The 121,035-nt window shown below is 46.5% G+C and overlaps 2 protein-coding genes and 3 long non-coding RNA genes across 31 annotated transcripts; 3 read left to right on the top strand and 2 right to left on the bottom strand.

Moving 5' to 3' along the window:
• Positions 1-8,714: 8,714 nt before the first annotated feature.
• On the bottom strand, positions 8,715-39,220 carry LOC109567293 (uncharacterized). 11 transcript variants are annotated; one of them, XR_011570142.1, is made up of 7 exons: positions 38,103-39,220; positions 35,451-36,528; positions 26,165-26,298; positions 11,615-23,612; positions 11,321-11,414; positions 10,883-11,039; positions 8,715-10,790 (listed from the first exon to the last, which is right to left on the bottom strand). It is a non-coding gene; the product is annotated as an uncharacterized lncRNA (long non-coding RNA). The 11 variants fall into 11 exon arrangements; XR_011570138.1 differs by having other exon boundaries at positions 10,883-11,414; positions 35,451-35,621; positions 36,344-36,528; positions 38,103-39,219; XR_011570144.1 differs by having other exon boundaries at positions 8,715-10,037; positions 10,595-10,790; positions 10,883-11,414; positions 38,103-39,218.
• Positions 27,595-87,855, top strand: LOC109567292 (neuroendocrine secretory protein 55). 3 transcript variants are annotated; one of them, XM_070801392.1, is made up of 3 exons: positions 27,595-28,758; positions 80,339-80,411; positions 87,829-87,855. In XM_070801392.1, exon 1 carries the CDS (start codon positions 27,991-27,993, stop codon positions 28,714-28,716), a length of 726 nt encoding a protein of 241 aa, XP_070657493.1. In that variant the 5' UTR covers positions 27,595-27,990; the 3' UTR covers positions 28,717-28,758; positions 80,339-80,411; positions 87,829-87,855. The 3 variants fall into 3 exon arrangements, with proteins under 3 accessions (XP_070657493.1, XP_070657494.1, XP_070657492.1); XM_070801393.1 differs by having other exon boundaries at positions 87,826-87,855; XM_070801391.1 differs by lacking the exon at positions 87,829-87,855 and adding an exon at positions 84,358-85,018.
• Positions 28,624-95,038, top strand: LOC109567291 (guanine nucleotide-binding protein G(s) subunit alpha isoforms short). 14 transcript variants are annotated; one of them, XM_070801389.1, is made up of 15 exons: positions 40,873-42,791; positions 47,210-47,213; positions 76,594-76,657; positions 80,339-80,411; positions 83,390-83,434; positions 87,829-87,883; positions 87,970-88,089; positions 89,858-89,955; positions 93,064-93,118; positions 93,250-93,323; positions 93,445-93,503; positions 93,612-93,732; positions 93,889-94,019; positions 94,235-94,302; positions 94,527-95,038. In XM_070801389.1, exons 1-15 carry the CDS (start codon positions 40,888-40,890, stop codon positions 94,671-94,673), a joined length of 3,018 nt encoding a protein of 1,005 aa, XP_070657490.1. In that variant the 5' UTR covers positions 40,873-40,887; the 3' UTR covers positions 94,674-95,038. The 14 variants fall into 14 exon arrangements, with proteins under 14 accessions (XP_070657487.1, XP_070657490.1, XP_070657476.1 ...); XM_070801375.1 differs by lacking the exons at positions 47,210-47,213; positions 76,594-76,657 and adding exons at positions 43,121-43,202; positions 48,588-48,655 and having other exon boundaries at positions 40,873-42,856; XM_070801374.1 differs by lacking the exons at positions 47,210-47,213; positions 76,594-76,657 and adding exons at positions 43,121-43,202; positions 48,588-48,655 and having other exon boundaries at positions 40,873-42,856; positions 87,826-87,883.
• Positions 58,564-73,646, bottom strand: LOC109567294 (uncharacterized). Of its 2 annotated transcripts, none has more exons than XR_002181993.2 (3): positions 73,542-73,646; positions 61,604-71,804; positions 58,564-59,566 (listed from the first exon to the last, which is right to left on the bottom strand). It is a non-coding gene; the product is annotated as an uncharacterized lncRNA (long non-coding RNA). The 2 variants fall into 2 exon arrangements; XR_011570148.1 differs by lacking the exon at positions 58,564-59,566 and adding an exon at positions 60,756-60,964.
• Positions 95,039-98,497: 3,459 nt separating the features above from the next.
• LOC139186395 (uncharacterized) lies at positions 98,498-115,947 on the top strand. The gene is made up of 3 exons (XR_011569938.1): positions 98,498-98,596; positions 99,951-100,034; positions 113,683-115,947. It is a non-coding gene; the product is annotated as an uncharacterized lncRNA (long non-coding RNA).
• The last annotated feature ends 5,088 nt before the right edge of the window (positions 115,948-121,035 follow it).

The raw sequence follows: 121,035 nt of genomic DNA, 5'->3' as shown, positions 1-121,035 counted from the left end.
TCCCTGGATCCAGAAGATCCCCTGGAAAAGGGAATGGCTACCCACTCCAGTATTCTTGCCTGAAGAATTCCATATTCAGAAGAGCCTGGCAGGTTACAGTCCATGGGGGTGGCAAAGAGTGGCACATGACTGAGTGAATGGCACTTTCACTTCCATGAACATTGAAGTGCATTTTTGTTTTTGCTTTTTAAAAAAAATTATTTTATATTATAGTATAATTGGTTTACAAAGTTGTTTTAGTTTCAGGTGTACTGGCCAGAACCTGAGTGCCAATGCAGCAGACTCGAGAGCCGTGGGTTCAATCCCTGGGTCGGGAAGATCCCCTGGAGAAGGAAATGGCAACCCACTCCAGTGTTATTGGCTGGAGAATCCCATGGACAGAGGAGCCTGGCGGGCTACAGTCCATGAGGTTGCAAAGAGTTGACGACATGGCTGAGCACACCCAAACTTGTACAGCAAAGTGATTCATTTATACATATACATACATCCATTTTTTCAGAGTCTTTTCCCATATAGGTTATTTCAGAGTATTGAATAGAGTTCCCTGGGCTATGCAATAGGTCCTTCTTGATTATCTATTTATAAATCATAGTGCATGTATGTTAATCCCAGGGGTTCCCTGGTGGTTCCGTGGTAAAGAATCTGCCTGCGAATGCAGTGCATGGGGTTGCAAAGGAGTCTGACGTGACTTAGCAACTAAACAACAACAAATATGCTAATCCTAACCTCCTTATTTGTCCCCCCCCCAAAAAAAACTATCCCCTTTGGTAGCCATAAATTTCTAAGTCTGTGAGTCTTCTTCTGGTTTGTAAATAAGTCCATTTGTATCATTTCTTTTTAGATTCTGATGTAAGTGATATCATTTGTCTTCCTCCGACTTCACTTAGAATGGCCATCTCTAGGTCCATCCATGTTGCTGTAAATGGTATTATTTCATTCCTTTTTATGACTAATACTCCATTGTGTACATGTACCACATCTTCCCTATCCATCTGTTAGTAGACATTTCGGTTACTCCCATGTCTTGACTATTGTAAATAATACTGCTAGTTTTTCTCCGGATATATGCCCAGGAGTGGGATTGCAGGATCATAGGGTAGCTCTATTTTTAGTTTCTTAAAGAATTTCCATACCGTTCTCCACACTGGCTGTACCAGTTTACATTCCCACCAATAGTGTAGAAGGGTTCTTTTTTCTCCAAACCCTCTCCAGCATTTTTTATTTGTACTTTTTAATAATGGGCACTCTGACCAGTGTGCAGGGATACCTCGCTGTAGTTTTGTTTTGTTCATTTATTTGTTTGAGCCGGGTCTTAGTTGCAGCACGCAGGACCTAGTCCCCTGACCCAGGTCAAACCCGGGCCCTCTGCAGTGGAGCACTGAGTCTTAACTGCCAGACCACTAGGGAGTCCCATCACTGTAGTTTTGCTTGCCATGCCTCTAATAAGTAGTGATGCTGAGCATCTTTTCATGTGCCTATTGGCCATCTGCATGTCTTCTTTGGAGAAATGTCTGTTTAGGTCTTCTGCCCATTTTTTGATTGGGCTGTCTTTATGATATTTTTTAAAACATTAAAAAAATTTTTATTCACATAGATACATGAATCACTTTGCTGTACACTTGAAAATAACACCACGTTGTAAATTAATTATACATATATATTCTTTTTCAGATTCTTTTCCATTATAGGTTAATACAAGATATTGAATATAGTTCCCTCTGCTATACAGTAAACCCTTATTATCTATTTTTTCCTTTAACTAAGACTGCAAAGAGAGATGATTTATTACATACATATAGTATATATACATTCAACCACAACTGAGAAGAGAACTAGTCAAGAATGGGACTGTCACAGGTCCAAGGCAAAGCCAGGTGGATCTCGCAGAGGTGGTTGAGGTGATCAGAATGGCCGTAAATGTTCCAGACCCATTGAGACAAGTTCTAGACAGTAGGTACGCAGTCCAGCAATTTGTACCGTGTGCCTCGCCTCTGACCTCCTTGTTTCCGCTTCTGTGACTCCCATGGGTGTATCAGTGTACTTGCACCTCTGTCTCATCTTTCTTCTTTTGCGCTTCAGCCTGCACATCCTCTTCTTCCTCCACTTCACCCTCTTGGCGTGGAGGTTTCTCAGAAGATGACACTAAGGCCTAGAGTTATCTGTTTTATATACAGTGGTGTGTAGCTGTTAATCCTAAACTCATAATTTATCTCTCTCCCCCTTTTCACCCATAAATTCATTTTCTATGTCTGTAGGTCAGTTTCTGATTTGTAAATAAGTTGATTACATTACTTTTTTAGATTCCACAATATGTGATGCATAATATTTATCTTTCTCTAACTTCATTAGGTCCATCCATGTTGCAGCTAGTGGCAAGAATTCATTCAGTGTTATGACTAATACTCCATTACCTACATACACACATATATAACCATCTTCCTTGTGCATTCATCTGGTGATGGACACTTAGGTTGCTTCCTTTTCTTGGCTGTTGTAAACAATGCTGCTGTGAACAGTGGGGTGCATGTATCTGTTCAAACTAATGTTTTCTCCTTTTGGATGTATACCCACGAGTGGGAAGGCTGGATTATACGGTAGCCCCATTTTTAGTTTCTTAAGCAAACTCCATACGGTTTTCCAGAGCAGCTACACCAATTTACATCCGTACCAACAGTGTAGAGGCTTCTCTTTCCTCCACAGTCTCCAGCATTTACTGTTCGTAGACTTTTTGATGATGGCCTTTCGGACCAGTGTGAGGTGATACCTTATTGTAGTTTTGATTTGCATTTCTCTAATAATTAACAACGTGGAGCATCTTTTCATGTGCCTGTTGATGATCTGTATGGACTGTGTGTTCCATACAGACTGTATTTGGAAGAAATGTCAGTTTAGGCCTTCTGCCCATTTTTTTCATTGGCTTGTTTTTTATATTTTAAAAAACTTTTTAAAAAATTTAAATTCATATATATATCACTTTATTATATACTTGAAACTAGCACTACATTGTAAATCAATTGTAATCATTGTAAATTGTAAATCAAATTTTGTAAAATTTTGTAAAAAAAATCATTGTAAATCATTGTAAATCAAAAAATACATATACATTTTTTCAGACTCTTTTCCCTTAGAGGTTATTACAAGATATTGAATATAGTTCCCTATGGTCCACAGTGGGCTCTTGCTGTTTACCTATTTTTATATAGTAGTGTGTGTAATCATGGGAAATAGACGGGGAAACAGTAGAAATAGTGTCAGACTTTATTTTTTTGGGCTCCAAAATCACTGCAGATGGCAATTGCAGCCATGAAATTAAAAGACACTTACTCCTTGGAAGGAAACTTATGACCAACCTAGGTAGCATATTAAAAAGCAGAGATATTACTTTGCCAACAAAGGTCCATCTAGTCAAGGCTATGGTTTTTCCAGTGGTCATGTATGGATGTGAGAGTTGGACTGTGAAGAAAGCTGAGTGCCGAAGAATTGATGCTTTTGAACTATGGTGTTGGAGAAGACTCTTGAGAGTCCCTTGGACTGCAAGGAGATCCAACCAGTCCATCCTAAAGGAGACCAGTCCTGGGTGTTCATTGGAAGGACTGATGTTGAGGCTGAAACTCCAATACTTTGGCTACCTGATGCAAAGAGTTGACTCATTGGAAAAGACCCTGATGCTAGGAGAGATTGGGGGCAGGAGGAGAAGGGGATGACAGAGGATGAGATGGCTGGATGGCATCACTAACTCAATGGACATGAGTTTGAGCAAGCTTCAGGTGATGGTGAAGAACAGAGAAGCCTGGCATGCTGCCGTCCATGGGTTTGAAAGAGTGGGACATGACTGAGCGACTGAACAACAAAAGTGTGTATATGTTAATTCTAAACTCCTGTTTACCCCCCACCCCCAGCCCCGCTACCCCCTTTGGTAACTGTCAGGTTTTTTTTCTATGGCTGTGAGTCTATTTCTGCTCTGTAAATAATTTCATTTCAATCCTTTTTTTAGATTCCATGTATGATATCATATGATAGTTGTCTGACTTTTTTCACTTAATATGATAATCCGTAGGTACATCTGTGTTACTGCAAGTGACATTATTTCATTTTTTATGGCTTAAAAGTATTCCATTATATATATACACACACACACACACACATATATATAAATATGCAATATATCTTCTATATCCATTCATCTGTCAGTGGACATTTAGGTTGCCTCCATGTCTGAGCTATTGTGAACTATGGTGCTTTGAACATTGGAGTGCATGGGGTTTTTTTTGTTTTTTTCACTTAAAAAATTTTATATTGTAGTATAGTTTATTTTGAAATTCCCTGGTGGCTTAGATGCTAAAGAATCCGCCTACAGTGCAGGAGACCCGGGTTCGATCCCTGGATCAGAAAGATCCTCTGGAGGAGGGCATGGCTACCCACTCAGTATGCTTGCCTGGAGAATCCCATGGACAGAGGAGCCTGGCAGGCTACAGTCCATGGGGTCGCAAAGAGTCAGACATGACTGAGCAACTAACACCTTCACTTTCAGTTTATTTTGGAGCAGGAAATGGTAACCCACTCCACTATTCTTGCCTGGGAAAGCCCTTGGAGAGAGGAGCCTGAAAGGCTTACAGTTCCTGAGGTTGCAGAAGAGTTGGACATGACTTAGCAACTAAACCCCAACAATATAGCTGATTTACAATGTTGTTTTAGTTTCAGGTGTACAGCAAAGCAATTCAGTTACACATATATCCATTCTTTTTCAGATTCTTCTCCCATACAGGTTATTTCAGAGTAGCGCTCCCTGTGCTATACAATAGGTCCTTGTTGATTATCTGTTTTATATACGCCTGCATGCTAAGTTACTTCAGTCATGTCTGACTTTTTTGACCCCGTGGACTGTCTAGCCCACCAAGCTCCTCTGTCCATGGGATTCTCCAGGCAAGAACACTGGAGTAGGTAGCCATGCCTTCCTTCAGGAGATCTTCTCAACCCAGTGATCAAACCTACAGCTCCTGCATTGCAGGTGGATTCTTTACCACTTCAGTTCAGTTCAGTCGCTCAGTCGTGTTCGACTCTTTGCAACCCCATGAATCGCAGCACGCCAGGCCTCCCTGTCCACCACGAACTCCTGGAATTCACTCAAACTCACGTCCATCGAGTCGGTGATGCCATCCAGCCATCTCATCCTCTGTCGTCCCCTTCTCCTCCTGCCCCCAATCCCTCTAGTATATATATATTAATCCCAACCTCCTTTTGTCCCTTCCCCTACCCATCCCCTTTGGTATCCATAAATTTTTTTGGTTTGGTCTTTGAGTAGGCCTACGTAGGTCTTTGAGTCTGTTTCTGGTTTGTAAATAAGTCCATTTGTATCATTTCTTTTTAGATTCCACATGTAAGTGATAAACATTTGTCTTTTTCTGACTTCAGTTAGTATGATCATCTCTAGGTCCATCCATTTGCTGTAAATGGTATTATTTCATTCCTTTTTATGGCTAATACTCCACTGTACACATGTACCACATCTTCCTTATCTGTTCATCTGTTAGTGGACATTTAGGATACTCCCATGTCTTAGCTATTGTAAGTAGTACTGCTACAAACATTAGGGTGCATGTATCCTTTTGGATAATGTTTTTCTCTGGATATACGCTCAGGTGTGGGACTGCAGGGTCATATGCGTGTTGTGTTAGTTGCTCAGTCGTGTCTGACTCTTTGGAGGCTCCTCTCGCCATGGAATTCTCCAGGCAAGAACACTGGAGTGGGTAGCCTTTCCCTTGTAGCTCTTCTAGTTTTTTAAGGAACCTCCATACTGTCCTCCATAGCGGCTGCATCAGTTTATATTCCCACCAACAGTGTAGGAGGGTTCCCTTTTCTCTATACTCTCCAGCATTTATTATTTGTAGGCTTTTTGATGATGGCCATTCTAATCAGTGTGAAGCGATACCTCATTGTAGCTTTGATTTGCATTTCTCCAATAATTAGCAAAGTGGAGCATCTTTTCATGTGTCTCTTGGTTATGTGTATGGACAATGTGGTCTATATAGACCATATTTGGAAGAACTATTTAAGTCCTCTGCCCATTTTTTGATTGGGTGTTTTTTTGTGATATTTAAAAAAACTTTTTAAATTTGTTAATTCATGTATATATGAATGACTTTGCTGTACACTTGAAACGAGCACTACATTGTCAATTACACACTTTTCAGATTCTTTTCCCTTATAGGTTATTACAAGATAGTGAGTATAGTTCCCTGTGCTCTAGAGTCCTTGCTGTTTACCTATTTTTGTATACTACTGTGTATATGTTAATTCCAAACTCCTATTTCTCCCCTGCCCCCAGTCCCACTATCCCCTTTGGTAACCCTAAGTTTGTTTTCTATGCTTTTCTATGTCTGGGAATTTGTTTCTGTTCTGTAATTCTGTCTTTTTTTTTACATCTCGCATATGATATCATGTGATAGTTGTCTTTCTTCAGTTAATATGACAATCCATCTATGGTGCTGCAGATGGCATTATTTCATCTTTATGGTTCAAAAATATTCCATTATATACATGTACCACGTCTTTATCTGTTCATCTGTCAGTGGACATTTAGGTTGCTTCTGTGTCTTAGTTATTGTAAATGATGCTGCTGTGAACGTTGGAGTGCATTTTTTTGCTTTTTAAAAAACATTTTATATTATATTGTAGTATAGTTGACTTACAATGTTGTTTTAGTTTCAAGGGTACAGCCAAGCGATTCAGTTATACATATATCCTTTCTTTTCAGATTCTTTTCCCATATAGGTTATTTCATAGTTTTGAGTCGAGTTCCCTGTGCTATACGGTGGGTCCTCGTTGATTATTTTATACATGCATGCATGCTAAGTCACTTCAGTCATGTCCAACTCTTTGCGACCCCATGGACTGTAGGCCGCCAGGCTCCTGTCCCTGGGATTCTCTAGGCAAGTATACTGGAGTGGGTAGCCATTCCTTTCTCCTGGAGATCTTCTCGACCCAGTGATAGAACCTACAGCTCCTGCATTGCAGGTGGATTCTTTACCACTAGTGTATATATTAATCCCAACCTCCTTTTGTCCCTTCCCCTACCCATCCCCTTTGGTAACCATTAATTTTTTTTCTACATCTTTGAGTCTGTTTCCGGTTTATAAATAAGCCCATCTGTATCACTTCTTTTTAGATTCCATATATAAGTGATAACATTTGTCTTTTCCTGACTTCACTTAATAAGATCTCTCTAGGTCCATCCATGTTGCTGTAAATGGTATTATTTCATTCCTTTATATGGCTAATACTCCACTGTACACATGTACCACATCTTCCTTATCTGTTCATCTGTTGGTGGTCATTTAGGATACTCCCATGTCTTGGCTATTGTAAGTAGTGCTGCTACACACATTGGGGTGCATGTATCCTTTTGGATCATGTTTTTCTCTGGATATATGCTCACGTGTAGGATTTCAGGGTCATATGGTAGCTCTATTTCTGGTTTTCTAAGGAACTTCCATCCTGTTCTCCATAGTGGCTGCACCAACTTACATTCCCACCAACAGGAGAACATTTCCCCTTTCTCCACACGATCCAGCATTTATTGTTTGTAGACTTTTCAATGGTGGCCATTTTGACCCGTGGGAGGTGTTACTTCACTGTAGTTGATTCGCATTCTCCAGAATTAGCCATGTGAAGCATCGTTTCATGTGCCTATTGACCATCTGTATGGAGTAAGTGTTCCATACAGACATTTGGAAGAAATGCTGATTTAGGGCTTTTGCCCATTTTTTGATTGGGTTTTTGTTTTTATGATATTGAGTTGCCTGAGCTGTATATTTGGAATTTAAGCTCTTGTCAGTTGCCTCATTTGCAAATATTTTGTCTTGGTCTATAGGTTTTCTTTTCATTTTGTTTCTGCATACCTTGTTTTCTTGTTTCTTTTAGGCTGCTTCACTTTTCTGCAGAATTTATCAGTTTCTAATGAGGCTTATCTTCAGTCTTACTCTTGACCTGCCCCAGAACCCCTGGTCTCCCTGTCCTGTCCACCCAAGTGCCTTTCTGCCTGGTACCCTGCTGTGGGGGCACTTGAGCCTGGTTGGTATTAACTGCTGGAGCAGAAGAGGGACAGCCATCTCCCAGGCAAACCCCCAACATGAGGTGACTGGAGGCCTGGCACTGTTCCTACAGTTCCTCCTCAGCTCCCCTTCCCAGCCTGTGGAGCCAGGCCACACCCAGCAAGGTTTGTGAATGGGCACTGGGCCCCAGGAATTGTACATCAACTCTAATTGCTGTTGTGATTGGGTGGGGGGGTGGGGAGCGGTCAGTTTCTCAGAGGAATTAATCTGCTATACTGGGAACAGGGTGTCCTCCTCCTGCCTCTGCTCAGATCGCTGCATCCTGGGCCACCGCTCACCCCCACACCTCCCGCCCCTGCCCAGAGCGTCCCATCAGCTGTTGGGAGGCCACTCTGCACTTTTCAACTTCGCTGCCTCTTGCACATCCTCAAGTGTCTGAGTCTGTGTTCTGTGCCTCCATTCATCTGCCCACCCATCCCCTCATCCAACCATCACCTCAATGCCTACTCTGCTCTAAGTGTGCTCTGGGATGTAGTGTTAGGCTCCACGAGTCAGGAGCGCCTGCGGGAGGGCAGACCAGGATCTGTGTGCACGCGGTCTTGCAGGGCTCCCATGTGTGGAGCTGCGCTCCATGCACAACGAATAAAGAGAAAGAGACCCATCTACTCATTCTAAACAGGTTTATTAGGCACCTACTGAGTGCCACGTGTGGAGAAAGAAGCTGGAGGGCCATTCAGTCGGCACAGCAGCTCTGGCCATCCCCTGGGTGCTCATCCAGAAGAACTAGAAGCCATGGACAGCAAATAGGCTTCCCCAGAGAGATCAGACGAAAGGGATGTGATGTCCAAGGAGGGCTGGACGGTGAGAGAGGCTTCCCAAGGGTGGGGAGGGCTGGCCAGGCCAGGGGTCCAGTTGGGGTGAGGGAGAAAGACCCCAAAAGCGGGTGCACAGGCAGGTGCAGACCGGCCGACAGCTGCAGGCTAAAGAATGTGAGGAGAATAGGGAGCTGTGGGTGCTCAAGGCCAAGGCTGGGGTCAGGGGCCTGCGCTCCTGGGTTTTCATCTTGATGCTCACTGGCCGCCACAGGGCAGTTGACCAGGTCGGGCCTCCATCAGGGAAGCAGGCAGACACGCGGCCAGGCCGGGCTGGCCTTCCCCTCATCCAACCCCCCACGTCCTAGCTCCTGAGTACACAGCCTGTGGGTGCTGCTCTCTCAGACCCTTCAGGAAAGCCTCCGCCCAACCCTCTGAACCAAGCACAACAGGATTGGGGGGGGCCCTCCGGAAGGGTCCTTCATGGTCACTTTCCACAAGGCGGTGCCTGACGCCCCTTCCCAGCCCTGCCCACGTGGGGCCAGGTAGTGCCCAGGTGGACATGGACCCCTCTCCCCAGCCCAAGTTTTCACACCATCATAAACCAAAGAACCCCTACCACCCCTTCAAACATGCACATGGAAACGGGCCTCCCAACTGCCCGCTTCCCTTCCCAGCTCAAAGGCGGCACCATTAACTTTGAAGAAACAGCCTTTGAACGTGGGCTTGGCAGCAGGCTCAGGGCACCATGGGAAGCAGAAGAACTTGACCGTGGCTCTGCCGTGGCCTCAACATTTCACTTCCAAAGGCTTTTCTGCGAAGGTTCTGGCACTGCCTTGGTCTGAATGACGGGTGGTGTTAACAATGTCGTCCTGCACAGGGGGCCCCAGAGAGAGGGCCATGGCCATGCCCAACCCCCACCCTACCACCCAGTGCCATGGCGATGGACAGAGACCCTGCCCAGAATCCAACAAAAGCTGCAAATGAAAACGGGGCTGGCAGCTCACCCAGGCGCCAAGCAAAAGGCTTGTCCTTAGCAGTCACAGGAAGCCCTCTTCGGCCTGTGCTCCTGTGTCCTGCCCTGCAGGCTGGCCTCCGTGACAGGTCCATGAGACTGACCATGAGGACTCTGAGCTGATGGGATGGACATCCTGCTGGGAACAGTCTCTGGGGTCTAAAGAAGAGTTAGAAACCCTCAAACGCAGCCAGACCTGGACGAGGGGCCTGGGAGCAGCCAGGACGAGTGATGCTGGCTGTGGCAGGGTGGCAGGGGGTGTGTGGTGGTGCTCTGTCCTCCACAAATCTGGCGCCCCGGGTGAGAGGGGTGGAGGACAAGCCCGTGGCCACCTCAGCCGAGGTCACTGCACCCAGTGGGCTCGTTTACTATGCAGCAGTACAAAGTGTGAGCTCTAGGGCTGTGCCGCTGTTAACTTTTTATTTTTAAACAGATGGTCTGGAGTTTCCTGCTTATCAACTAATACAGCTTGGCAATAAACTGGTACAGTAAATCCTCGTGTCTCGGGGTGGCTATGGGTGACGGGGCACCATGAATTAATCAGGCCTCTTAGAGAAGCCCAGTCGTGAACCTAAGGTCAGCTGTGATAAGGTATTTCTAAGAGGCCCATTGCTGGCCCAGACAGGACCCCAGTCTAACTGATATCTGCAGACCCTGCAACATGGAGACCCTTAAGTATAGGTGGGTTCTATTGGAGGGTGAAGACCACACCTTACCTCCCAGGACTCTATTTTCTGAGCAAAGCTCTCCTTCAAGGGCAAGGTGAGATACCCATCAAGAAGAGGCTGAAGCACTAAGATTTCACAGCAAGGAGGGACATTAAGGAGGCTCAGTAGTACCACACAGAGTAGTGTCAGGGCTTTGTGGGGGACACAGCTGCTGATGGCTCCAAGGACACTGAAAGCAGAAAGGCTTGGGGGAGAGAGAGAGAAGGGGGCAAAAGGTTAACACGATAAGCAACCCCCTCACACACCACAACATGCCCACAGCCCCCAAGGTCACACCTGGATGGATCTTCAACTTGGTGTCCTTTTTCCATTAGCCAAAACAGCCCTCAGTGCAGCAGACATTTACGGGTGATCTTCAGGCTGCTGTCTGCTGATTTAGAGAAGTAGCCATGATTTTGAAAACGGGCCCCTTTCTCAGGTGAACGCGAGCAGGCTGTAATGAAATGGGCCAAGTGGAGCTCTCCCAGGCCTCCAACATGATCTCAGACAGATCACCTGTGTGAAGTTAACTCCTGCGGGCCTTATCCTTCTACTTGGCCAGAGAAAGGAGTCAGAGTCGTGAGGCCCTGCTGATGCTATAGAGCAGGGGTGGGGTGGGGAGCTGTATGGCGTGGCCTCCTTCACAATGGGAGGGAAAAAGCTGGTGGAACCCATGATGCGTCGTCACCCAACCATCATGCAGACAAGGAAACCCACATGGGTCACGTCACCTACCTGAGACCACAGGGCCACAGGTCCAGAGCAGGTCCAAGAAGTGTCCAGGGTGGGAGAGTGTGGGTGGGCCTAGGAACCTACCTTGGAGAGTCTCCTAAGAAAGAGGCACCACCTGTTAGGCCTGGGGCACTTTGTGCCAAGGCTGTAACCCTGGCAAGGTCAATCACCCAGAGATCAGTACTATGGGTGGGGCTCCAGCGAGATCATGGGGGTGTCCAGGAGCCCCCATCATAATGGACACACTGCACCAGGCACCCACCCACCCCGCCCCCCACCCAGCTAACCCCCAGGTACCTGCTGTTCCCATTGGGACTAGAGGTGGTGCTCGTACTGATCTCTCTCTAGGATCACTTTCCTCACTGGTCAGAAAACCCGGGAAAATCTGTATCACCCTGTTTGGAAGATGAGGATGAGCGGCCTCCTCAAAGGGGGCCAGAGGAGGGGAGGCACTGCTGGTGTCCGTAAGGCCAGCGGGGTACCCTCCCCACCATGTGGGCTCCAGGCCCCAAGGAACCAGCTCAGGACAGACTGAGCCCCAAGAGCTGAGGAAGGGCCCAGAAGCAGCAGAGACCCTCTACTACACAGTCCACAGAAGGTCTCAGAGGGAAAGCCTCCCAGACACTGGCTTCTGGAAGCCACCCCAGCTCCAGCCTGACCCACCACCTGAGTTCAAATCTGGGCTCTCCCACTTTCCTCCTGTGTGGCCTCAGGAAAGTTATTTGACCTCTCTGTGCCTCAGCTTCCCTCTGAGACTACTGTGAAGATTGAACGAATGAACGTATTCTCCTGGGACGGAGAAGGCCCCGCTCGTTGCGTGTGCTCACTTGTGTCCGACTCTGGGACACCCATGGACTGGAGCCCCCCAGGCTCCTCTGTCCATGGGATTTTTCAGGCAAGAATACTGGAGTGGGTAGCCATTTCCTCCTCCAGGGGATCTTCCCGACTCAGGGATTGAACCCGTGTCTTCTGCATTGCAGGCAGATTCTTATACCCGCTGAGCCACCAGAGAAAAGACTCATCAGAGGGGAACAAACAAGGCAGGAGGAGAGCTTCCCTAGGCCAAGCTCCTCAAGGAAAGAGGACCTCCCAATCCCCCAGGAAGGTGTCCCTGAAGGCCTAGCAGTAGTCACAGCTGCCGTGGCTCTTCCCAGGGGCCTGGACAAGCAATAGTGAAGTCGGAACCACAGAGGACCAGGAGTAAATTCTGCACAGGAATAGGAATTACTCGAGAGCTGCCCACAGCCAAGGCCCTGAAGGCCCCAAGAGACCCCCTCCAGCACAGCGCCCTCCTCCTCTCCCTCCCCTGTGCCTTGAGCCACACCCAGACTTCAGCCTTGCCCCAGCCTCCTTGGTGCCTTCCTAACCACAGCTGAGAGGCCCAGAGCTGCACAGATGTTGGTGTAGCTGTGGTCACTACCCTGGCCCTGTGGAGTCTGTTCAGACTGCTAAGCGGCCACTGGAGAAAACCAGGCCACCTTGCTGGCCCCATGGGCTCAGCAAAGGCCCAGGGAGGGCTCACTGCCCCCTTCTTCCACTGCCTCCTCGCCAGGCCAGGCCACTCCAGGCAGGTCCATGAGCCCAGGTCTCCTGGCCCAATGTCAAGGCAAAGTCAAGGAGGCCCTGGGCAGCCGCTCAGAGGCTAATTCTGATGGCCCTCATTCCTCCCGAGATAATAATAGCTCCACTTTACTGCAGGAGGCAAGTGCAGATGCCTACAGAGGCCAGGCCTGCTCAGCCTTGACTGATGGGGCCAGGTGGTGGCGGGTCTGTGGCTCACCGACAGGGGGCGGCCGCCCCTCAGCTTCAGGGCCTGTGGACAGTGGGCCCCAGACACCCAAAGGCTCCCTTAGGCCCAGAAAAGTCAAATCTCCAAAGCTTTTGGGAAAATCTCCTATGATCGAAACGTTCGCGACGAACAGAAGTCAGACTTTAAAAAAATCTGTGCGGATGAAACACATCCTGGGTGGGTTCAGGCCTGGGGGCAGCGTCCAGCTCCCCTCTGGGGTGGTGGGCATCCACAGATGAATTTCTGCTGTTAATAACAGCGGTGGCACTTCGGGGCCTGTGCGGGAAGGGAGAAAGGTCCTAGGCAGAGGAACAGCTGCCCAGGGGGCACTGGTGGGGCGCTGAGGCAGGTGCTCAGGTCTGTTCTACAGCCAAAACCAGGGCCTGAACCAAAGCTGTATCCCCACTCCCCTCTGAGCTGGGGGATGGGTCCTGCTGACCTCCCACCTCCAGACCTGTCCCTTGTGGGCCGTACCCTGTCCCCAGCACCCGCTCAGAGTCCTCACCTGCCCCTCCTCCGCTTGCCAGGACGTTTAGCTCACTCACATGACCTTCTCGCTACCTCTTCACATGCTGGGCTGCTTCCCAGACCTAATCCTGCCCTGCTCTCCTGACCATATCTGGCCATGGTGAGGCGGCGGCCTCCAAACCCTGCTGCCCCTCTACCCTGCCATGACTGGGCTTCCGTGTGTCCTGGGACATTAAAAATATCTGTGCAGCCTTGGCACATAAAAGCCCAGTGCCCCCAGCTGTTGGAATACAGGGCCTCACTGGCCGGCACATGCCACCGCTTCCAATAAACGTCAGCTGACCTGGAACGCGGTGGCCAAGCCCTCCACCCCATCTCACAGCTCTTAACTTGGCTCCTGTGTCAAGGGTATTGTCAGCCCAGCCCGTTCCCGACCCTACAAGGAGAAGACAGGCGCAGGCTGGGGGCCTCTGCGCCATCTGTGTGCCCGGGACACAGAGCACATGCCTGGAGTGTGGTGCGGTATCCACCACAGCTGTCCCTCTGCCTGGCTGCCGACCCCGATGGGCCCCATGGCCCTGGGATTAATAGAGCACAAGGGGGCCCGGCAGCTGGCGGGGGCAAAATCTTTCCACACGGACGGTGACAACTGACATCACGCTGATTTGGGCCCCGTAGGCTCCATGTGTGCATTCTTTTGGAAAGACCACAGCTGCAACCTGCCTGCTCACTGGAAATGCGTCCACTTCGCTGGCGAAACAGAGGACATTTCCAGTGAGCAACTGGGGGCCTTTAAGAGGGAACTCAGATGTTGGGTGGTGGCTTTGGGAGACTCGGGCTCGCAGGAGTGAGGTCTGCTCCTCAGGCCAGGTCCCCTCGGTCTGTGCCGTGGTTACACATCTTGTGGGGAAGAAGAAGGGAAAGCAGGTTCATGACCTGACATGCTCACCCCCGGGGAATGGAGGAAGAGGGTGGCCTCAACAGCCCCCAAAAGAACTCAAAAAGAGTAGGGGTGAAATGAGATGATTTCTGGAATTGAGATCCTTTAAAGTCCACTCAGAGAAAAGGTAGAGGCAATCGAGGGAAGCAGGGCAGTGGGGCTGATGGCCATGCAGACGTGCTGGGGCCCTGGCCCCCTCTCTGCCTCGGGGCGCTTGGAAACTTCCATAACAAGTTTAAAAATATACACGTCAAAAAAGTATTCAACAGAAGTTTGCTGAGGGCCTAGTGTGTGCTGGTACTCTCTGGCAGAGAAGGGAGTGAGGCCTGGCAGGTGACGGAACATCGGGTCCCCTCCTCGCGTGCCCTGGATTGGTGTCAGATGTCCCATTCCACTGGCGCATACCTTTTAAATTCAGTGTTTAAAAATACCACAATGAGCCTTGTAACCCTCCAGCTGACCCAAGAAAGCACAGGCGGTAACCTGATCAACTGGACCCCCTGTTCCCCTGCCCACCTTCTCATGGAGGCAGTGAAGATGTCACGCGAGTTGATCTGGGTTGACCACGTGCTGCTCATGTACAGCACTTCGCCTTTATCATGCATAGACTGCTTGCTTTTGAACTTCACTGTGTCTGAATACGGCCTTTCAGGCACAGGCTCTCTTTCCTGGCATTTTCTGGCAGTCGGTCAAAAACAGAAAGCGCAATGGAAGACCCGCTCCCCCACTAAACCCCTGAGTGAGAAGGGCAGCCACAGCCCTCCCAGGCCCGGGGCGCTGCTTGTGAGGCAGCTCTGCTGAGGCCAAGGGCATGGGGTGAAGCCCCCTGTTAAGCCTCATTCTTGGCTGTGTCTGCAAACGGAACTGAAGTATGTGAAGTGACAGCAAATGTCATGGTAAAAGCAGAGCAAGACAACTGCGTCTGTCGATGTATTACGAGAAGGCAAGTGTCACTGAAAGCAGACCCGCCCCAGCCACTGGGTCCCGGTGAGACTCCACAGGGCGCTGCAGTGTGGGAGAACTCTTCTTACCACATGTCCACCAGGAGAGGCCTTCCCTGGTTCTGGCGTCAAATCTAACCTGTCCCCTTTGATGGTGAGGGATACAGGAAGACCACCTGTCTTCATAACCCCTCTGGGTTCCACATGAGTATCTATCAGGGAAAGGAGGGTGCTGGACTGGATGTAGGCAGCGTCTGGGCTGATTTCCAGAGACGAGGACCACCGCTATCTGTTTTAAGAGCTATGCAATGATCTTGGCATATTATATATGTATTTAAGAAACACTCAGCCAGGAGCTAAGTGATGGTGGTATAACTGTCCTTTAAAACCAAACTCATTTATGTAAAGAAAGCAAGTGAACCTAAAGAAAACCATTCCATGGCTAGAGTGTGGCAATATGGCAAAATCATGAAGCTACAAGAGCAACAAGTTTGAGCACAAATGATCTCGACACTTCTAAGAGACTGCAAAAGCTTCTCTAATTTCTAAGCTGCTACTGAGCTCAGAAAGTTCTGACTACGTTATCTGCTTAGAAGTGGCCATTCCACACAATAGGCAGCTACCTGGCTGGACTGAGCCTCCTCGGCTCCCCGTCCTGTGCTTTGGAGCATTTCCACAGCTCTGCCAGCACAGAGCCCACCGCCCACCAAAGCTGCTGCTGAAGGAAGCCCTCAACAACAGGGCTCAGCTCTTGGTCAGGAGCCCCAAGGAACCTCTTGGAAAGCTCCCGTTTTTCTCTCCTGAGTTTGCTCTTTGCCCCAAGTTTCCATAGTGACTTCAGAAAGAAACAGACAAGCACATTACTCTTCATGCAGGCAGTTCACCCAACTCCACAAGTGCTCTCAACCACAGACCCTCTCTCATCACACACAAGCCTATTTGAAAAATACTTTGAGATGGGAATGACTTCTTTTAAACATCGTTAAAAGTAATTGTATTATTAATTGTATTACCTCCCTTATGCATTTTAGTGCCACATTATTAATACTATTAAGGGAAAGCCAGGGGTCACCTGTCATCTCAGCACCCTTCTCCTCATTAGCACTGCCTTCCACACTCAAGTATGTCCCATTTGGATGACAGCGACACAGTCACCCTAGTTGTGCTCCATGACGAACTTGTCTATGCCTGCAATGAGTGGCTGGGTAGGAGCAGGGGGAGGACAGAGATTCAAAAGGCCGAAGAGCATTGTTTAAATTGCGGCCATTCCGAACTTAAACTGTCCAGATCCAGGATTAGGAAAAGAGGTCTACCGCCTGGGTTCAAAACTATCAGCTGCCACGTGGTAGCGGAGTGAACAGTGCTATTTCTACAGGAGCTCAGTTACCTTCAAGAAGAACTAAAAGTGGCCCTGACCGCAGAATACACGGCCTCTCTCTTCTCAGATCTTTTATTGAGGTTTTTCTACCCTCTGTCTTCGTGGCAGACTCTGAAATAAACTTCACTGAAATTCAGTGTTTTTTCTTGATCCATTAGAGACAAGAATAATGAAGGCCAGGTCACGACCCCACAGACCCAGCCCTAAGCCCTCACTCCCACCCTGGGGAGGTCTGGGCTTTCCAAGCCAGAAGAACAGGGTGGTGTGGAGAGTGGAGTCACATGTGCTGCTGGGGATCAAACTGGTGGCCTTGTATTGAAGGGCGGCTGAGCCAAGGCCCCGTGTCTACCTGTGACCCAGGTAGACAGTTAGATCTACCTCAGCAGTCGCAACCCTAGAGAAGCCCCTGTGAACACATACATAGGAGCAGATTGAAAGGACAGGGGCGATGGTCTTCTAACAGGGACCAAGTGCATGGGGTCGGGGGTGGGGGTGGGGTGGAACTATCAGCATGTTCTCTTCAGACAGAGATGATGACTGACAATCTAAGAGCCAGGCAGCTTCCGTGACCCAGCTAAGGGTCTCCAAGATACAGGGCCAAGTGAAAAGCCACAAAGTGGCATAGACATTACTTCCATTGTTTTTTTTAAAGCAATTTTTCTGTGGAAACTGGCCAGTATGTGAAGTTGGTAACCTCAGGGGCATTCGAGAGGTGGGTTATGGAGACAGTCACAAGTTGAGGGTTATTAAGGCAGACTTTGGCCTTTAGCTCTAGTTAGTATTTTAAACTTCTTATGTAATGTACTAGTTCATATATTATACTTGTAATTAAACATTAAATATCTCAAAGTAATGCCAGAGAGGAGCTGCTGCTATGTCACAGGTTTCATGAAGCAGACATCTTGAGAAAACTGACTTGTCTTTCTTGTTCCTAACTTCCATATTTGGGGGACAAGCTTTAAGTAGTTAACAGGTGCTTTTGGAGTTGGGTGAATTTTTGAACCACCGGCAGAAATAAGTGTCACCAAATTATCTTCACTTTAACCTTGCCCAAGCCTTTCCTGGCTGCTGGGTGGACTCTGCCAGGCTTGATTACTAAGGGCAGGTATAGTTCTATTTCTAGCTTCCAAACCACTTCTGGTCAGTTCCTGCTCTGCTCTTTCTTTAACAAAAAGCCGGCAGAATGTCAGTTCTACAGTGATCAAGAAAAGAATGCGAAGCTGGGAACTGTCCATTTGGATGCTCACAGAAAGTAGATCTGACATCAAGGGGCTGACATCCGAGCCCTCAGCTTACAGTCCACGTCTCAGGGAAGATGCCTCACTTGTCGGAATGAACAATAAACTAAACCTGAATCACAAAAGTTCTCATCTAAGAGATGGCTTTGCCATTCCAAGCAGGTCCCACCTCTGAGCCTCAAGTCTCCCAACCTGTACTGCCAAGGAGCTAAGATTTCATCTCTCAAGGCACATGAAAAGATACCCAATATCACTGTTGCTGCTAAGTCTCTTCAGTCGTGTCCGACTCTGTGTGACCCCATAGACGGCAGCCCACCAGGCTCCCCCGTCCCTGGGATTCTCCAGGCAAGAACACTGGAGTGGGTTGCCATTTCCTTCTCCAATGCATGAAAGTGAAAAGTGAAAGTGAAATCGCTTAGTCATGCCCGACTCTTCGTGACCCCATGGACTGCAGCCCACCAGGCTCCTCCGGCCATGGGATTTTCCAGGCAAGAGTACTGGAGTGGGGTGCCATTGCCTTCTCTGAACATCACTGTTAGGAAAATGCAAAACAAAACTACAATGAAGTACCATCTCACACCAAAGAGTCTACAAATGACAAATGCGGAGAGGATGTGGAGAAAAGGGAACCCTCCTACTGCACTGCTGGTGGGAATGTGCATTGATGCAGCCACTTATGGATAACAGTATGAAGTGTCCTCAAAACACTGAAAACAGAGTCACCATATGACCCAGCAATCCCACTCCTGGCCATACATCAGGAAAAGACAAGAAGTCCAATTCGGAAAGATACATGTTACACTATTTACAATAGCCAAGACATGGAAGCAATCTAAGTTTCCTTCAAGAGATGAATGGATAAAGATACAGTACATAAGAGGCCACTAAGACACAAGACCCAACTTGACTGGCTGCCCCAACTTTACATTAGGTTCTTCTTGCCTCTCTGGGGGAAGCACAATCGCCTTCTTGGCTTCTTGACCTTGACCACCACCACCAACTGAGCTGCAGTCAATTAAGCTATCATTTCAGCAGCTCAATACCAGTTTGCTTGCTAATTCCTTTCCTCATTTCATCACCTTCACAACTCTGGAGGGTAGGTTTCTTTGGACCCTAGAAGGACCTTATTTTGCAACTGTGGAGGCAGAAGATGGGACAGGTAGTGCCACTGGTTAGCTATGAAGCAGGAGGCAAGATGTATCTCCAGCCCCAGCTGTTCCCAATCCAGCTTCTTGTCTCTCATCCTAGCCTTTCTGTTGAGTTCCTCTCACAGGATACCATCTTATTTCCTTTTATTTTATTATTATTTTTGTACACTTTTGGTCATGCCACACGGCATGTGGGCTCTTAATCCCCTGAACAGGGATGCATTGGAAGCTCAGAGTCTTAACCGCTAGACCACCAGGGAAGTCCCTGTTTCCTTTTAAAACCCACCTAAGTAGCTTCAGACAAAAGACATTGAGAAAATCCCTTTAAACAAAGAAGCACAGTGAGGATGCCCCACTGCACCCATCTCCTCTAGAAAAGGAGCAATGACTCCTGTCTCTCACATAGTCTCAGGAACATGCCAACACACAAAGGAAGGGTAAAGAAGCCAGGAAAAAAGGAAGGAAGAAATAAAAACATGAATCTAACTACATGACAAGACTAACTAGAAGAAGACAAAAGGATAAACCAAAATTTATTTTTAAATTAAGAAGAAAGCCCAGAATTACCAAATAACACAGAACTGTGAAGTCCAAAAGAACATGAGTTGGAAGTTCCTGATTTTGACATTTCAGAAAACGCTAAAATGTTCAAATTACTATGGAATGCCAACCTAGGTTGCCAACGAGGTTTTTTTTTTTAATATGCTGTCATTTAAAAAACTAAATAAAAACCAAATTTTAAATAAACTTCTAAAAAGTCCTCTAATATCTTCCAACAAAAAGCCCCAAGTTGCTATCAATTGTCACCCAAAAAGAAATGACACTGAAATACCGAAAGGTAGGAAGCTTCTGCAGCCTCCATCTCAAGGACAGCCCCTTCCCGGAATACGCTTAACCTGACGGAAACCCCACGACATCATCTTGATTTCTCTCACTCCACTGTGCGTTGGCATCTGGCAACCAGTGACTTAGCAGGACTCTCTCCTATGTACGGGATTCTCTTCTACAAACCTTCCCACATCCACCTCTCAGCGTTTGCTGGAGCAGCTCCTGGATGCCTCATAAACCAAGCAATTGTAAAGGGAGCAAAACAAGAGAAAGATGCACAAAAATCAATACCATTTCTATAAACAATAATCAACAGCCTGAATATAATGATAAAGCAGATTCTGCTCACAATAGCAACAAACATATCAAATGCTTGGGAAATACTTGATACATATTCATATATCAAACTCCACAAAGGATATATTAGAATTATATAAAGAAAACACAAATCCTTAATGTATGAAATAGAAACTCAAACGAAGAAGAGACCAAACTTCTGGCTGAAGGCTTAACAACGCTATTTCCCAACTTAATTTATAGATTGACTCAAAATCCAGTCAAGGCATCACCAAGGTCATTACAGAATTTGGTAAGAATGATTCTTGAATTCTATAGAGAAATAAATGGGCAAAACAATCAGAGGATTCTGAGAGCACACAGAAGATTCTTGTCCCAGAAGATCCTGAACTATAGTATGAAATGATGATTGTTAAGGCTATAAACCAACTAAAACACTGGGAAAAGACACCACAACTTAATACAGCAGAATCAAATTCGTTACCAATAGAAAAATACACGGGCCCCACTACTGTCCCCGTAGTCTGAAGACAGAGTGATAGTTTTCAAAACCTTCTTGTCTCAATTTGGAACAGGACATTTTAGAGTTTCTAAGTATTCTTGCCTGGAGAATCCATGGACAGAGGAGCCTGGCAGGCTACACGGTCCATGAGGTCGCAAGAGTCGGACACGACTTAGCGACTAAACCAAACCAAGCAATACCAGAAAATTTCAAAGTGACAAAGATGAAGATTTCTTGGCAATCTAAAAAAAACCCTTTTGAATTCCTGTGTGTTTCCCTAGGGTCATCTCAAGCCCTACCTCCTCATTCCTAGGCTGTCCAAATCACAATTTGAAATTCATTAGATTCATCTTGTTCTCTGTGAGTGTGAGGATGGGGTGGCAGAGGTGCTGGCACCGGGCGCCAGAGAATTTTCCAAGTTCTTTAGTCAGGGGCCCTGGCCCACCTGCCTGGCATCCAGCAGGCCCCACGCAGCCCTCAACTTCCCAGCTGCACAGATTGTTCCAGAAAGTAATTAGGAATTCTCCAAGTCCTCACTTGCCACAAACCAATCAAACTCAGCCATTTGGAAAACAAGTCTTGTTTTTCCTTCTCTCACCAGTGAAGAGCTGGGAGGGAAATGTCAGCTCTTTCAGGAAGAAATTTCTAGACCAGCAAAGGGAAAACCTCCCAATTTACAATGATTTTAGGCTTCCCCCTCAAAAAAAAAAAAAACCCCAAAACAAAAAACAGATGGAAGTGAGAGGGCCCAGAAGTCATCACCAGTCAAGAGTGAGCTTTCACTTCTGATCTAAGAAGACCTGCTCTCTCATTCTTCCAGTTCTGGGACATTTTCATTAACCCCAGCAGTTCGTGTCTAACTGTGGGCCTGCTGAGACCTGTATAATCCTGGCCCTGGAAGTGACCTTGTCCATCCTCTGGCCCAACATCTCAGGACGAGCAGGCACAAGGGAAGAAGGGGAGGCAGGTATCCACCAGAAGCAGGAAGCAGAGGGCGGACCCCAGCAGGCCGGGGACCTGCTCATAGGGTGGCTCATAGGGGTGGCAGGTCCAGAGCACCTGCCACCCCTGCCTGGCTGACAGGTCCCACAGCCTACAGACACTCGCATCTGTGTCAGTAGGATGGCCCTCCCCTGACTGCCTTGGGGAAAAACAAAGCCAAGTGCAAATAACAAACAAATACCTTAGAATCCTCCTCAACTCAAGCACCACCACCATGAATGAGGCTGATTCCCTAGTTATCAGAACGGACTGATTACAGAGCCCAGCGTCATTTGCCTGAAGATAATTGCCTCAATTCTCCACTTCACTTTGCCCATATAGAAACAGTCCCAATCTACCCAAGCCTCAGTGACTAGGCGTGTAAAATTGGTCTAATCACATCTTGAAGAGCTTGGGCTCAAATGATGGCTCCGAGCGCCAGCCTGAACCATGACACCAGCAGACTCTCTCCCTCCCTCTGGCGCGCCACTGCCTCACCCCGCCCCCAGCCAGGACCAAGCCTGGAGAGGTGAGTCAGACCCTCAGCAGAGCAGAGAAAAACAACGTGGAGGCTCTCTGTTAATGCCAGTGGCCAGGGGACAAGGTGGGAGTCAGGGTGAGCTGAACAAAAGCAAAGCGGCGTGCCGAGGACACTCCTGACGGCTGAGCGTCCTCTGCCATCAGTAGCGCTTTCACCCACCGCCCACCATCCCCACGAGGGGCTGCCACGGAGGGCAAAGGGTGCAGCTCACACTACATCACCTGGGCCGTGGGCAGCGCTGGCCATGGAAAAGCACCAGGCAGGCTGGGGCAGGGCAGGTGACCGAGCCCAGTCCTCATTTCTCCAGGACAGAGTAGGCAGAGAGCCAGAGTCCAATGTGAACCTGGGACCACACCACACGAAAGCTAAGAGCCAGAGTCAAGACAGAGAAAGGGAGGCGTCCCGCCTCAGGAGGCCCTGGCCACCCAAGCTTACACCCTGCCTGGGGGAAGGGCCTTCCAGACACTTTCTGTTCGATCAGTAGCCTAGAAATTGCTCCGCCCATGACAGGAGCAGGTGGGCAGGCGGGTGGATGCAGGGTTGGTGGGAGAACCTCGAGAGAGCACAAAGCTAAGGCGAACGAAGGCCACTCGTGAGAGGACAACACCAGCAGCGCTGCACGGGGACACACAATAGAGAATCGCAATCCCAACAACAGAAGCCAGCCAGGTCAAAAAGATGATGACTTCCTCCTGTTGTCTGCTTCTGCTCTGGATGGGAGTGCTCCCAAAATCACAAAATCAGGGGCCTGGCCCTGTGGCCCTTTCTACTGGTGAGAGCCAATCAATGCCGGTACTGCTTGAGTAAGTTACATGGTGCCCAGAGAAGCGAGACAAACCCAGACCTCTGTAGGGGGCAGGCAGGAGGGCTGACGCCAAATTCCCAGGGCTGGAGGGGTTGAGCCTTCTGGCTGATTGCCACAGTCAGGGGCGAGTAGCACTTCAAACTCCCTGAATTCATTTCTACCCAAAGGAAAGTTTGAAAAGCTCTCCATCTTCAAAAATAACCTTTTCGAATGATTGTCCAAAAAATATGTTCAAGAGTGATTGTACCCACTTGCCTGGAGGAGCAGAACCGATCTTTTATCTTCCGTCTCATCTTGGAAAATGTACTGGTGTTGAGGGGACCTGTGACAATGCCCCAGCAAGCCTTCTGAGAATTCCTGTGAGTCATCTGTCTCCCCAGAGGTACCAGAGCAGGGCTTTGCACACAGTAGGCACGTGGGTTGAAAGCCTTCTAATGGGCTCCAAACAAAAGAAAAGAAAAGAAAGCCTCAAAGTCAGACGAGGGAAGACCCCACCTCCTGCAGAAACCCACCAGATGGACACTCCCTGACATAACCACTGCCCGCTGGCTTCCCTCCCTGGTTTGCCCATCTGGGAAGGATTGAGGATTTGCCACCTGTTGGCAATCCACTCTCTAATAATTGGGGGCATTTCCCACTGACGTGCATGTTGTCAAATGGCAGGGCTTGGTCCCCTCTCAATCACCTCCATCTCCCCACAGGCCTGGAAGACTGTCCTGGTCATAGAAGTGACTCAATGTGCAATTGCTATACAGCTAATTTCATTTTTAATTTCTGAGACAGCTCAGGGCAGGGAGGCAAAGAGGCCCAATATAATGAATAGACAGACGGCTAATTTCTCTGCCAGTGAGTTGTGGAGCAGAGAGCCACAGAGTCCCACCTTGGTTACAAAAGGCCCACCCACCACTGGCTGAGGCTTCCCAGTTAACACCTGTTTGCTTGCGTCCTAAAACTGCCACCCAGACATTCCTTCCTGCCATTGAGCCACCTGCACTTTCATATGCCTCTGAAATAGAAGCCGAGTTGGAAGAACACGTCCATTGATAGAGCCCTCAGCTCCTCTCCCAGGGCCTCCAGACCCCTTTCATGAAATCAGATTCTGACTTGAAAAGAACTCAGTGAGCGTGGGGTTCTAATCCACCCGGCTCAGGAGTCCTGGGGAAAACATCTCCAATATGTGGTCCTCTGTCTTTTGATTTAATGCTGCTCCTGACAAAGAGCCAACCACCTCCTGACAGCCGTTGCATTTCACAGTCCTAATTGTTTGAATACTCTTCCTTGGGCTGAGCTGACATAGCCTGCTGGAACTATGTTCCGTAGGTTCTAATTCTACCCTCCCAAGCCACATAAAAGACATCTTAGTGCCTCTTCCCCAGGATGATCCTGTAAAGGGCTGGAGACAATACTCTTCAGAATGAACTGGGAACTGCACTTCCCTATCCCATGGGCTCAGGGGCCACCCTCCGGCCGAGCCCCGCAGGTGACATACATCCACACTTTATTTACCACAGACAGACAGCCCCTCACTCCTTAGCCTGGTAACAACCCGAGGTCGTTCATCACCACTTGCTCCTTTTTGAAATTCATCCTGCAGCAAGCACTTTTAAAGTCATACACGTAATGCATTTTAAAGAGCGTTTTCTGCATGGAGCCATTTGCTTGGCCTCGGCACTAAGTGCGAGATGGAACAGTATTTTAGTGTGGTCCTCCTGCTCTCGGAGCCCGTGTCAAATGAACGCCAGAAACGTACCTGTAACTATACATGACTGGGGCTCTAAATGCGGTGCTTTGTTAAATGTTCGTTTGTTGATTAAAATGCATCTTGCAAAGAAAGTGCATTTCTAATGCAGACTGTAGTCCAAAACTATGTATTATGTAATGCACATTTTTTAATAATGCAGGCAATCTCGTGTATCTGTATTAGTGGATCAGCTCTGAGCTGCCATCTCCATTACAGGCAGAAAGCACTCCTGCAAAACGAAGTACTTTCTTATGTCCACTAAAGAATCATAATCCCCCTCATTGCTGACAGCTGGCATTTGTCTCCATTGAAAGGGCATTCAGCAGCACCCACATCTGCCTGATTTTTTCCCAATGTGCCCTGAGAACCACTTGAGTGATGTCTTTATGTTCCACTCACTGTCAGGGGGGCTGCACTGATTGAAAGAAAGAAAGCAGATGGGTCAACGTGAGCAGAACCTTTGGAAATGTCTCAGGGTGGGGCTGAGAGATCAGGATTTGAGATCTATAGCTCCAAAGGACCCTGTCCCCTGTCCTGTAATAACATCCATATGTCACAGATCCAGGCATCTGTGACAGTAAACCCCTTTTGGTCGCTCTGGACCAAGGAGGAGGAAGAGAGCACGACAAGAATGCAGACATGTGCCCTTTGACGAGGTTTGCAAATCGATTCCACTTTATTAGACTGATCAGTATTTTAATGCTACAAATGAACTCAATGAACTCAAGACACAAGACAGGCACTGCTGAGAAGCCAGGTCAGGAACATTCAAGACCATTCACAGCCAAGACGCAGATATAAAACCTTCACATGTCCACAACAGTGGCTAGGATCTCACTAAGGTCTTAACTCTGGGCTTCACAGCTCTAAGGCGAACATGGAAGGAAAGGGGTGTGTGCCCCACCATGCTGAGGAACCACTGTGGATGCAGGGCACTCTACTGTGGACTACCACAAAAGGTAAAGCAGAATCACCTCATAGAGGAGGGACCACCCTGATGGTCCCGTGGTTAAGAAACCGCCTGCCAATGTAGGGGACACGGGTTCAGTCCCTGGTTTGGGAAGATCCCACGTGGCATGGAGGAACTAAGCCTGTGTGCTACAACCACTGAGCAACAGAAGTCACCTCAATGAGACGCCCAAGCACCATAACAAAGAGTAGCCCCCGCTTCCCACAACTAGAGAAAGTCCAAGTGCAGGAATAAAGACCCAGCAGAGCCATAAAGAAAGAAAGAAAAGAAAAAGAATTACCTCATGGACTCTTGAAGTCTCTGCCACGTTGACTCAAAGACAAGAAAAACCACCTGTGCCACTTGGAAGCTTGTTGGTACTTGCAGACTTGAGGAAGATGGTTTTGCTGAGTTGTACCACGGGTGGACCTGTCACTAGGGCAAAAGGGATGCTCTGTATCTGAATAAGGTGGGCAGAAGCAGCAGTCAAGTTGCAACTGGAACCCTTGAGCTTCCAAAGTACTACCCTTTCCTAAGCAAGGACCACTCCAGGGACCCCCTCCAGGAGAACGTGGACCTCGTTTGATTTTCCAGGGCCAAGAGATGGTCTCATCTCCTTTGGGGTTCAACGATATGACCTAGGGGGTCTAGCTGTCCCGTAGCCCTAATACTCTGGTTGACCCAATAAATTTTCTCATATTGTAGAATGCATACTGAATCAAACAATGCTGATGGGTAAGGAGTGAGTCCTGAGTGGTTTAATGCTCTGATTAACATAAGATTAGTCCTAAAGATTCTCTCCTTAATATGAGATTGCCTTTCCTTTCCTCTTCTTCCTACTCTACCACCTTCAGCACCTAGAACAGAGGTTGGCAAGAGCTAGGCATTCAATATTTGTTGAATGACTGCACTTTGTTGAAAACCTGTTTATGAAAAGAGCTGTGAACGGTACCCTGCGGTTTCCTTGATAGCCGAACGCCCTGCAGCGCCCTCCAGGGTCGGCGAACTGGTTTGCACGTACTGAACCATCAGCACAGATCTTCCTTGAGGGATGTTCTGGGCAAAGAGAGACTTTCAGCCCTCGTTCTGCGCTAGAGCTCAGGGTGGCCCACCAACGGGTTTGGGGACGTGTAAACCATCACCTCGTCTGTCTGTGGGCGTCCTTCTTAGCGAAGATGCTTATCTAACCATTCCGTAATTAATTAGTCGCTTCAGACCGCATTGGGGAAGGATCTGGAAACGTCTCAAATTACAGTTTCTAGACCAGATCTGCCAAAGGTGTCTCACGATTAATGATTGCCTGAGATTACCCTTTTCCAACTATAATATTAAGCCCTTGGAAAATGCCCTGGACTGGATAGTTAATAGTGACGTACAGACGCTCATTCCTCCAGAAGACAGAATATCGGCAAATTTTTCAGCTGCTTCAGGCTTTGTTCAATTTATCAATAACCCTGGAGAAGCTGGGGAGGGGTCCGGACACCATGGAGAACCCATGCCCCGCTGCGCGCACACTCTAACCTGTGGCTCGCTGGCTGGCTGGCTCGCTTGCTCCATGGCACCCGCCTGGTCCCCCCACCGCTCGCGTCGTCCAAAACCTTTCAAACAAGGTTCCCTCCTGCCACCTGCCGGTCCACTAGGGTCTGAGCCGAGGCTCCGCGCCACCGCGCAACGCGCGGGGACCCGCCCCCGCCTCCCTACTGCACATGCCCGGCAGAAGTCCGGGCGCGCAACTTTGCAGAACCTCTCAGCCCCGTCTGTCTTCGCCTCAGTCTCCTCTTTCCTCTCCCAGGCGAGAGGACCAGCGGAGACACCTCTCCGGAGTCTTAGGCTGCAGAGTCTAAGACTTAGAGAGAGGGGCCCCGGAGGAGACGGACTTTCCCACCCCTTTTCCCATCCCTTCTTTATGCCCAGAGAGGCAAGCAGAGGCGCGGAGCTTTAGAAAGTTGAGTGGTCAGGAAGGTAGGTGCTTCCCTTTTTCCCCTCGAGCCGAGGTGGGGCTGGGACCGCCGGACCCAGCTTCTTCCCTCGCGAGGGGCACCTTTTTCGGCTCTAGCGGCCGATGCGCTTCGGAGCTGCTCTCTGCAGAGCCAGAGGGTGGGTCGGATTCGCCGAGTGTGCGTGAGGATGGATCGTAGATCCCGACCTCAGCTAGGGCGCCGAGCTCGCCACAATTACAACGATCTGTGCCCACCCATAGGCCGCCGGGCAGCCACCGCGCTCCTCTGGCTCTCCTGCTCCATCGCGCTCCTCCGCGCCCTTGCCACCTCCAGCACCCGCGCCCAGCAGCGCGCGGCTGCCCAGCGCCGGACCTTCCTGAACGCCCACCACCGCTCTGCAGCCCAGGTATTCCCCGAGCCCCCTGAATCTGACCACGAGGACACAGATTTCGAGCCCTCCCTTCCCGAGTGCCCAGAGTACCAGGAAGAAGAGTTCGACTACGAATCCGAGACCGAGTCCGAGTCTGAAATCGAGTCCGAGACCGAATTCGAGACCGAGTCTGACACCGCCCCCACCACTGAGCCGGAGACCGAGCCCGAGGACGAGCCGGGCCCCGCGGTGCCCAAGCGCCCCACCTTCCACCAGTCTCTCACCGAGCGTCTCAGCGCCCTGAGGCTGCGGAGCCCCGACGCCTCCCCGAGTCGTGCGCCGCCCAGTACTCAGGAGTCTGAGAGCCCCAGACAAGGGGAGGAGCCCGAGGACAAGGATCCGAGGGACCCCGAAGAGTCAGAGGAGCCCAAGGAGGAGGAGAAGCAGCAGCAGCACCGCTGCAAGCCCAAGAAGCCCACCCGCCGTGACCCATCCCCAGAGTCCCCTTCCAAAAGGGGGGCAATCCCCATCCGGCGTCACTAATGGAAGACGCGCCCCGGATTCTCCTTGTGTTCTTTGACCCAGGTTGGTTGCCCACCGTTAAACTGGCGAGTCTGGGGTCGGTGCAGGACCGGCGGGAGGAAGGGAGGGAGGAAAGGCAGGTTAGAGGGAAAGCGGGAAGAGAGCGGGCTCAGTGAGCCAGCCCGGGAGGGGCAGGGGCACAGGGCCAACTGGGAAGGGCTCCCCAGACCTCCCCCAGGGTGCCGGTGGGCGCCCAGGTGGCTAAACGCTTGTTGGACGGTGGGGCGTCTTTGCGCCCCTCTGGAAACAGCCAGAGGTCTCCGAGCTGGTGTCCAGGACGCGCGACTGAATCCCGGGCGCACCCCAGGTTTCGAGCTGCACACCCAGAAGGCACGGGTAAGTCACTTATTTTACGTGCATTTTTCCCTCCTAGAGAAACTAGTCTCAAACCAGTTGGCCATGGCGGGTGCCAAAAACGTGGTTCGGAAGTGCTCGCGCCAACTTTCGGAAAGCAGGGCCGCTGCGCTGTAGCGACACTGTTGCAATGTGCGAAAAGTAATCAGGCAGGGATTGGGTGAGAACTCCGGAGAGTTGCCTGCTCCCGGAAAGTCTCTCGCGCGCGCGGCGATTAAAGCACTTGGAGCCTGGAGCCCAGGACCCGTTGCTGCCAATTTGGAGCCGCGGGACCTCAGCGCCAGTGCCCCTCGCGGCTGTGCGCCAGTCCTGGCCGCCACAGCCCGTCCCCGGGCGCTCGCGGGGCCAGAGACCGCTGCAAAGAGCGTGCGCACCTGCCTGTGCGCCTCGTAGCCGACCTCTCCGAGCCAGCCGGCGGTTTCCCACGAATCACCTGTGCTTGGAGGGCAAGCAGAGGAGGTACGGGAGTCTCAGGAGGTGCCCGACGGGCTACCCGGGTTGGGGGCACGGACACAGTCGTGTCGCGGTATCGCCAACCTTTTGGCGCAGCTGGTCTGATGGCGACGCTGGATACATCTTGGCTGGAGAGGTCCCGGGCTTTTTGCGCAGCTGCCTGGGGATGTTAGATAGTAGCTAAAAAGTCAGCGAGGTGGTCACGAGCCGAAAGGTAAAGCGGAACAAGGAACAGGCTGGAGACGGAGTCGCGCCTATCATCAGGGAACCCCACAACGCACCCGTAAAGAGCGCATAGCCAAAGAGCGCATTCCGAAAGAGCGCAGCACCCGCCGAGCTGGGGAAAGGTGTAGGAGCCGCCGCAAGTCCCTGGGCAGTTAGTTGAGAGAAGGAAAGGGCCAGAGGCTACGGCAGCCTCAGGGAGGGGAGGGCAGGCGGCACGTACCGGCCATTTTTGGCTCGGGTGGGGCTAAGTTTGGAATCTGTAACCTGAAGGCAAAGCTGGAGCACGGAAACGGCCGCAATCCGGTAACGCATCTTCGGTGCGTAAAGTGTGCCTTTCTCGCCAATCCTGGGGGGAGAGACTGGTTAGTGAAAATGTATTTACAAAACCTCCCCCGATTTGGAAATTGATCTTTTTCTTGGTGCGCGTTCGTCTCGTTTGGTGCCGGTTTGAGCTATTCAGATGAGAAGAATTTGGGGGGAAAGTGAGGCGTTTGGAAACTTGAAAAGGCGGGTCGGGTTCTTAGACTCCTAAAATAAGGTTTCGGCGTATATTCAGAACATATCTTAAGGGGTCTTCCTTCCAGGTCTCCGCCCGGGGGAAGGCGTCGCGCAGCCCCAAAACTTAGCTCTGGTGGGCTGCGGCGCTGACTAATAGCTCTTGGATGCTGCCCTGATCTTACCTAGTAAACAGCGGCGAGGGGGCTTCCTTGGGCAGCGGGGTAAGTGTCCAGAAGTCTGGAGGCTGCCTAGGACTTGGGGGTCCGGCATGCCCTGTCTTTGGCTTGAAAGCATTAAACTACCTAGGTGAAATGGGGGTCCCCAAAGCTAACGTTTCTACTTAGTGTAAAAACGGCGGCGCAGTGTTCCTATTGGAGGCATTGGACGTGCTGGCTTTTTCTCTGTTGATGTCTTGGAAGCCTGAGCTCACCCAGTAAAAGGTCTCTGGTGAATAGGCGGCTGCGGTCAGGATGCCCTTGGCTTTTCAGTGTGGGGGCTGCCCTCCCAGGTTGGAGTCTAGGGGAACTGTTTTCCTGCAGAGCTGGGTTTTCCATTAGAGAAACATGTTGCTTTAGCATATAAAAGTTGAAAAAAAAGTCTTCAGTGCAACGCCCACACCTGTCACCCCAGTCTCGGGCTGTTTTTTAAACAGAAGCCTGCGCGGGAGAGGGTGACTTTCTTAACTGTAGGCATTTTACCAGGTTAGTTGGGGCGGCTGGGTCCCCCCTTCCAGGAACGCACTGTGGGCCATCTTTCAGACATTCCTCCATGAACTACCTGATAGAGAAAACCTGTTACCCTCCCCCCACTCAGTTCCCTTCCCCCACCCCCTCCCTCCTTCCATCCTGATTCCAGGGTGGAAGAGTCATTAGGAACATACAGAACACCTGAGGAACATACCAAACCCCTGTGAGGAGGACCCCCACCCCACGGAGAGGGGCTTTTGCTACACACAGGATTCAAAAAGCCCTCTTTCTACCTACGGCACTGGTGTTTAGCTGCCTTTCTCTGCCAGAAGCGTTTCTGGCAAGTTCTCCAAGCATTCCCCACTCTCTCGTCTCCCAACTAGCCCTTTGTCTTGCCCTGCAGCACTGAGGTATTAGCATTTGAATGGCCTTATTTGCCCTTGCAATTTAGGAAATTGGCTCCCAAAAAGCAGCCCTTAGAGTTGACCACAGGGGTGAATTACCAGCCAGTTACTAGGTTTCAACTGGAGAGGAAGAAAGGAAGAGGAAGGGAAAACTAGTAAAATAAAGCTGGTTAAATGGTCTGCTCCAATATTCAGGATTTTTTGTTTTGCTACATTAATCATTTGCTTAATAAAAATGTGCTTTTTCTTGGACAAAAGTGTTCTTTTAAGTGAACTTGAGTTGGAAAATCATGCATCAGTGTTCAAATACTGTGTGGTGTCAACAATCTGATGCAGGTTTATTTCTGAGGTTTGGCAAAGAAAACATTTAATCTGTGTTTATCAGAATTCGGGAATTGGGAATTTTAAAGTTTGGAATTGTTTTAAGATAATGTCTGTTTAATGCACTAGAAACTTTTCCCCTGGAACTGCTATCACCCCTTTACTCTTTAGCCTCAGTTTTAGCAGTTTTGATAGAAGGTTTAATGAGGAAGAAAGCTGAAACGTCAAGGTTGGTAAGAAATGAGCTTTAAAAAAAAATGCATGGATTTTACTCAGTTTTTCTATATTATCACTGCGCTTCAGGTAAAGGGAGGCTACAGAGAGGAAACTGAGCAAAAATCTTGGTGGCTGGGAAAGTATGTCTCTTAACAGAAAGATTACAAACAAATCACTATAATCAAATCAAACTTCCAGAGTGATGTCATATGCCAACTCAAGGACTGCCCTTCCCTTAAAAATTGTCCAGCAAAAAGGCAATGAGATTCTCAAATTACATCTTTAATCCCGTTTTAGAATGAGGGCTGGAATTCCTCATCCTGTTCTTCGGGTTTGCCATTAATGTCGCTGTTTTCTAAATTCTGATGCCCCAGAGCTGGACAGCTGGGTCTAAGACCTCAGGCTCATCGACCACACCTGCCTGCAGGCTGAGGTCAGGCCCAGTGGTCTCTGCCTCAGTTTCTTCATATGGAACATGAAGGAGCTGAAGAGTGGGTCCTAGCATCCCTTTCTGCTCCCAGTACCTGCAGGGTGACTAAGTAAAGCCCAGAGTTTCCCAGTTTGACTCAGATCAATGATTTTAATGCTAAAGGAGCCCCACCTCCCCAAATGAAAGGTTGATAAAATAAAAACACCAGTTGTGAAGAATTCTTTCTCTTTTGTGTTTGTCTAATTTGATTTTCTCAAATCTGATTTTGCATTAGGGGCAAAAATGGTGCAGAAGCAAGTCAGAAAAAAAAAAAAAAATCCGTAAATAGGATTTAGAGAATTCAGGCAGACAGGTTAGAGAATTCGGGATTCCACCACAACCTCTTACTAACAAGGATGGGGGGTGGGGTGGGTGCCTAGATTTCTGAAGAGCAGCTGTTAAGCTTAAGAGTTACTGTCTGTTGTAGGTGTGCTGTTGCTCATCTGCCCTCCTTCATCGCAGGGTCAGAAGATAGGCTTTTCAGGGTGGGGGCAGGCAGCCTGGAGATGCTCGCCGTTTGGGGAGACAGCAGACAAATACTCCCAACCTCAAACTGACCACAAGTGCAGAGTATATGTTCTAGTAACACTTAAAAGTGTCCTGATGAGGACTGACCTGAAAAATTGGCTCAGAGGCTGCAGCTAATTAGGATAAACCAGTTTTCTTTCAACCTTCTCCCCCCCCCCCTCCCCCATGATCGTTCCCTCCCAGGAGCTTTTTCAGACATTTTTTTCCTGAATTAGTCCTCATTCATGAAATGTGAATACCACAGATTCAGAGATACACCATGTATCTGCCTCTCTACTGTGGGCTCCTGGAATAGCTAAGGTTTTTTTGCACTCTCCCCCAAACCAATCTTAACTCTGTTGCAAATGCATGAGATTGTTTTTTTAAAAGTGTTTAAGAAAAACTAATTTATGTCAAATTAAGTGATTTAACATCCCATTTTTGTTCTGTATTTTAACCTTGTTGGGGGGGGGCTACGTATTACAAGGCTATATATAACATGAATTTTACTGATGTTTGTTTTCTTTAAATCTCATGTTTTTTCCCCCAAGACCCCCGATACTGGTGCTAGTGAATTCACATGGCAGAGAAGTCCAAGTGAACAGCCTAGTGACTTAGTTCTTCCAAGGCCAAGAGTATGCAGTGCGGGGCCACTGTCACCTGCTGAAAGCACCCAGCCAATAAATGCAGGACACCTGAGAGGAGCTGGCACTGCAGCACCCCCACCTCCCCATTCCAGGGCATGCAGTGCTGTAATTCAGTGGGAGATTTGAGGACTACAAAAGGAAAGTGTAGGGGAAGTCAAAGGAAAAAGGAAAGATGGAGGGAGATGAGACACCTGAGAAGAAAGGAGGCTGAGGTTTGGAGATGGGGATCACAAAACCTGTGTTACGGCTAGAAAGAACAGGCTGAAGCAAGAGATTTGGGGAGGAAAAGGTTTAGAGGAGCCTCCATGGCAGTCTTCAACATCAGCTTAGTATTAGGAAGAGCGTTTTTCACAGCTGAGGGTGACGGTGGGTTAGTCACCCTACAGTCACTGTCCCCCTGAGAGTCTCTTACAGGCCTGGCCCAGAAATTTCAATTTCATAGATGCAGTCGAGCTGTCATATATACACCTCAAATGCTTCAATCAAATGGGAAGATTTACAACCTAGGAAACCTTGCTTTATATGGTTTAAATCCTAAGTCCTGGATTCTGGATCAGGGAGAGTCCCTGAATCTCAAACTTGAGGGGTGTGAGGATCACAGAGTCCAAGACTGCCCCCCACCCACCCCCAAGCTGAAGAAGACAAATTTCTCCTCCCCCAGGCAAGAGCCGGCTTCTGAGTGCCCTGGCTTATGTTGCTGTCTCAATTAGATTTCATTAGGAGACTTTGCTCTGGGTAATTGAGGTTGTGCACAAAGGTGAAATATACCATTCCCCTTACAAAGTCAAGAGGAATAACTCATGCAGCCAAGAAGCCCCTCGGGGCCTGGAATTTCCACCAAGAATTACCGAAATTTCAAATAGAGCTTCCACTAAAGCCAAATGTCTCTTCTGGGATTTCCTCCCACCATTCCTACCCCCAACTTTTGCCCCTCTTAGTCCCCGTTCCAGGGTGACATTGTTCCTCTAATCTGGAATAGCCACTTCCTCCCCTGGAATTCTCAGCTGCACCATCAGCCAGCCTAGAGGAGGAATCCACAGCTCCGTCCAGGTGGCTGTAAAGAATGTCTGGACCCACCCTACAAGCCCAAGGGGGTCAGGTGCCAGCCTCGTGTCTGGCTGCAGAATGGGGTGGCCGTTCCAAGATCAGGGCCACCAAGGACAGCTAATGAGCTGAACGAAGGGGCTAGCTGAACGAAGAGGGCTGGATTCTTGGTGGGAATCCTTGGTCCCTGGGGCTTTTTAATCTGAGATCAAGTCTTTTCACACCTCTGGCTGCCATTGTCTGTAACATCCGCTCTGCGCCTGCTCCTGAGCCTCATCCACTGGAGACATTTTCCCTGCACTTGGCATTTGCTGAAATAGCTTGGTCACGCAGACCCTTCTGCAGACAGCAGTAGACTGCTGCTGCCTCCACCGGCTGAGGCTGGCAGAGGAGATGCTGGGAGGTAAAAGGATGGGCACAGCGAGTCCTAATTGAACAGTAATTAATTGAACAGCATCAAAGTCTTATTGCTACTCAGTCAGCACTCAGAAAACATTTGTCACTGGGAGGCTGAGAAACATAATCGTTGCCTGAATTCTCTTCCCTTTGTCCTTTCATTTCTGCCTTTGCCTTTTCCTCACAACTGGTGAAAAGATTCTCCTTTCCTCACCTGACAGTAACCCACTGCCAGCTAATGACACATGGGGGCTGCAGAGAAGGCTTTGCAAACTGCCCCACTGCCAAGCATCCCCCCACCTTCCGGGAGGAAATGCCACCACCAGAGGAAGAGGGATCGTTAATTTGTCCTGGTTTCTGCTCTCTTCTCTCTTGCCTACCTCTCCTCCCTCTCAAGGGACCCTTTTCCACTTTGCTTTCTCTTTATTGGATACAGGGATGAACTAAAACAGAAAGCTGATAGGCAGCTACTTACAGTCTGGATAGGCTTTAGCAATGAAGAAGAACTTCCAGACGTAAGTACACTGACGATCGTTCACTGATTATGACGTGTGCTGCCATGGAGGCGTCAATAGAGCAGAAGACGGAGTTGGTGGGCGGGCGGGCAGGGAGTCATGTGGGGCCGCCAAGGAAGGGGGCCACGTCCCTGCAGGTGACATTGGTGCCGTTTAAGAGTCAACAGTGAAGAAATACTGTCTTTCCATTTGGGGTTACTTCTTTACAGAAAGCCAGCTCATCACTCCTGTGGCACCTGGGCTGTCAGGTCTGAACAGACTGACTTCCTTAGAAACGCAGTGTTTGACTGAAACATGTGTAGTATTTCCCATCCTTTCTCAATGCATGAAGTGTAGAAACCCTATTCTTTTTAAGTAGTTGAGGATACACAATTTTCAAGAAACCTCCAGCTAGCTTCTGACAGCCCAGGCTTTCCTCCTCTCAGAGTACCATTTCACTGCAGACCCTAGCACAAGCCCTGCTGGGTGGGCGCCAAACCCCAGCCTGCAGCTTCACCCCAGTTCAGTCTTTCTTCAGGCACCCTCCCTAGTCTCTGCCTTCCTCTTCTGGGCTACATGAACCCATTAACTAATGTTCCTTCCTCCTTCGTGCTCATTTCTAAAAATATTTACCTTTTCCCTGATAGAAATCCATTCAGAATTGGAAATCGATGCCTAAGGTGATACTTTGCAATTATAAAATCATAGTGGCAGATCTTAAAAACTGTGCCCTCTGGCCACCTCCATCCAGGTCAAGGCCATGTTTCTATCTTGGCCAACAAGGTCACCAGCCCTGAATGGGCTCGCCAGACAGTCCCACCAATCTGAGTGGCCACCAGTTAGCCCCTCTCAGCTGATCACCCCCAGCTCTTACCATATGGGTGTCTTGGGTCCCTGTGGCGAGGCTACCCAGCTGCCTTTCAGGTTAGCCAGCTCTTCCAACATCTGGCTACTCTTCTGCTAGTCTCTCAAGTCCCACTTCTGATTTGTGATGAAGCTTCAGCTCTGATCCCCACTCATCCAAGAGATTTGGGGTTTTCAGATTCTGGTAGCCAGTCACTACAGTGAAATAAACAAGAGTGGACAAAAGGGGGACACTGGAATTAAATGCCGCAATCTTTTCTTCCTGATCCTAATTTACCTTCAAATTAAGGTAATTGCTACTTGAGTCTAAGGGTCCTTTCTCAGCCCACAGCAGTGGTTTCAACTGGGGGTGGTTTTGCCTCCCAGAAGACACTTGGCAAAATTTAGAGACATTTTTGGTTGCTACAACGAAGGGGATGCTACTGGCATCTAGTGGGTAGAGGCCAGGGATGCTCCTAGACATCCTCCAGTGCCCAGGACAGTCCCCACAGCACAGAACTCCCTGGCCCCAGAAGGCAACTTGTGTAAAGGCAGAGAAACCGCCATCTAGACGAGCTATGCTGACCAATTCTTAAATTCTTCCCTCTGGCGGCTCCCACCCGGCCCTTCCTAGGCCCAACACTCTTTCCTGTTATGTCCCCCCTTTTTCTCTCCAGTGCTCCAAGTGTTTGAGAGTCTATCACCAAATTTATTTCTCCCCTTGAAGATTTTATCTGATCGAGTGATTTCATATCCTAATAAGGATAACTGTCACTTTGAATTTGGGGTCTTGTCTTGACTTTGGTCCCGTCCTCCTAAATAATAGGCTGAAAGAAATCTCCACCCAGACTGTACCTCCTTCTCCCCTCTGTCAGGTCCAAAACCAGACTGGCTAGGCACCATGCCAGCTTTTCTCCAGGTCCTGACTTCTCCATCCCAGGTGCCAGACCTGGGCTCCCCTGCCCCTTGCATGTTGCACCGGGGAGTTGCTGGAGGGTCCTCTGGGATCCCTCTGAGTCCCTTCCTCCAGTCTTCTTGCCTCCTTCACTGTGCCTGTTTCTCTCTCCCTTAAAGGTCATGACCGGCCAGGGCCTCCTTTGTTCTCTTCGGCAGGGCCATCCTCCACACTTCCCCAATCCCGCCCTAAAACAAGGCTCAAATCCTCACTTGGAGGATTAAAAAAAAAAAAGTTCAATATCTGTTCCATTTCCTACCAAAGAAGCCTCCAAACTGCTTGCCCTGCTATTCCATGGCATCCTCAGAGAAACACTATCAGTATTCCCTGCTTCTCTCTCCCACTGTTCCCCCAGGCCCGGCCGGGTGACCTGTTCTCTTTATCTAGCCGTGTGCCACGTTTCTTACTATTGGATCTTTGTTCGTGGTAGGCCGAAGTCTCCCATCCCCCCACTTTTGCTCACAGCCTAGCCATCCATCCCTTCGTGGAGGCCCATCTGCAACTCCATTTTCTCCATCAAAGTCCCCCCCGCCCCCGCCCCCGCCCCAGTTGAGGGGTCTTTTCTTTCATTTTTATGTTGCTTAGCCTCTAGGAAGGAAGATACTGTCGGCCTGATCCTCATCCCATCAGTGCGTGTGCTCTCCTGGCAAATAATCCAGGTGCTACAGGCTCCTGGGGATGCAGAACAGACACTCTGCACCCATTCCTGTTGAACGGTGCTGTAGGAAAGAGCCTCGGTGACGTGGGCTGCGCGCGAGGCCTGGCGAGTGTAAACCGTCCCTTTAGGGCCCCCATCGCGGCCTCCTTGAGGCTCCAAACCGCGACGCCTACTGACCTTCCACTTCGGCAGGGCTCAGCATCCCCACGACCTCAACTCCTTATCCATCTGGGGCTGTTCCTCTGCATCGGGGCAGTGAGCCCCCTCTCTCCTCAGGGTCTTGGCCCTCTACCTGCAGGCCCTTCGCCGCCTCCTCGCCTCGCCCTGGCAGCGGATCCCTCTTAGGGGTTTGCCCACCGCCATCAGCGAGAACGAGGGCTGCTCCCTGAGAGACCCCACCTCCCCTTTCAGCCTCGGTGACCTGGGGCATCAGGAAGTGACCCCACAGCGCCAGCCGGCCTCGTGGCAGCCCAGGCCTGGCCGCCATACGCCCGCCCACCAACCGCTCTTAACCACCCCAGCGGCACAACCTCTTAGGGCGTTCCAACGCGGCGCCCCCTATTGGACCTCCCACTCATATCCGGTTTCCGGTCTGACGCCCCCCGCTCATTCGCTAGGCAGCCTTGATTGGCGTGACCCCAGCCCAATGGCTGACCCAGCACTGGGGTCGGAGGGGAGTGAGTTGACTGTTGCGACCCAGTTGGCACATTCCGTGGATGCTCAAAAGGTTGAGCCGTTACGTGTGGGGGTAGTTGTCCAAAGTTTGGACCAAAGTTCAGTGTTGGTACTTGGAAGTGTGTTGACCCGAAGAGCTGAGATTATACGCCCTTGGGGTGGGGGTGGGGGGCTCCAAACGTTACCCGGGGTCCGACTTTGTCAGTTTTCCTCGGCACAGCTCATCCGCATGGGTGGTGGTTTACGGGGGGGCAGTGATGCGCGGTGGCTCTGACCCCCTCGTTCAAAGAGGGATGTGTTAGGTTTAGCGAGGTGGCAGTGTGTGTGCGTACGTGGTTCGCCTGACTGTGGCTCGTAGATACAGCGATCCAGGCGATGCGACCTAAGCGATGCGCCCCGCTTGCCGCAGCCCACCTTGCACGTACCCCGCCATCCCTCCCCACGCCCTAAGGCCAAGTGATCACCTCCTTCTTGCCCAGCTACCTTCCATCTAAAAGTGGCTCATGGGTCCATGTCACCCACTGGCGAGACAGATATGCTTGAGTCCCGGGTCTTACATGAACCACACGCAGCAAATTTTTCCTGGGGCTCAAATCCCTCCGCAGACCCCCAAACCTTGATCTGTGTCCATGCACACGCCAAGCCCACCCAGGTGGTGTTTGCATTTATCCCTGCCGGCTCTGAGCCCACCACGCACTACAGCGACGGCGATGGGAGCTCAAGCCGGACGAGTGCCGGGTTTGTGGCCGGACTTAGTGCCGCCTCAGCGGGCTCAGGCATTCGAAAAGTAAAGCAGCTGTTCTGGGGGACCCATAGTGAGACGAGAAGAACTTGAAGGGGGCTGGAGAGGGGCTAGAGGAGCTGACTGATCAACCCCGCAGCCGGTGCCCGAAGCGGGGAACAAGCGCACAGCGGTCGCAGCTGCCCGCACGGCACGGTTTGTATCTTTGGGTTCGGTGCGCACGGGGTTTTTCAGTCTCTGAGACCACCTTAAACCGGCCATAAATCTCAACTGAAATTCCATTTAGCCCTTTCCCAGAACAACAGGACCTCTGGAACTCTGGGGCCTTCAGTCTGTGGGGTCCCTGTGTGCGTCCCGCAACCCCCAGTTCCGTGCCGCGGCAGCTACCGCTTGGGAGGGTCTTGGTAGTAGATACCCAAGACCCTCTTACTCCCTTGTATTTATCGTCGTCCCCATGAACGGGGAAGAACCCTGCCTGCGTCACCCTAGGCCACTGCAGAGACCCCAGAATGTGGTGGGGATGGGGGACATTGATGTGCTAATTTATAGGAGCCAGCCTCGGCAACCGGCAAACAAAAGCCGTAGAAGCGATGTAAAGTACCCCCAACACATTTTAAAAACAAATTGCATGCTCACACTCGTCAGCCCCTTTGCCCTCGCCACTTGTCTGCTCCGCCGGTGGGCTCACGACCACCTGTCGCATCCCCGCGCGCTCCTGCACCCCCTTTGCACGCGCCCGAAGCCTTGCGCTCCAGACTCGGGACTTAGGATCTGAAGATGCCCAGGGCTGGGGGCTGCGGCTCAGAGGTTCAGGGGTAGTTTGGGGTTACGAAACACTCCTGCAGTCCCCCCTCCCCCCGAGGAGAGTCTGTTGGGTCTGGGAGGGAGGGGTTCAGCTCCTGCGCTCCCGCAGCCCGGGGCCCACGTCTTGCGTCACGTGTCCTGCAACGCAGGAGAGCGCTCTCTCTGACCAGGGGAGAAGAGAGGAGAAACACTCCAAATCAGTCAGGGAGAGGACTGGAAGGAGCCAAAACGTCCCTGCGAGGCCTGCGCGCATCAGCCCCCTTACCCAAAGTCTGGGGCTCCCGGAGCCTGGCGCCGGCTCCCAGAGCCATCTCGACACTGAACCTGCGTCCTCTGGTGGCCGAAAAAGAGCACGACGAGCGATTTTCGGACCGAATCGGCGCGCTCCTCTGATCCAAGCAGGCGGGGCTGGCCTGGGACTGAGCAAAAGAGAAAGAAGGGGACAAGTAAGGCCAAAGGTGGTGGTGGGGGGGGGGCAGGAGCAGCCTGAGGGGAGAAAAAGTGATCAGAAAGGAGCCAAGACTCAACCAGCAAAAATAGACTTGTTTTTGCCATGGTCTGGGGTTCAAGGCCTTGAACCCCTGAACCCCTAGACCTCACTAGGGTTGGAAAGTGAGGTCGGAGAACTTTCCAGCTGGTACTTTGATTTAAATTTTTTGAAAATATTTTTTTCACCCTAGTTCGGTTGGGTGCTCCGTCTCACGGGGCCCCAAGTTTATTTTAAGAAGCCGCCACCGTGTTATGGGCGTGCGCAACTGCCTCGACGGCAATAATATGTCAGGACAACGCAATAACCCCCCTGAACTCGGGGAACAGCCCGAGCAACCACCTTTGGAGGCCCCAGGGGCAGCTGCCCCCGGTGCTGGGCCTGGCCCAGCCGAAGAGATGGAGACCCCACCGCCTCACAGCGAGCCCATCCCCATCGAGACTGAAGGCGAAGCCTGTGGACCCCCAGAGGTCTCCAGACCCAACTTCCAGGACCTCGGCCAGGCCATCAAGGAAGCTGGAGCCCATGGAGGGTACAGCCCACCTCCCGAGGAAGCCATGCCCTTCGAGGTCGAGCAGGCCAGCTTGGGAAGCTTCTGGCCTACCCTGGAGCATCCTGGAGACACCACTGGGACCAGTGCAGGCCTTGAGGCCTTCAGCCCACCGGTCATGGAGCCCGGAGCCTCCCCTGAGGCCGTTCCAAGCCTGGGAAGCTACAGCCCTCCACCAGAAGAAGCTATGCCTTTTGAGTTTGAGCAGCCAGACCAGGGAGAGAACCAACCTCCCTTGCAGGTCTCAGACCTTGCTCCAGGAGGCCCAGGTTCGGTGGTCTTCAGGGCTCCTCCCGAGGAGCCCCGAGCCATCAGACCTGAAAACGCAGGCATCAGAGGAGGATGCAGCCCTCCCCTCGAGGAGGATCTGCCATTCGAGTTTGATGGAGCAGCCTTGGGGAACGACAGCCCACCTCCTGGGCTCCCCCGAGCTATCCCACAGATCGACGGCGGTGGGGGCAGCCAGATCACGACAGTCGCGTTCTCGAGTGCGATCCTCCTCACTCCCGCCGCGAACGAGCCCCCCCTCTGGGTCCCCGGCATCATCGGCAGCCCATCTCGAGAGGCTGTCAGACCTCTTCCACACTTCGCGGGAGACAGCCCCCCGATGGAGGTCTCCAGACCCCCGCGCGAGGTTGGCAGCGCCCCCGTTGGGGTCGATGACGCTCCCGGCGACATGGACAGCCCCCCAGTCGCGCTTGATGATCTGCGCATCGAGGTCTCCGGAGCTCCCGTTGAGAGAGAGCAAGCAGAGGGAGAGAGACCCCCAGCCGAGGGAGAAGCAGCCGAGATGGAGGGAGGCTCAGCCACCACAGCCGCAGAGGGAGGCAAGGTCCCCGATCCCGGGGACGGAGCCCCTGCCGCCGCCGCCGAGGCAGCACTGGCCGCTCCAGCCGCCGAGGCAGCCTCGGCTGCTCCAGAACCCCCTGCCGCCGGAGCAGCCCCTGCCGCTCCTGCTGCCCCAGCCGCTCCTGCCGCCCCTGCCGCCCCAGCCGCTCCTGCCGCTGGGGCAGCCCCAGCCGCTCTTGTCACCAGGGGAGCCCCTGTTGGCCGGGCGGCTCCTGTCCCCCGGGCAGCCACTGTCCCCCGGGCAGCCACTGTCCCCCGGGCAGCCTCCGTCCCCCGGGCAGCCTCCGTCCCCCGGGCCACTCCTATCACCTGGGCAAAGCCCACCTCGGGAGCGCGACCCGAGATCAGTTTCCTTAGACCCCCCAGCCCGGAGATCCAGGCTGCCGATCCGCCTGTTCCGCAGCCTCCGCGCGCATCTGCCTGGCGGGGCAGGTCAGAGCCCAGCTGCTGCTACCTCTACAACGATCAGATATCGGTCAGCAGCGACAGCGAAGACGAATCCGACGATGGGACCTTCGGATGCCGCCGCTGGTTTTCGTCCAAGCGAAACCGCCGCCACCGAAAGCCCCGGAGCAACTTGCTCCCCAACTTCCTCGTCAGGGCCTTCCGAGGCTGCGTCTTCGGATCCGAGAGCCCCCAGTTCAGAGGCTCCTTCAGCCCCAAGGTCAAGAAGGTTGCCTTGGCGGAGAAGCGCAGACAGGACCGCAAGGAAAACGCGGGGAAGCGTGGCCAGAAGTGGTCCGAGAAGAGACACAGCCAGTTCACCAAGCAACTCCAGAACAAGAAGATGGACAACTCGCATACGCAGCGCATGCTGTTTCTAGGTAATGCGGCGGACTTTGCCCGTGGGGAGCAGGGCCACCCTGGAACCCCGGGAGCGGGTGGCAGGGCTGCCCGATGGGCCTCCGGGCCTGGCGGCGGGAGGGGGGTGTCTGGGCCGAGGCGGGAAGAACCTGCCAGAAAGTTCCAGCATGGGGCCCTAACTTTGCCCTGGGAGCGGGAGGGATCTTGGGTGGGCTTGGGTGGGGGAGTGTGTGCCCTTTGGGAGATAAACATGGCGCAATACAACACTTGAGGGTCGTTTCCAGCTGGACAAACCAGTGCCAGCGATCGTAAGACCACGTCGGCGAGTCGTGGGGTGGGGGACGGCAAGAAAGGCGGGGGCTTCAGGTGAGCCAGGAACTGCGGGGCGGGGTGGTGGTGTCTGGGGGGTGGGGCGCTCAGGGGTCGCTCATGCTAGCTGGCTGGGGCCATCGGTGGGTTGGGGGTTGATGGAGAACGTGCGTCCCTGCCTCGCCCAGCTCAGCTTCCTGGTATCAGACAGCTTGTTGTGGGTGTGCATTGGTGTCCACATTGTGTCCGCCTGTGCATGGTATCCTCAAGTGTTCTCCAACCCCCATCCCTGGCACCCCCTAAATTACCCGCCGACTGTGTACTTGTACCGGGGAATGGGCTGTCTTGTGTTTTGCGCCATTGCGCGGGCAAAAACTTTCCGTGAACACACAACACTCCGGCGGTACCTGTGTGCTGGCGCTGGCGCTCTGCAGCGGGCGGCGCGAAACTGGCGGCGCGAAAAGCCTGAGAAAGTAGCGGGAGATGCCTGGGAGGATGTGGGGCCGCTGGCTGAGCTGGGGGCGGGGGCCGCCTCCGGGCGGCCTCCATAACCTATTTTCTGTCTGTCTTTCTCTCTTTTTTCCCCTTTGCGCTAAGCGTTTCCTCACTTCTTATTCGTTCGCCAAACCCTCCCGCCTTTACGGTTGAAAACCAGACACGCAGGTATCTGGGGCTGCGCGCAAAAATTTGGTATTCTGCACACATTCAGCTTACCTGGTGGGGGATGAAGGGAGGAGGGGCAAAAAAACCCTACAAACCACACCGGGACTGGTTCCAGGGGATGGGCGTGGCTATGTTTAAGAACTATGAAATCATTTTTTTTTTTAACCTAGGGAAGAGCCTGAGGTAAGCCAATCCTTTACCCGTTTACCAAATACAGTAGGAGGGGCTTGGTTCTAAGAGAGAGGTTATGCGTTGGGAGTTGAATGCCCATCTTGTGTTTGAAATGCAATTAAAATAAAACTTTTTAAAACATGCTTCCAGTGTATTTTAAGTGTGTGGATAAAATGCGAAAAAACTGTGAGACATGTAAATGTTTACATGTGAATTTTTTCAAGCAGCTTTAGCTGGGGGCAGAGAGGCTCAAAGGTAAGACCCTCTGCATATGGGCTTGGGATACAAAAACATTAAAAGATCTGTTAATAATTCCATTGGGAGGATACCGTTGACGGCCCTGGCCTCCGCCCTCCTCCTCCCCTCACCTTTCCAACAGCCTCCTCCTCCCCCCGCAACAAGACCCTCTGGTGCATCTCCCCAGTCCCTCCCTGGCCCCGCCCAGTCCCCCTCCCTCCTTCCCCCTCCCCTAGATTCTCCTTAGCTCAAATCTGGGTCTTGATTCCTGTGCCACAGTTAATCAGAGCAGCAATTAGCAAAGATCTGAATGTGTGGCTTAAGTGAAGATTTCAAAAGTGAAACTCCACAATCCTAATTTCTTTATTTTGCTTATTCTCTAAGCCCTCTCAAGGAATTTAAAGGTTACAATTTTTCAGGCTGTGCTACATTTGTTAAATATTTTGTAATGTGCCATATAACTGTGTGCTATTGTGATGTGTGCTTCTCACAAGTCACAGTTTTAAATGTGATGGTCATTTTATTCTTGCCCACCCAGGGAAATAAGGACAGCATCATTTCCCTCAAAAACATCCAGGAGGGAGGTAGTTTTACACTTCAGATGCCCTAACTGCACTAAAGGCCCAGAGCCTCAAACGACAGTGTGTTCTTCTCCTGCGGACAGCTGATTTTGCCACAACAGTTCCATGTCAACATTCCAAACATAGCACTGGGTAGCACACCTGTGATGGGGAGGGGCCATAACTAGGGGCAGACAGGAGAGCCAAGGCACAGTGTGCACTTGACGCCTAGTTGGCAGTGTCCCTCACATGCTGCAGCCTCAGTTGCCTCATTTGTAAAAATCTTTCAAGCAGATCTTCACTAAATTCTCCTTTGCTCCATTCCCGGAATCCCCTATTCTGGGGCTTTAGGGTGGGGAGCATCATCCACTTAAATCAAGACTGGAGGCTTCTGCCATAGGTTATACAAACATCTACCCTGCAGCAAACAGTCCATGTCTGAGGCTGAGCCTTAAAGAACATTAGAAGTTTCCCTTGCTTACTCTTATTTTGATGCAGGGGAGAAAATTTGCCTTATAAAGAAGATTAGCTGGGCTCACCTGCATCACCCTGGCCCTACACCCAGGTCGAGCACCTTTGCATGCAGTGTAGTCCAGTGAGCCTTGAGCCCTGTCTATCAGGAAAACCTGAATTCAGAAAGCCAGGTTGCCTGCCGTGTCCATGTGGCTTGTTGAGCCAGGCTGCGATCTGATAAGATTTTGTTTTGTTTTGTTTTTTTGCTGAAGTGACAAGAGAGGTACCCCACTGGATCTGAATGACTGATTGGGGACGGGGAGAGAAGGCAGGGTGAAGACCCATGTACATGTAGGACAAACGTTTTCACTAATATTTACATCCTAACACATAAGACATCCGTACATGCCCACCCCGGAAAATGCAGACCAAATGACCATCTTTTTGATAATTTGTGACATACAGATTCAACTGCTGCTTTAACAATGTGTGTGCATTCTGTGTATATAGCTTCCCCATTTTTATTGCCCAAACAGCTTAAACACATTATAGAGAATCTTAAAAAGATAAATGGTTAGATAGTCGATAACATGACTGAAATTCTAGAATGGCTAAAAAAAAGTGAAGCCCATTTCTTACTCAACACTATCCAATGGTAGGTTTATTTCCACGTTTCTGTTGCCTTTCTGAGTAATTTCAGTGGCTTAAACATGTTTTTTTGGAAACCTAATTTGGGTGATTCTGTCATTTTCCTTTAAGAATTGAAGGGACTGCTAAGTTAGAATTTCTTAGTAGCTACTACATTTATTAAAATTGTGCAGGTAAATGCTATATATATAATAATGGCTATTCTGCCATGACACTTTATTTATACAGTGATTCTCAATTGTATGATCATTTATGCCACCAAGCACAACAATGAGGGCTCCATCTCATCCTGCTAGAGTACCCCTTTCCTTTTTTTTTTTTTTTTTCCTTTTTCAGTTCAGCCCTTTTTTCCTTATTCAAAATGCCTCCACTGAGTCATTTGCTGCAGTGAGAAAGTCATGGCTTATCAGGCCAAAAATCTCTTCCTTGCCTTTTAAAATCCAATTTCCTACAGATTCTCCTTCAAATAAAACCATTTTTCTATATAGCTATGTTAATTTTTATCATTTGCCTACATTACAGATACCTTGGAAAACTGGTATTAAGCAAAAAAAAATAAGGTTTGTTACTTTTTTGTTTATTCCTCCCACCTCCTTACTTCCCCACCCCCAGCTTAAAAGGAACAGCTTCACTGCCTTCAAAGTTATTAGTAACCTGTAATAGTAATGATTACGCATAATGATAGCACATTCTTACTGTATTTTTAAAATGCCTTTGCAACAGTCTTGGGCAATAAAAATGTGATGGGACCCCATTTCATAGGCAAATAAACCAAAAGCCTAGTGATTAAATGTCAGGTACTTTTGCTCAACTCTGCAAGATCAGTGAGGGAGTCTCAAGTTTCTAATTCACTGCTTGTCCCCAGAATGCGGTGATATGCTACAAGGCGTCGTTTTGTAAGTGTGCTGTGTGTTCCCTAATTCCCTTGTCGGATGACAGGTGTCCAGCAGTCTTCTGCTTCCTGAATTATAGCCAGAACCAGACAGATCCCTGCTTATAAATGTCCACTGTGTGTCCGTGAAACGTGAGCCTCCCCATTTCTGGAATACCTGTCACTGTTCTGGTGGTATTTTGTTTCCACATTTGTTGTAACCCATCTGCCAACACCACTGCCTTAGTTTGTTTGTTGGACTTCTTTTTTTAAAAGCAGGTTTTCCTTAAAGTCTTTTAAAAATTCCCCAGAAGTATTCGTTAGCGAGGTCTAAAGTTTTTCTCTTTACTCAGGTTTCTATTAAAAAAAAATATATATATATATATATCATCATCATCATCATTTAAAAATAGTTGCTTTTATGCCTAGCCCCCTCCATTTTTAGTGTTCCAGTGTAATAGACTTGTTTAGAATCTCCTGGCCTGGATCTAATGACCCTATTAAAATAACTCTTGCTCAATATTCTTCATAGTGATTATTTTTTAAAAAGTATTCCTTCCTTTTAGTCAGGGTTAATTCCTTCTTAGTGAGAGTCAGTGCATAATCTTAGAAATCACCTTTGACTTTTATGGAGGAAGGTTGATATTAAGCAAAAAAGAAAAAAAGAAATCTTTTTTAGAGAAGGTAACCTAACTGACTAGATTTGAAATTCTCCATATCAACCATGCATCTTTTTAGAGTCGATTTCCCCACCCTATGAAACGTACCTCTCACCCCCAGCAGAACTGTGACCCTCCAAATCCCTCCCCATGAAGTGATTTTGGGAAGATGTGTAGATTGCAAAAGCAAACTGTCCTCTACACTTCTTGGGTTCTTTAACCTGTGTCAGAGGTGGAGTTCATCCCAGCTCACCTTGTGCCTCTTGGCCTTCCTAATGGACTGTGAAATTAACATGCCCATTGTCCATTTCAAAATCTAATTCCTCTGAAAGTGTAGGGATTTTCAAAATAGAAAGGGCAGGGCCAATTGATGTGACAGGGTCCCCACTAACAATGAAAAAAGTTAGTTGAGGAGGAAACTGCAAGCACTGGTCAGCCTAATTAACCCTGTCCAGCCCTGGTGGCCCCCCCAAAGAAGAGGAACTCAGACTCTGGCCCTGTTAACACCAACCTCAACAGATTTCATTGAATGAGACTGAAAGAGTCTTTGTTCCATCAGATTCCTGTTCTGGCCCATGGTCACGCGGGGCATGAGATGGTGAAAGTCGGGCCGGGGTCTCTCTTTGGGATTCCTCTAAAGGGTCAACTAGTCCAAGTGGCCTTTATAGAACTGGGGAAGGCTAACGGGAAGCCCCAGATACAAACTGACCATTGGCGTAGGCCAAGGAGCCTGTGAAAAGGGAGGGGAGGGGTGTTTCCAGAAGAATCAGAGAAGGATGTGTCCTTTTCCTTCATTGTCTAAAATGGGCATCAGGTACTAAAAACTGAGAGGAGCCTTTAACTAAGTGCTTGGCACATATAAGTGTCCGATAAATGGCAGCCATTATTTTTAGGAGTCTACTTGTCTTCCTGGGTTTTTCTCTCCTTGGTCCAAGTGAGGGTTTTTATTTGCTTGTTTGCTTCATATTTTCTTGGCTTGTGGGATCTTAGTTCCCCTACCGGGGATCGGATCCACACCCCCTGCATTGGCAACGCAGAGTCTTAACCACTGAGCCACCAGGGAAGTCACTGCTTATTTTCTTTGTCTACGGTATTCCCTGTGAGACTTAAAATTCTAAAAATCCTAGGCACCCATCCTGTCTTTCCCATCTCAACATTTCCGAATACACTCTTTATACAGGTTTTATAAACAAGAGTCAACCCAAGCAGTAGACCGACACATTTATGATGGTGTGGAGTCACTGTTAGGTGAGTGACAAGATGAGGTGGGAGCTTATTTTTCACCTGTCCTGAGAAAGCATTATCTACTCCCCTCTTGGATCCCCCGCTGCCGCCACCCCACCTCCTCCTCTTTATTAGCCCTTATCTATAAATCCTATCACTACTGTGGTTGAGCCCGGGGTCCTGAGCACTGATTGCTCTGTGCTTATTACACATGCAAAAAAAAAAAAAAAGATTGTCTCTAGTTTTCCTTCCGACAGCCAGATGGAGAAGGCGGCCAGCCACTGGGAATGGAAGATGAGAAGACCCTCCGAGAATGAGGTAGGGAACAACACGCAAAAATACCCACGTTTGACTTTTCCTGGTTGCTGATGACATGCTCAGCTGAGACCTGAGACGCTCTGGTCTCTGACAAACAGCAAACCCTTGAGAGGCGCAGCCCCCTCCAGTCAGAATTCCTGGAGTACTTTCACCCAGGCAGCAACTGGGGGCTGTAACAGAGAAGGACAGTAGGGGACTGATCTGTGACAGAGCAGTGAACGTAAGGGAGCATGCGCTGCCATCCCGCCTTAGAGGAAGAATGCACTGCAGGGTAATTTGTTAAACCTCAGGAGAATTCTCAAGCCTTTTGACTCGTGGAGTTCTGCCCACAGAACTTGAACATGAGATCTTACTGAACGTTTCTTAATGATTCAAATTGGGGCGAGGAGGGAGGTATAAAGGCATAAATTGTTATCGGATCCCAAATTTATTATGAGTCAGTCAATGTTTCTGAAGTTGTCACACACACTTGGTGTGTAGGACAGAGTGAGTACCTTAAACTTCCCTTAATGAGTTGATAATGGGAAGGGAACTCTCGTACTCACTTTTGAAGGCGTGCCACAGACAAGCTTTCCCAACCTCCATATCAGCACACAGCGCCAATTCTTCTAAGGGAAAAAGAACTTGATTTATCCAGCTTTCACCTCTTCCCTTTGATCAGAAGACCAGAGCACCTCACTTCTCTTTCCTCTCTGAGCAGTTTTGCCTTGCCTCAAACTGATTGCTAATTTGCAAATGACTGTGAAGATATATATATATACATTTTTTTTTTTACAGGGAACCTTCATTCAGGTAAGTTTATAGCTGTGGGATTTTTTAAAAGAAACAGTAATTCCTGTGATGAGGCACACAGACTAAAAGCACACACTGTAATGTAGTCCATGGCCAAGACAGGCTGCTTGCCAGGGCTCTGCTGAAGGATACAGAGCGAGGTCCTGCATCTCAGCAAGTCTCCATCCAGGCCCCACTGACCTGGGGGACCACAGGCCTGGGCCTCTGTTTCTTTAGCCATGCAAGTAGCTAACTGGTCCATCTGAAAAAGAAAACAAACCAACCTGTTGAAATAGGCCGTGTCACTTATGAGGTACACAGCCACTGAAATTGCTGGGGCACATGGACACTCTGTTTTAAGAAGATGCTGCTTGTTTATCTGCGGTTCCGTAAGGTACCTCCTAAGTCTTTTTGGCCTTTGTAGTTTCTGAAGTTATAGAAAGTGTCCATGTTAATTCTCAATCAGTGTTCTCTGGATAGGTCTGGGAGGCCCACAGTCTACTTCATTAACTTATTCATAAAATCATATATGTCATTCAGGGGTCCTTCCACCCACTGCCCACCCCCAAATATGAATTGTTTTTTTTACTGACTGACTCTAGAAGGGCCAAGAGATGGTGGGAGTGAGTTGGTATTTCAGGTGACCACTAGATGGTGAGGTGGTACAGGCAGAAGAAAGGTGTTGCATCTGTAGTGACAGCGAGAGGGGAAGAGGAGAACCAGCCAAGACAGAGGAGGGTCCCTATTCCCTGCAGCCCCACCCCAGGACAAAGCCCAGGTTCTGGTCAAAACCCCTTTGGATGGTAAGGCCCTGGAGCTTTGGTCAAACCTAGTCTCTTATTCTTAAACTGTGACTTCTCCTTGCTGGCTCTCTGCTGGGATTTTAGCATTTTCAGGGGACTCTGTATAACAGAGGGGTCCTCCACAGGCAGACCACTGACATGTTGCCATGGAGACCAACCTGTGCAATGTAGAATGTGTGGGAGCATCTCTAACCTCTGCCTACTAGATGCCAGTAACACACATATACACACAATACACACATACACACAATACACACACACACATACACAAAAATACATACACATACACACACACAATACACATGCACACATACACACAGACACATAAACATACACACATACACACAAACATATACACATACACACAAACACATATACATGAATGTACACATATACAAACATGCACACAGACACATGCATACATATACAAACAAACACAAATGTACACACATATACACACAATATACATGTACACAGAGACACACACATATACATACATGCATACATATATATATATACACTAACATATATACCTTCTCCAGGGGATCTTCCCAACCAAGGGATCGAACCCGGGTCTCCAGCATTGCAGGCAGATGCTTTAACCGCTGAGCTATCAGGGAAGCCCACACATACATACATATACACACAAACATACACACAGTTACAGACACACACACAGACATACACACACACACACCCACCCCACCCACCACCACCACATACACACAGTGTGACAATCAGAACTGCCTCCAATCATTGCCAAGTGTCCCCTGAAAGCAGGGGAGCAGAAACCACCCCCAGTTGAGAACCACTGCCTTCACATCAACATCAAATCCTAGGAAAGGCAGAGCTCATACAGATCATAACCTGACCACCTTAAAAAGAAAGCTGTTATCTTCAGAGAAAAAGTTGCTAACTTCAGTTACTAGTAACCACTCAGAAATGTTAATTCCAGTCTGGGTGATCCTACATTATCCGGTAGAACTGATTTCCAAAAAATCTCTGAGAAGAAGGTGACCTCCGGAGGTTCACTAGATGACCCTAAATGGAAGAGAAAAGGAAATTATTCCAGGCAAGGAAATAATGAATCGGTCTAAGATTGCTGATTACGCAAGTCATTCTGTAGCTAATCAATAGTAGATCAGGGCATAAGTAGATTTTAACCCTCCAGTGATCTCATCTACCACTTAGGGGTTCTTTAGGGGCTTCTGTCTGAAGCAGGCAGGGGATGGGATTCTCCCTATCTGATGTGCATAAATTGATTCACTCTGCATCAGACAGGAGTATGGTCAGGATAGTAAGGACTGGTACTCAGATGGCTGCTGGTCACATAACAGCTCTAGGTGGCTGGGGCCCCACCTGTGTGTGTCCCACAAAAAAAACACAAACGGAGCCTGTGATTGGTAATGTGTGCACTGCAGCCATAGGGTGTAAGCCCTGCTAGCTGGGTCACTGTAGTCCTAGCCCTATGGGAACCAGCCCACCGCATGGGGGTGACCCCTAACCATTAGGACTTGAGATTTCAAGGCAGGAAGTTGTAGGGGTGGGTAGGGGGCAGTGGAAGGAATGCCTCTGAATGACTGTACTGATGAAGGTAAAATAAGGTAAAATAAGATCTTTTAGAAATAAGACATACTTGTGAACAGAAGTGAGAACCCAAGGACGTTTCCTGTTCAAGAGTTGCACTTGGTTTTTGGTAAGATGGTAGATGCACCCACCCGTCCATACCCCCATTGCTAGGGCAGATTCTATAACCAATATCTTGGAATAATCATAACAGGACTAAGTGATTTTTAAAATTTTTTACAGATTATTTTTTTACTCAAGTATAGTTGAATAAGTCATTTTATTTTTAAATAGTGGTCTGGCAACCCCCAGCTTGCGCCTAACCAGCCCCCCTCCCCGCCCAATTAACCCTTACGGAAGGAGACTTTTTGCTTCTTTATTATATTTTGAGCCTAAAACACTTACATGTTTGCCCCCTTCTGGTCTTCCAAAAGAGCTATTACAGATTCATTTGAGATTTATTATTTTTAAAGAATTTTTTTTTTTTCATTTTCCTTAGCAAACTTGGAATTTGGGGCCCTTAAGTTAATTGCAAAGTCTAGAAGGGAAAAAAAAAAAAACCCTACTCTCCATTCTACACACCTATGAGAACTTAGATTTTTGCTTTTACTATTAAGATTACTTTAGGATAAAGGGTGAAAACTGGTTGGTAGTTTAATAAATTATCTACTGGACATTTAAAAAAAAAATAGGTTCCAAGTTTAGTTAAGCAAAGTGCTCTCTAACTAAGATCTGCTTATTGCAGAATCCTCGAAATTACCCAAGGCGTGTTTTTTTTTTGAATGTTGATTTTGACTTTTTGCCTGGGACCAAGTGCAACATCTTTCCAAGGAAATGCTTAGAAGGCTCCGGGCAGAACCCAAAACAAATGCCAGACGCTAGGGGAAAAATTTTAAAAGTTGGATTGTCATAAAACTAATAGCTGTTTATAATTCCACACTTAGGTGATTTCATTTCTTCCTTTTTAGCTGCTAAAAGGGAAGCATATTAAGATTATTTTGTTTTGCAAACAAATGGCTAGTTTTAAGATGGACACTTGACGGAGGGTTCTCTTTTCCAGTTGGAGGGTTTCCTGATTCCAGAGGGCTCTCGGGATCTTTATCCTTGGGAGGTTTGGTCCGGGGTGGACTTGTTGTGTTCATCCTTTGCCATGCTCCCAAGTTACCCGGATTGTGGAGGGGGTGGGCAGAGAAGGCCTGGCTTCTCTGGAGGGTCCCAGGATCATGGAAAGGGTACACTGGGTGAACATTAGCAGGCTCTCATTTCCAGAACCTTGGTTGATTCCACTGCTCTATTCAAGGATTCCATGAATTTGCCAAGTGACAGCCAGGAAAGGCCAAAACTTGATTCTTAAAGTACGAACAAGCTTCCTCGTCCTGAAGATTCTGCCATGGTCAGGGGAAATACTTAAACTTGGTGGGCAGTCCTAGAGAGAGCCAGGAGGTGCATCTGTCAGTGTTCAACTTTATGTAGAAAGAGGTAATGACCCAAGGGACAAAGCCAAATACCTTGCAGACGTCTTATCCTGAGATTTAAGTTGACAGGTGGCACAGGTCTCGCTTTTTATTCTTTCTGACCCTAAAACCTTGATTCCCCAGAGATAGGGTCTGACTTCCCATATTAAGGCAGGCTCCAAGCTGGGCGCTGACCTTTCATTCTGCCAGGAAGTAAGGGTCGGGGAAAGGCCACCAGGACTGCTTCATTGGAGAAGGGCAGGGAAGGGGGGAGCTGTCCTATTCTCCCCGGAGGTCTGCCCAGCTCAAACCTGGGGTCAGAAATCAGCCTCTTAAGAGATTGCCTCATTTTTTCTTTGCTTTCTCATTTTCTCTTCCTCTCTTTTGAAATTAAAAAAAAAAAAAAAAATTCTTATTTTAGGGAGGTTTCTGAGCAAGCAATACCTTTTTTTTCCTTTCTTTTTTTTAAGGGAAAGGGGCCAGAACACCAACTATTTAGGGCTGGGAAGTGGAGACAATAAAATAAAGCAAGGCTGTTCAGATCTGGCTGGCAGATGGCGCTCGGCTTTTACAATTGAGAGCCTGGCTTTCCAGAATTCATAGGGAGCTTGCGCCCAAGACAGAATTCCGCAGCCCCCTCCCCTAATCCTCTTTTCCAGGGTCACAGTCCCCGCCCCTCAAGGCCCAGGGATCATTTTCTTTTTTTTTTTTAAGGTTTTCCAGTGGAACAATGGATCTCTAAGGACAGATATCCCTTTTAACTAGTGGTTCTGTTAGACCATGGCCCGTGCAAAAAAACACTATCACAGTGACCTCTAACCTCCCAGCCCTTTTGCATGCCCTGGGTCTTCCAGGAACCAGTTCTGAGACCTTGGGCAAATTGCTTATCTTATGGGTTCCAGTTTTTCTCATCTGAAAAAGGAGAGGACTGTCCTTTTCACTTTAAACTTCTTTAACTATCTTCTTAAAAGTTTTAATAGGACAGGTATGCCAAATAACCATCCTGCCCCACCACACTTACACACACACACACACACACACACACACACACACACGTCTTTCTCTCTTTTCTCTTAAAGCATCCTTTCCAAAATAGCAGCTTGTACAGGAAATATTAGGCCTGCCTTTTGCCCTTTGGTACCGAATTAATAATTTCTGGGTACCCGTCATTGGGAGAACTTCTGCAGGATGCACAAGAGGGTTGGATTCTTTCTCACCCCAATCCAGGGCTAGAAAAGAAATTCAGAGGTGGCAGAGGTCCTTTTGTCCATCAGAGAAACCCTGGGAGGTTCCTGGAGGAGTTAGCATTTGAGACAATATGGGAAGATGCTGGGAGATGAGGGAGTAGATTTTGGGATAGATACTCAGTGCTGTCTTATAGAGAAGATACTGGTTGAGGGTAAATCCTTACAGTTTTTTCCATTCACGAGAAAATGGTTGGGGTTTTTGAGGGTCTCTGAGATTTCAGGGCTAGTTTTTCTTTTCTCCCCTTTATGACCTTTCTCTGCCTCTCAGGGCTGCAAGCCTGTTGAGCTTTCAGGGGCATTCTTACTAAGAAGAGTTTTCCCCAGCTGAGGACCCCCACCCTCCATCTCAGGCCCAACCCTGGTCTTAAAGGAAGGTCACGTCCGTCATGATGAGGCCAAGTCCCGTGGAGAGACAGTGAGATCTGATGGTGTCCAGGGCCAACTTCCTTGGTTCCAACAGAATGGGCACCCCTTCCATTTCTCTTCTCCCCTCCCTGCAGCAGCTGTAAAATCATGAGGTCATCTATTTGAGAAGGGCCACGTGAACTTCCTCCCATGCCAGGACCTACCAAATCCTGTCACAGGAGTTCATTCCTGTTCAACAAAACCTACCCTCCACACACCATTCTTAAATACACCCTCTCCCCTTCCCCTTTATAGCTGAAAAAAAATAAATGAAACTGAATAAAATAGACTCTACGCCAACAAGTTTCTCTTAAACTCCCAATTTCCTGGGGCTCCTTTAAAGTTTTTTTTTTCCTGCCCCCACCTTCCAATCCATAGCCCTGAACTTTGGACAAGGCAGGTTAACAAGGCTCTCCCCTTCCCCCAGATGGGGGTTCCTCTGGATGTGGGGTCCCTTGGAAAGCAGGGCAGGTGGGCTCCCCTGTTAAAGACACCTTTTCCGGGCCAGTAGAATTCTCCCCCACCAGAGGTCAGCAGAGAGCTCAGAATGACTGGGATGCCCACAGGAAGTGGGATCACTTAGAATTTTCTAGATGAAGTGTAGCAAGGCCTACGGAAAAAAGCCCCAGGTTTTAGGGGGTAGGTACCTCAGATTAGGGTCTCATCCTGTTCTGGGTCCCTGGGAGTTTAGTTTTAACACCAGTGCTGCCATTTTGTACTTTAGGGAGACAGGGAGCTTAGGTCCATTCATTTGGTGGGTTTCTCTACCAGTTTTCCCCCCCTAGACAGCACACACATCTTTACCTTCTGGGGGGCCATGTCCTCTTAGAACCCAGTCTCCCACATCGGGCCAAACTACCCACTTTCGCTGCCCACAGGACTGGGAATCCACACCCCACACTTTCTCTGACCCCTTTCCCTTTTTCTTCCAGAAGTTGTACTTATTGTTAAAATGACATTATAATATTACAGGAAATCCACCCCCCGCCCTGCCCTTATCCTGTCAGGGTTTTATATCTCCTTATCTCCTCCTGTTCTCTACCCAGACATATGGATGTTTCTAAAGAGGGTACTGATGGCGGTGCGCAAACAACTTCACCTTTAACTCACCCCCCCACCCAACACTCACTGACTTCCTGAGCGCATTTCCCACATTCTCCATTGTGTCTTTTCAGGGTTCTTTTACTTGCTCAGCGCTTTCCCCTGGGGTGGGACAAGGGGGGAAGGAATCTGAATTCCTTTCTTTTCTGAACTTTTGTGAACTCAGAAGTGGAAAAACCAGCTCCCCTCCAAGCCAGTTCTTTCTAGAGGAAAGAGAGAAAAAGAAGGTACAAAAGGAAAGAGAGAGAGCAACATAGAGATGAAATTAAAAGTTTGAAAGAGAAGGAAAGAGGGGAAAGAGAAAGAAAGAAAAAGTACTTTTGTGAAATGTAGCTCTCAACGGGAGCCATAGTCCCTGCCCTCTAGGAACTTAGAATCTGGGAGGAGGAGGAGGAGAGGGGTCTGGTTACAAGGAATGGAAGCTGCACTAGGTCGAGGATGGAGCGCTGTCAGTCCAGGCTGAACGGCCAGCGCAGCTGAGGGGCCAGGCTGCCCTTGACTGAAGGCCTGGGGTGCAGGCCCAGGAATCCAAAGGGCGGGTGGGGAACGACACAACACATCGCTCCCTCCCCATCCCACCACCCTTCAGGACCCCCCCCCCCACCCAGTAGGACAGGGACTGGGGGCTGGTGCCGAATGCCAAGACCAATGCCCCTACCTCCCTTCCCCACCATCCCCTGAGCTGTGACCTCCACTCTTTCTACCACAGTTGGCCCTTTTTCACTTGCTAGAACATTCTCCTGACCCTAAAATGATTCCTCTATTTTTTTCCCCTTAATTAGTAATAAGCCCCCTTCTGGCACAGCCTGATTTTCTGAGTGTTTTCACAAGCCTTACCCAACTGAGTGGTTTGATTTTTAAGAAATCTGGCACCCGTTGGACCTTTTTGACCTTAAAAAAAAAAAAAAAAAAAAGCCAATCTTTATGAGTTCTTTGATTTGATAACTACTCAAAACAAAGCAAAGTAAATTTTCAAGTTGAAAGTGAACACCCTGTATATTACGTATACCTCTCAGACGTTGAGGAAATCCTCAGAAGTTTATAGGTTAGTGTCCTCCAGAACTTGGCTCCTGCCAGACCCAGTATAGGCATTGTGTGCTTTTTTTTTCCTTCCTTCCTCCCTTCCTTCCTTTCTTCCTTCCCCAAACTTTTGAAAAACAAGTTTTATTCTCCTGGGTATGTTCATTAGAGAGAGGAGACAATTCTGTTCTGTGAGGAAGGCGGAGGGGGCTTCTGCAAGAGGAGACAAGATTGATTGCTTTGAGCTGGGGGGGCCCTCAAGCATATCACACCCAGATGCAAATCTCTCAGGCTATTAAAAAAAAAAAAAACACACACACACAAAGGCTGATTTTAGCTTCCTGGCATTACTGGGGAAAATATTCCGTCAGCTGCCTCTGTGTCCTGTGCTTGATTCATTAGCTCAAGCAAAAAAAATAAAATTAAATTAAAATCTTATCCTAATTTGTTGTAGTAGGACCCCAGTCTCCCCAGTTTCGGCCTAAAGCAAAAATCAACAACCAAAAAACATAGTCCACAGAGGCAGAAGACTTTTGCTAGGTTGAACAGGATTCGTTTGTTCTCAAGGTTTTAACTTCCCTCCACCAGGAAAAGTTCACCCTTTTCCCAAGCCCCCAAGTTAGAAACGTGTTACTAATTGATTGGAGCTAAATTTGCATTGCTTTGAAACCCAGCAGAATGGCCGATTAAGGGGCGAGAGGGGGGGAAATGTAATTGCTAGCCTAATAGCCCAGAAAGCAGCCTCACCACCAATATGCTTATCGAATGGGCCTTCTGTGACCTTTAAGAATCTTTGGTGGGGGGGAGCGGTGGTGTGGGAGAGAAAAGAATCCTTAGGGGTAAAGGGTCATCATGGCTGTTCTTCAAAAAAAAAAAGAAAAGAAAAGCTTGTTGGGAAATGTTTAATGGGAATTTAGCATAAAATGACACACCTAATTGAAGGAAATCATGGTTCCAAGTGAAAACAGTTGTCACGAATTAATTTTTGACTATTGGCAGATCTGAGGTTTACCTCATATGTAGACTGTGTCCAACTTGGCAAAGAGCATGGAATACTGCCCAGTTCTCAGTGCAAATGCTCCCATTTTCTCTCACTGATAAGTCACTGCCTAATTGGGGGGTTAAATGAGATGTCGAAATGGCTGTGTTTCCTTTTTGCCTTTCTAGTAGCATCTCTTAAGTTGCAGTAGCCAAGCATGTGTCTGCCAGGCCTCTCAGAAGCATGAAATCCTTGCTGGGTCGGTGAGTTTGCCTTCATTTGGGCATTTTTGTTTATTCATTCATTCACTCAATATACACTAATAATGTGCCCTTCCCCATGGGGAAGACAAAGGTATAAGGCATTGCTGCTCTCTTTGGTCTTAACAATCAAAACAATCCCAGGAAGTTAACCATGCACCATTGCTGCTGGGTGATTAAATAGGAAATAGACACGGCAGGTAAGAAAAGATAGAAAGGTTGTCAAAAAACACAGATGTTGGTGGCCTTCCAACCCTTCCTCAATCGAGTTGAGCAAAGCAAATCAATGGTCACATAAAATATGTTGAGTCCTGATAATGAGACTGTAGAAAACCCAGAAGGATCAAAACAGATGTCCATGTGTAGATTCGACAGGCACACGGTTCAGATTTCCACATCAGTCCAGGACTGAACAGTTGTAGGTAAACAGCAGGGGTGGGACCTTCTCGAGGCCCAGTGTGGGTCTCAGAGAAGCTACCGAACCAGGCCTTTCTTTAGGAGGTGTTGCTGGGGGTTTGCTGGGCGAACTGAGGGGTGGACTTGCTTTCAGAAGGGACTCCAGAGGCCTGACCCTGGGATAGTGAAGCTCCTTCTTCATCCAGCTCCTTTAGCCAGCTCCTTCCCTCTTCTCTGATTTGTCTGGAGCCTGAGCCTTTCAGGATCTTCTGGGACTGAAAATCCTCTTAAGGGATAGCCTTAAATTCTTCCACCTAAGCTTAGAATCTTCTGTTTATGTCTAGGATTTGTATTCTGAGGGGTCGGGTGAAAAAGCATTCACAGTTTGCATCCAGAGGTCCTGAGGTACTGTGAAGTGTTTTCATCTTAGCTTGGGTCCTCCATCTTAGCTTCTGGGATCCCCTCCATTTTGGTTTTAGTCAGTCCTCCATTTTAGGTCCTCAACTGCCCTCCATTTTTGCTCCAGTCCACCATCTTAGGTCCTGGCCTGCCCTCCATCCTAGCTTCTGTCTTCCATCTTAGCTTCTGGGCTCTGGGACTCTTTTTCCTATTTTCCTAATGGAAATAGAGATACTCATTATTCAGGTTAGTATAATTAACCCCCAGTCTTTGCGGAAAGAAAAGTGCAGAGTTAATTGCAGAATTTAATTTCCAGCTTTTCTCTCACAAATACTTTTCAGTCATCTCTTCAGAGCCTTGGAAGAGTTGTTTTATCTATAGGGCTCTTGTAATACTCAGCATAGGATATGCGGTTTTTATAAAAATACGTGTGTGTGTATACAGATAGGTAAATAGAGAATTCTTATTTTAGATATAAGAGGAGGGAAGTGCTTTTGTGAAGGCAATTGAACTGAAGGAACTCCCCAGACAACAGGGACTGGTTTTATTTCAGGAGTCAAATTCAGATTTACAGAATTAATAAGTTTGGGCTTCTCCTTGTTTGTGACATTTTCATACTTTTCACCTGAGAGGCACACTGCGAAATCAATGTGAATGAAAACCCATTTTCAGGGCATAATGTGAAGCTTGTTTACCAGCTCAGGGGGAAAAAAAAAAAAATCAGTTTGCCAAGTCACTTTGAAAACGTCCTTTATTACAAGTGGCTGCCTCTGTAAATGAATTAGTTATGTGCAATTACTTCCCCACCGCGGCCTGATGCTCTCTTGAATCCGGACCACTCTGCTAGGATACCTTGAAAACGTTGTCCATCCTGAGAGAACTGATTGTTAAGAGATGGGGCCACCAGGGCGCCGAGAACTGCAGTGAGCAAATGGTCCCACTGCTGGGACTCGGGGGCCCCCGGCTGCAGAGTCCCTTTCAAGGACATCTGGACAGCTGAGGCTGAGAAGACTGGATTTTGCTTCCTCCTGCTCAGGGGTGAGCCTGTAGCAAATTGGAGAAGGGGGCTTCTGGCCCCAGGCCTCCTCACCCCCCTGCAGGTGGTTGTGTTCTGTCAGTTAATCCCATTAGCTAGCAAAGGCTTACGGGGCTACCCTTAAGGGACATTTGCATTTTAATAAAGAGCTCTCTGAGGCCAGAGAGCTGAAAGAGTCACGTTTTTAATAGTGAAATAGAATTCTAACAAGAGGCTGGGGAGGGAACATTTGGGCAGTTGACACCCGAATGCTTCCCCCACCCCCAGCTCTGTGCACCCCCAAGCAGTGAATTCAGCAAATTGGCTCCCTGCCCCCACCGCCCCGTGACCCCAGGGCTTGCTCCCCGCACCGCCCCCCCCCCCCCCCCACCAGCTCTCCAGGTACAGCTCAGCGGATGTAGGAGGGGGCCTCATCCAAGTGGCAGAGTCAGGTCCACATCGAAGCTTCAGGTGCCTGACTCATTCCGGCTCAGGCCGGTAATAACAAGCCCCATGTTTTTCTCCAGCGTCCACTTCTCTGACACACAGAATAGTCAGGAAGTAAAAGATTCGAGTACTATACAGCTGCTTTGCTTTCTCTAAAAAGAAAAAAGAAAAGTCGGGGGTGGGGAGGGAGAAAGGAGCAAGGAGGCAGGAGACTAGGCCGGCAAATAATGATGCCGCAAAAACAAGCTTATTGCTGGTGTGTTACATAAACAGCCCCACCATCCTTTGCTGCAGCCCAGGGAAGAAGCTGTGCTGTAGTGACACTTGGGCTAGTTTCACACCTGAGCTTGGAGTTACTCAGAGGTGCATTAACAACTAATGATTCAATCGAGGGAGGCCTGGATTGCCATTTTGACTTGCCACATATTAGCATACCCTTCTAGAAACCCGGAACCTTCCAATTAAGCTCCCCAGTGAAACTCAGAAGGGGCCTTTCCAAGATGCCTGATATTTAGGAAAAGGAAATTAAGCTAATTGTGAAAGCGCCTGACATGTTTCCTTAATATCTAGGTAGTTGAAGGCTAGGATTGAATATTATGAATTCCTCACATGATAAGTGTTTGAATATATGTCATGGCTTCCACACATGGTTTTCCAAAGGTGCAGCTCAGAACTACTCAGGGCCCTGGCTTACTCTGCCTTCTTTTTTTTTTCTTTTCTTTTTAATCTCCTTTCTTTCCTTTTTCTGCCCCCCCCCCCCCCCCCCCGCCCAATGTTACTGCATTGCTCACCTGAAATGTCCTTTTCAGAAAGTTCTCTGATAGCTCACAGGCTGGTGACGTCTTCACAAAATGAGAGGAGCTGAGATTGCCAGACAGGGCCCTGGGCACTGCAGTGGCTGTGACAGGCAGGAGTGTCACCCGGCGGAGCTCTGTAGCCCTCGGCAGGCAGGAGGAGGGGGGCGCATTTCATTATGTGTGGAAGTTATAGCTTTATTTCAAACACAAACATGCAGGCCAGCCAGGATATTAAATACGCAGTCACGCTTTCCCTCTGGGCGAGGAAGGCGCTCGGATTTTGTCTTCATTCCAAGCAGCTTCCTTCTGCCCCTTAGATAAGTCAACAGGGAGAATCGACCTCCAAGTGTGGCTACATTGCGACCCCCTGACAACGCCTGGGAGGGAGGGAGCCGGCATGATGAGCTGAGGGCACCCTTGCTGACGGGGAAGACGGCCTCACAGCACCTTGGCTGCTGCCGCAGAGAGGCCGGCTCCAAAAACATCGATTTTTCTCCCCACTCTCCCAAGGTTAGGATTCTGCTTAGAACTCGCCGCTTCCTGCTAAAATTTCCATCACCAAAGGGCCTGATTTCAGGCAGAGAAAGGACCACTTTAGCAAATGAGAGGAGAGGAAAGCTGAGGGTCATTTCAACTGCGGCAAAAATCAGCCATGCCATTTTCCCTGACAGCACTTTAATTATGATGAAAGAACAAGATGGGTTTTGGTTGTTTTTTTTTTTTTTAAACCAAGGAGGCTTGTGCTGGGGGGAAGGGAGGGGGCTCTGAAGAGATATGAGGGGAGTGCCAAGCGGGCTGTCACTGCACAGTGATGGATACGCCGAAGGAGGGAGGGAAGCCCCCTGCCCGTGGTCCCGGGTCCCTGCCCCAGTTGTGCTGGTCAGGCCGGCTGTTTGTAGCCAGGGCTGAGCCTGGCCTGGGAAGAGCCCACAGGACAGGCCTTAGCCAGTGCCTCCTGAGTGCTGGCTTCTCCTTTCCCCTCTGTGGAGTGAACTGTGACTTTAACCTCGAGCTGGGGGAGTCTCGCTAGTGTTCTGCTCCACTGGCTTTTAAAGCAGCTGAGGGGTTTTCAGTGGTCACATATCTCATTGTTGAAAATGGTGGGGGTTTTTTTTTTTTTCTTTTTAAAGTCAGGTTCTAGGGCCTGGGAGCTGCAGAGGAGGCCAGAGAGAACCCTGCAGGTCTGAGGGCTGAGGCCCGAGCTGTAGCAATGGGAAAAGAGGTGGAAAGCAGATGTTAATCAGTTTCTTTCAGCTCTGGCAAGAATCAGGGAAAAGGCCCATTTCCCCTTCCACCCACCCTGCCTTGACCTTCGACCTTGAGCTCTCAGGAACTCCTCCCCCACCCACCCCCCCAGCCCCTGAAGGTGGCCCTGGGATTCAGACTGGCAGTATTTAGAGAAAAAGAAAAGTGAATTCCAGACTCACTCTCAGCTGAAAAGAGCCTTAGCTCCTGGGCTTGGGAATGTGAGGAAGAGAGCAACATGGATCCATGGGGATCCTGCCCATGGGGCCCAGGAATGGAGGGAGGTGGTGGGGCATTATTTCAGCCCCCTCCTCCGTTTTAGAACCTTTTCATGTCCTGCAGACACCAGGTACTGGCTGCTGGAGAGCCTCTAGGACAGAACTACACAAAGCAGGAGACGTGCTGTGACCCTGACTTTGTGCCTCTGAATTACCCAGTGTCTGTTACACACGCAGGCAGAGCACCCCGGAGGCTGCGGTAAACACTCAGGGCCGTAGTTCCCCCAGCCCTCGGGGGTGGGGTGCTCTACGCCAGCAGGTTCTTCCAAACAGTCCATGACTTTTCCAGGGTCCCTTCTGCCCCTCTGTGAACCGTCAGGCTGATACAGACCCTTCCGGTTGTGATGACAATTACCAGGCAGAGGGTAGTGAGACAGCAGGGACCTAGGGCTCTATGGCAGGAGAATAATGGGCGTTTCCCAGTGAAGCCACTTTATTTCTTGCACTTCGCCGAGAGAATTCACAAGCCAAGTGCAACACCCGCAGGATCTCACGGGAGGTGGCAGTGGTCTCAGGGTGCAGAGACGCCTCCTTTTTCTAGAACAACTGCAGTGTCCCCAACTGAGCCCCGCCAAAAGGCAGATTCTTTATCTAGATGCTCGGCGACTCTGCCTGCTGCAGAGATGGAGGAACTGTGATCCTGCTGATTTCAATGGACCGGTTGAGAAAACACGAGAGAAAAACAAATCTTTTTCTCAGTTTTCTCTTTTCTGCTTGGGAAACAATATTAGGGGCTGGCAGTTGGGTCTGCATGGAGAAAGATACAGGGGCAGCATCCTGACCTTCCGCTGTGTTGGGGGTCTGTAGGTATTTTAGAGGGATTTTAGTTGGGAGGGGGGAAAAAACAGACAAATAAGATAGAGTCTATGGGGTCAAAGCAGGCCACATTAGGAGATTGTACCTTTTCAGTGTCTGAATAAGAATCGTCTGAGAGGATTTTGGGTCTCTCTTAGAAATAAATAGGCACTTTGGAAAAGGAAAATATCCTGTTCTTTAAGAAACGGGGGTGATCGGTTAATGCCAGGCGGCCGTGATCTTAATCCTGTCTGAAGAATTGGTCTCATTTTTCATGTCAAAATTAATATTGGTTGAGATTAGATGGCTTCTTAATTTAGACCATTTGCATTTTACAGAGTGCTTAAAAGTGGTGGTGGTGGGGGGGGGTGGGCGTCAAGCCATTTTATGACGGCACCAGAGCCAAATAAATAGGACCATATAAAAAGGTTATATTGATAACCTTTTACAACATCCATTCTTTTTGCCCTGTCTTCGCTCTGGCAAACTTTGAGTCATTTAGCACAACCTGAAAACTCGGATTTTCCTTGCTCGAAAAATGTAACGCTTCCTACTATAGTATGTTTTTTCTTGTCGCCCACAAACTTCCTCTTCTGGTGACCCTTCTGACTTTTTGTGTTCTTGACACTGAAGCATCCAATCAATTTGGTCAAAAGTCCAGTTGTGAAAAAGCATCTGGATGTTTTGTCCCCAGACAGCCAGTTTGTGGAATATTTGAGGATCAGCTCATCTGACCCCCTCCCCTGACATTCCTCCCCCGCTCCCGCCCCACAAGTAGACTTATTTTTAGGGATCAGAGGAGACAGACCTAGAAAGCCAGCCTGCTCTTTGAGGAATGAGGAACTAGAAGGGGCATGAATAAGACGTGAGACCCTCGTGCTTTCTCTGCAGTGGCCACCTGGAGTCTGCTGCAGAGGGGCAGAGGGTCACCAGTCTTCACAGGCAGGCACACAGAGGGCAGTCTTTGTGATTAGGCTCTTGGCAGCACCATTGTCAGGGTCAAGATTTATCTGGTGCCTGTGGCCACCTTAGCATGAAAAGGAGGCTGAAGCCACCTGCCCTCATTTTGTCTTAGATTACCACCAGCTCAGGGCAGCTAGTGAAAAATACGGACGAGGAGTATTGCTTTCATAGGAAAAAAAAAATTGGTCATGATTCAGTTTCTTGAAAAAGTGCCCCCCCCCCCCAATCCTTTATTCTCAGTCACCAAAACTAGGACTTGATCGTCAATCTCTTCTCTTTCTTTCTCATTTGGCTAGCTGATTCAGACTCTCTGGGCTTCAGTTTCTTTCAATAGCCAGGCAGGTGGGGTAGGAAGGGGATGCTAGCGGGGGCAGAGGAAGGGGGAAGGGCTCCTTGGCACCCCTCCCTCCTGGACTTCAGTCTCAGGCAGAGTAGTTCTATTTGCAGACAGCTCAGCCAAAGCAGAGCATTGCTATCACCCCCAGATGCTGTTTCCAATCGATCTTACTCATTTTCCCTCTGGGGTGCAGGCAGGGCAGAACCCAAATCTGCTCAGACTTCCCAAGCCACCCAGCCTTAATCTTTTATTTTTATTTTATAGTCACAGAACCTTGAAGATACTTTTTTAGCAGTTTAACCACATACCGAGAATTCCAGGGGGAAAAGGTCAAGAATTGATAACTTTCATTTATTAAGAGTTCATTAAGCAGACCTCTGAATTCTAATAATGACAAATCAATGTCACATTGCTAAGAGGAAAAAAGTGACAGCTGGGTGGTTTCACAGAACTCAGGTGTTGGGAGGAAGGTACAGCAAGGGTTCACCTATAGAGTGATTTTGTTTGTTTCCCTGGGGTTTTCATGTTGCTAGCACCTTTTTTGGTGTTTGTAGTTTTACTGAAAACGCATATAGTTTTCTCTCACTATCTCTTCTACTTTGGCATCCATTTTAGAAATTAAATTTTTGTTGTAGAGTTCTATTCTTTAGCTTTCTTCCTTCTTTTTTACAAAGTTCCCTTCTCTGCCTTCTGTACCCTCAGTAAATCTAGAGGATATATAGTTATGCCAAGGTGAGGAATACACATCTATTTAGCACATTTAAGAATGTGCAAGGCAAATGAAATATAAAGTTATCTTATATCTGAGATGAAAACATTAAGTGTCCTTGGGGATCACCCTAGTTAGTTCACAATTTGGGGTTTTTTTTCCCCCTGTTGCATTCAACTAACTTGTGGCAGATCACTAAAATGTATTTAAGCTGATTACTGATTTTTTCTCAAAACTATTTAAGAAATTCACTTTGAAGGCTGAGACTTTCAGTTCCCCTGCTCTGGAGCGCCCCCCTGAGGTCTGGGTTAATAATAACACCATGATAGGAATTTGCAGCTAACTAGTCGGTCTTTGTGCCCAGTCTTGAGTAAACTCAGAGAGTTGGTGATGGACAGGGAGACCTGGCGTGCTGCAGTCCATGGGGTCGCACACCACTGAGCGACTGAACTGAACTTGAGTTAGGTCTTTCTAGACTTTAGGATGCTTTGAATGGTTATGAGTAAACAGTATCCATTTAGCTTGAAGATTAGATGTCTCTGCATCCCAACTAAGTTTTATATCAGCTTCCTCTGAAAGATTCTTTCACGAGCTTTTTGAAGCAGCTCCCAGGGAATCCAATTATGAAAGCATCCTGTACTCAGAAGGTAGAGGTTCACCTTTTCAGAATAAGGGAGCAGCAGCTGCAACCATCATCTTCATGAGAAGCATCCTTATTGGAACCAGGCCCCAAAGTGGGACATTTGTCAACTTCTAGAGGTGGTTCTCTGTTCATCAGCCACCTGGCACCATCTTGCCAAAAGATAGGGACCCCATGCCTTTGTGGCTGGTGGCAAAGACGAAAGAAAGCTTCATCTGGGCTCCTTCTTGACTACCCAGCCTTCTTCTTGCCCTCTCCAAACTACTAGGACACCCTATAGGCATTTTGCTCAGGCCAGACTTTTGACAATGCAGAGTTGCTCACTTCACACCAGAGCTCCCAAGGTTTGGTCTGGAGCCTTCACTGGCTTTCCTCAAAAATCAGCTGCCTTCATGAGTGACTGCTGATGTCTAACCCCTGGTCAGATGAAGGGACCTAGTGAAACCTTTGCCCTGCCACCCCACTCTCAAGGTGTTCATGTCTTCTATCGATGAAGGGCTAGTTTTCATTTCTTGGTGTTAGGTCACTGCAACCCTGGGATAAAAATAGGTATAGTTAGTATGTTACAGATTAGACTCCGAATTTCCAGCTTTGTGCCACTTCCTCTAGTAATACCAATTTTGGTGACACATTTCCTAGAATCCCAGGCTGGCTTCATTTGCTAAAATCCTCCAAGGACAGATCTGTTTGCTTTAAAACCTAGAAGGATTTCAAATCAGACTTCTCAGCTCCCACTTCCTCTTCCCCGTCTTCTGTCTTGATTTTCTCGTTTTATATTCAGGGAGCAGGGGCCCCATCCACCCCCTCCCCACCCAAGGCTGGCGTTCTTGTTGACGGCTGAGCACACATGGTCTTCGATGTGCAAAAGGCCCTTTCCTGGCTGGCTCCAGAGTTGCCACCAACGAGTCGAGGGGGAAAACTTGAGTTAGGCCTCACAATTTCAGCCAAGCTGGGCATACATCGAGTACACCTGTCACTTGAACCAGTGTCCAAAATGCAGCCCTAAGGGTCACAGCTGTGGCATTATTTCAGCATGAGCAATTCAGTATTTAATGTTCCTTGGAAAAATAAATCATTCCAAGCAGCTACTGTTCACCTATTAACCCTTAGAGGATTTCATAGAAGGAGCACGGGGATGCCATCCATAATCTTCTTGGCCAGCAACATGCACTTCCCAGTTCTGTCTTTTAAAAGACCATTCCTTATATAATAGAGAACAGGGAGTTGCAAAAACAGCATCCTCTTGCTTTGTGGCAGGCGCAGCCTTCCGGGGTGAGAAGTTAGACTTTCTTTTTCTCTCATTTATATTTTTACCTGCGTGGTACATAGCTTTCTACACAGTGGCATTCCATTTCTTTCCTCTTTTCATGGTAGCTTATATTAGCCTGCTATCACTGGCAAGTCTTATTTTACAATTAAGCGCTGTGTGTGTGTTGGGGGTGGGGTGGGGGGCAGTTCATCATTAATCAGATCTTGGGATTTCATGTGAACGGCCCCCCAGAGCGACCCACATTTTAAATGTATCCTCTTTTCTGTCACCTGGGTCTTCATAAATGAATTGTCCGTCTGCAGTTAATCCAAACAGTGCAAATCATTCTGAAGGCTGAGTGGTCCCCCTTCTGAAAGAAAATGGCTATATTTAGTTTTTTAAGCAAGCCTGCTTTGTGTTCTTTGTAAAGTCAGCGACATTCTTTCAATTTTTTCGGTGTAATTAGCACAAAAGGAGCCGTAATCTGAGAAGGTAGTAGAGACTTCAGCGACCAAGAAACAGGAATGTTCGAGAAAGCGGGCAGAGGCCGCCTTCCCAGTTCTGGGCGGCAGGCAGAGACCCTGGGACGTGGCTGTGGGCACAGCTGAGGTCTGTAGCTCGTGAAAACATCTCCTTTCCATCTGATTCCAGCCTGATTGCAAATGCCCGTTGTTTCAGCTGGCTAGTTCTCTCTTCCTCATAACTTCCAGAGGTCGGCAAAGACCTGAGGAGCTGCTGTAGCATCTGGGCTTTGCTGAGTTGAGTAGCTCCTGGCTCATCAGGCAGAGGGCTGTGCACACCGCCCAGTCCTCCATGGACCGCCGGCAGAGGCGAGGGCACTCTCTGGGCAAATACTGAGTTGTGACCAAACAGAGGCTAAACAGAGATGGATGGGGGAGGGGCAAAGCTGGGGCTTCTCTGGGAACCAAGCATTTGTGCCCCTCAAAATAAAAACCCAGGGAAGGAGGCGGAGCTAAACTATAATTACACATTTTTCTATTTCATTTTCAACATGTGTGGGCAAACACAGAAAGATGAAAATATATCCACAGTTTTAGATAAATGTGTGACTAATTATGTCCCATTAATTGCTTAATTCTGGGTTTACCAACAACAGATGGAAGTGGGTTTGGTGGTGGGGGGCGTCGAAGGCAAGTAACACCCACAGCCCCATCAGAATATTACTTGTCCCAAACTGAGGCTAGTAACTAATTGCAAGCCTGTTTGAAAACAGTCATCTACACTTGGTTGGTAGGTAAATACAGTAAAAACACCAAGATGGTAAAAGTTGTATTTAGCAGTTATTTCCTTTATACACAAAACAGCACTTAATTAAAGGAAATTTATTACCTGATTCATCCAGAGTATTTAACGCTCTAAACACTTAATTATATGGGGCTAAACTTGAAGAATTGAATGCAATGGGAAAAAAAAAAATCCCAAAATCTTTAAAATCAGAACAATTAAAGGATTTCTTTTTAGAAAGTTATCTTATTAGGACTTTAGGGCTCTCTTGATTGCACCAACTTGCTTTTTGTTTTTTCCTGTTGGTACTTGTTTAATAAGATGTTGAATCAAAATGCCATTTAACTAAGACATCTTGTGAACAAAGACACAAGTGAGCTGACCCAGTACCTATTGTTAACTAGTCCTCCCTGCATTATTTTCCATCCTGGATGAATTTCTATCCTAAAGGCCAAATTAAAAGTTTGAAGCAACAGGCTTTCCCATTACCTAACAAAAGTTAATTTGGTTTAGGAAAATTAACTCTTCTGCTATAGAGTGGTAACAGTTTTACATAACTCACCCCTCAATTAGGACCTCCAGTAAGAGGGTCCGTTGATCTGTGGTTGATGTCAGTAAGCCCCTCATCCAAATTATGTACCTTGAATCTTTGCAGGGCTATCATGTGTATCATTATTAAGGTTTCAGTTTTTAAAAGGAACAGTGTAGACTCTACTTTATTGTGTCCCTCTTTCAAAGTGTTTGGTGACTTTGTTAAAAGTCCAGTCCTGGGAATGTCATGAGAAAGGCACTAAGGGTCTTGGGAACTGGGCATCATAGAGACCAGGACATTCCTCTCTTTGATGGTGTCCATCCATCAGAGTCAGGAAAGATCCATCAAGACACTAAAGACCCAATTTCCCTCATTTTGTGAACCATGCTTTTAAAATGTTTGATCCGTATCCCAAAGCCACTGGCTCAAAAAATTGGGTCCAAACACATTGGCCAATGTGCCTCCATATTTTGTTTTGATTAGAGTGTATTCTAAGTTAAAAATAAATTATTTTAGAATTAATAGGAATCAAATTGGGGAATTTCATGTGGCCCTGTAGTTAGTTCCTTGATATCAGCTTTTGAAAGGAAGTTTTGCTAACTTGAACACCATGTTTAGCTTTGAATGCAAGTTTAGGGTTACCTTGTGGTTGTCACTGTTAACTGGTGAGTGTGACAAGGAAAAAAATGCCCTAGATAAGCAGTACATTAGATTTTTAAGAACTTTATGGGATTAAGTAACAGAACCTTCTCATCAGGGATTAACTAGGAAGGCTTTTTACAATACCTGCTTCATCATGTGTATAGTACAGGTTTCAAGTCACATTCATTTGCAACAACAATTTCTAGTTGTTGCAAATTTCTAATTAGTTCTAATTTCTAACTAGTCATTCTAGTTAAAGTGCAAAATGTACTTTAAAAGACAGAAAGCACCATTGAAGTACTAAACATTATTATTAAAAACTTACAGCTAAAAGGTTTCTGTTTCGGTGGAAACCTATTTGTTTCCTAGGCTATTAAAATAATATCATAATTTTATTTTCTCTGGAACCTCACATGACCCATCTAATGAAAGTCCAAGAAGAACACATGCTTGTCCAAAAACTTAATTACACCATTAAGTGTAAAAACGTTTTCAAGATTCTGAGCTATAGCGAGTATATTGCTTCTAAAAGCAGACGAGGCATTCTTTCTCAGACAGGAAGATGCAAAAAAGCCAAGGAACGCATCCACCCATAAATATGAAGTTTACAAGACCACTAAAAAAGAAAAAGAAACCCCTTGCCAATCCATCCATTGTTGTAAAGTATGCTTTGCTGGAGGGAGCTGTTGATCAGTGTGTATAGCATGGGACCCCCGCTCTGTTTCACAAAGTCATAGCCGGGGGTGACCTAGTGTTTAGGTTACGGGTATGTTATTATCCCCACTTGCTGGCTTTGGCAGGGAGCAGGTCACCTGAACCAGGCACTTTACACCCGGGACATTCTGGCCCTTTGCCCCTCTTCAGAGCTTGAAATTTCCACGACTTCCATCTCTCCCTGAGCCAAACAAGAGGCCCCTTCCACTGGAAAACTCTCCAGTCTGGACTGTTCCAAGAATTATGCTAATGGATTGCTCCACTCTCAAAGCATAAACCAGGCACTTAAAATGGTAACAACCTATTAAATAAATCACTAATTCATATGAAAAGGTCATGCATGGTGGCCTCTGAACCTGAAAGCCTTTTTTAAATTTTTTTAAAATTAAAACTTTTAAGGCCCTGGGTAGGTCAACTGCTAGAGTGAAAACTGTAGACAGTATCAGCTCACCATGCCAATTAAGTAAAATCTCATCTTTCACTTTGTGTCGGGTGAAAACAGACAGCCGAACAGACCACAAACGAGCTTGTGTTTCAGAGCTCTTAGTGGCCTTTGCTTACCTGTAAACCATTGATTCCACCTGCTGTCATATATTTACAAAGTAAATGCTGTATTTGTTCATCAGTGGTTGGTCATAATATAGGTGAAAGCTACACTAAAAAAAAAGAAAAAAAAAAATTTTTTTTTCCAAGAATGGCCTGCCAGGTTAGAAGTTGAAATGGCTGAAGCCTGACCTTGCTTTATACATTCTAGGACAATAGTCTTGATTGTACTTGCCTGGAATATGTGTCAGCATATGACATGGGACAGCTTCACTCCTTTCAAAGTTCAGGCGGCATATTTATCTAAAAGGGGGGAGATGGTAACCCAACTCAGGGATTTCCAAATAAGAAGACTTTTCATTATATTCTTTGTAGTAATGTGTAGCTCCTGGCATAAGTATCAAGGTTGTATTGGTTACTATTTACCTTGTTCCTCTTAAATACAATGTATTTGCTCTTCAGCCACATTAGAAGCAGGAAAGGAAGATGCTTTGGAACAAATGGAGCTTAACTAAAATCTGGCCTGTTCCTCCTCCTCATAAGCCTTCACCAGTTTTTAAAAATGACAGTCGATCAATTAATCAAATTCAAGCAAGAGGTTTTTATTTAATAGGTAAAGATAAAAACTCAATCTTTAGGTAGTCTCTAATCTAGCTGGTGAATGACTAAGTCATAGTTTCAGGCAGCCTTACTGTGGAATTTATTTATGAGAACATTCTGGTCTATAGGGTGAATATTTTTATCCGTTTTTGTTTTGGTGGATGACAGTTCCTTTGAGGTTTCTGTCGACAGAAGGTGTATATTTGTGTGGAAAGAGAGGACATATCCAGAGCGTGATCAGAACCTGGCTGATTTGGGAATGGGGGTGGAAGGGCAAACACAGCAACTTTTCTGCAGAGTCCGACAATGTCTGGGCCCCGCTGTCAGGAGAGGTAGCAGATATAGATAGACCATGAGAGTCTGGAGTGAAGATTTCGCTTCCTGTTCTTAATTCCGAGTGTTCTCTGCTGACTTTGAATTGCCCTGCCATCTCTCAGGTTCACGAAGTGAGGCCTTGTAGAAGGGGGGTGGGCGTGGGGTTTGGAGGTGTACCTGATGGGGTCAACAACAAATAATAGGGGGCACCTTCATCTGTCACACTTTTTCTTATTTTGAGTTGAGCAAACTGGGGGAAGGGGGGAATTTCAACAGTCCCGTTGAATGATTAACAGTGCCTTTCTATTTTCAAAGAAAAACTATAGGGACAATTTACTCAAGGCCTCTGACCCAACCAATCAATCACCCCACCCCCTAGGTATGTTAGCTGTGTTTCCATTTACAAATAGACTGTTTTTCTCTTTTTATCCTCCCAACTTTTATCCAAAGTTTTAATGACTGTTTCAAAGTGAAAGAAAATTAAAGAACGGAGAGAGTAGTAGTCGTGACTACTTGTGAATTTGGGTTGATTGGCAGGTGACCCGTGAACCACCAAAGGCAGTTGCCAAGGTCTTAGACTGGACGTCCTGGCTACTCTTGACTCACCTGAGTACCAGGTGGGCTGCTGGGACCAAACATTTATTGAATGAATGAATGAATTGTACCCAAGCAGACACCCGCTTGACTTCAAACGACTCAACCAAGGTCCCAGGAAAAGTGAGCCACCGCCCAGCCGTTGAGGACTGACTCGGTGTCACTGCCCTTAACCCACTGCGCTGGGTCTGCAGTATCCTTAAATGGGACAGTGCTGGGGTGGGGTGGGGGAAACACTTGAAAGTTTTTAAACAATTCTCAAACAAATTCGTGATCAATAAACTACTTTTCCATCTGTTCCAGAACACCCCCAGCCACCGCGGCCCGCGGGCCCAGCCACGGATAACTGGGACACCCTGGCCCACCACCTCGCCAACCCGGGAGGACTCCAAGGGCGCCGACCCCGTGACCTGGCCACCAGCGCTCGGCTCTCGCGTCGCCGGCTTCACCTGGCGATGATGCTCGTTCCGCGCTCATATCACACCGCACATCGCCTATCACGCGCCGCGATTAATTAGTGCCGACACCTACCTCCGCGGGTGCGCGCCGCTGGGAGGGAGGGCTGGGTGGCCGGCCCCGCGCACGCTAACCGGGAAGCGGGAGGTAAGGAGGCGCGCAGCCGGGCGAGCGCCGCCGTCGCACACTTTGCACGCCGCCCAGGGCTACACCACTCACCGAAAATTGGGAGGCAGGTCTGGGAGGCGGGGTCCGGCGCCCACCGCCTTGGGCGCCCCCAAGCCCCCCAGCGCCGCATCCCCCACGCCCCGCGCCCACACCTGTGTGGCCCCCCGCACCCGCCCGCACCCCCGGGGTGCGCGGCAGCCCGTTTGGGCACGTCCCCGGCGGGCCGATTTTTCGGCTTCCCCTTCGGTTTATAGGGGCCGCCGCGGTGGGTCCGTCCTCTGAAGAGAGGCTGGGGCGTCATCGGGCCGCTTAGGAGCGCTGCTCTCCGGCTGCACGCTCAGTCGCGTCGGCACCGCGGAGCGGGCTGCGTCAGGTGGCCGGCCCGGCGCGCTGCTCGCTAGCTGGCTCTCCGGCTCCGGGCGGCGGCGCCGTGGCTGGAGCGAAGCCTCCCGGCGCGGGGCGGCGGCGGGCGGCCGGCAGGCAGGCAGGCAGGCACTGCCTTGCGTGTGAGTGCACCTCACTCACATGTAAGTCCGGGGGCACCGTGGCCTCCCGCGGAAGTGCGAGTCGCCCGGCGCGGGGCAACAGCCACCCGGGCCGGGACAGGGCAGGGGCGCCTCGGCGCTACCGCCCTGCCCGAGCCTTCGGGGCACCCCCCAATTCTCTCTCTTCTCTTCTCTTTTCTCCATTGGCGTGCCCAAGAGCCTAACCAAGGAGCGCCTGAGGGTAACAGCAAACTCGTGCCATCGCGCCTTGTGCACTTTTTCTTTTTTGAGTTGTTTGACATTTCTCGGTGCTTTTTGATTTCTCGTATTGTTGGGTGCTTTTTGGTTTGTTCTCACCCCTTTTTCGTTTGCTCATCCGTTTTGGCGCTAACTCTTAGGCAGCCAGCCCAGCAGCCCGGACGAAACCCAGCAGCCGCGCTCCGCGGCCCCCGGGACAGAGCCGCGGGGATCGCAACAGACTCCCCCGACACGGGGCGCACGGGGTCCGGCCAGCCCGAGGCCGGGGGCAAACAGGGCGCCCGGGCCAGGCGAGAGCCAGGCACCCCGAGGTGGCCGAGCCGTCATGCTGAAGATGGCCATGAAACTCAAAGCTCGAGCGTTGGAGAGCGAGAGGAAGACAGCGTTGGCTGCGGCCGAGGTGGCTGCCGAAGCTGCGGCGGTGGCTGCAGCGCTGGCCGAGCAGCGCGCGTCGCGGAAGAAAGGGGTAGCCGAGAAGCCCCCGAAGAAGTCGGAGCAAGAGGCGCCCGGCGAGAAGTTGCTAACCGAAAAAGAGAGGCGGAAGATGGAGAAGAAGCTGCTGGAGAAGAGAAGAAAAGAGGAGAAGAAGAAGGAGAAGGAGAGGAAGAAGTTGGAGAAGATGCAGAAGAAGATGAAGAAGAAGGGGCTAGAAGCCCAGGAGGAGGCCCGAGGCCCGGAGGTCGCCGCCGCAGCCGGCGCCGCCGCCGCCGTCGAGGGCGCCGCGGAGGGCGCCGCCGGGGTCGGCGTGGGCGCCGGCGCCGGGGCCACGAGTAGGATCTGGATTGAGTGGGACACGGACTCGAGTGACGAGGACGACGACTACGACGACGAGGAGGACGACGACGACTACGACGACTTGATCGACGCCCTGCGAGGCTTCAGGAGCGCCGTGTGGGGGTCCGGGCGGCTGGAGATGAGCGCGCTGAGCGCCCACCTGCCGCTGCTGACCTTCCTGGTCTTCTCCGTGCGCAACCCCGCGTGGGTGCTGGACTTTCTGCTGCACCCAAGCCCGGACGAGGGCCGCGGCTGCGGCTTCTTTTTTGGGGCGACCTGCTGCTTCCGAATGTTCCTGGGCTGCGCCTTCTTCTCCTTCGTGGGCGGCCCGGCCAAGGCCAAGCGCAGAGAACGAGGGCACTCCGGGGCCTCGGGTGCCTTCGGATCCCGCCCTGGCGCCCGTCGCCGGGGGCGCGAGGAGCGGCTCATCTAAGTCGGACCCCCTCCCCCTCCCCCAGACACCACCATCGCTGTGTAGTGTGGAGTTTTATTGAGTATTTGTGTATGTGTGTTTGGACACATTTTCCTTTTCGGTTGCTCTGTCCTTTGGTTCGTGCTCGCCTCGCTTTTTCCACACTTCCCTGCTCTCTAGCTCTCTCTATGTCTCTCACTTCTTTTCGAAAATTTTCCTAAGTCCGGGCTCTGGCTCGCACTCCCTCCCCTTCCGCCCACCCCGGCCCCTCGGCGGCGCCCGCGGGAGGGGAGGGGGGCGCTCGGCCTCGGGGGCCGCAGGGCGACGCGGCCCGGGGGGTGGAGCGTTGGCGTCGTGCGAGGGGTCGTCACCGGCTCGGAGACGCCCCCTCTCCCCCCGGAGGCCGGCCCCGCTTGGGGCCCAAGCCAGGGGGGGCGAGGGGGCGTCTCCCGGGCCTGTCCCGTCCCGGGCCGGACGCGGGCGGAGGGACCCCCCTCCCCGGGTACCCGGGGGGGCGCCTCCCTCCGCCAGCTCCCGCCCTCCCCGCCGCCGCGGCCGCTCCTCATCCCTCCTCCTCCTCCTCCTTCCACCCCCCTCGCCGCCGCCGCCTCCGCCTCCCCCCGCCTCCCCCCGCCCGCCGCGGAGCTCTGGGTCGGGGCGGCGGCGGGGCTCCGGCCGAGGCAATAAGAGCGGCGGCGGCGGCAGCGGCGGCAGCAGCGCCCGCAGCTCCGTCTAAGGTCCGCCTCGCTCCGCGGCGGCCATCAGACCCTTGGGCTCAGGCTCGAGGGGCTGGGAGCTGCGCGCTCCGCTCAGGCAGAGCGACACCGCCCTCCCCGCGCGCTCCTCCCCGAGGAGCCGAGTCCGCGCCCGGCCCGCCCGCCCGCCCGGCGCTGCCCCGGCCCTCTCGGCCCGCGTGAGGCCGCCCGCGCCCGGCCCCGCCGCCGCCGCCGCCGCCATGGGCTGTCTCGGAAACAGCAAGACCGAGGACCAGCGCAACGAGGAGAAGGCGCAGCGCGAGGCCAACAAGAAGATCGAGAAGCAGCTGCAGAAGGACAAGCAGGTCTACCGGGCCACGCACCGTCTGCTGCTGCTGGGTAAGGGCGGGGCGGGGGGCGCCGGCCCCGGCCCGGCCCGGGGGGGCCCCTCGGGGCGCCCCGCAGGCCGCGCGCGCCGAGCCCGTCCCCCGCCCCGGGCGCGCGCTCCCGAGCCCGCCGCCCGCCCGCGGGCTCAGCCTCCGGGGGGCGAGGCCGGAAGGGGGACCCCGGGGCGCCATTCGGCCGGGCGGGGGCCTGAAATGGGGCGGGGGGCCGTGGCGACGCGGGCGCGGGGCTCTCTGCCCTGTCTGCCCGCTCCCGGTCGCTCTCCCGTCCTCCCCGCGCCCTCCCCTCTCTCTCTTTCTCTCTCCGCGAGGCCTACACGGCGCCGGGGCTTCGGGTGCGTGTTGGGGAGGGGGAGGGGGAGTCCCACAGGGCTCGGGAGACTGCGACAAAAAGAGGGTTTCGGGGACAGGAAATGGGGTGGCGGGCCACGGGAGGGGGACCCGCCTCCGTGGGGTGTGTGATTTGTCGGGAGAGGGACAGGGAAAAAGCCAGCCAGCGGGGTGGGGGGGGAACGCCGCGGTGGCGGAGGGGGCATCGTCGAGGGGAGGTTCGGCGGGGGAAGTGGCCGCGGAGAGTCGGGGGGGGCGGGTGACATCAGCCCCTCGGAAGGGCTCCGGGTGGTAAAGGTGGTGCAGCGAGGGGGAGGGGGCGCGGGCGAGTCGTGGCGCCGGAGCCGAGGGGGGGGCGGGGGGCGGGAGGAGGCTGCGCGGCGGGCGCTGGGCGCGACTTGGTGCGTTTGGGGCAGGACACCCTGTGTGCGCGGAGCAGACGTGTCCCGGGCCGGGCCGGGCCGTGGAAGGAAGCGAAGGAGAATCGAATAAAATAAGGCCGAAAAAAAAAAAATGGAGTTAGTACGCTGAAGTGCCCAGTGAAGCCAAATGACACGTCATTTTACAGTATGACCTTTTTTTCCCCTTCCAGATATGCAGGCTTTTTGAAAAGCAAAGAAGAGAATTAATTGTAGCAGCTGCCGCCCACCCCCCCCGCAGCAGCGTCCCCCCCCCCCCCCCATAAACCATTAGCACACACACATTTTCCTGTTAGTCGGCCACATTGAGAGCGCTTTGTGAAAAAAGGAAAAAAAAAAAAGACATGCACAAATCAAAACTGGAAAATGACATTTGTCTGTAAATGGCTTCTTGGTCTGGAAATGGCGTGGTTTTTTTTTTTTTTTGTCCTTTTCAAGGTGTGGGGGGGGGGGGAATCCAGCGCACTTGAAGGAAAAGACTTTTTTTCCAGGTGGAAGGAGAGGAGAATACATGAATTAGTTGTTTGTCAAGTGACATTTGGTTGGTTGGTTTGGGTTTTCTCTTTTGATTGCGGTTTTTCCTCTTTGGCAAAAAAAAAAAAAAAGGCGTGGGGGTGGGCTGTTAACTCTAAGGAGATGGCCTTTCCCCCATTTTTCTTAAAGGTGCTGATTTGGAAAAATAAATAAAAGAAGCATAAAAGAAATTGTTGAAATGACCAGAAGAATTACACAAGCATTAATTAGTATGGAAGTTTTCCATTTCCTTAGTAATTTGGCTATCTGAGTGAATTTGCTAGGTTAAGACCTAGTTCAGGGTCACATATCAACAAAACAGCTTGATTATAAAGAATAAAATGTAAAGGGCTGTTTTTCCGTTGTGGTGGTGTCTCCTTTGCTTTTGGGGGACGGGTCATGTCTTTGTTCTCCTGGGTCCAGATTTATGTAAAGCAGAAAATTAAGTGAAAATAAGTCGCTTTGGTGTTTATGCATTTGCAATTACAGTAATTAAATGGTACATATGTTGAGCTGTTGTCAAAAACTTCTAAAAGTGGAATTATGGTGTGTGAATATTAATTGCGTATAATTTGATTTCAAAGTATAAGCCTAGAAAAGTCTAGAATCTTCCCCAGGAACACTCTTGCTATCTGAATAATTTAAAACAAGTGTGATGCGAATGGTACCTTAAATTTCTGACACCTTTGCACAGTGGTCATAGTCTCCCTTTAATTTGAGACTGATGACTCTGAATGCACCTGGCATCACTCAGCTAACCTGCCCCAGGTGTCCTAGTCCTATTATCATAGAAAGCCTCTGGCGTGGGGCTCTGCAGCCCGGGTCAGTGCCATGCGTTTTACGTCTTTAAATGGTGATTCTCACTGAGTGATGCCCCTTACCCAAAAAAAGAGGAAACATGATGATGTCCTTTTTCATAAAAGAGGATCATCTTTTTTAATTTAATGGAATAAAATTTGAATTACAGAGCCACAAAAGATCTTGCAGTAGTTTTTCAGTTTCTCTGATTTCCTAAATGTGGAAACTGAGGCACGGACCTCTGTGTGCATGTAAAAGAGAGGTGCTACGAATTTTAACACAAAAGAAGAATATTGGAGATTCTGATTAATATTATGTACCATTAATATTTTAATTTGTGAGAGTTAGGCTCATTAAGATAGAATGTTTGCTTTGAAATCAATGTTTCTGTGGAAACTAATTTTAACTTTTTACAGATATTGATTACAGCCTTGTGAAAAGGCAAGAGAAGGAGGAATGCTTGGCTCTCTGGGCAGTAAAACAAAACAATAAAAAGTGAAGAGGGGCTAAAAAACCAAATAGGTTTGTGTGGGAGGGGGACAAAAATTGTCCACTCAGGATTATCTGTTGGAGAGAGGATCCATTTACAGAGGCCGAGAAACTAGCAATCCTCCTCCTAGCTTGGTGGAACTATGTTTTTTCCATAAAACATGTTTTTACAAATTTAAGGTGATTTCAAATGGGGCATACGCCCTTTTTCTAGCTCTGTTAGTCGTGAAGGGCTTGGAATCATAGAAAATTCAGTCGTTTTCAGGAATATTTTCCCTTATGATTCAAGTCTTGTCCTTTTTAACATGTTATTAATAGGGTTGTCCTCAAGCACTGTATTTAAATATTTTTCAAGAAGACAGCAAATCGATGGTCTTTCATCTCTCCCCCCCCCACCCCCAAATGGTTGTTATATCCAGAGAGAGTTTACCTTAGAAAAATAAAGTTTGCAGTAAAAGGGGGGAGGGGTGTGGAGAAGTGGATCAAACGGCATATTGTGGGGCTAAGGGGGTGATTTTTAAGTAGCCCAGGGGACAAGAACCCTGCAGACAAAACAGCTACTTTAAGAAAATGTTGGAGAGCTGCTGCGTCAGTTTAGATCTGGGGGCACCACAGGGGTCTGGGCATTGTCTGTGAACCCTGGGGTATTTTAACCACGAAACAGCTGACAAACAATGAATTAATGTGCCCATATACATTAAGGTGTACGTTTTTACCAGTGAATGCTCGTAGTTCAAAGATCCAGTTTCATAGTTATAACTAATTTTCCTACCTCTCCCCACCATGACAAAATTGCATCATTCTCTCTGTGCCCACCCCACAAATTTTAAAACAACTAAAGAAAACACCTAAACAAACCAAAACCTTTAATTCTTGTTTGTTGTTCTGATGGTGAAATACTGCAGGTACACACAAAGTTGGATGTTTATTTCATTTTTTCTGCGTCGAAATGTCGAGGAAATTTGCACGTCTCGTATTTTGCTTGTGTTTTGCGTGTTGCTTCTATGGAGAAAACAGCAGTAGTGTCTTTCTCTCTCTCTCTCTCTCCCCCCCCACCTCTCTCTCCTCCTTGCCCAAAGTGTGTAAAATGTCTCTTTCTTAACCTGAGACTTACTTTCATTTTCTAGGTGCTGGAGAATCTGGTAAAAGCACCATTGTGAAGCAAATGAGGATCCTGCATGTTAATGGGTTTAATGGAGAGTAAGTGTCAAATCTGTACCAAGGGCACGGTCAGAGTACCACATTTTATACTAACCTTTAGGAAGTTTAGGTAGCTTTTAGGGGCTGGGCAGCCAATGTCCACTTAATGTTTTCAGCCTACATATCAGGAAAGAGCTCTTTAGGGGCTGTTTTCCTCCTTTTTTACTCTTTGGTGCAGCAACAAACAGTAATAGTTATAAAGCCCCTGCATTGGCCCCGTGACAGGTCTGCGGTAGGTTTTGGTGCAGTGGGTCTCCAACGTGGCTAACACCGGCCCTGGCCATCCCTTTGCCTAGCCACGCTGACCACTGCAGAGCTGGTCCCCACCCCCAGCACATTTCAGCGCAATGCACCAGTGCAGGATGTTTTAAACTATTAGGGAAACATTGTTTCAATAATATTCTCACATAAAACAAAGTGGAAAGAGTCAGCCCTTGTTAGTAATTCATCATCCCCCCCCCCCCTTGGAATTATCATGGGCAAATCATCATTTCCCTTTTTAAAAATCGATGATCTTGCCTAAAGAAAAGATAAAGATATTTAAATGATGGAAAGGCTGGGAGTTAGGTACTTCTGGCCAGACCTAGGGGCACTTTTGCCTTTGAAAAGTCCTTCAAGGCATCTTGCTTTAGGACAATGTGACAATACCGCAGTGAGAATAAAGATGAAAAGAGAGAGTGCGTATATGAAGATGTAAGCTATAGGAGAAGAATGCAAATAAGGGGCATAGGTCTCCCCAGACCCACTTCTACTTTCACGAGGGTGGGAGGGCTGGTAAGGGTAGTTAACCTTACAGACACTTGCAGGCACTAGTTTGTAGTTAACTAGTTGGTTAACAGTCCTATTTTTCTTAAATCTGGGTTCAATTTAAAATTGCATTCCCCTTTAGTTTCCAAAGGGGAGGCTGAGTCAGAGGGGCATAGTTTTAATTCAGTTATGCACCAACTGCTCCCTCCAGTGAACTAATAAAGACCAGTTACTGTCTCCTCCTATGCACTACACAAGGGGAAACAGATGAATTTTATCACCTGTTAGAAGTAAAAACTGCAGGAGGCAGCTCTTTATGGAAAATTCCAGAATTTCTTAGATCAAATAATCATGGAGGGGGAAGGTAGAGAAAAGGATGACATCATCCATACAAATGGACATTTAGTTTAGGATGCTTTTTAAGTTTAAAATTCAGAGGGATGAGCTCTTTTACCAGTTTTATGAATGGCTCTCCCGATGAGTTAACGGTATGCAACTAACTACATGTTGATTAAGTCACGTTAACATGTCACAAACAAATTCTGAAATTCTTAATTTGACACACCTTTCAGTAAAGCCCTGCCACCAGAGACTGTTATCTTTCAATTAAAACAAAAAGCCTGAAATAGGCTTTTTGCTGTGATTTTGTAATTTAAAGAAAAACCTTGCATAATTTTCCCCCCAGCAACTTTCCGGGGAGCGCTGCTTCAGGAGGCTTGTTAAGCAAAAATAATTTGACCATGTACCCTCTAGATAAATATTTTGATTAAAACTGGATGTGGCCTGCATTTTTAAAAGGATGCAGCAGCCACTGTTTACCTTAGCTCAGGTCCAATAGAAGATAGGACATCCTTGAAATAATTCACTTAAAGTTTTATTACTCTGTGGATTGCCGTAAATTTTTTTAATTTTTAGAGAAAAGTTTCTCCCCCCTAAGTGAGCCTGTCTGTAATGCAGACGAGGCATTTAAACCAGCACTTCTCTTTTCTGGGTTTTTTTTTTTTTTTGTCCTCCCCGCCCCCCTCCCCTCCCAAAAGAGGAAGAGACATTCCCAGTTTGCCTGTTTGCAGAGGAAACCATAGGTAATCTCTGAGGATGTTAAATTTAGCCTGTGAAAGTGACATACAGGGGAATTCTTTATGTGAGCCTAGAAACCTTATTTTTATCTCATACAAATGAGCCTCCTTTTTTCTTTTTCCTCGCTGCGGTATTGCAACAAAGGCGGTTTCCTTCTCCACTAGGAATTCCCTGCCAAGTGAGGACATCCGTCCACCCAAGGGGATTCTGTGTGGTGGCTCAGGGTCTCTGCCTCCTTGCTCCGTAAACGTGCGCTTTGTCAGGACTGGGCTGAGCTATTACATTTGCCTTAACTGTCCGCAGACTGCTGTGCCGAGTACCTCTGCAGAGTAACCATGGCATATTAATCTGACCTTCACAAACACAGAGGTCAAATGCGGATTTTCCTAACTCAATGCTAGCTAACTCTGTTACATTTGGGGGTGGGGGGAGTGCCATTAACACTGGATGAGCTAATAAGCTAATCAATTACAAAACCTGGTAGACAGCTTAAGCCATCCTGTCCCTCCCACCTTTAAGGAGGAGTTCCTGCCAATCACGAAGATTGGGTTTGGGGAGGGAGGGGCTTGGTGGTAGTGGGTTTTATTCTTTTAATCTTTTTTTTTTTTTTTTTGCTGTGTGCCTCATAGTCCAGGCACACTTTTAATTGATGACAGTTTGTGGGGAACAATTACATAGAAATAAAAACATAGGTAGCTGCCCAAGTCCAAGAAGGGAGGAAATTAATAACGCACCAGAAAATCACGGGCCAAAAATCATGGACCTTTTGTGTGTTCAGTACAACACGGCGACTGAGGTCTGGAGCCATCAGGGGCCTTACGCGCTGCTATATTCTCCAAAGAACTGTGAGATAAATCACTGTGTTAGCTCCCTGATGCATGTACATTTAGTGAAAGCACAAGAAAATAATTATCCGTCCCTCCTGTACCTGACGAAGTCTCCAGAGGGTTCTGCTAATGCTGCAGTGAAGGTGTGGAATTCTTCCCTCCATGGCCTGCAGTCTCAGTAGAGGTGCCAATTTAGCCAGGAAGGCGACCTAAGAATTAATGGGAGGATGGCGGCCGTTTGTGTAGGAATGTAGGGAGGCTGTGTGGGGTTTTTGTGAAATTGCGGTGCCTTGCAGATTAGGTGAGCTTTCAATCTCTCTTTAAAAGGGGCGGCGAAGAGGACCCGCAGGCTGCAAGGAGCAACAGCGATGGGTAGGAACATTCAAAAACAGAAAAACTTTTTTTTAACACACACACCTGACACACACAAAGCTCATACTGGGAAACAGGACACAGAGACCCGGGAAGAAAACCAAAATCATTTAAGGGCCATCAGCCATCTTGGTATATACATCTGCAAACAACACAATTTCTTGTCATTTCAGAGCAAGTGAAGTGCAAAACAGGGTGGTTTTTGTTTTTTTTTTTTTTTGCCATCCTTAAAGTATAATTAGATCCAGCTGGGGGAAAGCTATAGATTTCAGCATTAAGACGGTCAGTTTAGGATTTCAAAAATTGATGGTTTCTATCCCCCACCCCCAGCTCTCCATTTGAATTGGCTACTTGTTTTAAAAACTGTCTACTTGTTTTTAAACCTGCTAAATTCTGTCTACCCTGTGGCTGGTCTGATGTTAAAATTTCAGACCTCTTTGGGGGGAAAAAAATCTTTTTTACCTCTATTAAAATACGTGGTGCCGCACCGTCCTTAATTGGGCGGGGGGAGATAAATACTTGGCACCTTGAGGAGGAGGGAGGTCATTGTTGAGAATGATCTGGAAAAGTCTCTGGTCTTTTTAAAACTGTCATTTTATCCAGTGGATAGGAAATTAGTGATGGCCTCCATCTTTTTCCACTCATTATCAAATTATTTTTTTCTGCACTTCCTGCATCCGCACTGCCCATCACACTCATGCACACATACATACACGCATGCCAGGTAACCCTCTCCAAACACTGCTCTTCGTATTCAGCATGCAGTGAGGGAGCAGCTCTTTGTCCTGAGAACATGAAGAGCCAACTGACCTAGCCTAGGGCACCTCAAAAATAGCTTCTGTGGCTCGGGAGGGGAGGGGCAAAGGAGACTGGGGGGTCGGGACCAAGTAACTGACACATGTTTGTTCATTTGTTTTTTTTAGACTATATAACCCCTAGATGATGGCTTCAATTTCTCATCTTCCCGGCTATGTCCTATCACACTTTGCATGCTGGAATTGCCCGTCTTAGGAACTTCTAATAAGAATACTATTCTGTTGTGGGGGGGTGGGGGGATGGGGCCCCAACACCTAACCTCTAAAGATAACTGAAAAAAAAAAAAAAATTTAAAAAACAAACAAAAAGCAACAAAAAAAGTAACCCCTAATTGACAAATATGTAGTGTATCAACCACCCAAAGCATCTACATAAACAGTGATTGACAGCTTACTGTACCAAAAGTTGGCATTTGAGAGCTATGACCCTTCTCTATTGAACCCACTTCCCTATTGAACCACCTCCTGTATACTTCCTAGATGCTATGCTACATCCCTGACTGAATCCTACTAATACCTACTAACGGCCTGCTCTTCTATCTGTGACTCTGTTCTACAAGTAAAACTTAAGTATTAGGCCTGCTCTTCTATCTGTGACTCTGTTCTACAAGTAAAACTTAAGTATTAGGCCTGCTCTTCTATCTGTGACTCTGTTCTACAAGTAAAACTTAAGTATTAGGCCTGCTCTTCTATCTGTGACTCTGTTCTACAAGTAAAACTTAAGTATTAACAAATGTGATAAATAAAAATTCTCTGCATGTCTCAGCAATCCCTGTATCTTGCGTCTGTCTTCTGTCTTTCTTCTTTCGTCTGTCTGCCCACCAAAAAAAAAAAAGCATAAAGATAAAAGATATAGAAGTCAGTATACAACATAGCCTTCCCCTAACACACGGGGGAGGGGGTGACCATCTCTTAAAATTTGAACCCAGCATATAAAGCAGCCCTGATCTCAGGCTTTATACATGTTGGAGGGGAGGGGCAGTTACAAAATCCAAACGGTTCTTCCAGCCCCCACTTTTCATCCATCAGAATTCTGTATGTAGTTGATATACATTTTGGCTTTCATTACGTCAAAGACATACGAAGAACTTTATCAGAGAATGTCACAATCAATGTTAAATTCATTAAGCGATAGTAAAAATTACAGTAAACCTGCCAACCCCCAGTATAATATCTCCATCTACATAGTAATTGCTTCAATGGAGGAATTTTTGTTTTAGTATTACACACCCGAATTAGATTTCAGATTTCTATTTTAGCTGTTTTATACTTGATATACTCCCACACCTATTCACATACGTAGATGAATACTGAGCACATTCTCAGAATATCCGTATTTAAGACTGGAAGTTTTCCAATTACCATACTACTACTTAGACCAAAATATCAAACTGAATGAAAGAACCAGGTTCCTGGAAATAACTTTTCTCTTGTTTTGGGCTCATTTGGGCATTAATACCCAGACATAAATAATTTTAACTATTGTGGGACCTTAAAACCAAAGCTCCAAGGCTCTCATTACCATGGAAATGGAGCTTCTTTCTAATGAATGGGAATGGGACTGTCCTGTGGGGTTTTAACTTTGAATTTCTGTGTGCAACTTGGGAACAAACACAAGTCCGTTTAAAACTCCAACATCTAAATACCTGATTTAGGCCGTAGCGCCAAGTCGGGACACGATTAGGAATTTCAGAAACTCACCAAACTCTCAGAGGGGTTCAAGATGAGATCCCTTTATATTGATGCTGGTTGCATTAAGAGTCGGGTTTGGGGCACAAATCTTCCACTCCTGGTTGGCGGCACAGCTCTCCTGGAGTTCTCCCGCCTTGCAGCACTTTTATTAAAGAGCCATGAGGGGGTTGGTTCCTGGTACCATCTGTAGACTTGCACCCGCAAAACATACACCTCTTCAGCCCCTGATGAGGGCAGTACCTCTAAACTAGCTCCCCCCATTCAGATACGAGACGGGCAGGGTCTCGGAGGCCAGTTGCACCCTGGGGAAGGGATGAAATGAGATCATTTGGAAAACGAGGGCCCACCGCTCAAACGAATATGCAAAAGGATTATTTTGAAAGGGTGAAAGGCCAAGTTCTCCAGGGGGTGGGGCTTTGCAGGTGATCACATGGCCACACACCCCACCCCACCCCACCCCCGGCCCAGGAGCCGCCTCCCCCTCCCCACGTCACACTGACCTCCCGGGCTAAGCTGCTCTTGTTAACATCCCCTCCCCGCGTGTCCTCTACGCTAACGTCTTGTCGTGTCCTGCCCCTGAGGGGCTACGTGTTTAATTACCTCCATCCCAGTACTCTAGGTGAATTAACCCCGTGAATACATCAACAACTGGATTCCAGAGGTTTCTTTAAAAAACCCCCAGCAAGAAAAATATAAGCCCTGTCCCCCTCCTGCCTCTGTCACCGGGACCCTCCGTCCCCTCCCCTGAGGACAGCACCTTCCATCTTTGTGACACCACTGTCACCCCCTAGGACCTGATACTCAGTATGTGTGTCGTGGGTGTGGTCCAATCCCCTAGCCCACAGGTGACCCACTCTGGGCAATACTGTGGCAAGAACACAGCCCCAAAGAACCTTCCCTGGCTGTGTTTGATGATGGACAGTGTCTGAAGACACACGGGGATAAGCACAATGACAGGGTTCCCCAGAGTCAAAGGGCCTTTACCTGTGTCCCCAGGGACGCTGAAAGTGGCTGGTTCCACACAGACCATACCTGCCCTCCCAGGTGTGCAAGTTAAAATCAATTAAAAACTGATGAAGGCACTAACATCTACCTAACTGTGGGGCATAGGCCACACCGCCTCCCTCCCCTTCCCCCCATAAGTCCCAGATCTTAAAGACTTCCAGGGAGGGGTGGCAGAATTCCATTTTACTCTGTTCACATTGAGGGATCAATGTATATTAACATCAACTAGAAATATTGTCCACTGCTGCTGGCCGCATCGAGGGACAGTGACTATTCCAATAAATAAAAACGGGGCCCTTAAGTCTGTAATTAACACTACCACCTGCCTTTCATTCACTGCTGGTCCCTATGCTAATCCAGTGACTGAAGAAGCCGCAAGGCACACCATGACCTTTCCCCACCTCCTTAACCCTGCAATAACACTTCCCTGCCCTCACCAAAAGCTTCGGGACAGGGATGCCTGGCGTGCTGCAGTCCATGGGGTCGCAAAGAGTCAGACACAACTGAGCAACTGACCCTCCAATAGGGATGCTAATAAAGGCCAATAGGAACTTTTAGGAAGTGCTGGTATGCAGTGGGGGCCACAAGAGGGTGGAAGCCCCTCTGAATAGTAAATAACCAGTCCACACTTCTGGTACAGTAGCCACAATCCTTATCTAGATGCTTGGGGTTCTGCCCCACTTGGGCGTGTCCTCAGGACACAATGGGTGGTTATCATTTGAAACCACCATTATTCGGGAACCTCCAACCTCAGCCCAGATCTGAACCCACCACTCCTTCAAGAACAGAATACTATTTTAGTTGGAAAGTCGTGGTTGAGACGACACTGTGAGTCAACGTGATGCAATATGATTTTTTTTTTTCTTTTCAATCCCACTGTAGTGAGAAGGCCACCAAAGTGCAGGACATCAAAAACAACCTGAAAGAGGCCATTGAAGTACGTGCCTGGTCCTTTTCTGTCCTTTCTTTTAGCCTCCCTTTCAGACAGCGCTCTCCCCCTGACCTTTGCTCCATCATTTTCAGACCATCGTGGCCGCCATGAGCAACCTGGTGCCCCCTGTGGAGCTGGCCAACCCAGAGAACCAGTTCAGAGTGGATTACATTCTGAGCGTGATGAACGTGCCGGACTTTGATTTCCCTCCCGTAAGCCAAGCCTGCACCCCCTCCCCACACCACCAGGGACCCCCCTCCGCTACTCTGCCACAAAACTCAGTTTGCACACTGCCAGCAAAACCTAGTTCTTTGACACTGTTAGGAAACAGTTAACCCATTAAGAATCCTTATTCTTAAAATGACAGCAACAGCTAGCAGTAAGCATTAGGGCTTTAGTCAAGATGGAGGAGCAGAGTCCTGTCACCCCGTGTGTAAGTCTTGACTCACTCCTCTCCACAAGTAAACATCCCAGTTCAATACCGCCATTCCCACTGCACTGGACTGTAAATTTTCACAGAAGAAAAAGTCATGACTTGTGGCAGCCTTAATTACTCCCGTATACACATCTTGTCACAAAGTACTGTATGTTGAGTATGGCACAGAAATGCTAATCGTCTAGCTGATTGAAACTATTCTGAGATACCAAGGAATGAGAGATGAAGTGCCAGCTCTGAGATTTATAAATGGGAGATATTCTCATTTTAAACAATTTGCCATTTAACTTTTATTAATTTTTTCTAAAATCAGTCCTTGCCTTGGGCTAAATGAAGTCTTTTCTCATTAATTAAAAAAAAAATTACAAAAGGCCCTCACCTAAATGTCATAACACAGGGATTGTCTTCTGTGTTCCCTGGCTGACGTGCAGGACACTTTTTGCACAGATTTGTCGGCTCCGTAAAGAACTATTTTTAGGGAACAGAGAACTGCCCATGCCCTAAGCATATATGTTTTGACCCTTAGTGAGGGAAGAATAGTTTATAAGAGGGGAACAGGAAACAAAATGGAAAGATGGGCAAGTTTATAAGGTCCAGAAGGAAAAGACTCGTCTGCAGCAAAAACAATGACTTATTGTCGCCTTTTGTCAGGATTTCGTGGGAATTTGTGTTTGTATATTTTAAATGGGTTTGGCTGCAAACTTCTCCTATCCAGGAAGCAGTATTAATAAGTATGGCTAGGTAAATTCTCTTAAATAGGAAAAAATAAAAGAAGAGTCGAGCAGTAAACACAGCATACATAATGCCCAACACAGGCTTTTCTGTGGTTCTGTAGCTCTAACAGAAAAAACGAAGCCCATTAAAAATGCACTACGATGGTGACTCTTAAGGGTCCTCCCATTTAGCTTTTGACCCTTTTCTTGCTGCATTCACATTGCAGAAAAACCTTTTCTTCCCTTGTAAGGGGAGATTGCCCCCATATAATTAAAAATGTTTTTACTCAAATGACATATGAACTGTGACGTATTGCAGTTTTAAAACCAGGCAGAGGTCATTTGCTCCTTTGATTGATAGGCATTGACTGACAAGGTCAGATTTGCCAACGGCTCCCAATTATAATATTTTTGCTAAAATTCGCATTTTCCTGGAAGGAAAATTGCGGTCTCACCACATCTTCATAAATGAGACGTCTTATCTCCATGACATCAAATCATTTATTGGCAAAGTTTCCTAATTAGCTTGTATTCCTCCTAGGTAAGCAATTGGGTGAAGAAAGAAACTTATTCAGTAGTTTAGTTTGGCCCTTCATCCCATTCCCAAAAAGTATAGGATGAAAACTACCCAAGACCAGTAATCCACAATAAGAGATCAGCTGGTCTCAATTTCCAAGTATGTGTAGCACGTTGAAGTTCTTTATGAACACTCACTCCTTAGTTTGCCTCGAAACAGGGAATAATTGCACCCAGGGTTGGTGGCAGGGTGAACTCTGGTCTCACTGGGAGCAGCCCCCGTGTCTAAACATTCCCTCTCTTGTTCACTTCCAGGAATTCTACGAGCATGCCAAGGCTCTCTGGGAGGATGAAGGGGTGCGTGCCTGCTATGAGCGCTCCAACGAGTACCAGCTGATTGACTGCGCCCAGTAGTAAGTACACGGTCTCCACAGCAGCGTGCGCGCATGGGCGCGCACACACACACAAAAACGCATAGAGAACATCCTAAAAACCACAACTCACACTGTTCAAGTTACTTCTTTTCAGAGAAGCCAGCCAGTTATTCCCACCTGCAGTTTGAAAGTTCTAGTCTGATTCACTGGTTTTATAAAGCCCTTAATTGCACTTTTTAGTGCAGTGACATTATTTTTATACAAACAGGTAATGCCTGGTAGAGCAAATGATAATTACCTGCAGTAAAGTGATGTTCATAATTAATTACCTTGAAGTAATTAATTGAATTGACCTCCAAGCATGTGGGGAGATAGGACAGCTTTCACACTTTGGATAAGGTAGAAGTATTATATTTTATTGCTGTAATTTAAAACATGACAAAGAGGAACAGTGTGGCAAAAATATGCCTCCCCCTTCCTTCATGGCCAGTCCGTTGCTTTGCTGTTTCCTCTATCAGGGACGTGACTGTAGTAGCTGCCAGAGTCCAGTATGTCTAGTTCATCTAGAGTTGGGTATTGTGTTGAATTCCATTTCCTATCCTTATTGATTCATTCACACTGGGCTTAATTTGAGGATGCTCCCCCCATGGGGTCCTTGCTGTGTCCCTTCATGGGCTCCTTCCAGTGGATGTGATAAACACAGCTGGAAAGTTGCCTTTTAAATAGTTTACGACCTTCTTTATCCTGTACATAATATAGCAAATATGTGATGTTCAGAGCCATAAAAGATATTTTAAAGGTATCGTTTGTTTGCTGATGTTGCACAAATGTACTCAGCGGTCTCAGTTATCATATATTCTCAAGTTGGATTGTCTTTTATGACTGGGGGAAGGGCAAGAGATATTTGTGATGTTTCAGCCTCTCTTATGTAAGTAACTGAAACACACAATTTTGCTATTGAAAATATTAAGTAACCAGGAACATGGTACCCGGCTGGCTCACAAAAAGCTAAAATTGCATTACTTAGGAGCCCCACGCCTGAGGAACTTATGAAAACCACTTGAATAAACAGGAGGGAGGAAGAGGTGACAGCACTCCAACTGCAAACACAAAGCAAGGGCCCCAGATTCTTGTATCTACACATCACAAGAGCTTATGTTAGGGGCTGTGAAGCCTATTAATTTCTCTCTCCCTGACCCTGCTTTCCCATTGGAAGTGCATGTGATTATTTTCAATTGTCACACATATAGCTGTTTTGTGATTTCATATACAAGCAAATCTGTATATTTTTTCAACAAGTAAGAAAAAAAAAGTCCATCTTGGCCAGTCTCTGTGACCGCCCCCCCCAACCCCCACCCCCCTCTTCAACAAAGTCTCTGATTTTCTCAAAAGTTTGTGCTTAAAGCTGGAAGTGCTAATTATAGTAAGGCAAAACAAATGGAAATCCTGGAATTGTTTGCCTTTTGTAGTTTGGATCCAAGTCAGAAGTACAGGTACAAGATTAGAAGGATTTAACCACCCCAGTTTGGAGTGCTCTGGGAGGGGGGAGGGTGTAACAACTTCATTAATTAACAGTTTAGCCAGCTTTTTTTTTTTTTTAATCTCACACCATTTAAAAGTTTTTTTTTGTTGTTATTGTTTTTTAAAGCAACACTCAATTACTCCTGCAACTTTATCTGAAAAAGGCAACATTTGCAGTTTATGGAAAGTTTTAAGGCAACTCTAAGAAAAAGAGAACACAGCTCAACTTTTATAAAATGTCTTCCCCAGCCCGATGCTTGGAAAGCAGCTCTGCCCTGCAGTGACCAGTGTGTGTCTGGTTTCACTGCCTTTATGTTAAAAAGTTGATCTACTGCTATCTTGCCCATTTCTTAAGGTGCCTGTTTTTATTTGTTGAGCCCGGGTTTGGCTGGCCCCACTCCAGATGTCTCTCTCACAAGATTTGGTGCTGATGATCTATTTTTAGAACTGTGGTTCTGTTGCCATGGCAACATGCTGGAGGCCAGGGCGGCTGGGGAGCTATTTCTGGACTGGTACTGTAATGTAAGACTGATTGGGCAAGTTAGTATATCCTCTAAGCCAGACTAACTTTAAACTGGTAAAAAGGAAGGAGGAAAGAAGAAAAAAAAAAGGTACAGAATTTCTTTAAATAGACTTTTCTTTGTGATTTTTCTTCTCTGATTAGCCCACTTTAAAATAATTCCAGACCCCTCCCCCCAAGGAGGAAAAAGAAAAAAGCTGGTTTTAACATTAACACAGTAATTAGTGTTTTAAAAGTTATTTTCCTAACAGTGTTATCTAGTCTGGCAACACAAGCAAGGTACTTTTTGCTTTGGGGACAGTGTATAGCTGTGGAAAGGGAGGTAGAAAACACTGCTTTTCCCCTATAAAGCTTTCTCATCGTTAAGGATGGCCCCTAAGATCTCCACCCCTCTACTGTGCAGGCTCCCAGCCTGAATAAGGGCCCCTAACCTGGGTGGCTCTGAGGGTTTTTGAAAACGCTAAAGTTTAATATCTGGACTGTGCTATTTCATAGACGAAGTAGAACGGAAGGGAACGTTGTGTCTGTTTCCTGTTCAGTGTGGTAAGGGCCCGGCCCCTTCTTACAAGTAGAAGGAAGGGATACCCTTTCTGAGTAACTCAGACAATCTCATTTTCATTAGTCTCTTGGGAGGGAAAAAAATCCTTGCTGCTCTTAAATGTGCCATTTTTTTTTTCCATTTTTTAAAACTCTGCATGACAGGAAGGGTACAATTTTCATCCTACTTGCCATTTTAATCAAAGCCAAACAATTTGAATTTAACTCAGTCATTATCAAATGGCACAAAATCAATCAGCTGATTGATCTGCACAGAACCAGCCTTTTAAAATTAAAACAAGGCCAGGAGAGCCCACTCCTAGTTCTGGATTCCTAGACCTACTACTGCTCAGCCAAGTACATTTATCTTGTATTCTCTTTGCTTTAACCTCTCTAAAGCATAAGCTTGGAATCATAAGCTTAATGAACACAGAAAATTCCCACCGACTTAATGCCATGTAACTGTGGGGTGGTCATTTCCATCAGCTGGTCTTTGCAGAGAGGCAGGGATAGTGGGTGGGCAGAGTGGCATGAGCACGTGGTCACCCTGGTGCATCTTTTCCTCCCAGCTTCCTGGACAAGATTGATGTCATCAAGCAGGATGACTACGTGCCCAGCGACCAGGTATGCACACGTTCTCACAAGCAGAGGACTCGGAGCCCTCTGTCCCAACTAATTGGCAACTCCAGATTGGCAATTATAAATGAGTTTTAGTTGGTTTCGGTGAGATCCCTTGACCCAAGATTCTGTTTTAGGATCTGCTCCGCTGCCGTGTCCTGACTTCTGGAATCTTTGAGACCAAGTTCCAGGTGGACAAAGTCAACTTCCAGTAAGTAAACGGTTCCCTTTAAAAAAAAAAAAAAAAAGATATCTTGACTTTCCCTCTGGTAGGGAGAGCGGTGGACCAGCGTTGGCCCTTGGAGTGACCAGGTATCATTTCTCTCCTGCAGCATGTTTGACGTGGGCGGCCAGCGCGATGAACGCCGCAAATGGATCCAATGCTTCAATGGTACGGAAGCCATGGGCTTCTCTGCTCTCTAAGGACAGTTTGCTTTTCTAATTGTTAAGGATCACTTTCTCTGCTAACATGCGTTATGTTTGCTTTCTTGTGCTGAAGATGTGACTGCCATCATCTTCGTGGTTGCCAGCAGCAGCTACAACATGGTCATTCGGGAGGACAACCAGACCAACCGCCTGCAGGAGGCTCTGAACCTCTTCAAGAGCATCTGGAATAACAGGTTTGTGCAGTGCCCGCCGCCCACCTCCATCTCCTCCCTACTGATGTCAAGGTCAATAGAAAAGAATCTTGTACAAGTTCTTGTACAAGCATCTCAAACTACTTGCAAAAAGAATACTCTCTTCCTGGGCAATAAACCCGCTTCCCTCTTTCTTAGATGGCTGCGCACCATCTCTGTGATTCTGTTCCTCAACAAGCAAGATCTGCTGGCTGAGAAAGTCCTTGCTGGAAAATCGAAGATTGAGGACTACTTTCCAGAATTTGCTCGCTACACTACTCCTGAGGATGGTACGTATGGCCTTCTGCAGTTGATTAGTGCCCATTGGTCCCACAGGGTCTTGCATATGTTAAAGATTTCTGTTCTTGATTTTAAAAATGAATGATCTCTAAGAATGGAACTCTGCTTCCCGAGCCACCACCACCACACTATAAGGGGTCTATAGGGGGAACAAAAGAATCTCATTCTAATTACTTAAGTAACAAAATATTTATATTCTTTACAGCGACTCCCGAGCCCGGAGAGGACCCACGCGTGACCCGGGCCAAGTACTTCATTCGAGATGAATTTCTGGTGAGTAGAGACTGTTGTTTACTTAATTCTAAATCTGAGGATCAAACCATCCAGTTCCTCCATGTTATTTCACCGATAGCCAGCATGACTCTTAGCCTTTGTGCCCTTCAGTTGGGGATTGTTTCAACATGATGTCAATAACTGGTGGGCAGAGCTTGGTAGATGACATCCACTGGTGAGTTACTGGCGAGGGGGCACTGACCACGGTTCCTTTGTCCCCACAGAGAATCAGCACTGCTAGTGGAGACGGGCGCCACTACTGCTACCCTCACTTCACCTGCGCTGTGGACACCGAGAACATCCGCCGTGTGTTCAACGACTGCCGTGACATCATCCAGCGCATGCACCTCCGTCAGTATGAGCTGCTCTAAGAAGGGAACCTCCAGATTTAATTAAGGCCTTAAGCGCAATTAATTAAAAGTAAGATATAATTGTACACGCAGTTGATCACCCACCATAGGGCATGATTAACAAAGCAACCTTTCCTTTCCCTCAAGTGATTTTGCGAAACCCCCTTCACCTTACAGCTTGCTTAAATATTCCAAATTTAGAAAGCTTAAGGCGGCCTATAGATTAAGATTAAGAAAAAAAGGCCACAAATGTTCCCTTCTCTCTTTAAGTAACTACAATAATAGCAGCAAACAGAAATAAATAAATGAAATAAATGAAGCAAATGAAATAAATATCGTGTTGTGCAGCATTAAAAAAATCAAAATAAAAATTAAATGTGAGCAAAGATGTGACTCCTGTGAATTATTTGCGGTTTCAAGCACACACACACACTGTTCAGGGTTTGCTGCTACTGCTAAGTCACTTCAGTCGTGTCCGACTCTGTGCGACCCCATAGACAGCAGCCTACCAGGCTCCCCCGTCCCTGGGATTCTCCAGGCAAGAACACTGGAGTGGGTTGCCATTTCCTTCTCCAATGCATGAAAGGGAAAAGTGAAAGTGAAGTTGCTCAATCACGTCCGACTCTTCGCAACCCCATGTTCAGGGTTTGGACTACATCAAAAGTTAGGAGGCCCCCGTATTTAGGTGACAAGGCCCCAAGGTTATAAGTGGGTGTAAAATCTTGCCATACTTTTTGTTGACCTAATCTTGGGTTTCTGAAAATGGTTTTCAGACAATATCAAATGTTCACCCTGTCCTCCTCCCAAACCCATGCCCTGAAGAAAACCACTAAGGTCCATCAAAAAATTCTATACTTTGATCATTGCTGCCCTATCCAAGTATTCTACCAATTTATACCTTTATATACTATCTCATGGTGTGTCTACGTACCTACTCTCCCCAAAATAGGTGTCTGCTTTTCAGCTCTCTGTCCGTCCAGCATCTCAATTGGGTGGGAGTAATTTAGTAATGCAGGTTCAAATCAAGTGGATTTACTCAAGAAATAGTGTACAATGTATATTAAATCATCACACTGTACACACTATATTAAAATTTGTCAATTATAACTCAGTAAAAATGATGGGAGGGGTGTGGGAGGTAGGGGGTGGGAAGGAATAAACCTGATACAAAGCTATCAAATAGTTAAAAATAAATGGTGTAGTGATTTGGGGGAAAATTAGGCTGGATCCCTATCTCATTCCACATGTAAATGAACTCAGTGTGCAGCAAACATGTATGTTTAAATACATAAAGTTACTTTAAAAATGGCTATCTTTACAATTAAAATCTTGGTTTATAGATGGCCTCTCTAAGTGTGACCTAAGATTTTAAAAATTTAAATGGGGGGAGGACTGTAAAAAAATTAAATATGAGTGGGGGCAGGGGTGGGGACTGGGTAAAAAGTAAGAAAGGATTCATTTCCCTAAGAGGCAAAGAGCTCTTAAGCATTAATAAGCAAGCCCATCACAAAAATGGGCAAGGTACATGAACAAGCAATTTTACTGTTTTAAGGTACAAATAACTAATTACCTCTACACCTCATCTCATACACAGATGAACTCAGTGGGTCAAACACATATGTTTAAATATAAAAATGTACTTTTAAAAAAATGGTGATTTAAAAAATGATGATTTTTACAATTAAAATCTTAGTTTATAGAAGACCTCTCTAAGCGTGACCTAAGTTTACAAAATATAAAGCGGGTGGGGAGATGGGAGAGGACTGTACATAAAATATGGATCAGGGAGGGGGTAGGGGTGGAAATTGGGTAACAATATGTAAGAAAGGATTAATTATCCTAATTAGCAAAGAGCTCTTAAGAATTAATAAGCAAGCCATCATAAAAATGGGCAAGATACATGAACAAGCAATTTTACTTTTAAAAAAGGTACAAATAACTATCTCTACCTCATCCCACACACAAATGAACCCAGTGTTGGTCAAATACATGTTTAAATACAAACGTACTTTTAAAATGGCAATTTTTACAATTAAAATCTTACGGAAGGCCCCTCTAAGCATGACCTCAGATTAAAAAAATATAAAATGGGGGTGGGGAGGTGGGGTGGGAGATGGCTATACAAAACTTAAATAAGAACGGGGTTGGGGTGGAAACGGTAAAAATACGTAAGAAAGGATTAATTTCCCTAATAAGCAAAGAGCTCTTATTTAATAAGCCATCACAAAAATGGGCAAGATACATGAACAAGCAATTTTACTTTTTAAAAAAGTACAAATAACTAATTATCTCTACATCATCCCATACACAAATGAACTCTGTGTTGGTCAAACACATATGTTTAAATACAAACATGTACTTTTAGAATGGTGATTTTTACAACTGAAATCTTATGGCCCATCTAAGCATTACCTAAAATTTAAAAAACGTATAGTGGGGGTCGGGGATGGGGTAGGAAAGGGCTGTATAAAATGTAAGATCAAATATGAATGGGGGTGGGAGTGGAACTGGGTAAAAATACGTAAGAAAGGATTAATTTTCCTAACAAGCAAAGAACCCCTAAGAGTTAATAAGCAAGCAATCACAAAAATGGGCAAGGTATATGAACAAGCAATTTTACTTTTTAAAAAGGTACAAATAACTATCCCTACCCTCATTCCATACACAAATGGACTCAATGTGGGTCAAAAACATATTTAAATATAAAAATATATCTTTAAAATGGCTACCTTAAAGATAAAATATTGGTTTATAGAAGGTAATAAGCATGACATAAGATTTAAAAACCATAAAGGGGGGTTGGCTGAGCAGAATGCAAAACTTAAATATGAATGGGGGTGGGGATGGAGACTGGGTAAAAATCTGTAACAACAGGTTAATTTCCCTAATAAGCAAAGAGTTCTTAAGAATAAACAAGCCCATCACAAAAATGGGCAAGGTACAGGAACAAGCAATTTTACTTTCTAAAAAGGTACAACTAACATTGGGGAAACCATGCAACTTTACTCATAATGAAGTGAAATACAAATAAAAATCTTGCACCATTGCTGGGGGAGGGAATGGGCACCAGCACTCAATAGGTCGCACACCAAACTCACTGAATCCTTGACGGGTCATGACTTGGACCTGAGATCCTCTTGGGCTCCCTATAGTTCTTCATCCCCAGGCTCATCCCTTAAGCTCATGGTCACCCATGGTGTGGCTTCCTAGAAGGTTGGGAGGGAGAGACCAGCTCACCCCCAGCATCAACCATTGCACCCTCTGAAACAGGCCAAATGGGACATCAGTTAAGTTGACTCTACCTCAGGCCCAAACCCTACTTCCTGTTCTATTTTCCAGGTCAAATTAATCCCAGCCAATTAATCCTTAAGCTCAGTACTGCAGAGGTGAGCAAAGAGTGTGCCACCGAGGGCAAGAAAAGTAGCAAACACCCCCTATCCATTAACCTTCCCAAAGTTCCTATGTAACATTCATTCCACATACAAATTGTGTGCTTACTAGCGAGATTTCATCACAAAATGACACTCAAAAGCCGCCCAAATGAACACACAATCGACATGAGTGCTTGCTATCCAGATACAGCCAAAGACCCACCCCTTAAATTTGCATAATCCCCCAAAGTACCCCAAATAAACACTAAACCCTGGGCAACAATTACAGGACCAGCCCAACCATAAAAACACCCAGCCAGGTAAAGTGCTGGCAGAGAAGAGTTCCCAAGCCCCTCTTCCAAGATGGCCAGCCGGAGGCCCCACCCATCCAGAGATTCTAGAACCTTCTTGGAATAATCCACATTAGGTTGCTATAGCGCTGGCCACATATCCATCACAATTAGAAAACAAACTCTCAGGCTATAGAACATGTATACGTGAAAAATGCAATCCCAGAACCCCAGGCCCTGCTGATCAAAACTGGCAGAGACTATGATGACGTCCAGAAGGATGGTAATAAAAGTCACAGTTATCCAGCATCCACCAGGCACCCATCAGCGCCTAACCAGGCAGGGTCCACTTTTTTTTACCAATGACTAAACACGGCCTAGAGAGGCCAAAGTAACTTGCCCCAAGAAAGATTAGTAAGCAGGGAAGATGGGCTTCAAATTCAGGTAGCCAAAGCCCACTGCTTGGCTGCTATCATATCCTGTAGTTCTAGAAGATACAGGAAAAGAGAGAGGGTCTCCTGCTAGTCTTTCCAGATGTCAGTTGTGGGGAGACCATGACCCATGGTCTCCATTGGATTCCATAGCCGGTGGTGATGGGGGTAGGGAGATTCGTGAGTAGGCAGCAGAGTGGAAGGGAGGAGTGCCCTCCTCCCTCAGAGTGGCACTGGACACACGCCCCCAACCCAGGGATTGAACCTGCATCTCCTATGTCTCCTGCATTGCAGGCAGATTCTTTACCACTAATAATAAACCACTAAGTGGCCTGATGAAGCTTTAGTTTGAAGGTCTAGAATTTTTACCCATCTTCACTTTCAAAATTATCCCCAAAGAAATGGCCACCACAGCACAGCCCTTCTATGTCAAATGGTATTCTCTTATCATAATAGTTTCTTGGACATTTTTTGGTCTTTTTATTCAACAAATAGAGAGCAGAGAATCTATGGCAGCCACTGGGAGTTCAGCTCTCACGGGGTTTATGTCTATCAAGGGAGACAAGCATTTACCAAATAAATAATTGAATTACAGATGAAGACAAGGCCTCTGGGCTAGTAAGCAGGTTGGGGGAAATGGGGAATGGGAACGGTTGGAGGGATTCCACTTCAGATAGAATAGCCAGGGAGGGCTTTTTGGAGGAGGAGGCTTTTCTTACTGGAATACAAAGGATAAGAAGGAGCTAGTCATTTAAGTATGAGTTACCAGTAGCAAACATCACTCTTCTTTATCGATATTGATTATTAAAATATTATTAGCATTTATGGAGCACTTTACTGGCACTTTATGTGCCAGACAGTGTCCTAGGCCCTTTATAGGGTTTATTCCACTTAATCATTTTGAAACCCTAGGAGGATGTACCCTATCATCCATGTAAGATGTGCACAATCTGTTATCCCACTGAACAAAAAAAAAAGGTAAAATATATCTAAAACATTGTGAATAATTTATGCAAACTATGCTTTTAACACTGGTTATACTATAAAGGTCATGCAATATTCACTTAATTAGTGTAACTGCTACTCAGGTTGCTAACAGAGAGTTGGGAAATTTAGTGTCTCTACTATAATTTTTCTGTGTATCAACATTTATGTACTATGAACAAAACAGTTATCTGATTTTGCCTGTCTTGTTCTCTGTATCAGTTAGGAATGTATTCAGCCACACATAACGGAACCTGACTTGGAGTGGAACAAACAGGCTTACATCTCTCACCAAGAATTCTGGAGGTAGGTGTTTCCTGGTTTTATCTTAGCAGCTCATCAAACCGCAGAGCCAATGCCTCCACAATTCTCTTGGCTTCTCTCTCCTGGTTGCAAAATGGTATATCTTAGCCTTAAGCAGAAAGGAGAACAGGACGTCCCAATCAGCTTTTTCATCTGGAATGCACATGCTTTGTAGATGCCCTTCATTCTCTCTACCATGTGAAATATACAGAGATACCAGGATAGCAAGATGGTTATAAGGCTAGATAAATAGCTAGCCAGCCAGCCATAAAAGTATCTGTTCAATAACACTATTGCACATTCATGCACACACACACACACACGGATTTGTAATCTTTTGTTGCACGGACCTTAATGGAATATCTCCACCCAGAACCTGTTGTTTTTAAGGATTAGGGAATACAACAGGTAAAGCATTCAAATCATAAAGGACTAACTTGCAAAATTATAAATCAGTAAATCAGTTTGAAAGCTTGGATGAAATAGATAATTTTCCAGAAAACGTTGGTTAATCAAAATTGACTGGAGATAAAAAAAAAGACGTAAGTGGACCATATAACATAGAAAAAAAAATTACAGAGCCTAGAGAACACTATGACCAAAGGGCTTCAGGCTCTTGTGGGAAGCTAGAGAGTTCAAGAAAATATGAAAGTGGTTTCTGGGGTGCCAGTGTCTGTTTCTTGATACAAATGCTGATTAAGCAAGCATATTCTATTTGAGAAAATTCACAGAACTATCTACCTATGATTTGATTTTTTTTCAGTAATGTATACTTAAAAAAAGAATCTAGGATGAAAGGGAAGAAAGGATTCTTTATATATAATGAGGAAACGGAAAAAGGCAGACCCAGGTAGTTATATAGGGGAATTCTACTAAACCTTTAAAGTTCAAATGATTCCAATGCTACTTAAATTATTCAAGCATATAACCAAAGGAAAATTTTCAAAATTATTTTTATAAAGTAAAACACTGATTCTAAAACATGCCAAAGATTGCATCCAAAAATAAAATTACAGACCAATCTCATTTAAGAATATCAATCATAAAATTTTAAAATATAAGCAAGCTGAATCCAATATTATCCAATCTAATATTAGATTAAAAAAATAAAACATCATGCCTAGGTAAGATTTATTCTTTGAATTCAAGGTTGGTTCAATATTGGCAAAGCAGTAATATTTGCCAGAATTTAATACCTATTTATATTTTTTAATAATCCAATAAAACAGTGATCAATGGATGCCCCTTAATATGATGAATTTATGTAACATATACATAACATTAATTATATTATGTAAATGTTATATATAGATAAATTATTATATATGATACATCTATAAAACATATTTTTCTCCAATACTCAACAATTTACTTGATGAAGAACATCTAAAACTTTTCCACCAATGTCAGAAATAAGAATCAAAAAAGACAAGTTTGCCTCACATTGCCATACTATATCATTTTATTGAGCATATAAGCCAATTCAATTAGACACAAGAAAAAATTAGAGGTCTGAGAATTGGAAAGAAGTAACACACAAATGATATAATTAAATAACTTAACTCCCCCAGAAAGTTCACAGAAAAACAATTTCTAAAAATTGAGAATTTAGCAAAGAACAGAGTTCTAAGATGAACATGTAAAAATCAATAGCCTTTCAAATTTGATTTTCCTTCTGAATGATCTACCCAACAGCTGACTTGAACAACATAACAAACACATAGACACTAAGACTTAACAGATATGTGCCACTGAATAAATATCATTCTCAAACGCACATGAAATATTCTCCAGGATAAATCATGTCATAAAACATATCGCAATGAATTTAACATTAAAATCATTCTAAGTATCTTTTCCATCTAAAATGGAATGAAGCTAGAAATCAAAACAGTAAGAAAATGAGAAAATTCACAAATAGGTGGACACTACACACATTCTTGAACAATGATTGAGTCAAAGAGAAAATTAAAAGGAAATTTTAAAACTGTGTTGGGATAAACAAAAATGAAAATATAACACGCCATAACTTACAGGATGCAGTAAAAGCAGCACCAAGAGGAGTGTTTATAATGACGGATTCCAACATTGAAAAAGAGGAGAGACCTCAAACAAACAACAGAACTTCACATCTCAAAGAACTAGAGGAAGAACAAACTCAGCTGAAAGCTACCAAAAGAAAAGATACAATAATGATTAGAGCAGAAGTAAATCAAACAGAGGGCACAAATCAAATAGAGAATAGAAAAACGGGGGGAAACTAGGAATTGGTTTTTTGAAAATATAAACAAAACCAACAAACCCTTAGTGAAACTAACAGGAAAAAAAGACTCAAATTTTAAAAATCAGAAATGAAAGAGGAGCCATTACAACAGATGCCTCAGCTATTAAAAAGATAGTAAGGGATTATTATGAACAATTATATGACAGTAAACTGGATAACTTAGATGAAATATATAAATTCTTAGAAACATACAACCCGCCAAAACTAAATCTAGAAGAGACAGAAATTCTGAACAGACGAATAACAAATCAAGCAGATTGAATTAGTAATCAAATCCTTGCCAACAAAGAAAAGCCCAGGGCTAGATGGTGTCATGGATGAATTCTACTAAACATTCATAGAGAAATTCATACCGATTCTTCTTAAACTCTTCCAAAATAACAGAGGAAGAAGGAACACTTCCAAACTCATTTTATGAGGCCAGCATCTGATACCCTGATACCAAACCCAGATAAAGACACCAAAAGAGAGAATTCCCTCGTGCCCCAGTGTAGGATTCTGCTTTCACTGCTAGGGCCTGGGTTCAATCCATAGTCAGAGAACTAAGATCCTGTAAGCCACATGGCATAGCCAAAACTACAGACCAATATCCCTGATGAACATAGATGCAAAAATCCTCAAAACACTAATGAACCAAATTTAATAATGCATTAAAAAGATCATATACCATGAACCAGTGGGATTTATCCCTGGGATATAAAGATAGTTCAGCATGAAGAGTAAAAATCACATGACCATCTCAATCAAGGCAGAAAAACATTTGACAAATGTCAACATCCATTCATGATTTAAAACTCTCATCAGGGGCTTCCCTGGTGGCTCAGTGCTAAAGAATCCGCCTGCCAATGCAGGAGATGTGGGTTCAATCCCTTGTCCGGGAAGATCCCACATACCTCACAGCAACTAAGCCTGTGTGCCACAACTGCTGAGCCTGCGCTCTAGAGCCCAAGAACCACAACTACTGAGCCCATGTGCCACAACCACGGAGGCCCACCTGCCCCACGTCTGTGCTCTGCAAAGAGACACCACTGCAATAAGAAAGCCCGGCTACTGCAGTGAAGAGTAGCCCCTGCTCATTGCAACTACAGAAAAGCCCGGGCAGTAACTGAGACCCAGTACAGCCATAAATAGATAAATAAAAAATATTTTTTTAATCTCTCAACAAAATCAGTGTAGAAAGAACTTTCCTCAATACAATGAGGCCACCAAGGAAAACACAGCTAATACCGTAATAAATGGGGAAAAACTGAAAGCTTTTCCTCTAAGATTCAGTATAAAACAAAGATGCCCACTCTCATCTGTTTTGTTCAGCATAGTACTAGAAGTTGTGGCCAGAGTATTGGACAGGAAAAAGAAATAAAAGTCATCCAGACTGAAGGGAGGAAGCAAAATTAATTGTGTTTGCAGATGACATGATAGTATATGTAGAAAATTCTCAAAACTCAACAAAAAACAAAAAAACTGTTAGAACTAGTATGATTCAGTAAAGTTGCAAGATAAAAAACACATTAAAAATGAGTCTCAGTTCTATACAAGCAACACATTATCCTACGAGGAAATAGAGAAAACAATTCCATCACAATAGCAAGAAGGAAAAAACAACAACTTAGAAATAAACCAAAGAGTTGAAAGACTGGTACACTAAAAATTATAAACCACTGATGAAGGAAATTAAAGAAAACATAGGTGAGTGGAAAGACATCCTATTTTCATGGATTAGAAGAATATTATTAAAATGCACGTACTACCCAAAACGGATCTATAGATTCAGCACTGCTGCTAAGTCACGTCAGTCGTGTCCGACTCTGTGCGACCCCATAGATGGCAGCCCACCAGGCTCCCATCCCTGGGATTCTCCAGGCAACAATATTGGAGTGGGTTGCCATTTTCTTCTCCAGTGCATGAAAGTGAAAAGTGAAAGTGAAGTCGCTCAGTCGAGTCCGACTCTTTGCAACCCCATGGACTGTAGCCTACCAGGCTCCTCCGTCCATGGGATTTCCCAGGCAAGAGCACTGGAGTGGGGTGCCATTGCCTTCTCCTAGATTCAGCACATTCACTATCAAAACCCCAAAGACATTCTTTACAGAAATAGAAAAAAAAATCCTAAAATTAACATGGAACAAAAGACCCCCAAATAGCAAAAACAATTTGAATAAGATCAACAAAACGGGGGTAACACACTTTCTTTTTAAAAATACACTGCAGGGACCTTCCTGGTGGTCTCTATGGTAAGACTGTGTGCTCCTAAGGCAGGGGGCCTAAGTTTGATCACTGGTCAGGGAACTAAATCCCACAAGCTGCAACAAGAAGATCAAAGATCCTGCATGCTGCAACTGAGACCCTGCACAGCCAAATAGATAAATATTCTAAAAAACACATTACAAAGCTACAGTAATAAAAACAGTAATATATATGTAATAGATATGTAATTATGTAATACATACTTATTTGATATATATTATATAATGTATATAATTATATTTTTATATAATATATGCCCATATAACATAACTGTTTATTTTACATTATATGTATTTCATATCTATGGTTATGCTTCTATGAGTTTCACTCTGTTAGATTGATCCCACACATAAGGGAGATCACCCAGTACTTGTCTTTTTGTGTCTAGCTTATTTCAGTTAGCATAATGTCATCCAGGTTCATTCACATTATCATAAACAACAGGATTTATTTCTTTTTTTTTTAAGCTGAATAATATTCCATTGCATATACAATCTTTTTTAAATCCATCAGTAAATAGATCAATTTAGATTGTGTCCATATCTTAGCTATTGTGACTAGTGCTGCAGTGAATGGGGGAGGGTTATCTCAAGACACTGATTGTATTTCTTTCGGCAAGTACCCAGAAGTAGGACTACCGGACCATATGGTAGCTCTATTTTTAATTTTTCAAAGAACCTCCATACTGTTTTCCATAATGGCCACCCCAATTTATACCCAATCAATAGTGTGTTCAGTTCAGTTCAGTCGCTCAGTCGTGTCCGACTCTTTGCGACCCCATGAATCGCAGCACGCCAGGCCTCCCTGTCCATCACCAACTCCTGGAGTTCACTCAGACTCACGTCCATCGGGTCGGTGATGCCATCCAGCCATCTATCTCATCCTCTGTCGTCCCCTTCTCCTCCTGCCCCCAATCCCTCCCAGCATCAGAGTCTTTTCCAATGAGTCAACTCTTCACATGTGGTGGCCAAAGTACTCTAGTGTGTAAGTGTTCCCTATTCTCCACATCCTCACCAACACTTACATTTTACCTTTTTGATAATAGTCACTCAGACAGGGGTGAGGCAGTATCTCATGGTAGTTTTGATTTGCATTTCCCACATGATTATTGATAATGAATGTGTTTTCATACACTGTTGGCTGTGTGTGTGTCTACTTTTGAGAAATATCTATTCATGTCCTTTGCCTATTTTATATTCAGGTTATTCAATTCCTTTTTTTGAGTTTTATGAGTTCCTTACCAATTTTGCATATTAACCACTTATGCACATCTATTCTTCTATTCCCTACATTGTCTTTTCCCTCTGTTGAGTGTTTCTGTGCTCAACCTTTTTGGTTAAATGCAGTCTCACTCACCTATTTTTGCTTTTGTTGCCTGTGCTTTCAGTATCCAAAGAATCACCACCCAGACCATTATAAAAAACTTTTTTCCTATGTTTTCCTATATTAGTTTTATGGCTTCAGGTCTTATGTTTAAGTCTTTAATCTATTCTGAGTTGACTTATTGTTTTTTTTTTTTTTTTTACCATTTTTAATATTGAAGTATAGTTAATTTGCAATGTTGTGCTGGTTTCAGGTGTACAGCTGTCTATGGACAAACAGATAAAAGAAAATACTGTATATGCAATGGAATATTATCCAACCTTTAAAAAAAGAAGTAAATCCTGTCATTTATGATAATATGAATGAACCTAGGTGACATTATGCCAAGTGAAATAAGCTACACAAAAAGGCAAGTACTGGGAGATCTTCCTTATGTGTGGGATCTAACAGAGTTAAACTCATAGAAGCAGAGGGTTAGGATTTGTGGTTGCCAGGAGTTGGGGTTATGCAGGGAAGGGGAGGGATAGTTTAGGAGGTAAAGTTTCAGCTATGCAAATGAATAAGTTTGGGGATCTGATGTACACAATATGACTGTAGTTAATACTGCACTGTGCTTTGAATTTGCTAGGAGAGTGGACCCTAAGTGTTCTCACTACAAAGAAAAAACAGAAAAGAAAACATAACTATGTGAGATGATGAATATGTTAATGAACTTGATTATGGTGATAGTCTCACAACGTATATATATACCAAAACATACATACATTTTCCATAGTCCATGGAATTCTCCAAGCCAGAATACTGGAGTGGGTAGCTGTTGCAGAATCTCCCCAACCCAGGGATTGAATCCAGGTCTCCTGCATTGCAGGCAGATTCTTTACTAACTGAGCAACCAGGGAAGCCCAGGAATGCTGGAGTTGGTAGCCTATCACTTCTCCAGAGGATCTTCCCAACCCAGAAATTGAACCAGAGTTGCTTGTATTGTAGGCAGATTCTTTACCAGCTGAACTACCAGGGAAGTCCTTCCATTATCTATTACACCTCAGTAAAAATGGGGAAATTCAATTAGCATGTGAAACGTAAAACAACAAAGCTTTTAGGAGAAAACACGGGAAACTACTGCTTGGATAGGACTCACAAGTTGTATTTCATTTATATGACTTTTTAAATTTTATATTGGAGCATAGGGCTTCCCTTGTGGTTCAGATGGTAAATAGTCTGCTTGCAACGCAGGAGACCTGGTTTCGATCCCTGGGTCAGGAAGATCCCCTGGAGGAAGGCAGGGTGATCCACTCCAGTATTCTTACCTGGAGAATCCCATGGACAGAGAAGCCTGGTGGGCTACAGTCCATGGGGCTGGATAGGGTCGGACATGACTGAGCAACACACACACACACATAGCCAATTAACAATATGGTGGTAGTTTCAGTTGGACAGCAAAGGGACTCAGCCATGTACAGACATGTATCCATTCTCCATTAAATTTTGCCTAATTCATAGGTTTCTCCCTCTCTTCCTTTTTTTTTTTTCAAACAACTCTTATTACAATTTATTTAGTTGTTGAAGGAAAAGGGTTATTTGTCCTCTAGAGTTTTCCCTAGTTTAGATTTTGCCACCCTGCAGTTCAGACCTATTTGGAATTCTTATTTGAACAAAGCAACAATTATGAAAAAAGTAAAAATAGAAATATAAAAAGTAATGAAATTATCAGGGAAATCTGAACACATGGATATTTGACAATATTGTAAAAATTAGTGTTAACTTTTTAATATGTGACGAGGGAATTATGGTTTTATTTTTAAAGGAGCTGTAATATTTTAGGTGTACACACTAAAGCAAAATAATATGACGTTCCAAAGGAATCTAATGGGCTGGGGGTGGGAGTTGTAGCAGCAGGAGTCTGGTAATTCCTTAACAACAGGCTCTTCCAGCACAGCAGTGGGAGCAGGGGAGAAGGCTTGATTTGTAGCCCTTGCCAATTTCCATGATGTAAATACTCCCACTATGGTTGGCTGCAAACTCCCAGCAGCGTGTCATTGAACACAGAATTGGGAAGAGAATCTTGGGTCTTGGAATGGAACATGGAACTGGGTCTTGGCAGGCAGAGCAAGTCAGCTCCAGGACATGACTGGTATCGGGCAGAGGTCAAACAAGACTAGCTTCGAGTCCATCCTGGTTGAACCTGAAAGATGAGTCCTTGAGGGTTCATTAATTATTCTAATTTAAAAAATTGAGACATAATTGACATACAATGCTATATTTGCTTCAGGTGTGCAATGTAATGATTTGACTTATTTATTGCACAATGATCACCACAATAAATTTAACAGCCATCCATCACCACACAGTTAAAAATTTTTTGTGATGAGAACTTTCAAGATCTCTCAGCAACTTTCAAATAGACAATAATCTTATTAATAATAGTCATCATGTTGTATGACACCCCCATCTAATTCTGTATATGCTCATTTTGTATCAAAATTTTAAAAACAAGAAAAAAGAAAGAAAAATCCTAAATCTCAAGATTAAACTTTATGTTTTTTTTAGACTTCCAGGGTAATGAGTGGCCATTGCAAATAATTATAAACAAGAATTAGGACTTCCCTTATGGTCCAGTGGTTAGAAATCTGTCTGCCAGTGCAGGGGACATGGATTCGACCCCTGGTCCACAAAGATCCAACATGCCGTGGAGCAACTAAACCCATGAGCCACAACAACTGAGCCTGTGTGCTCTAGATAGAGCCCATAGCCAGTAGCAAGAGAGGCCACTGCAATGAGAAGCCATGCATCACAGCTAGAGAGTAGCAGCCATTCTCCGCCGCTTGAGAAGGCCAACTCACAGCAAGGAAGACTCAGGGCAGCCAAAGATCAATACGTTTATGAAAAAAAAAAAAAAAAAAGAATTACATGTAATCACATCAGTGGTCCATGAGAGACTTGACAAAGTAAATTAACGACAAAAGTGAGAGCTACGGTATTACTCAGTGCCCACTACCTGCTTGACCTTGTTTAGTGCTTTACAAGGAATAACCCAAGGGGCTATTGTCATCCGTGTTTCACAAACAAGGAACCCGACAACCAGACAGCTGAACAACTTCCTTGGTCTACAATCAAGCAGCCATAAGGGGTAGTACTGGGATTCAAATCCAGATAATCAGGCTCCAGAGCCTGTGATTTTAAACTCTGACCTAAGACACTTGATTCCACACCCAAATTTGTTGGATTGGAGATAAATCAGTGATGTTGCTGAAAGACAGTCAATATGTGTTGTACTGTACTCAGTCGCATCCAACTCTATGTGACCCAGCCCGCCAGGCCCCTCTGTCCATGGAACTCTCCAGGCAAGAATACTGGAGTGGGGTTGCCATTTCCTTCTCCGGGGGATCTCCCCGACCTAGGGATTGAACCCAAGTCTCTTGCCTCTCCTGCATTAGCAGGTGGAATCTTTACCACTGCTCCCCCCGGGAAGTCAACATGCCGTCCAGGAAATCCTTTCCCCATTACTGATTCACTCTGTGGACCTGTGCTGGACCAAATGATGTGCAAGGAGCTCAAGCTGCTGAGCACAACCCCAAGGAAGTCTGGATGCCCTCCACGTCTTTAGAGCACATATTTTGAGACACAAATGTGGTTTTGTAATTAGGGACTTTGGGTCTTGCTGTGTAGGTGGTCTCCAGCCTTGCATCCCAGATTTCTTCCTCTCTAAAGTGAGAAATACCAACTGAGAGCCATGATTCTGGCTGGGAGGGCACACTTGGGAGTAGGTTTAGGAAAAGAGTGAAAGAAAGAAATACTTCCATCTAAGAATCTGGAATCAACGGCCTTGACCATACAGCCCAGAAGAGTACTTGTCATTCAAAGTCATGAAGAGTTTGAAGATGAAATACCTGGAGAAACAGGAGGGCCTTTCCATGAATCATCTCTTGAAATTAATGAGATCATCACGGTGGCTCTTTCAATAAAAGAAATGTGAATGTAGACCTCCCTGACCCTACCTACCAAAATTTTTCTCATGGCTCTCAAGATTCTAATGCCTTAGGTTCTTTAAGTTTGATGAACCCTTTAATGTAGTTTCATTCAGATGATTTGATGATGCATTTTCCCCTTAATTTCAAGCCAAAAAAACGTTTTTAGTACCAGATTGCAAATAGACTGGCCACTAAAAAGCTGTAGATCAGAGAAAGAGAAGCTCCTAAAGAAAAAAGTTATGACCAACCTAGATAGCGTATTCAAAAGCAGAGACATTACTTTGCCAACAAAGGTCCATCTAGTCAAGGCTATGGTTTTTCCAGTAGTCATGTATGGATGTGAGAGTTGGACTGTGAAGAAAGCTGAGCGTTGAAGAATTGATGCTTTTGAACTGTGGTGTTGGAGAAGACTCTTGAGAGTCCCTTGGACTGCAAGGAGATCCAACCAGTCCATCCTAAAGGAGATCAGTCCTGGGTGTTCATTGGAAGGACTGATGCTGAAGCTGAAACTCCAGTACTTTGGCCACCTCATGTGAAGAGTTGACTCATTGGAAAAGACCCTGATGCTGGGAGGAATTGGGGGCAGGAGGAGAAGGGGACAACAGAGGATGAGATGGCTGGATGGCATCACTGACTCGATGGACGTGAGTTTGAGTGAACTCCGGGAGTTGGTGATAGACAGGGAGGCCTGGCGTGCTGCAGTTCATGGGGTCGCAAAGAGTCGGACACGACTGAGCGTGAACTGAACTAAAAGAAAAAAATGGTAAAAAGGTGAGGGGGAAATCAAACTGGTGCAGAAAGTTTTAAGGAGAATTTCAAGTTTTCTCGCCTTCTCAAAAGAAAAAAAAAGAATTATTGTCACTGAAGTAGCTGGAAGAATTCTTATTTGTCTCTAGGAACCAGAATCCAATGAATACATATTGCAGAAATGAATACATATTGCAAAAGAGAAGGGACCTTTCTTTAATTAGTAACTGTGAAATCTAAAAACCAGTAGATAATCCAGGTTAAATTCAAAATGATAGTACATGATAACAAAGCATTAAACCTTTACCCATAAAATTATAACTCATCATACAATCCATTGACAAATCACCCCATAAAGAATTCCATAATTGCTTCTCTCTGCAACTATAAACATCTCCATTTTCTTCATATAGAGGTTCAAATATTCTTATAATAGTTTCAGCAATAAATCGAAGTTGTAGTAGTAGCTTACCCTTTGCCTTATGGCTTTTAGTTTTATTAAGTAGTATTAATAATAGTAGTAGAGACACAATGAGGTCCCTGGTATGTGCCTGTGATGAGTTCAATCGATCAAGGTTCAACCCTTGATGAAATCCATCGTGTCTTCAAAGTAAAACTGTTCTTTCTATATAAAAGAGGATTTGTTTCACATCTACATACTGAAGAGAAAAATTAAACTTATGTCACTTTTTACCCCCCAATTAGGAGTTTTAAATTCAGACATGGAATTAACTCACCCTCACATATGACCATGATAAGAGTTTTTCCAGGCTTGATTCAGCGAATCTGCAGCAACTCAAACCTTTATTGTAAGATTTTAAATTCAGGTGAGTTTCAGGAGTCAGTTTCTGCCCTTGTCCTCAAAATAAGCAATTCTGCCAGTTTCCCTCTGCATTCCATTGTGGCTTTAGGTTCATCAAAGCTGGTTCCACCAGTTGGTGCCATCTGGGGAATCTTATTACCTTGGGGTTACTTCTGCCTCATTTAGTTCTTCCCCCAAATGATACTGATCCTTTGTTTCCAGACCCTGATGCTTGATGCACCTCTTTACAAATGAAGAGATGAACTGAATTGTAGTAAACAAGATCCAGACCACAGAACGTGGGGTTTAGGGACAGAAGGCAAAGGATGAGCATCACAAATCAGCCAGTATGTTTCTCTAGTTAATAGAACAAAGGAGAAGAGCCTTCAGTAACTCATTGGGAATTGAAGAGGCATTTGAGAGCACTAGGTCTCTTCCTGGTTCGTTTATTTTTTTTAAAGGCCTTGGCAGAATAGTAATAAAAGGACACTTCCTTAACATCACTGGGAGTGAGAATGGATCCGACAGCCAGCAATACGCAACCTTCTTGAAGTCAGGAACAACAAATTTCTGTTCTCATCACTGTTATATAATTTTGTTCTGAAAACTGCACTTCTAGAACAATTAGACAAAACAATAACAAATGGAATTAAATACACGAGAAAGTGGAAGGTACCATTCTCATTTTGTGTGGATGAGATGATTGTATGACGTAAGAAAATCCCAAAGAAAGCTTGCAAGAAAATCCCAAAGAAAGCTTGCAAGAATATCCCAAAGAAAGCTTGCTGAGTGTACTACAGTATGAAATTAACACGAGCACTGGGCACTAAGTGCTTTAGTACTCACCTGCTACATACCAGTAGAAGATAACATCTATGGAGTCGTTACCCTGGGCCAGGCACTGTTTAATTCTTTGCTACTCATAAACTATACAACTATAGCAATAAAATTTTATACTTACTGAGTGTTTATTATGGGCTAGGCCTTGTCAAAATACTTCAATACGTTTGACAATTGTAAGAGGCTTTAAATCCTGTTTGTGTCATATGATATTATAGATTAAAAATGTGTTGTTACTACATATATAACATAGCTTATAATTACACATATATGTGAATTTACACATTATCTATTAAATTATATATAATGTGTTATACTATGCATTATAAATTTTATTACCAATTAGTCATGGTTAGATTTTTACATTAGTACATACTTATATAACATTTCTCATGCTATAATTACATATAAAGTAATATATTACCAATTATATAATTTATTATGCTATATTTTGTTATATAGATTAATATCTACTCATGTGTTACATTTAGGGCCTCCTGTGTGCCAAAGCGGGAGATGCATGAGACTCGGGTTCGATCCCTGCATTGGGACTGTCCCCTGGAGAAGGGAATGGCAACCCGCCCCAGTATTCTCGCCTGGAAAATTCCGTGAACAGATGAGCCTGGCAGGCTACAGTCCATAGGGCCACAAAGAGTTAGATATGACTGAGCACACACAACAATATGCTACGTTACTACATAGTTATATATTTCATATCATAGTTACATGTGTATAATGGATACAATTGTACACATTAAGTTATATATAACTAAACTACATCATACTACATTATGTTTTCAATCACACCATCTATGGAGGAGGAAAGTGAGGTACAGGAAGGCATCCTTCATTTGAGGTCGCGAGGCTCCTGGAACTCCCATGCCACTCTGCTCTGGCTCCAGAATCACTCTTTATTTTTGGCTGCGCTGGGGGCCACAGCGCATGCAGGATCTTAGTTCCCACACTGGTGATCGAACTGGTGCCCTCTGCAGTGGCAGCCCTAGTCCTAACCACCGGACCACAGGGAAGCCCCCAGAACCCCTGCTCCTCACCTGTGCGCTCCCCGCCACCCTCTCTGGTGCCGCTGAGCTCTCCACTGACTGTGGGGACCTCTACCTGCTCTGTGCCTGGAAAGAGACAGGCACAGACAGACACTCTTGCATCTCCTGCATTGGCAGGTGGATTCTTTACCATTTCCTGGTGGGCTGCCGTCTGTGGGGTCGCACAGAGTCGGACACGACTGAAGTGCCTTAGCAGCCACCAGGGAAGCCCTAATGTTTCTGCCAAGGGTCAAAAGCTCAATGAGCATGTCATGTGTGATTTTAAAATTCCAAATGGCCCCATTCTCCCAGCTACATGGTACTGAAGGTGGGAGGAACATATGGAAAGGCAGGGCACGTGCAGGACACAGAAAGGGAGGCAAGGCCATTGGATTTCTTCCCTCAGGATTGTAAGGAAAGAACCACTGGTGACAGATGCTGCAGAGGAAGCATGTTGGGGGAGCGGCAGCTGGACCACTTTGGAGCTGAAATGGTAACCAGGAACTGGTGGGAGGAGCCAGGTGGCCGAGCTGGGCAAATGGAGCTGATAAGCAGGTAAGCAGAGGAGACACCCAGGAGAAAGGTCTTGTGGGCAGCTTCTGGGCTCTCACCAACCTCCCAGGTCCTTGCCTCTGTGGGTGGTCTGCATTCCCCTCAGCCACCACTCCATTTCCTCCCCTCCCCCCCACACACCTTGATTACTTCCAGGGAGTCTATATTTCTTGGTGGCACTAGTAGTAAAGAACTCACATGCCCGTGCAGGAGATTTAAGAGACACAGGTTCAGTCCCTGGGTTGGGAAGATTCCCTGGAGAAGGGCATGGCAACCCACTCCAGTATTCTTGCCTGGAAAATTCCACGGACAGAGGAGCCTGGTGGGCTATAGTCCTTGCAGTTGCAAGGAGACAGACACGACTGAAGCAACTGAGGGCACACACACATATTTCTTGCAATAATTGGTGTGTGTGTTAGTCGCTCAGTCGTGCCCGACTCTTTGCGATCCCACGGACATAGAAGTCCATGGAATTTTCCAGCCAAGAAGACTGGAGTGGGGTGCCATTCCCTTCTCCAGGGGATCTTCTCAAACCACGGTCTCCTGCATTGCAGGCAGATTGTTTACCGTCAATAATTAGACCCACCCTGAAAACCACCTGATGGTTGGGGACAGAGTAATCACACTCAGAGTTTATAGCACATGTATCAACACCAATACTAACCTCTTAGAAAGTAAAACCAGAAAAAGGTACAAACCACAACAAGAAAAATTATAAAATATTTAAGAACAAATTTAACAAGCGCAGGTTTTTATTAGATGAAACTGTAACTTTACTGAAATACAGAAAAGAAAATTGGAATAAATGGAAAAAAAAAACAACACCTTCCTTGTGCTTGGCTAGGAGGATTCCACATTGAAAGATGACAATTCTCTCTAAACCAACCTCTAAATGTAACACAACCTCAGAGTACACTTTTTTTTTTTTTGTCGCTCCATGTGGCTTGTGGGATCTTGGTTCCTCAACCAGGAATCCAACCCATGGCCCCTGCCATGGAAGGGCAGAGTCCTAACCACCGGACCTCTAGGAAATTTCTTACCCTGATTTTTTTTTCCCTACTCTGATTTTTTGAAAGCAGCTAAATTATGCTATGTAGCTCACCCTGGAGATTGTATCATACAAAAGAAAAGCAGATAAAATTCTGAAAATGAAGGTTATGGACAGGAGACTTGCCAACTAGATATAAATAATAATCTAAATATTACAACCATGTGATAAAGAGAAGGAGCATTAGAACAAAACACAAGTCCAGAGAAGAGACTAAAGTATTTGGAAATCTCATATATGATCCAAGTGGTATTTGAATGCATTGGTCAGGATTCATCAGTTACATGTTAACAGAAACTCAACATGAAATAGCTGAAGCAAAGCAGGGATTGGATGGAGATTCGTAACACTACAGGAAGATCAAGGGCAGATATCTGCATCTTGGATTTATCCTCCCAGTTTTTTTTTCCCCATATGGTGAAAACCCTGTCCCATGGCCCAGTTCTTCCAATCTCACCATCAAAACTTGACTGAGAAACAAGAAACAAGCAACAGACCAAGGGCATACCTTCACACACGCTTCCATTTGTATGAAAAGCACGCGTGCGTGTGGTGTTGGGGGAGCATGTGTATCTGCGTATGTTTAAACTATGCCCACTCCAGCAGGATGCATAGTAAACAGGAAGTATTGGATGCCTCCGGGGAGCAGGTGCAAGGTGAGAATCACTTTCCCTTCACTGGGCCTCAGGAAAATCGTTAAGGACGGTCCCCAGGTCACAGCCTGGCTATCACTGGTCTGTGCCAGTGCATCTTGTTTTATTGATCTACTTACTCCCTTTTACCTGCAATTTCCCTTTCCACCATTGCCAGCAATTCCAGGATGTTAGATGTCCAACCCTTTGGGGTGTGTGTGTGTGCTTGGGGAAAATGTGTAAATTGTCTGGGGGCACATTTTTTAAAAAAATGAAGCAAGTTTATATATTAAAACAGTGCAATCACAGCAAGCAGCATATCAGATGTCATTTACTTGGACCCATTCTGCATTTTATGCACCTTCACCGAATGAAACTCTTATAAATGATTGGCTGTGGCTTTGAAGCCACTTATCTTGAATTTGCATGTTAGTATTGAACATGCTTCTTAATAGATATATCTGCAATATTTGGAAGAGAATACATGCATTTGCTCAGTGTTTGCATTTGTCCAGTGAGTTTGTAACTTCATTTTTTTAATTTATTTTTAATTGGAGGGTAATCAGTTTACAATATTATATTGGTTTCTGCCTATATCAATATGTACCCTCTCTCTTTAGTCTCCCTCCCACCCCACCCCATCCCTCTAGGCTATCACAGAGCACCAGATTTGAGCTTCCTGCGTCAGGCAGTAAATTCCCAGTGGCTTCTAATTCCACATATGGTCACGCATGTGTTTCAGTGCTACTCCCTCAATTCATCCCACCCTCTCCTTCCCAATGAGTTTGTAACTTTGGATTTGACAAATGTGATCGTTCTAAGAATAAGTGGAAAACATGTAGGCCAACATCAAACAAGTTGATGTCTTTAGGATTAAATATGTTAGTTACTATGCTAGTTATCTTATGGTATCTCATTAGTCACCCCAAATTAGATGGTGTATGGCAACATGTACTCTGATCAACCAGCAACAACAAGTCTGGATTCAGATTAACCACCAAACTAACCACAAACATAACAGACTTCACCCACCACTCATTATTCCTTCAGATTTCACTTTTAATCTTCTATTCTGGTTTTTTTATTCTCCTTCAGGGATCACAGTTCACTGTGCATCAGTTTCCAATAATCCCAATAGGCTCTGTTTGCCTATCTTCATTCATTAAAAAAAAAAAAAAAGATTTGGATAGATTGGGTGCTTCCCAGGTGGCACTCGTGGTAAAAAACCCTCCTGCCAATGCGGGAGACAGAAGACAGAACTTCCCGATCCCTGGGTCGGGAAGAATCCCTGGAGGAGGGCATGGCAATCCATTCCAGTATTCTTGCCTAGACAATTCCAGGGATAGAGCCGCCTGGCAGGTTATGGTCCATAGAGTCCCAAAAAGTCGGATATGACTGAAGCAACTTAGCATGCATGCATGTTGGATAGGTCAAATGTTTTTAAGATTTTTCTTGAGGTATAGTTGATTTACAATATTGTGTTAGTTTCGTGTGTGCAGAACAGTGATTCAGTTATATACATCCGAATCTAAAGAGTAATATACATTATTTATATTTATATAGTTAGATTTTTTTCCCTTATAGGTTATTACAAAATATTGAGTATTGCTCCCTTCAGTCATTCAATTTTACTCATTGTAGAAATAGGATGGTTGCTCTGCTGAGAAGCAGCAGCTTCGTTCTGTTCAGTTCAGTTGCTCAGTCGTGTCCGACTCTTTGCAACCCCATGGACTGCAGCACGCCAGGCCTCCCTGTCCATCACCAACTCGCAGAGTTTACCCAAACTCATGTCCATTGAGTCGGTGATGTATCCAACCATCTCATCCTCTGTCATCCCCTTCTCTTCCTGCCTTCAATCTTTCCCAGCATCACGGTCTTTTCAAATGAGTCAGCTCTTCGCATCAGATGGTCAAAATATTGGAGTTTCAGCTTCAGCATCAGCCCTTCAATGAATATTCAGGACTGATTTCCTTTAGGATGGACTGGTTGGATTTCCTTGCAGTCCAAAAGACTCTCAAGAGCCTTCTCCAACATCACAGTTCAAAAGCATCAATTCTTCAGCGCTCAGCTTTCTTTATAGTCCAACTCTCCTATTTATACATGACTACTGGAAAAACCACAGACCTTTGTAGGCAAAGTAATGTGTCTGCTTTTTTAATATGCTGTCTAGGTTGGTCATAACTTTTCTTTCAAGGAGTAATCATCTTTTAATTTCATGGCTACAATCACCATCTGTAGTGATTTTGGAGCCCCCCAAAATAAAGTCTGTCACTGTTTCCATTGTTTCCCCATCTATTTGCCATGAAGTGATGGGACCAGATGCCATGATCCCACTTTTCTGAATATTGAGCTTTAGGCCAACTTTTTCACTCTGCTCTTTCACTTTCATCAAAAAGTTCTTTAGTTATTCTTTGCTTTCTGCCATAAGGGTGGTATCAGCTGCATATTTGAGGTTATTGATATTTCTCCTGCCAACCTTGATTCCAGCCTGTGCTTCATCCAGCCCAGCATTTCTCATGATGTACTATGCATATAAATTAAATAAGCAGGGTGACATTATACAGCCTTGGCATACTCCTTTCCAAATTTGGAACCAGTCTGTTGCTACATGTCTAGTTTTAACTGTTGCCTCCTGACCTGCATACAGATTTCTCAAGAGGCAGGTCAGGTGGTCTGGCATTCCCATCTCTTGAAGAATTTTGCACAGTTTGTTGTGATCCACAACAGTCAAAGGCTTTGTCATAGTCAATAAAGCAGAAATAGATGTTTTAATGGAACTTTCTTGCTTTTTCGATGATCCAACGGATGTTGGCAATTTGATCTCTGGTTCCTCTGCCTTTTCTAAATCCAACTTGAACATCTGGAAGTTCACGGTTCATGTACTGTTGAAGCCTGGCTTGGAGAATTTTGAGCATTGCTTTACTAGCGTGTGAGATGAGTGCAATTGTGTGGTAGTTTGAGCATTCTTTGGCATCGCCTTTCTCTGGTATTGGAATGAAAACTGACCTTTTCCAGTCCTGTGGCCACTGCTGAGTTTTCCAAATTTGCTGACATATTGAGTGCATATGTGCTGGTATATTGCTCCCTTCAGTCATTCAATTTTACTCATTGTAGAAACAGGATGGTTGCTCTGCTGAGAAGCAGCATAGTATCCAAATTCCATTTTTCATATTTCCAGGAACCTTCAACAGAACTTTCACATCAGACCAAGAATAGTTGATCAAATATCTTTCCATCAGGAGCTTGTCAGAACTGCCCTCTCTGAACTTCCCTTTATCCTGAGCTGCCCTTGACATATTGACATGAGGATGTGATGCTGATTCTTGCTTCTGACCCCACTAAGCAACATGGGGTATGTTATGTTTAATTTATATAAATGGTGTTATGGTACAGATCTCCTTCAGTTTTTTATCTCATCCAACACTTTTAAAAAAGTATTTTACTGAAGTAATAGTTGATTTACAATGTTGTTGATTTCTGCTCTATAGGAGTGATTTAGTCATACCTATATATGCATTCTCTGTCATGTTCTTTCCCACTGTGGCTTATCACAGAATATTGAGCGTAGTTCCTTGTGCTATATAGAACCTCGTTGTTTGTCCACTCTGTGCATACTAGTTTGCATCTGCTAATCCCAAACTCCCAACCCATTCCTCCCCCCCAACCACTTCCCCCTTGGCAAGCACAAGTCTGTTCTCTCTGTGCATAAGTCTGTTTCTGCTTCATAGGTAGGTTCATTTATGTCCGATTTTAAGATTCCACATATAAGTGACATCATATGGTATTTGTCTCTTTCTGACTTCATTCAGTATGATCTCTAGTCCATCCATGTTTCAGCAGATGGTATTTCATTCTTTTGAATATGTGCGGAACACTCTTGTGTGCTTTATCCATTCGTCTTATCAAAGGACATGCAAGCTGTTTCCATGTCTTGACTGTATAGTGAAGGACAGGGAAGCCTGGCATGCTGCAGTTCATGGGCATGCAAAGAGCTGGACATGACTTAGTGACTGAACAATGACTGAACAGCTGTTTTTAAGATCTATCCCCAATGCTGTGTATGTGCCTGGTCCACAGCTTCCACTGTGTACATGTATCAGTGAGTTAGAGTAGGTTACACTGTATCAGTCAGTCAGAGTAGATTACACTGCAGTAACAAATACTCCCCAGATTACAGGCATATCTTGTTTAATTGCACTTTACTTAATTGTGTTTTGCAGATACTGCATTTTTTAAATAAACAAATTGAAAGTTTGTAGCAACCCTGTCTTGTCAGATGGCGTTAATGCTTTTTAGCAATAAAGTATTTTAAAATTAAGGTATGTACATTGCTTTTTTAAAACACAATGATACACATTTAATAGACTACAGTATAAACATATTTGTATATGCGCCCTGAAACCAAAAAAATTCATGTGATTTGCCTTATTGCTGTGGCTTAGAACTGAAAGTGCAGCATCTGAGGTATATCTGTGTAATAGTTTAAAACCACAAAGGCTTATTTCTCATAGATGTTGCACGTCCACTGCAGATAAAAACACCGACCCTTGACTTCCATTTGCAGCTGACATCCACTCTGCCCACATTCTCATGACCTTTCACTTTTATTTCACATGGTCCCACCTACCTTACATGGCAGGGAAGTTCAGTCCCATCACGTGGTCATGGAAAGAGAAAGCTGGAGTATTTGTGGACAGTCCTAATGACCACCAGGGACACTCAGACTGCCTTCAGCTCCCTGTTCCCCCAAACAATGGCATGATAAACATGTGAAACAAACCTGTACTTGTTCCATACAGGCCCATGGCCACTGTTTTAGACATATGCCCAGGCGTGGGATTGCTGGGCAGCACAGCACACATTTCATTTCCCTCAGGAGTACCAGGCGATTCTCCAGACAGCTGTTGCAGTGCGAACTACAAGCAGGCACAAAAGTGTGTCTATCCCCACATCCCTCTGATGTGGAGGAAATAACCACCTTTCAAAATTTTGCCAGTCAAATAGGGATAAAGGGATAGCTACTATTGTTCTTAATGTGGTCTCTTGTTTCTAATGAGTTAAAGCATCTTTTCATATACTTTTCAGCCTTTTAGATGCCTTCTTCTATAAAGTGCTTGTTCATAACTTTTTCTTATTTTTTTTTCCTATTAGGGTTACTATAGTTCTATTGTTGATTTTCAAGAGTTCCTGGTAGAAATTTTTTACTGTATGGCCTTCAATATCTTTTGGATTTAAACAACGTGAATATACTTCTGTCCCCCCAGAAAGTTACATATTATTTTAATGGCTCACCTATCATCTCCCAACACTTTGCGGGGGAAAAAAATTAAAGAAAGGAAGATAGAACAGGCTTGAATCAGAAGCCATACCTGAGCCAATTGAAGTGGGCTGAGAAGGTGAGACTTATACAGTGACAACTTCTATTTAAACCACAAAGTTGAACAGAAGAAAAAAAATTTCCCAGAATAAAGGGGAGGGTTGAGGGGGAGAGGAAGGGAAGGATGTTCTTCTTTTGGGCAGATAAAAC

Source organism: Bos indicus, chromosome 13, assembly GCF_029378745.1.
Source record: "Bos indicus isolate NIAB-ARS_2022 breed Sahiwal x Tharparkar chromosome 13, NIAB-ARS_B.indTharparkar_mat_pri_1.0, whole genome shotgun sequence".
Classification (NCBI taxonomy): domain Eukaryota; kingdom Metazoa; phylum Chordata; class Mammalia; order Artiodactyla; family Bovidae; genus Bos; species Bos indicus.
This window is presented reverse-complemented; position numbering and strand designations above follow the sequence as displayed.

Coding starts and splice junctions, on each gene's coding strand:
- LOC109567292 (XM_070801392.1), top strand. CDS start 27,991: ATGGATCGTAGATCCCGACCTCAGCTAGGGCGCCGAGCTCGCCACAAT.
- LOC109567291 (XM_070801374.1), top strand. CDS start 40,888: ATGGGCGTGCGCAACTGCCTCGACGGCAATAATATGTCAGGACAACGC. Junction 43,203..48,587: donor AAGAAAGGCGGGGGCTTCAG/GTGAGCCAGGAA, acceptor CTCTTTATACAG/GTTTTATAAACAAGAGTCAA. Junction 87,884..87,969: donor ACCTGAAAGAGGCCATTGAA/GTACGTGCCTGG, acceptor CATCATTTTCAG/ACCATCGTGGCCGCCATGAG.